This window comes from Salvelinus alpinus, chromosome 6 (assembly GCF_045679555.1).
Source record: "Salvelinus alpinus chromosome 6, SLU_Salpinus.1, whole genome shotgun sequence".
In the NCBI taxonomy this organism is placed as follows: domain Eukaryota; kingdom Metazoa; phylum Chordata; class Actinopteri; order Salmoniformes; family Salmonidae; genus Salvelinus; species Salvelinus alpinus.
In genome coordinates this window covers 52,631,761-52,775,939 of record NC_092091.1, presented here as the reverse complement: position 1 = coordinate 52,775,939, position 144,179 = coordinate 52,631,761, and the positions used below count along the sequence as shown (strand labels likewise).

Here is a 144,179-nt window from a genome sequence, read left to right as displayed (position 1 = left end):
TCTTTTGAGGGGGAATAGGTTGAGTCGTGCCCTTTTCACAACTGTCTTGGTGTGCTTGGAACTAGTTAGTTTGTTGGTGATGTGGACACCAATGAACTTGAAGCTCTCAACCTGCTCCACTACAGCCCCGTCGATGAGAATGGGGGCGTGCTCGGTCCTTCTTTTCCTGTAGTCCACAATCATCTCTTTGTCTTGATCACGTTGAGGGAGAGGTTGTTGTCATGGCACCACACGGACAGATCTCTGACCTTCTCCCTATAGGCTGTCTCGTTGTTGTCGGTGATCAGGCCTACCACTGTTGTGTCATCGGCAAACTTAATGATGGTGTTGGAGTCGTGCCTGGCTGTGCAGTCATGAGTAAACAGGGAGTACAGGAGGGAACTGAGCACGCACTCCTGAGGGGCCCCTGTGTTGAGGATCAGATTGGCAGATGTGTTGTTTCCTAACCTTACCACCTGGGGACGGCCCGTCAGGAAGTCTAGGATCCAGTTGCAGAGGGAGGGGTTTAGTTCCAGGGTCCTCATCTTAATTATGAACTTTGAAGGCAATATGGTGTTGAATGCTAAGCGGTAGTCAATGAATAGCATTCTCGCATAGGTGTTTCTTTTGTCCAGGTGTGAAAGGACAGTGTGGAGCGCAGTAGAGATTGCATCATCATAATGAATGGGTAGCGTAACCTCCTCAAGTGTTCCTCCTCATGAAAAAACATTAAACATGCATTGAACAATGAACATCAAACATGTGTCTCTCTTGCTACTCTGTGTGGCTTTTTGAGTCAAATTAATGGTGCATGAGTGAATGTTGGTTCTTTCAGAAGTTCTTACCTGTGCCTGAGGTGCCTCATACTCAATTAACTGCACTGCCTACGACGGAAGTGGAATCACACTTTCAACATTACAATACAATTCAATTCACATAAACATCAGCCTGAGTCACAATTTGTACATAAGAACATATAAATAAGGTATTGTACTTACAGGCGCACATAGCACTGTTTCGACGACACATGCATAAAGGACAGCAATAGAAATCTTCATGGTGACTGAGTTGTTCCGTCGAAAGGGAAGTCAACAATAAACAGTCAAAATCTCTGGCTCTGAATGTACCTCAGGCACAGGTATGGTTCTGATAAATACCATCCCTTTAAGGGATAGGCGTTCCGCTAGCGACCCACCTCGACAACATCCGGTGAAATTGCAGAGCGCCAAATTCAAAATACAGAAATAGTCATTATAATCATTCATAAAAGATACAAGTGTTATACATCGGCTCAAAGATGAACTTTTTGTTAATCCAGTCAGATTTCAAAAAGGCTTTACGGCGAAAGCATACCATGTGATTATCTGAGGACAGCGCCCAGCTTACAAAAGCATACAAACATTTTCAAGCCAAGTAGAGGAGTCACGAAAGTCAGAAATAGCGATAAAATTAATCACTTACCTTTGATGATCTTCATCAGAATGCACTCCCAGGAATCCCTGTTACACAATAAATGTTTGATTTGTTCATTAATGTCCATCATTTATGTCCAAATAGCTACTCTTGTTAGCGCGTTTGGTAAACAAATCCAAAGTCACGAAGCGCGTTCACTAAATGCAGACGAAATGTCAAAAAGTTCCGTTACAGTCAGTAGAAACATGTCAAATGATGTATTGAATCAATCTTTAGGATGTTTTTAACATAAATCTTCAATAATGTTCCAACTGGAGAATTCCTTTGTCTTCAGAAATGCGATAGAACAGAGCTCGCTCTCACATGAACGCGCATGGTCAGCGCATGTTCAGCTCATGGTAGACCTTACTCAATCCCCTCTCATTCGGCCCCACTTCACAGTAGAAGCACCAGACAAGGTTCTACAGACTGTTGACATCTAGTGGAAGCCTTAGGAAGTGCAACATGACCAATATCCCACTGTATCTTCAATAGGGGCTGAGGTGAAAATCGACCAACCTCAGATTTCCCAATCCCTGGTTGGATTTTTTCTCAGGTTTTTGCCTGCCATATGAGTTCTGTTATACTCACAGACACCATTCAAACAGTTTTAGAAACTTCAGAGTGTTTTCTATCCAAATATACTAATAGTATGCATATATTAGCAACTGGGACTGAGGAGCAGGCAGTTTACTCTGGGCACCTCTGGGCACCTTATTCATCCAAGCTACTCAATACTGTCCCGCAGCACTAGAAGTTAAAACAAGTCAAAATATGTTTCGATTGACCCCTCAGATACCCTAAAATATAATCAAACTATAATATTTCATACGGAAAGAAGTATGTTCAATAGGAAACCGATATTAGCAGGTGCATCTTGTCTTAATCGCGCGCCCAAACACGAATTTCCAAGACTGTGTGCTTGTACTAAAACTATTCTTTCTCATTCGTTTTGGAAGAAACAAGCCTGAAACCTTGAACATAGAGTGTAGACACCCTGTGGAAGCCATAGGAATTGCATACTGGGAGCTAGATTTCATTATTTCCCTATACTTTCCATTGTAAGAGCATGGGCTCTCAAAAGAAAAAAAATCTGGTTGGTTTTTCTTTAGATTTTCTCCTACCATATCTATTGTGTTATAGTCTCCTACATTATTTTTTACTTTTCTACAAACTTCAAAGTGTTTTCGTTCCAATGGTACCAATTATATGCATATCCTGGCTTCAGGGCCTGAGCAACAGGCAGTATACTTTGGGCATGTCAGTCAGGCAGAAATTGAGAAACATGGACCATAGCCCTAAGTCAACCACCCATGCTCTTCTCTCCAAAATCAAGCTCAGTCTGCTCATTGATAACCACAGATATCAGCAAAGCATTTGACAGCAAAGCATTTAATCAAATGGCTACTTGCATTGTGTGCCCCCCCCAACCCCTCTTTGTTACACTGCTGCTACTCTCTGTTTATCATATATGCATAGTCACTTTAACTATACATTCATGTACATACTACCTCAATTGGGCCAACCAACAAGTGCTCCCGCACATTGGCTAACCGGGCTATCTGCATTGTGTCCAATCCCCTCTTTTACGCTACTGCTACTCTCTGTTCATCATATATGCATAGTCACTTTAAACATATCTACATGTACATACTACCTCAATCAGCCTACCTAACCAGTGTATGTATGTAGCCTCGCTACTTTTATAGCCTCGCTACTGTATATAGCCTGTCTTTTTACTGTTGTTTTATTTCTTTACCTACCTAATGTTCACCTTTTACCTTTTTTGCACTATTGGTTAGAGCCTGTAAGTAAGCATTTCACTGTAAGGTCTACACCTGTTGTATTCGGCGCACGTGACAAATACACTTTGATTTGATTTGATTTGACAGGGTTAACCACACTATTGTCATCAAAAAGATCATGTCAATGGGGGTGAGGCCTGAAATAGCCCCATGGATTTGTGACTTTATCTGATTTACATTTACATTTAAGTCATTTAGCAGACGCTCTTATCCAGAGCGACTTACAAATTGGTGCATTCACCTTATGATATCCAGTGGAACAACCACTTTACAATAGTGCATCTAACTCTTTTAAGGGGGGGGGGGTTAGAAGGATTACTTTATCCTATCCTAGGTATTCCTTAAAAAGGTGGGGTTTCAGGTGTCTCCGGAAGGTGGTGATTGACTCCGCTGACCTGGCGTCGTGAGGGAGTTTGTTCCACCATTGGGGTGCCAGAGCAGCGAACAGTTTTGACTGGGCTGAGCGGGAACTGTACTTCCTCAGAGGTAGGGAGGCGAGCAGGCCAGAGGTGGATGAACGCAGTGCCCTTGTTTGGGTGTAGGGCCTGATAGGAGACAACGGGTGCGCAATCGTGCTGCCCTATCTGAATGAGAGTCCCTCACATGTGGGGTAGCACGTGGGACCATCCTTGGCCCAATCCTTTTCCTTGCCCTCATCAATAATGCTCCGCATGTGTGGAAATATCTTGATGACATGAATCTTCTTGAAACCAGGAAACTGAAGCAACCAGCATCAATGCAAAAGCACTGGACGAGCACAGTACCTGGACCACTACCAATGACATGCTCCTCAAGGAGAAGAAATGTGATGCATGTCACCTCTAAAACCCCACTCTCTGCACCATCCTTCTTCATCAACGGTGTCCCCCTGTTAAGGCTAGGGCTGATTGCAAGGTTTTTCTGCTAACCTACAAAGCATTACATGGGCTTGCTCCTACCTATCTCTCCGATTTGGTCCTGCCATACATACCTACACAATTACTGTCACAAGATGCAGGCCTCCTTATTGTCTCTAGAATTTCAAGCAAACAGCTGGAGGAAGGGCTTCCTCCTATAGAGCTCAATTTTTATAGAATGGTCTGCCTATAATTTTTATGGAATGGTCTGCCTATCCATGTGAGAGACGCAGACTCGGTCTTGACCTTTAAGTCTTTATTGAAGAATCATCTCTTCAGTAGGTCCTATGATTGAGTGTAGTCTGGCCCAGGGGTGTGAAGGTGAATGGAAAGGCACTGGAGCGACGAACCACCCTTGCTCTCTCTGCCTGGCCGGTTCCCCTCTCTTCACCGGGATTCTCTGCCTCTAACCCTATTACGGGGGCTAAGTCACTGGCTTACTGGTGCTCCGTCATCCCGTCCCGTCCCTAGGAGGGGTGCGTCACTTGAGTGGGTTGAATCACGTGATCTTCCTGTCCGGGTTTGGCACCCTCTCGGGTTCATGCCGTGGGGGAGATCTTCGTGGGCTATACTCGGCCTTGTCTCAGGGTAGTAAGTTGGTAGTTGAAGATATCCCTCTAGTGGTGTGGGGGCGGTGCTTTGGCAAAGTGGGTGGGGTTAAATCCTGCCTGGTTGGCCATGCTGAGGCAGTTTATGTGTCAGGGGCTAGTCAGTCTGTTATATCTGGAGTATTTCACCTGTGTGAACTTAAGTATGCTCCCTCTAATTCTCCTTCCCTCTCCATCTCCCTCTCCCTCCCCTCCAGGAGAACCTGAGCCCTGGGACCATGCCTCAGGCCTACCTGGCCTGATGACTCCTTGCTGTCCCCAGTCCACCTGGTTGTGCTGCTGCTCCAGTTTCAACTGTTCTGCCTGCGGCTATGGAACCTCTCTGAACTCTGAATGCTCGACTATGAAAAGCCAACTGACATTTACTCATGAGGTGCTGACCTGTTGCACCCTCTACAACTACTGTGATTATTATTATTTGACCCTGCTGGTCATCTATAAACGTTTGAACATCTTGGCCATGTACTATTATAATCTCAACCCTGCACAGACAGAAGAGGACTGGCCACCCCTCAGAGCCTGGTTCCTCTCTAGGTTTCTTCCTAGGTTCCTGCCTGTCTAGGGAGTTATTCTTAACCACTGTGCTTCTACATCTGCATTGCTTGCTGTTTGGGGTTTTAGGCTGGGTTTCTGTGTAGCACTTTGTGACATCGGCTGATGTAAAAAAGGGCTTTATAAATACATTTGAATGATTGATTGATTGATATCAGAACTTTCCCGTTCCATACTTCATAAAACTGATCAATGCACACCCCATACTCTATAGCCCAGGGACCTTAGAAATGTCTACCTAAGAACTCCAAAGATGTATTTTCTAAAGCTGCCACCCCAAACCTTGTCTTTGTAGTATTTGTTATATATATTGCATATTTTAACACTGTATTATATTATAAGTGTTTTGCTATTTTAGGATTTAAATCTTTGATAATTATTTATGATTAATGATATGATTGTAAATTGGTGTACAATTCAGTCTATGACTGCGAGAAACCAATAAAACCTACTACAAATAGAGTATTGTGACCAGGTGTGAAAAAATAGTGAAGTGGAAGAGAACTGTTATGTTTAGTAAGGTACAAAGTCATAGACATGCTGTGGCAGTCCTCTTAATTTGACTACAAGGCACCCACTTTCACAACCTCCCTCTTCCTTCAGCACAATAGTATTTTTCAGCTCACTAGACAACGCAGAAAGCAACAAGTTGCCAAGATTCTTATCATATCTCCATAAAGTATCACAGCTCAGCATATTCTTAAGCGGCATGTGTGTATGTTATGGATTGTGGAATGTTTAGAATACTGCACCTTATTATCACACATTGATGTAACTCCTCTTATCTGATTTGGTCCACACCACCATCATGGCTAACCTAACCTTTACATCCAACATTCAAAATGCCCCGTGTGGATCTGTGATATGAATCAGACATGCCCTAACCAATGAAGAGGGAAAAACCTGTTTAAAAATATCACTGTGTTCACAACAACGACAAAAGAGAAGGATTGATGTTTAATATCTCTCTGCGCCATCAGTGTGTTCTAGTCAGTGTGTTGACAGACTGTTAATTAAAAATGTTAAAGGAATGTACGCTTTTGAGCTCCAATATCTATCGAGGCCTTTGTTCTGAGTTTGATTGACTTGGCACTACCCCTTATGACTTTATGGAGATAATTACCCTATTGCTAACAGACTGTGAGAACTTTTAAGTCCCAAAAGAGATATTTTATTAAAGTAACCATGAGAGATACACTCGATTGATGCCCTCTACTTTAGTTTGAGAATCTTTTCATGTTTGGGGTTTACTTGGGAGGGGGGGGGGGGGATGTGTGTTGTGGTAAGCATAATTGCACGGTGTGTAATTAAAGATAATAGGGGCATTAAGACTCCACGTCTTACTTGAGTTTTGAAGAGAAAGGAGATTTCATCAAACAACAGTGGCATGCACATTTGCCGGGGTGCAAAGATCTGATTGGTTGTCGCAGGTGGTTCCAGAGTATAAATTGACTTTGAGTGAGAAATGATGTAGTTCATTCTTTCCCACATCAAGACCACTGCTTCACTTGCTCCTGATACCAAGACAAAGGTGAGATTCTAGATTTTCATTTCACAGTATACAGAAACTTATACAGTTTACAGTTTGGGAGAAAGCTTTTGTTTTGCTGTGTTATTATATCACAGACTACTTACGTTACATTATTGAAAACTTTTAAGCATATATTTAAGAGACTGCTGCTGAAAATAAATGTTGTTCAGGAAGTAATATTTTTCTCAAAATAAAATGCACCCTTGTTTCAATACCTTTCAATGCCTCACCTTGTGAGGATAAGGGCACCTTTTTCTAAAAGGTTTTTGAGATTGGAGAACACATTGGTAGGGATCTTATACAATTTCTCCATGCAGAATCTTTCCAGATCATTGATTTCCCCTCGACTTTGTTGCACCGGCTTCAAGGGCATTATCACTTAATTATGGGGCTACTTTTTTTGCGAGAAAACAACATTACTTGTTAACTCTGAGCAATTGTATTAGTATGAAAGGATATCATTTCCCAATTTTTTGGAGCATACGATATTTGTATTTATTTTATACAGTCTTTTTTGCTCATTTTTATCAAGGGTGCCAATAATTTCGGACCTGACCATATATCCTCTGTTTAAGGATCAAGATGATATCTATAGTGCTATTGATGTGCCTGCTGGGCTTCTCCCTGGCTGCTCCAGTAAGTCTCCAAACCCAGACCATGTTGTTTACATTCTAATTGAATCGTTTTATGCTTGAGCTTCAATTGTACGCTGGTGTTCTCTTGATGTTGACATAACTGGACTGGATGATGATGATTATCAAAATGTTGTGTTGTGCCTTGCAGACTCCTGATAGTGGAAGCGATGAGGTAGGTGGATTTCAGTTTCGACATCTCTTAACAACATCATGCAATCATCATGTCACGTCATGGACATGGGAAAGGGGTTTCAATTACCTTAACTACTACCTTAATTACATGTTTGGTTCCACATCTGGTATTTCCCAGCAGGTTGCAGCACATGCCAACGAGGCCCTGAGATGGATGGAGCTCTACAGAATGTATGGTTCCCTCGGACAACTGGTTAGAGGGCAGCCATTTTGTTTCAGATTGAACTTGCACAACATGTTAGACATATAACAACTTTCAATGGAATAAAAAGAAGGTGACAGTAGCCTCGAGTTTAGAGAGACAAACCAGCAACCGGAGGGTTACCAGTTTGAATCCTATTGCTGACGAGGGGGGGGGGGGGATCTGGCAGCATTGAGACGGCAATGATGCTGGCATCATTATCTCACGTGCCATTTAGCAAGGAACTTAACCCCCTAAACTGCTAATTGGGCCCTGCACCGCAGCTGCCCTCTGCTATAACCTCTCCAACCTAATCTGTTTGAATATGTATGTACATTGGAGGGGTTGGATTAAAAAAAGGCAAAGGCAAATTACTGGACAAGTTTCATTTGAACTAATAAATTAGATGTGTAACTAGGCAAGTCAGTTAAGAACAAATTTCTATTTACAATGAAAGCCTAACAGTGGGTTAACTGCATTGCTCAGGGGAAGAAGGACACATTTTTACCTTATCAGCTGTGGGATTCGATTCAGCAACCTTTTGGTTACTGGCCCAACGCTCTAACCACTAGGCTACCTGCCACCCCTATATATAGAAACTTAATCTCTGCATACATCATGGATGCATTTAAATCGAAAGCATATTACATGTTCAATTTAAATCATTTTGATCTCAGCTATTTAGTTTTAGACTTATGTAGAACATGTTAGACATACGTCACATTGTGAAAGAAGGACATATAACATTATGCCACTGAGGGTAGGCTATACATATGACTGAAACAGTGTTTTTTTATCAAAAGGTTTGACTTTGGTTTTACCACTAGGCTTCCCAAATGCTAAAAAGCCATCGAGAAAGATATACTATCGATTGATAACATATACACTGAGGATACAAAACATGTTCTTTCCATGACATAGATTGACCATGTGAATCCAGGTGAAAGCTATGATCCCTTCCTGATATCACTTGTGAAATCCACTTCAATCAGTGTAGATGAAGGGGAGGAAACAGTTAAAGAAGTATTTTTAAGCCTTGAGATAATTAACACATGGATTGTGCATGTGTGCCGTTCAGAGGGTGAATGGCCAGGACAAAATATTTAAATGCCTTTGAATGGGGTATGATAGTGGGTGCCAGGCGCACCGGTTTGAGTGTGTCAAGAACTGCAACCCTACTGGGTTTTTCACGCTCAACAGTTTCCTGTGTATCAAGAATGGTCCACCACCCAAAGGACATCCAGCCAACTTGACATAACTGTGGGAAGCCTTTGAGTCAACATGGGCCAGCATCCCTGTGGAACACTTTTGACAACTTGTAGAGTCCATGCCCCGATTAATTCAGATTGTTTTGAGGACAAAAGTGGGTGCAACTCAATATTAGGAAGGTGTTACTAATGTTTGGCACACTCAGTGTACATATGCAATATCTACATTATCCATCTCTCCAATGCTGTAGTGTTTCGCTCTCCTTCATATTTAGGCCATTTCCATTTACCAACTCCTCAAACACCCCCACTCAGCAATCCCATAAATAAAGAATCATAATGGAATAATTAGCTCTGTATATCAACCATATCAGTGATCGTCTAATCAATTGAATTATTTTCTTTCCTCCGAAGGCTGCACCAGCTCAGCCCCCAATGGTAAGTGCTACTTTTAGAAACTCTTTAAAAAACTGTAGATGCATGCTGTAGAAAGATTCTTCTCATAAACATCCCTAGCTTTTCCAACACTTCTCTCACTCCTTGCGAGACTCAAGACTCAATACCCTGTTTTAGAGCTGATAGTGACACCCTAATGTTGTCTGAAAACTCTGATGGACTAAACCATTTGTGGTGTGAACAGTTGAATGCCCCTGCTGCAGCCCCTGCTGCCCCAGCTCAAGACCCCAAATTCTTCTACCCACCACCACCAATGAACTCAGATGAAGAGGCCCCAGTGGTGAGCTCATGGTCCTTTAAATCAGCTTGAGTTAATCTGCTAAATTGTTAAAAAGCATCAGTGGGTTTCCTCTCCATCGATCTAAGAGATGAGATAAGAATTACTGTAATTTAATGCTTACAAATGTGTTCATTGTGATGTGAGCGTGTGTTCAACCCCTTCTCATGCTCACTATCCCTCTTTCAGCCCCGCTATGGCGGCTATGGCAGATACTATCCCTATCCTGGCCAGGCTGCCCCTGCTGCCCCCGCCGTCCCTCTGAACTCTGACGAGGTTGGAGAGGATGAGGCTGCCGCTGAGGACGAGGCTGCCGCTGAAGCCGAGGCTGAGCCAGCAGTGGACCACGCAGCTGAGGAACCAGCAGTTGTGGATACCGCCGCCCCAGTAGACCCAGCAGCTGCAGCCCCTGTCGACCCAGCTGTGGATGTGCCTATCGATGTTGTTATACCCGCTGCCGTCGACATCCCTGCAACCATTGACACTGTTGCCACTGACATCATTGTTGTTGATCCCGCTCTCATAGCGCCAATCGACACCACCGTGGTGGCTGGGCCTTCAGACCCCACCGTCCCTGTTATGTAGGCGCCACAGCAACGGTTACCAGCCTACTCCTGTGTCGAGCCAGGGAGACATTCCCTGTCGTAGTCATAGTAACACAAAGGCGGAAACAACAGTGATGGGAAAAGAGCAGGGTAGGAGCAGGTCTATGTTATGGATACTTGAATAGGGACTGAAATGGAATTTGGCAAATACGTGGGATCTCTGTGAACCTCCATGTGTGTATGAGCCTGTACTGTCATTGTGCAGTCACAAAAAATATGATGATTCAGTCTTTTCTCTTTGTTCTTTTTTCATTCTTTAAATAAAAATGCCTGTTAAGATACTGCACTTGATGCTCTTTTTTTATCAGCAGAAGAATTAATGTTTTATGATGTGATACTTCACATTACGTTGGAACAAGAGACAAGATGTGTACCCCATTTCAATTGTCCCACTGTCAAACCACGTCCTCCTTAGATAATGTTGCTATCCAGGTCAAAAGTTTCCCGGGAAGCCCAATCTCTCATTCAACCAAAGGAAAAAACTAAGTAATAATTACACTAGCATCGCCGGGCTTTAGCACTTACCAGTAGCCGCCAATGTGCACCTTTGGAATGTCATATATTTTTTTGCAGTCTAATAAATCCAGTTTAATATAGACCATCACAGGGAAATCCATTATTTCATTCAGGCAGGTCTTTAAAAAACACTATCATACTAAAATAGTGTATTTCAAAAGAACATACAGTGCCGTACAAAAGTATTCATCCTCCTTGGCGTTTTTCTTATTTTGTTGCATTACAACCTGGAATTTAAATTGATTTTTATTTGGATTTCATGTAATGGACATACACAAATTAGTCCAAATTGGTGAAATTATTATTTAATTTTTTTAAAGAAATGAAACGTGGTGCGTGCATATGTATTCACCCCCTTTGCTATGAAGACCCTAAATAAAATCTGGTGCAACCAATTACCTTCAGAAGTCACATAATTAGTTAGATTGCACACAGGTGGACTTTATTTAAGTGTCACATGATCTGTCACATGATCTCAATATATATTGAGGACCAAGGTGCAGCGTGGTAAGCGTACATTGTCACGACTTCCGCCGAAGTTGGCTCCCCTGCCTGTTCGGGCGGTGCACGGCGGTCGTCGTCACCGTCCTACTAGTCGCCACCGATCCCTTTTTCGTTTGTCTGTTTGTTTTGTCTGATTAGTTGCACCTGTGGTTTTTTTGGTTTCGTAAATGAGCTTCCCTATATTTAGGAGTTTGACCCGCCCTTGTTTTGTGCGGGATTGTCTTTTGGTTACGTGCGTGTGTTTTGGGTTTTGCAAGTGTTTCTCTGTGCCCTGTATGTTCGGGCTTATCATTTTTGTGAAGTAGTAAAAGGAATATTTTTCCCAAGCGGCTCTCTCTCTGCGTCTGATTCTTTCACCCACCTAGTCCCCCGTGACATACATTTTCTTTATTAAATCAAAATGACGCCGAACAAAACAATAAACACTACAAAAACAAACCTTGAAGCTCAAAGGCTATGTGCCCTAAACAAAGTCAACTTCCCACAAAGACAGGTGGGAAAAAAGGCGACCTAAGTATGGTTCCCAATCAGAGACAACGATTGTCCCTGATTGAGAACCATACCCGGCCAAAACATAGAAATAGAAAATCATAGAAACACAAAACATAGAATGCCCACCCCAACTCACGTCCTGACCAAACCAAAATAGAGACATAAAAAGGATCTCTAAGGTCAGGGCGTGACACAAGATGACTCAATGCTGTAATCGCCACCAAACGTGCTTCTACATGGTATTGACTCGGGTGTGAATACGTACGTAAATTAGATATTTCTGTATTTCCTTGTCAATACATTTGCAAAAATGTCGAAACATTTTATTATGAGGCATTGAGTGTAGAGTAATGAGACAAAAATCTATTTAATCCATTCTGAATTCAGGCTGTAACACAACAAAATGTGGAATAAGTCAAGGGGTATGAATACTTTCTGAAGGTAGTCTTTATAAATGCGTTTAACTGTTATACCACACTATCTTGTCCGATAAACATATATTTCTGTTATGAAGTGTGCTTATAATACATGTTATGGAATAATGTTATAATACTTTTTGTAAATTCTGCATAATATAACATAAACATTTAAGGGTATATAAACACATTTAGGCCATTATCACTCTTTAAGTCATGCATAATATGGCTTTATGAAAAATGTTATGCTTTTATCACAAAATGCTAAATTGTTGTGCTAAACTGCCCCACTAAAATGCTATATCACCACTCTGTAAAGTGTTACCTTCAGGGTGTGAATTACGGCAGGAGCCAGGGGGGGCACAGGTCCCCTGAATGAGACATTAGCTCCCCTAAATGCAACAAAAGTCAAACTCTGGGTGCGACATGTGGGGTTCTAAAGAATGCTAATTTAACCATTCTCTTATTTGTTTAAAATGCAGTGGTTGTAACGCTCGTCGTCGGTGGAAGGAAGAGTGGACCAAAGCGCAGCGTGGAAAGTGTTCATGATATTTATTTACAAGAAACACTCAAACAAAAATAACAAATCAAAAAACGAAAGCGAACAGTTCCGTCAGGCACAGACACTAAACAGAAAATAACACCCCACAAAACCCAAACGGAAAATCACAACTTATATATGATCCCCAATCAGAGACAACGATAGACAGCTGCCTCTGATTGGGAACCACACTCGGCAAAACAACAAAGAAATAGATAACATAGATTTTCCCACCCGAGTCACACCCTGACCCAACCAAACATAGAGAATAAAAATGATCTCTAAGGTCAGGGTGTGACAGTGGTAAACGTGTTCTACAGTGGTAGGTATAAAAATAAAAGCCTCCTCTTTTTAATGGTTTAAACAATGTATTTCTATGTGGCTGCACAAACCATCTCCCTGTCCACAGCTCTGTCCACTCAGTAGTGTGTTGATTTCAACCTCAGCTAAGCTCCTTTAAACGCATAGACTTTCCTTTGTAGGCTACTTGCTCATTTTTTTCCATGCGCCCTTGATAAAAATGTGACTTTATTCCAATGCATAAGATTTATCCATTATTGTATCAATGTTTGCTGTTTGCTGTCAGCTGTTTGAAGTGCTCATTAATTTGTTTTTCAGGTGCTCGCGGGTATTGGTGTTTTCTGTGCCATCCATGGTCAGAAGAAGTAGACCATTTATTTAGCTTTATTATTTTCTATCAATATTTGTTTTCTTTCATGGAACTGCTGATGATGGTGGCCAATTTCACTAGTCTGCTATCCTACAACTAGACACCATGCACATCCAATCCATCCAACATTAATGACAGTACGTCTATAGTTGACTCTTTCGGTTAGAAACATTCGATTTTACAATGGCATAGGCCTGTATTACTTTTTCTGTGCACATGAGAACTGTCTTTTATGGCGAAACATAATGAAATGTTACATAGGCATAGCTACACTTAGGGTACTAGGGGGTATCTATCCCCTTGGGGTAACTGCGCCCCCCCCCCCCCTGTCATTCCCATTAAGACCATAAGATGTCACCTAATTATTTACCCAACACTTTACATGGCTGCCACTCCTCTTGCTTAACAAAAATGTCCTCTGTGTCATCACAACCTTTGGAGATATTTCAACAAAACAATGTTGTGCTAAGTTTATTAAAAAAAATAACATTTTGAAAAAGTTGTAGATATATTCCAATGATGTTAGGTCATTCTTTAACTCATAAAATATTTTATAAAAAGACTCTGTGGTGTTATCCTCAGTGAGGTGAGGAAAGGTGAGGTATTGAAAGGTATTGAAAAAAGAGGTGTCAATAATTTTGACGCCTACCTTTTTCCGATTTTATTTGTATTACTTGTTAAACAAAATCTCTTTCTCGGAGCAATTGTATTATGTAGTATAAAATAACATAATTTTTTGCGTAAAATATAGCTCAGTATTTAAATTATTTATTTTATACAGTCATTTTTGCACATCTTTATCAAGGATGTCAATAATGTTGTGAATAGAAAAGTGTGATGAGTTATGTGAGTGAGTAAAAAAAATGGTTGCAAATGCCAGAGGCTACGTGTGCCTGTGAGCAGGAGTTGTGACAGAGCAAGAGTTTTCCCTTTTGCGCAGATATGGGATATACATTTAAAAATAAAATTACAAATATATGGTTTTATCTTTTGTCCTATAATGATGGAACGATGCCAAACCTATATCCTAGAAAGCCACCTGAGCAATCCACCCACTAAGGAGAAGTCCTTGTCCATTTCCTAGGCTTACTGCAAGTAGCCTATACAGACAAGGCAGAAAGGTGAACGCGGTCAGAGACCCACTAATGCAGCACCGCCTCCTCAAGAGTCTGAGCCTGCCTGACAGGGTTGGTCCAAAATCCAAAGCCCTCGGATGGGTGAGCATAATATACAAGTATTTTCTCAAAGCTACTAATGAGAACCTTGATAACCTCGTACCTAGCTGATGGGAATTCCATTGGATTACCACCACCCAGGTAGTAGCAGTGCTGTCAACACTGGCTGCAGTAACACATGGGGTGGGAGTCACACTAGCCATTCAGAGACTGGGCATATTATTGTGGCCCTGGCGACACAGAACAATCAACAGGTTTGACTGCACAGAGGTGCTTCGGAAGATGGGTTACAACGGGAGACAAGCGTGTGTGTGTTGGGGGAAAGGGATGTATCCGAGCTCCATCAACTAGGACTAGATATTGGTTAATCAAATCTTCCCATTCCTGCTCAATTTGGCACGTCTTCTTAAACAGCCAAACTTTATTGACATTCACACATCAAGTCTTCTCTTGAATTGGGCTTGGGGATGGAACAACTGTTGAACATTTGAGTTTGTGGTTGTGTGAGAGTGCATGTGCGTGGGAGTACTGGGGTGAGTGAGTTTATGTTTCTACCCCTGTTGACAACAATGTAGATTTTCTACTGCCAGTCATTGTTATAGTTAACAATCCTTTGTAGAAGTGCTTGTATTATTATGCATATTATTCGTCAATTGTTGGAATAAATTAAGATATGCAAGATTTTTTTAATAAATAGGTGCAGTACAACCGAGGTGAATGTATTAGAAATGCTGTTGGCTGCAAAACTGGTTCTGTACTGTAGGTGGCGCCATGTGCTCTTTTTAAAGGATGTGGGCCCCTATCTCTCAAAGGTCCTAGGATCCATGTGTACAGGGGTGGTCAGCCAGTCACGGGGAACCCAACATGGAATGGGGGGAGGTTTTAGCGGGTGTAATATTGGAGGACAATTAAAGGTTTACTTAGTTGCAGCTACAGTGTTAACAGTGCAATTATCATGGTACTTCTTAATGGTAAATTTACAAACATATATTATGGTAACTATAATCAAAATGTGTATCTCATTATGGTAAGTGGTGAAATAAGTATAGCTAGTTATAATTGTAATGGCTTTGCAGATAATAACAAAAGACAATCCGTTTTTACCTGGCTAAAAGAGAAGGAATATAGCTCACTCTACACCTTTAGTCAAAATTGTAAGGAAAAAGGAATGGGGGGTGAAATATATTTCTCCCATGGGCAAAGAAACTAAAAAGGGGTGATGATATTAATTAACAATAATTTTGATCCGAATGTGAAAACTGTTCAAACAGATCGGCAAGGAAGGTGGATCCTTTTAAATATGATATTGGACCATAAACAGATTTGGCACATTCATCTATATTGTCCAAATAATGATGATTCATGTTTATTTGAAAATATATATAATAATTTATCCAGTTTACAGGCAATCCATGACTCAATTATTATGAGATTATAATACGGTTTTAAGTAACTAAATGGACCGTAAAGGAAATCACACTACAAACTATCACCCTCATGAACTTAAGAAAATCACGAATGTTATGGATATATTGGAACTAGTGGATATATGGAGGCTTAAATATCCTGACCTAGTGACATATACATAGCAGAGGCTCAGTCAAACTAGTCATCTTGAGTACTTTCTTATGTCATTTTCGCTGGCACCAAAAGTTAAAAGAGTATTGATTGGGGACAGAATATGGTCGGACCATCAAATAATTGATATACACATTACTCTTACAGATTTTCCACGAGGGCAAAGATATTGGATATTTAATAAAAGCCTAGAGGATGACAACTTGTTTTTAACCAAGACAGAAGAATTTATAACATACTTTTTCCTACATAACATAGGTACAGCAGATTCCCTTATTGTATGGGACACTTTATATGTGCCTTAAGAGGTCATGCAATTCAATACTCATCTTTAAAACAAAAACAATTTAGGTCAAAAGAGTTCATCTTAACAAAGGAAATAGAGGAGCTAACAGTACAGACAGATTGCAATAAAAACTGTAACGTAGAGGCACAGAATAAGTTAGAGGAAAAAGAAAAAGAAATGGGGGAACTTATTCAAGAATGGTCAAGTGTAATATATTACAAAAATGAAGCGAACTGCATAGAATATAGGGAAAAATGCACTCAATATTTTTTAAATCTTCAACATAGAAATTCTACCAAAAATAAATTACATAAACTTGTTACAAATGACGGAGTCATCCATGATTCACCAAAAAATATTTTGAAAGAGGAAGTAAAGTTCTTAAACATGTGTTTTCATTGCAGTCTCCAGTAACTGAAGTTAATTGTAAAGATTTGTTTATATTACGAGTGTAAAATTGTACAGAAAGACTCATGTGAAAGCTTAATTACAGAGGAGGAACTTCTAGATGCAATTAAAGTCCAGGAAAACTCCAGGTCTGGATGGCAGTTTTCAATGTACTCAAAGGTCCGTTATAAACATGTTTTAACCATTCCTATAAAAAATGTAAATTATCAGATACTCAGCAAGTAGGTCTGCTTTCACTATAATTGAAAAAGGACCCAGGTGGTAAATATAAAGATCCAGTCCACCTAAAAAACTGGAGACCACTTACACTTCAGTGTTTTGATGCCAAAATACAACTTTTACATTACCGTTTAGTTTACCAATACAATGGTCTGACGGTGAAGTGGACAAACTCTGTATTCATGTCCCAAAATAAGTTAATAATCTCACTGCAATACATTTTAATAGAAAGTTACCCAAATTAGATTTTTGTGTAAAAATCCCATTAATTCATTCTTTAGTCATATCCCAGTTTACCTATTTACTTATGGCCCTGCCTACACCTAATGACAAAAAAATATTCCACTTAATTTGGAACGGCAAGCCAGACAAAATTAAACGGGCCAATTTATATAATTAATATGAATTCGGAGGGTAGAAATGATTAAATATTAAAGCTTTGGACCTGTCTCTTAAGGCTTCAGTCATGCAAAAACTATACGTAAATCCGAGCTGGTTCTCGAGCAGACTAGTCATTCATTCAGATTAGAACCTATCGCTTTTGGTTTTTGTAAATGAAATAATCTCCAAAATATCCCTATTTTTAAAACAAGCCATAGAATGCTGGTTGCAATTTCAGTTCAATCAAATCAAATTTGATTTGATTTGTAACATGCGCCGAATACAACAGGTGTAGACCTTACAGTGAAATGCTTACTTACAAGCCCTTAACCAACAATGCAGAATTCTTAAACTACCTAGGGTGGAGGGGGGGGGGGGGGCAATGCAAATCGTCTGGGTAGCCATTTGATTAGCTGTTCAGGAGTCTTATGGCTAGGGGGTAGAAGCTATTTAGGAGCCTCTTGGACCTAGACTTGGCGCTCCGGTACCGCTTGCTGTGTGGTAGCAGAGAGAACAGTCTATGACTAGGGTGGCTGGAGTCTTTGACATTTTTTATGGCCTTCCTCTGACCGCCTGATACAGAGGTCCTGGATGGCAGGAAGCTTGGCCCCAGTGATGTACTGGGCCATACGCACTACCCTCTGTAGTGACTTGCTGTCGGAGGCCGAGCAGTTGCCATACCAGGCAGTGATGCAAACACTCAGGATACTCTCGATGGTGAAGCTGTAAAACCTTTTGAGGATCTGAGGACCCATGCCAAATCTTTTCAGTCTACTGATGGGGAATAGGTTTTGTCGTGCCCTCTTCACGACTGTCGTGGTGTGCTTGGACCATGTTAGTTTGTTGGTGATGTGGACGCCAAGGGACTTGAAGCTCTCAACCTGCTCCACTACAGCCCCATCGATGAGAATGGGGGCGTGCTCAGTCCTCCTTTTCCTGTACTCCACAATCATCTCCTTTGTCTTGATCACGTTGAGGGAGAGGTTGTTGTCCTTCCATCACATGGCCAGGTCTCTGACCTCCCTATAGACTGTCTCCTCCTTCTCGGTGATCAGGCTGTTGACACTGTTGTGTCATCAGCAAGCTTAATGATGGTGTTGGAGTCGTGTAGTCATGAGTGAACAGGGAGAACAGGAGGGGACTGAGCACACACCCCTGAGGGGCCCCCGTGTTGAGAATCAGCATGGTGGATGTGTTGTTACCTAACCTTACCACCTTGGGGCGGACCGTCAGGAAGTCCAGGATCCAGTTGCAGAGGGAGGTGTTTAGTCCCAGGGTCCTTAGCTTAGTGATGAGCTTTGAGGGCACTATGGTGTTGAACGCTGAGCTGTAGTCAATGAATATCATTCTCACATAGGTGTTCCTTTTGTCCAGGTCTGAAAGGGCAGTGTGGAGTGCATTAGAGATTGCATCATCTGTGGATCTGTTGGTGCAGTTTGCAAATTGGAGTGGGTCTATGATTTCTGGGATAATGGTGTTGATGTGAGCCTTAACCAGCCTTTCAAAGCATTTCATGGCTACAGACATGAGTGCTACGGGTCGGTAGTCATTTAGGCAGGTTAGCTTAGTGTTCTTGGGCACAGGAACTATGGTGGTCTGCTTGAAACATGTTGGTATTACAGACTTTACAGGGAAAGGATAAAAATGCCAGTGAAGAATCTTGCCAGTTGCTCAGCGCATGCTCAGAGTACACGTTCTGGTTATCCGTCTGGCCCTGCGGCCTTGTGAATATTGACCTGCACATTTAACATGCTGATAGAAATGAGCTAAATCTGATTTAAGTTTCCCTACATTAAAGTTCCGGGCCCCTTGGAGCACCGCCTCTGTATGAGCGTTTTCCTGTTTGCTTATGGCGGTATACAGCTCATTGAGTTTTAGTGCCAGGATCGGTCTGTGGTGGTATGTAGACAGCCATGAAAAATACAGATGAAAACTCTCTAGGTAGATAGTGTGGTCTACAGCTTATCGCGAGATACTCTACCTCAGGCGAGCAAAACCTCAAGACTTAGATTTCGTGCAGCTGTTATTTACATAAATGCACGGGCCCCCACTCCGTGTCTTACCAGAGGCTGCCGCCACTTCTCCAGGTGTTCAATATTTTCTGTGTGGGAGAGCTTCAGAAAAGCAAACTAAATCAAACTGAGTGCATATTCTATAGTCATAGTTGATGTGAAATGTCCTAAATAACAGTAGCTAATTTGAATCTGCCGTGAATAAGAGTAAATGCCCTTTCCGAGAGCAGCACACGTATACACACTATAGCAAGAGAACAGGGAGGGGGTGAAAAAGTAGTGTGTCATTTAGTATTGACATCACATTTATTGTAGCCTATCACACAATGACTGTGTAATGCAAATGAATGATTACAGAGTGAAAGTTTGCCAACTTTCGGCAGGCTACACACGGTATTGGTCCCACATACAAAATTAACAAAAATGTAAGCTTATCTGAAATTAAGCCATATACACAACAACTGTCATTTTGCACACAAATTGTTTTTGAAGAAAAGCCCCACAAGAACTGGTAGTCAAAGATCCGCTCATTAAAACAGCACACACTTAACCATTGATTCAGAACCATGGAAAGATAATGTTAGATGCACTGCCAATTTCAGCGTTGCCTCAGAGCACAACCAATAGGCTGCATTGGTCATTGTCCCTATACCCGAAAAATAACGCAAAGCTGTATATCTATCAATAGCAATTAGACCCGCAAAATCAAACAAGCAATGACCTTTAAAGAATCACAGATAAATCTAAAAGATGCATTGAAGCAAAATACAAATGCCTAAACTATACATTAAAAATTCTGCCGTATAACCAGTATGCTTACATGAGGGAAGACCAATTAATTAATAATTCTGGCATGGTGGCCAGGGCCATAAAGGTTGTTGCTTACCATTTAGAAGAGTTGCAGCCTCCCATGCTGTGTTGAACCTCATGAGAAGGTTCTGATTCCATTCTCCTTCCTGGTGAAATGTATTTATCAGGTCCCTCTCAATACATTATTCAGGGTTGAGAAGGAATTTATGCACATTGCTGTATACAGTGCATTTCGAAAGTATTCAGACCCCTTGACTTTTCCAAATTCTGTTACGTTACAGCCTTATTCTAAAAGGGAATACATCATTTTTATCCCCTCTTCAGTCTACACACAATACCCCATAATGACAAAGCGAAAACAGGTTTATAGTAATCTGTGCAAATGTATAAAAAAAAATAGAAAAATGCCTTATTTACATAAGTATTCCGACTCGAAATTGAGCTCAGGTGCATCCTGTTTCCATTGTTCATCCTTGAGATGTTTTTACAACTTCATTGGAGTCCAGCTGTGATAAATAAAATTGCTTGGACCTGACTTGGAAAGGCACACACCTATCTCTGAAAGGTCCCACAGTTGACAGTGCATGTCAGAGCAAAAACCAAGCCATAAGGTTGAAGGAATTGTCCATAGAGTTTCGAGACAGGATTGTGTCGATTGTCATTTTGACAGCGCTCCAGAGTTCCTCTGTGGAGATGGGAGAACCTTCCAGAAGGACAACCATCTCTGCAGCACTCCACCAATCAGGCCTTTATGGTAGAGTGGCCAGACGTAAGCCACTCCTCAGTAAAAGGCACATGATAGCTCACTTGGAGTTTGCCAAAAGGCACCTAAAGACTCTCAGAGAATGAGAAACACGATTTTCTGGACTGATGAAACCAAGATTGAACCCTTTGGCCTGAATGTCAAGTGTCACGTCTGGAGGAAACGTGACTCCATCCCTATAGGTGAAGCATGGTGTTGGCAGCATCATGCTGTGGGGATGTTTTTCAGCGGCAGGACTGGGAGACTAGTCAGGATCGAGGGAAAGATGAATGCAGCAAAGTACAGAGAGATCCTTGAGGAAAGATTGCTCCAGAGCGCTCAGACTGGGGTGAAGGTTCACCTTCCAACAGGACAACAGCCCTAAGCACACAGCCAAGACAAGGAGGGAGTGGCTTTGGGACAAGTCTGTGAATGTCCTTGAGTGGCCCAGCCAGAGCCCGGACTGATCGAACGTCTCCGGGGAGACCTGAAAATAGCTGTGCAGCGACTCTCCCTATCCAACCTAACAGAGCTTGAGAGGATCTACAGAGAAGAATGAGAGAAACTCCCCAAATACAGGTGTGCCAAGCTTGTAGCGTCATACCCAAGAAGTGTCGAGCCTGTAATCGCTGCTAAAGGTGCTTCAACAAAGTACTTAGTAAAGGGTCTGAATACTTATGTAATTGTGATATTTCCAGTTTTTTTATACATTTGCTAAAATGTTAATTTTTTTAAAAGGTTTTGCTTTGTCATTATGGGGAATTGTGTGTAGATTAATAAGGAAAAATAAAAATTTAATCCATTTTAGAATAAGGCTGTAAGGTAACAAAATGTGGAGAATGTCAAGAGGTCTGAATACTTTATGTATGTCTCAAATGTTAATCCATGTTTCCAACACCATTTTTTTTTTGCTCTTGGCAGTGCCCAGCCTTTTTCGGATATTCATGCTGATTAGCCAGCTATAATTATTCAGCTCACCGCTTCCAAAACTTAACAAAGCTAAGTGGGTGTAGCCTATAGTGTGACGCGGCACAACTTTCTATATTCTAAGAGGACTGGATTGAATTCTTGGACAGCCTCACAACTGACCATCACCCAATTCATACTGCAGATAAGAACCATGCGGGGTGCCGGTACACATCCCTGAGTAACTTCAACTGTTTGATCACTTGGCTTAAATCAGCACAACAGTGCACTGTTTGCTGTTTTAGGGTTTTTTTCCTGCAGGAATTCTTCATTGATATTTCCAGGTACCTAAGGTAGGTAATATTAAATAAATAATAATGGACACTTCTAGTTGAAAAGAGTTGTTGTAGTGTGAAAATTGTTTTGTGTTGGTATTATCAGAAATAACAGGGCTGGAGTGACAATACTTGGAGCAGTGTTACGTGGGGGGAGGTAACAGTGCTAGTAGTGATTTTTTTTTTTTTTATAGTAGCAGTGTGATATTCTATTTATCTATTTATTTATTTGGGTTTTCATTCAAGGTTGCTATGGAATTCAAAACTGTTCAGCTCAGGGCAGATATTATAAAGTAATTTTACCATTGTAAATGTAAATGTAAAGATTAGTTATATGCGTGGTCCGTGCAAGCAACGTGTGTGCAGAGCCTATAGAGTATTTGGTATATACCTCAAGTACAATACTTATAACATTGTCAGAGACTTAAACAAGGAAATATGTCTACAATTAACTTTACACTATAAACTGAATCATAAGAGTTTTCAGCATGTTACTTGTATCTATGTGTATGTTTTGCATTTCACATGCATTTGGACCCCACACTGGGTTTTAAATCAAATATTATATTATGTAATGAAGATGCTGAGACTGAATTTTTAAAGTTTTGCATAATATACTATCCCTTGCTGCTATAATAAATTATATTTTAATGTAATACAAACATAACAAATCCATTCTCACCCCTTAATTTTATTGTTTGGACATCTTAGCCATGTACTGTTATAATCTCAACCCGGCACAGCCAGAAGAGGACTAGCCACCCCTCTGAGCCTGGTTCCTCTCTAGGTTTCTTCCTAGGTTCCTGCCTTTCTAGGGAGCTTTTCCGAGCCACCGTGCTTCTACACCTGCATTGCTTGTGGTTTGGAGTTTTAGGCTGGGTTTATGTATAGCACTTTGTGACATCGGTTGATGTAAAAAGGGCTTTATAAATACATTTAATTGATTGATTGATCTTTAGAATCATACTGTAATTTTTAAATATCCACAAGTGTCTTAACAACTATGACATTTGAGATTTGTTGAGGACCTGACAAAAATATTGTATGGTTCTCATTAGTGGGTGACATGAAGTGGTCTAATTGGCTGATGAGACCATGGAAATAGCTAATCCCCTGACTCCAAGCACAACCCCCCTCTAGGGGTCATACACCAGATTATGGGGTCATCACGGGGTCTCCACTGGTCACGGATGCTTATTTCACTTTGCCCTGGCAGGACGAGTCATGATACTGTGGGCATTGCCTTACTAGGTCAAAATTTCAGTCTTCTTATTTATGTAAGGAAGGAGTGCACCAACCTTGACCGTGGATCTTGACAGTTTAGTGGTATCGCATGAATTACTGTAGAATGTGCTTGAAGGGACATTCCAGTCCAAAAACTATGCTTGACAGATCTTTTCAGACCTCAAAAGTGGTGTTCTCTAGAGATGTTGTGCTTGTATTTATTAAGGATCCCCATTAGTTGCTGCCAAAGCTAGCAGCTACTCTTCCTGGGGTCCAGCAACATTAATGCAGTTATATACAATAAAAAATATTACATGACAAAATATGACATGACATTGCATTTCATAACACTTTTCACAACACATTAAGTGTGTGCCCTCAGGCCACTACTCTAAAGATCTCACTCCAATATCATGGGAAGGCTTTCCACTAGACGTTGGAACATAGTTACGGGGACTTTCTTCAGATTTGCCAACTTCTGTCTGTAGCGTCCGAAGAGTTTGGGCTACACATTAATATCACCAGGTGAGACTCTCACGGACATGTACAGTACCAGTTAAAAGTTTGGACACACCTAATAATTCAAGGCTTTTTCTTTATTTTTACTATTTTCTACATTGAAGAATAATAGTGAAGACATCAAAACTATGAAATAACACATGGAATCATGTAGTAACCACAAAAGTGTTAAACAAATCAAAATATATTTTATATTTGAGATTCTTTAAATAGCCACCCATTTCTTTGATGACAGCTTTGCACACGCTTGGCATTCTCTCAACCAGCTTCACCTGGAATGCTTTTCCAACAGTCTTGAAGAAGTTCCCACATATGCTGAGCTCTTGCTGGCTGCTTTTCTTTCACTCTGTGGTCCGACTCATTCCAAACCATCTCAATTTGGTTGAGGTCGGGGGATTGTGGAGGCCAGGTCATCTGATGCAGCACTCCATCACTCTCCTTCTTGGTAAAATAGCCCCTGCACAGCCTGGAGGTGTGTTGTGTCGTTGTCCTGTTGAAAAACAAATGATAGTCCCACTAAGCCCAAACCAGATGGGATGGCGTATCGCTGCAGAATGCTGTGGTAGCCATGCTGATTAACTGTGCCTTGAATTCTAAATAAATCACAGACCATGTGACCAGCAAAGCACCCCCACACCATAACACCTCCTCCTCCATGCATTACGATGGGAAATATAAATGCGGAGATCATCCATTTACCAACACCGCGTCTCACAAAAGATGGTAGTTGGAACCAAAAATCTCCAATTTTAACTCCAGACCAAAGGACAAATTTTTACCGGTCTAATGTTAATTGATCGTGTTTCTTGGCCCAAGCAGGTCTCTCCTTCTTATTGGTGTCCTTTAGTAATGGTTTCTTTTCAGTAATTCAACCATGAAGATCTGATTCACACAGTCTCCTCTGAACAGTTGATGTTGAGATGTGTCTGTTCCTTGAACTCTGTGAAGCATTTATTTGGGCTGCAATTTCTGAGGCTGGTAACGCTAATGAACTTATCCTCTGCAGCAGAGGTAACTCTGGGTCTTCCATTCTTGTGGCGGTCCTCATGAGAGCTAGTTTCATCATAGCTCTTGATGGTTTATACGACTGCACTTGAAGAAACTTTAAAAGTTCTTGAAATTTGCCGTATTGACTGACCTTCATGTCTTAATATAATGATGGACTGTCATTTCTCTTTGCTTATTTGAGCTGTTCTTGCATTAATATGGACTTGGTATTTTACCAAATAGGACTATCTTCTGTATACCTCCCCCTACCTTGTCACAACACAACTGATTGGCTCAAACGCATAAAGAAGGAAAGAAATTACACAAATGAACTTTTAACATGGCACACCTGTTAATTGAAATGCATTACAGGTGACTACCTCATGAAGCTGGTTGAGAGAATGCCAAGAGTGTCATCAAGACAATGGGTGGCTATTTGAAAAATCTAAAATATATTTTGATTTGTTTAACGCTTGTTTGGTTACTACATGATTCCATATGTGTTATTTCATAGTTGTTATGTCTTCACTATTATTCTACAATGTAAAGAAAATCCCTTGAATGAGTAGGTGTTCTAAAACTTTTTACCGGTACTGTATATTCCCGAATGTATCTAAGCATTGATAGACCTCCATTTCTCTCCACAGCACTCTGACAAACAGTGCAACTCTGCTACAGGGTAATCATCAACCAAAGGTTCATAACAAATGGCACATAGCATATATGGAATAAATTGTACCTGTACTTTACAGTCATGTCATAATGCTATAAATTAAACTGCGAAACCAGTGAAATGAATTCACCTCTATGTTCACCTCTATGTTTTAAGTTAAAAAAGTATCAAATAAAACCATGACTATAAGTAGAGATATCTTTCATATGTGTCATTGAGTACAGCTCAGCATTTAACACCATAGTACCCTCCAAACTCGTCATTAAGCTCAAGACCCTGGGTCTCGACCCCGCCCTGTGCAACTGGGTCCTGGACTTCCTGACGGGCCGCCCCCAAGTGGTGAGGGTAGGAAACAACATCACCACCCCGCTGATCCTCAACAATGGGGCCCCACAAGGGTGCGTTCTCAGCCCTCTCCTGTACTCCCTGTTCACCCATGACTGCGTGGCCATGCACACCTCCAACTCAATCATCAAGTTTGCAGAGAACACTACAGTGGTAGGCTTGATTACCAACAACGACGAGACGGCCTACAGGAAGGAGGTGAGGGCCCTCAGAGTGTGGTGTCAGGAAAATAACCTCACACTCAAGGTCAACAAAACAAAGGAGATGATCGTGGACTTCAGGTAACAGCAGAGGGAGCACCCCCCTATCCACATCGACGAGACAGTAGTGGAGAAGGTGGAAAGTTTTAAGTTCCTCGGTGTACACATCAATGGTCAAATGGTCCACATCAAATGGTCCACCCACACAGATAGCATGGTGAAGAAGGCGCAACAGCGCCTCTTCAACCTCAGGAGGCTCTAGAAATTTGGTTTGTCACCAAAAACACTCACAAACGTTTACAGATGCACAATCGAGAGCATCCTGTCGGGCTGTATCACCGCCTGTTACGGCAACTGCTCCACCCACAATCGTAAGGCTCTCCAGAGGGTAGTGAGGTCTGCACAACGCATCACCGGGGGCAAACTACCTGCTCTCCACCTAGACCACCCGATGTCACAGGAAGGCCAAAAAGATCATCAAGGACAACAACCACCCGAGCCACTGCCTGTTCACCCCGCTATCATCCAGAAGGCGAGGTCAGTACAGGTGCATCAAAGCTGGGGCCGAGAGACTGAAAAACAGCTTCTATCTCAAGGTCATCAGACTGTTAAACAGCCATCACTAACATTGAGTGGCTGCTGCCAACATACTGACTCAATCTCTAGCCACTTTAATAATAAAAAATTGGATGTAATAAATGTATCACTAGTCACTTTAAACTATGCCACTTTATATAATGTTACATACCCTACACTACTCATCTCATATGTATATACTGTACTCTATACCATCTACTGCATCTTGCCTATGCCGTTCGGCCATCGCTCATCCATATATAGTTTTATGTACATATACTTATTCATTCCTTTACACTTGTGTGTATAAGGTAGTTGTTGTGAAATTGTTAGATTACTTGTTAGATATTACTGTATGGTCGGAACTAGAAGCACAAGCATTTCGCTGCACTCGCATTAACATCTGTTAACCATTAACATCTGCTAACCATGTGTATGTGACAAATAAAATTTTGTTTGATTTGACAAAGGGAAGCATGATTTATGTCACTTTTGATCTTGGCCGCTAGAGGGAGCAAATGTATAATGTTATAAAAAATGTAAAGCAGTCAGTAAATTCGTATCACACATAATAGATACAAATTGTCATAAAAACCTGGAGCTTTTCAAGGTATAACATGGTGTGTTACAGTATAATATCAGTTTATTTGTGTATTTGGATACCCATTTACTGTTACGATCCCCCCTCCCCCCCAAAACATAACTAATCAAAACAACAATGAGACAATAACAATACACAGACAACAAAACATACTTTTTTTATATACCCATGTGAGGACAAATTACTGATAAAAAAGGAAAACAATTATCATCAGGTCAACAGCTGAAATTAATGTCAAATCAAATCTGTTTTGACATTGTTGTAGTAATGACACTGTGTGTACTGTGTGTAGGCCTTATGGTTGAAAGTAAGTTAATGTGTTACTAGCCATGCCATAATTTTAAATTATTGGATAATTAGTATGTCTGCAAACGTTTTGAGTCATATTCATAGCACAAAAGCCGTATGTATGAAAAGTGCTTGTTATTCCATTGACCTGCCTTCTTTCTTTCACTGTTGTGGTCTTGGACTGTAGCCATGTGCCCCTAATTAGTTCCATGGTCCTGTTCAGTAGCCAAATGTTGTCGAATGTTGCAAATACAAATACAATGATTCTTATTCTACATGTCAGAGAGGCATGTTTGTGCAACATGGCATATTTCTATCTGAATGTTCCAAAAAGTTGTGTCTTGCTGAACGCGCCCCTGTTCATCCCTAGTTGAACATGGATCCCTTGCAAAACAACTCTCAACTCCATGGAAAAGAAAGATGGGTATCTTGACCTACTTCTGAGAAACATTGTCATAGATCATATTAGAAATATGTTACTAGCTCGTGTCACAGACATCTCAGTGGCCAAGAGGTGGCTGCACAGTCGCGGCTTGAGGACTTAAATATCAAAGTATGGCTGTGAAGAGTAAGCACTTCTTAGGAAATACGAAAATATGCTTTATCTCAAAGTACCAGCTCTGAGGGGTGACTAATCTCTCATGGACAGATTCACAATGTAGGAAGTGACAATTTGGCGCATATTTTACTTCTGGGTAACCGAGATAGGAGGTGACAGACTAGCTTTGGAGACCCTTAAAGGTAGTCTACTGTATGTTAGTCCTAGTTAATGCTAATAGTGCAGTATATCTTAAACTGTTGGCGCAATGGTTTCTCTGTAAATAAAGGTTCATGCCATCAACTTTAGGCTTAAAGGTCCCTTCCTTCCCATGGTAAAATGTGTAGCTATTGTTGCACCACTACGAAAGTTGCGGGCCATTCCACAAGGTGGGCTCAATGAGTTAAGTAAAAAAATATATATATCCAAGATAGAAGTTTTGCAGATGTTTTCAGACCTCCAGAGAAGTATTTTGTCAAGAAGAGTCCACGTCTCCGGCCATATGTCGTGTAGATCCATATTATGTCTTAACACAAAATTTATGGAAAAGATAAGCACATTTGGAAATGACATGGTACTTATATTTGCTATTTTGGCATGTAACTGGACATGGACTCATTTTGACATTAGACTACTTTTGAGTTCTGAAAACATTTGACTAAATTAGATTTTGGAGCATAATTTTCCTTTAAATTCTGAATAAGAACTGCATTTCATGCTCTAGAAAGAGAGCTCACACAATGTGTAGTTGCATCAGAATCTATAGCAACTTGGTGGAAAAAGTACCCAATCGTCATACTTGAGTAAAAGTGAAGATACTTTAATAGAAAATGACTCAAGTGAAAGTGAAACTTGCACAGTAAAATACTACTTGAGTATAGGTCTAAAAGTATGGATAGCCAGGGGCACACTCCAACACTCAGACATAATTGACAAACGAAGCATGTGTGTTTAGTGAGTCTGCCAGATCAGAGGCAGTAGGGATGACCAGGTATGTCCTCTTGATAAGCATGTGAATGGATCATTTCAAATCAAATTAAATGTTATTTGTCACATGCGCCGAATACAACAGGTACAACCTTACAGTGAAATGCTTACTTACAAGCCCTTAACCAACAATGCTTTAAGAAGTTAAGAAAAAAAAAAAAAGTGTTAAGTAAAATATATATAAATAAAATATAGAAAATAAAAGTAACAAATAATTAAACAGCAGCAGCAAAATAACAAGCGATGCTATATACAAGGGTTACCAGTACAGAGTCAATGTGCGGGGGCAGTGGTTAGTCGAGGATTGAGGTGATAAGTACATGCAGGTAGAGTTAAAGTGACAATGCATAGATTATAAACAGAGAGTAGCAGCAGTGTAAAAGAGGGGTCTGATTAGCTGTTCAGGAGTCTTATGGCTTGGGGGTAGAAGCAGTTGAGAAGCCTTTTGGACCTCAACTTGGTGCTCCGGTACCACTTGCCATGCGGCAGAAGAGAGAATAGTCTATGACTAGGGTGGCTGGAGTCTTTGACAATTTTTATGGCTTTCCTCTGACCGCCTGACACAGAGGTCCTGGATGGCAGGAAGCTTGGCCCCAGTGATAAACTGGGCCGTACGCACTACCCTCTGTAGTGCCTTGCTGTCAGAGGCCGAGCAGTTGCCATACCAGGCAGTGATGCAAACAGTCAGAATGCTCTCGATGGTGCAGCTGTGGAACCTTTTGAGAATCTGAGGACCCATGCCAAATCAGTCTCCTGAAGGGGAATAGGCTTTGTTGTGCCCTCTTCATGACTCTCTTAGTGGGTTTGCACCATGATAGCTTGTTGGTGATGTGGACACCAAGGAACTTGACGTTCTCAACCTGTTCCACTACAGCCCCGTCGATGAGAATGGGGGCGTGCTCGGTCCTCCTTTTCCTGTAGTCCACAATGATCTCATTTGTCTTGATCACAGAGGTTGTTGTCCTTGCACCACAGGGCCAGGTCTCTGACCTCCACCCTATAGGCGGTCTCATCCTTCTCGGTGATCAGGCCTATGACTATTGTGTCATAAGCAAACTTGATGATGGTGTTGGAGTCGTGCCTGGCCATGCAGGCATGAGTGAACAGAGAATACAGGAGGGGACTGAGTACGCACCCCTGAGGGGCCCCCGTGTTGAGGATCAGCGTGGCGGATGTGTTGCTACCTACCATCACCACCTGGTGGCGGACCGTCAGGAAGTCCAGGATCGAGTTGCAGAGGGAGGTGTTTAGTTCCAGGGTCCTTAACTTAGTGATGAGCTTTGAGGGCACTATGGTGTTGAACGCTGAGCTGTAGTCAATGAATATCATTCTCACATAGGTTTTCCTTTTGTCCAGGTGGGAAATGGCAGTGTGGAGTGCATTAGAGATTGCATCATCTGTGGATCTGTTGGGGCGGTATGCAAATTGGAGTGGGTCTAGCATTCCCGGGATACTGGTGAGCCATGACCAGCCTTTCAAAGCATGTCATGACTACAGACGTGAGTGCTACGGGTCGGTAGTCATTTAGGCAGGTTACCTTAGTGTTCTTGGTCACAGGGACTATGGTGGTCTGCTTGAAATATGTTGGTATTACAGACACAGTCAGTGATTGTTTGAAAGTGTCAGTGAAGACACTTGCCAGTTGGTCAGCGCATGCTCAGAGTACACGTCCTGGTTATCCTTCTGGCCCTGCAGCCTTGTTAATGTTGACCTGTTGACCTTACTCACATCGGCTACGGAGATCGTGATCACACAGTCGTCCGGAACAGCTGGTGCTCTCATGCATGTTTCAGTGTTACTTGTCTCGAAGCGAGCATAGAAGTTATTTAGCTTGTCTGGTAGGTTTGTGTCACTGAACAGCTTGTGGCTGTGCTTCCCTTTGCAGTCTGTAATAGTTTACAAGCCCTGCCACATCTGACGAGCGACGGAGCCAATGTATTACGATTCTAACTTAGTCCTGTATTGACCCTTTGTCTGTTTGATGTTTCGTCAGAGGGCATAGTGGGATTTCTTATAAACTAACAGGTTAGAGTCGGGCTCATTGAAAGCGGCACCTCTACCCTTTAGCTCAGTGCGGATGTTGTCTGTAATCCATGGCTTCTGGTTGGAGTATGTATGTACGGTCACTGTGGGGACGACGTCATTGATGCACCTATCGACAAAGCCAGTGACTGATGTGGTGTACTGCTCAATGCCATCGGAAGAATCCCAGAACATATTCCAGTCTGTGCTAGCAAAACATTCCTGTAGCTTAGCATCTGCTTCATCTGACCACTTTATTATTGACTGAGTCACTGGTGCTTCCTGCTTTAGTTTTTGCTTGTAAGCAGGAATCATGAGGATATAATTATGGTCAGATTTGCCAAATGGAGGGCGAGGGAGAGCTTTGTATGCGTCTTTGTGTGTGGAGTAAAGGTGGTCTAGAGATGTTTTCCTTCTGGTTGCACATTTAACATGCTGATAGAAATTTAGGAAAAAATGATTTGAGTTTCCCTGCATTAATGTAACCGGCCACAAGGAGCGCCACCTCTGGATGAGTTTTTTCCTTTTTGCTTATGGCTGTATACAGCTCATTGAGTGCAGTCTTAGTGCCAGCATTGGTCTGCGCTAGTATATAGACAGAAAAATATAGATGTAAACTCTCTTGGTAAATAGTGCGGTCTACAGCTTATCATGAGATACTCTACCCCAGCCGAGCAAAACTTTGAGACTTCCTTAGATTTCGTTCACCAGCTGGTGTTTACAAATATGCATAGGCGTCGCCTCTCATCTTACCGGAGGCCGCTGTTCTATCCTGCCGAAAAGCTTAATACCCGCCAGCTGTATGTTAATCATGTCATCGTTCAGCCATGACTCGGTGAAACATAAGATATTACAGTTTTTAATGTCCCGTTGGTAGGATATACGTGCTCGTAGTTCGTCTATGTACATTGGCTAATAGGACTGATAGTAAAGGTAGATTACCCTCTCGGCTATGGATCCTTACAAGGCACCCGGACCGTCGTCCACGATTCAGTTCAAGTCGGAAGTTTACATACACTTAGGTTGGTGTCATTAAAACTAGTTTTTCAACCACTCCACAAATTTCCTGACAACAAACTATAGTTTTGACAAGTCGGTTAGGACATCTACTTTATGGATGACACAAGTAATTTTTCCAACAATTGTTTACAAACAGATTATTTAACTTATAATTCACTGTATTACAATTCCAGTGGGTCAGAAGTTTACATACACTAAGTTGACTGTGCCTTTAAACAGCTTGGAAAATTCCAGAAAATGATGTCATGGCTTTAGAAGCTACTGATAGGCTAATTGACATAATTTGAGTCAATTGGCGGTGTACCTGTGGATGTATTTCAAGGCCTACCTTCAAACTCAGTGCCTTTCAAAAGAAATCAGCCAAGACCTCAGAAAATTGTAGACCTTCACAAGTCTGGTTCATCCTTGGGAGCAATTTCCAAATGCCTGAAGGTACCACGTTCATCTGTACAAACAATAGTACGCAAGTATAAACACCATGGCACCCCATAGCCATAATACCGCTCAAAATGGAGACGCCCTCTGTCTCCTAGAGATGAACGTACTTTGGTGTGAAAAGTGCAAATCAATCCCAGAACAACAGCAAAGAACCTTGTGAAGATGCTGGAGGAGTAAAACGAATCCTATATTGACATAACCTGAAAGGCCGCTCACAAGGAAGAAGCCACTGCTCCAAAACCGCCATAAAAAAGCCAGACTATGGTTTGCAACTGCACATGGGGACAAAGATCGTACTTTTGGAGAAATGTCCTCTGGTCTGATGAAACAAAAATAGAATTGTTTGGCCTTAATGACCATCGTTATGTTTGGAGGAAAAAGGGGGGTGGCTTCCAAGCCGAAGAACACTATCCCAACCATGAAGCACGGGGGTGGCAGCATCATGTTTGTGAGGGTGCTTTGCTGCAGGAGGGACTGGTGCACTTCACAAAATAGATGGCATCATGAGGCAGGAAAATTATGTGTATATATTGAAGCAACATCTCAAGACATCAGTCAGGAAGTTAAAGCTTGGTCGCAAATGGGTCTTCCAAATGGACAATGACCCCAAGCATACTTCCAAAGTTGTGGCAAAATGGCTTAAGGACAACAATTCAAGGTATTGGAGTGGCCATCACAAAGCCCTGACCTCATTCCTATAGAAAATTTGTGGGCAGAACTGAAAAAGCTTGTGCGAGCAAGGAGGCCTACAAACCTGACTCAAGTACACCAGCTCTGTCAGGAGGAATGGGCCAAAATTCACCCAACTTATTGTGGGAAGCTTGTGGAAGGCTACCCGAAACGTTTGACCCATGTTAAACAATTTTAAGCCAATGCTACCAAATACTAATTGAGTGTATGTAAACTTCTGACCCACTGGGAATGTGATGAAAGACATAAAAGCTGAAATAAATCATTCTCTCTACTATTATTCTGACATTTTACATTCTTAAAATAAAGTGGTGATCCTAACTGACCTAAAACAGGGAATTTTTCTAGGATTAAATGTCAGAAATTGTGAAAAACTGAGTTTAAATGTATTTGGCTAAGGTGTATGTAAACTTCTGACTTCAACTGTATCTCTGTCTTTTCCTTCTGAAAATGACGGGGATAAGGGCCTTGTTGGGTGTCTGGAGTAAATCCTTCCCGTCCAACTCGTTGAAGAAGAAGAATTCCTCCAGTACGGGGTGAGTATTCGCTGCCCTGATATCAAGAAGCTATTTTCGGTTATTTTACAGCTATTTTACAAATAACGTTAAAAAACATACACAATAACACAATTGGTTACGGGATCGTAAAATCGTCGGCCATCTCCTTCGGTAACATTATTTTCCTGTCCTTTAAGCATTCAAAATGTAACGAGTATTATTGGGTGTCTGAGATTTGTATAGAGTAGAAAGTACATTATTTTCAATAGGAATGTGGTGAAGTAAAAGTAAAAGTTGTCAAAAATATAAATAGTAAAGTACAGATACCCCCCAAAATTACTTAAGTAGTACTTTAAAGTATTTTTACTTGAGTACTTTACACCACTGATAGCAATGTGTGCTCTACCTAGCCTCCTCACAGGGTAACTCAATTCACATGTTCTCTCAACCAATCAAATCAAATTCCCTCCCTCCTGTAAGAATCACATCACTCAAGATTTACTGAAACACAGGTCCTACTATTTACCCCATATTACCACAGATAACTACAAACAACCCCATACAAGAAACTACCCAAAACAGCTTCCACAAAACTATGCAAAAAAAAAAACTCAGCTTGGAGTAGCTGTTTGGGGTAATCTGGTATTTTTGGGATGTTTGAGGTAGTCTGGGGTGTCTGTTTGCTTAAGATTCTAGTATTTTGGGGTAGTTTCTGGTATTGAAGATGTTTGCAGTAACTGTTTTGAGTAGTTTCTAATATGTAGGGGTTGTTTTGGGGTAGTTTGTAGTACAGCTGTTAGGGATTTTTTTTGTGTTTTCGGTTATGGGAAAATTAGAAGTGTTATTTGCGCATGCATTTCTTACATATTACACTTTTACTGTGCCACAATATGAAAGATAATAAAACAATAATAAAACATAAAAAAGAAAGAGCTTCATTAGCAACAGTACTATCATATAAAGTGCTACCCTTAACTGTAATTAAGTTGCAGTGGCTTTGTTGCTAGTTAACTTTGAGAGTTCTTTTTGGCAACATTTAATAAAACACATCTAGGATTTAGTTCTTAAATGGAAATGCCAGCACTCCAAATCCGCTCAGCCGAGGGATATGTTTGTATAGAGGAGTGGAAAAAAACTCTCTTTGTATAAATCATAGCTTGGAAAACAGCCTTGGATGTGAATGCTGTTTCCAGTGTGATATTGCATACCATTCCATTTAGAGTGGTGGCAGTGAAGAAGAAATTGCTGACGCAAGCCACCGCGCCTCCTATTAGGAATAAAGAATGCATTGATCACACAGGAGCTGGATTGCAAACTCAATTCCTTGTGAAATATGTGGCTAAACCAGCTGCACAAGTTAGAACTGTAGTTGCTGTTATTTGGTGTCATTAGCACATTTAATTGAAACATCAAATATTAACTTGCCTGCTTGAGATAGTTAAAGAAATACAGACAGTGTTCTCGCATCAGAATTGACAATGATGGTGGCGTGTGTGTGTTATGTGCGTGTTTGTATGTACGTGCATGCATGCTCATGTACGTAGATGCATGCGCATGTGTGCATGTGTCTGTGTGCGTGTTCAAATCGTATCACATTGCTTTGCTGCTTTGTGTTTACAGCTGCAAGGTGATATTGTTGACATTGATAATGAATACTTAATACTGTATACGTGATCAATTTCTCAGTGGAAGGTCCCTGTCTTCTTATTTATCATGCTCTCTTGTCTCCTGTCTTGTTCTAAATGTTGCATTTGTCACATCCAGGCCCCTGTCTGTGTCTGTAACATACTAGACATGGAGCCAGAAACAGAGGACCAGGAGAGCACTGTCATGGACGCTTGGTCAGTCTCTGAGTACGGCCACTCCTCTGACGACCTTTACATCTCAGAGTCCCGGGATGGATCCTACTATGAAGAAAGGAAGAGTGATACAGAGCTCCCCATAGATCCGCAGCACACCCACATTAGACAGGCTGAGTCCCCCCATTCTGTGGAGTCCCCTGAACCATACAACAAGAAAGCCATGGTGGAACATCAGAGACCACCATCGAACTACAGCCCGGAAGAACGTAGCCTGGTCAGGGGACTGAGCCCCAGCAGAAGCCAGGAGATAGACACCTTATCACAGGGGCCAGGTAGCGTCTACCCTGGGGAATCCGTGGGCTCCGATGCCGAATCCTACCCAAGCACCCCTTCACCGACTCCCCCAAAGTCCCCACAAGCCCCCACCCCGAACCCCAACTTGTGTCAAATATCAAGGCAACGGTCCACCTCCTCTTCCTCCGTTGGCCAGAGTGAGATGACCCTAACTCTGACCCATGGGCAACCCAGGGGGGACGGCAGGAGGCTGGGCTCTGGGACGGGGGCCAGGGGGAATGGGAATGTTGAGTCTCTGGAGGAAGGAGGGCACAGCGAAGCACCTCCTGCTTATCTATCCTTTGGAATTTCAGCGCAGGGTGCTGAGCAGGCAGAGCAGTGGGACTCTGCGTCTGAGAGAGATCTCCCCAGTCCCAGCAGACACAGGGTGAGGCGCGCACGTAAGTACCCACCCTCCTCCTCCCCCCACCCCCCCATTCATTTACTGTAGATTGTGTACCAATGTAAGTCTGTGCAACTCAAAACTATGTGGTAACTTTCTGTGTCGCATTCGGCTTATAATGAAATAAAACAATGTTAGAAATGTTATTTTAATGCAATAATTTGAAAAAAAAGGCATCTCAAAATGTAACTGTCTTGTTGTCACTTAAATCATGTTCTTTGTAATGTAAATGAACTGCTGTTATTGCTGCTACAAAGTACAGTGATGTTTATAAAGCAAAATAGATAATGATGCAATGTTTGAATTTGGACTAAAGGGCATGACTGCTGGGATGTGTGTTTTATTTGAACTGGGCATATAGGCTGACTCTCCTGTGCATTTAATAGTCTGAGTGGATAAGAATAAAATACGACCATGCCTCTGATGAGGCTGGCAGATGTTAATTTGACGGACACCAACATGTGTCATCCTGGCTTGACACCCGATCCCCTTTCAAACCGTTAGCTTTGACTGTGTAATGGAAAGTTAGCTCCTCAATTTTCTTGCCTCATAGACCCCCCTAAGTTAGCTCTGAAATGACACTAGTGCTTTTATTGCATCTTGCAATGTGGACCTAAAAATAAAAGTACACAGTTGCTGAGTCGGCAGGTCCAGGTGATACTGAAAGCACATTAAAAGTAGCAGTCCAACGTTGCTGAATGTTTACCCTCTTTGGATTTGCTGTCTGCTTGCTCTATGCACATGGCAAAAAACTTTGTTGCAAACACCATGCAAACAATATATTTTTTAAGTGGTCTATTTAGTTTTTTTATTAAATGTGACGTTTTAAATGGGGCCACAGATGTTTTGATAAATATTATTTTAAATTAACACGAAGTGTCATTATGTGTTTATACATTGTTATTATTTTTTTTGTTTATATAAATTATATCAAATGCAATGAATAATTTGCGTTCATTCAGTCTACAACACTGGCAGATGGACAATAACAGAAAAACATGGATAAATCAGATTGACAATAACTTATTTGAAGTGTTTAAGGAGAAGTATTTTAAAATGTAATTTTAGATGGTTTTCTTTAAACTTCAGCTAAATTTAGCCACCGCTAGCTAAAAACAATGGGAGTGATAGTGGCATGTGGTGCCTTTAAAAAAAGCTGGATCACCTTTAAGTAACTTTAAACCAAATATCTGAGTTGATCTAAGATTTAAGTTGATTTTGGCCATGAACATTTAAAAAGGCACTGCATTACTTCCATAGATTTGTTGCTTCTTCTATAGTATAATACTGAACATCCCTTTTAAGATTTAAAGTGTTTATTTGGCAACAATGTAGGCGTATAGTAGTTAACGTATTATTTTAATGTAAAGATGAAAGTTGTAATATTGACCTGTTGTGTCTGTTGTCTAATGTATGCAAATTGGATGTATTTGTCAGCAAAAATACATATATTATCATCCTCTAGTGAGCACTATAAAAACTTTATAGCTCTAGGATAAAATTAAATAAATTCTAAATGTCAACTGACTAAAATCTAACTTAAAAAGTATCATATTTCTATTATTTGTATTTGTTTGCTACTTATAATATAACTATTTAAAAGTATTATTCGACAGCACAGAGTCTTTATACAAGCTACAGGTAATTGGCTAGGCAACTATAATGGGTTTTGCTAGAACTGTGCAGTCAGTTTATATGACATCCATCATGTCAATAGATGACAGTGTTCCGTAGACCTTAGGGTGGAAGCTTCAAGTAAGGTGAAGTGTTTGCTATAATACAATATGGTAGGAAAGACATTTGTCAGGAGTCATCGGGACAAGATAATAAATAGAAGGTTTGGAATTCAATTTCAAATCTCTAGCTCTCTATTTTGTCCTTTATTTTGGAGATGTCTAAATATTATGAAGAGAAAGGTTATTCTAAAATATTGGCCGTTAATGTTCGAATGATTTGTAATACATAATGAAATAATAGAGCTTGTTGTTTCCAAAATTGTCTGTCTCCAAGACTTCTATTCATAATGTAGTAAACTAAGGTACTGTACGTGATAAATTCCTTTCCTCAGGAATCATGTCATGATATTAGCACTGTACATTCATAAACACTAACGGTTTTGCAGGTAAGGGCAAAGGATTAGATGTGAACCATACTAATTCAATTATATTCAAGACTAAGAAAGGCTAGATTTACCATAGGTGCTGAGATCAATAAGTCACAAACAACTAAGTTGAACAATGTCAAAAGATTAACCATTTGACATTGTATAGTATTAATCAGATATTTATATTCAATATCTGTTATATTCTACAGCTATCCCCATGTACAATGCATTCGGAAAGTATTCAGACCCCTTCACTTTGTTAACTTACAGCCTTATTCTAAAAGTTATTAAATTCATGTTTTTCCTCATCAATCTTCACGCAATACCCCATAAGTTTTGCAAATGTATTAAGAAAACCCAGAAATAATTTATTTACATAAGTATTTAGACTGTTTGCTGTTTCCATTGATCATCCTTGAGATGTTTCTAGAACTTGATTGGAGTCCACCTGTGGTAAATCAGATTGATTGGACATAATTAGGAAAGGCACACACCTGTCTATGTAAGGTCCCACAGTTGACAGTGCATGTCAGAGCAAAAACCAAGCCATGAGTTCGAAGGAACTGTCTGTAGAGCTCCGGGACAGGATTGTGTTGGAGGAATGGATCGGGGGAAGGGTATCAAAAAATGTCTGCAGCATTGAAGGTCCCCAAGAAAACAGTGACCTCCATCATTCTTAAGTGGAAGAAGTTTGTAACCACCAAGACTCTTCCTAGAGCTGGCCGCCTAGCCAAACTGAGAAGGGCCTTGGTCAGGCAGGTGACTAAGAACCCGATGGTCACTCTGACAGAGCTCCTGTGTGGAGATGGGAGAACCTTCCTGAAGGTCCACAATCTCTGCAGCACATCACCAATCAGGCCTTTCAAAAGCCACTCCTAAACAAAAGGCACATGATAGCCTGCTTGAAGTTTGCCAAAAGGCACCTAAAGGACTCTCAGACCACGAGAAACAAGATTCAAGATTGAACTCTTGACCAAGCGTCACATCTGGAGAAAACCAGGCACCGCTCATCACCTGGCCAATACCATCCCTACGGTGAAGCATGGTGGTGGCAGCATCATACTGTGGGGATGGTTTTCAGCGGCAGGGACTAGGAGACTAGTGAGGATCGAGGGAAAGATGAACAGAGCCAAGTACAGAGAGATCATTGATGAAAACTCCAGGGCGCTCAAGGCCTCAGACTGGGGCGAAGGTTCACCTTCCAACAGGACAATGACCCTAAGCACACAACCAAAACAACGCAGGAGTAGCTTCGGGGCAAGTCTCTGAATGTTCTTGTGTGGCCCAGCCAGAGCACGGACTTGAACCCAACATCTCTGGAGAGACCTGATAAAAGATGTGCCACGACGCTCTGCCTCCCGCCTGAAAGAGCTTGAGAGGATCTGCAGAGAAGAAATGGAGAAACTCTCCAAATACAGGTATGCCAAGCTTGTAGCGTCATACCCAAGAAGACTCGAGGCTGCCAAAGATGCTTCAACGAAGTGTTGCGTAAAGGGTCTGAATACTTATGTAAATGTGATATTTCAGTTTATTTTTTTATACATTTGCAAAAAATTCTAAAAACCTGTTTTTGCTTTGTCATTATGGGGTACTGTGTGTAAATTGATGAGGGGATAGAAACGATGTATTCCCTTTTAGAATAAGGCTGTTACGTAACAAAATGTAGAAAAAGTGAAGGGCTCTGAATACTTTCCGAATGCACTTTAACTTAAATGGCAATTGAGAAAGCTACACCCTAATCGAATCGGTTGATGACATTCTCAAGACACAGATCATTTGAAATGGGAAGACAGTTCTCTTGTAATGTACTGTATGTGGGCTACTTTTATGTGATACCTCCTCACATTACATATGCATCATTCTGAGGTAGCAAACAATTATAATTTATGTAATTACACTCTCTTTTTAACTCTGTCCTCTCTCCTCATCTCTCCCTCACAGGGCCCAGACAGAGCGAGAGCCAGTCAGACAGGCAGGTGAAGGAAGCCAAGTCTAAATGTAAACGCATTGCTTTGCTGTTGACCGATGCACCAAATCCCAGAAACAGAGGGGTGTTGATGTTCAAGAAGCGTCGGCAAAGGGTTAAGAAGTATACACTTGTCAGCTACGGGACAGGTCAGCACCAGTTTGACGACAAAAGCGGCAAAGACGTAGAAAGTGAATACAGCAAAACGGTCAGGTTTACTTTGGCCACTAATGATTATTCAGAACTTGATGAAGACTACTCAGTGAATGTACGAGACCGAGACGTCAATTTAAACTGGGAGAACCTTGGAATAGCCAACATATTTCACCACCTGGAAGAGATGGAGCAACTGCCAGAGACAAAAGGCAAGGGCGTGGCAATGTTTGTGCAGCGCCGCCAGAGGATGGATGAGATTGCCTTAGAGCACGAGGAAATGAGGCGCAAATGCTTACCCGTCGAAGGTATTGTAGAGCTTGAAGACACAGAAATGTACAAGTCTTACAAGACAGATGAAACTTATGTGCAATCCAATCAAATTCAATACAGTGAAAGGCATGCTGATCAGATCTACATGGATGCTCATGGCAATCAACATCTGCAGTACAAAGAAAACCAACAGGAGATGCAACAATATGCTCACATGATGAACAGTATGCCCAACCTCCTAACTAGTGCCATACCAAAGCCTCTTGTGCCCAACAGAACAGCTAAGCCCTTCTTGGGATCCCAAAACAGAGTGCCTGTCCCATTTTCTCCTCTGAGTGGTGTCACTAGCCCAGTGAAGCATCATGAACTCAAATTCAAGGTATCAGTCCCTATACACACAGTTCCACAGGTCTGGTCCCCAACTGGGGACTTCATAGCTTCGCGTGACGAACGCATATCTATACCAGCAATCAAGACTGGCAACCTACCAGACTCAAAAAGAAGAGGTGCTAATAGAGCGGCCTCTGATCAACCCTCCAACGCATATATTCAAAACAGAGGGGAAAGAAAATCATATATTGAGTCAGGCGAAGAGGAAGACTACTTTAGTCTTGGTGCTGAGGCATGCAACTTTATGCAACCCCGAACAGTCAAGCACAAGAATCCCCCACCTGTTGCCCCAAAGCCTAGCATCAACCCAGTCTGTCCACCATGGTTGAAGGAGAGTCCCTCGAATGTGCTACTTCACCTGGCAAGGAGTCCAATCCCGGCATCTTTCCCAAGTCCAGTGGGGTCTCCTCCTCAGCAATACTTCAAACAACAAGACTGGCTTTCGCGTCAGCAAACGGCGAACCCCCGGGAACCACCCCAAACTCAGTCACGACCACAGCCACCTATGAACACCAGGGCACCAGCCAACTCAACATCACCCTCTCAACTTCATCCAACCATGAATAGCTGGAGTCCACAGCCACCGCGGTCCCCAGTGAGTATTCAGGCCCCGAACCCAACTCACACGGCACCTCGCCAACCCACAGTCTCAAAGAATAAGTCCCCAAATCCTTCGGTGGCATCTTGCCCACCCCAACGAGGGAGCTCTTACAGCCACGCAGCCAAGGCACCACCTACTTCTTCAATGGGTCACATCTCTGAGGGCCATGTTAGTCCAGCCATAAATGGTCCAACTCTGAGGGGAAGAGGTGCCGAACTCTTTGCCAAGAGGCAGACCCGTATGGAGAAGTTTGTGGTGGATGCCGAAACAGTTCAGGCCAACAAAGCAAAGTGTCCTTCCCCCACCGCCTCCCTTCCAGGTGCTTGGAGATACTCATCCAACATCCGAGCCCCACCTCCTTTATCATACAATCCCCTTCATGCTCCTTTCTACCCCCCTGCAGCAGCTAAACAGCCCTCTTCAACAAGTCCAAAAATCAAGCCAAAGACCAGTGTGAAAACAAAACCACAACCCTCCAAGCACCTGGATGCCCTAGATGTCATGAAACATCAGCCCTATCAGCTGGACTCATCACTCTTTAGATATAACGTAGGCACTGAGGCTGAAGGCCTTAGCCCTAGCCTCAAAACGGCCCCCATCCCAACCCCTGAGTCAAACCCACCCTTGAGCACTAAACCTGCCCCTGTTGTCAGCCCTAGACCTGCCTTTGCCATTTCTCCTTACTCTTACCCTGCCCATGACCTTCCCCCAGCAAACCAACAAAGCAAGCCCATAGCTCCTGCTAAGTCTACTAGATCGGTGAGTGTCCTATACCCTACACAGTCAAGTGAACCACTCCCAGTTAGCAAGCAACTGGATTGGAAGCATAAAGCTTCACCTGCTGTGCATGATAGCGCCAACAAAGCTCCCCAAGCTCCAAGCACCCACTGCCCTATACCCACAAGCACTCCCTGTCAGCTATCTCTCAGTGTCAACTCAGCATCTTTGTCTTCTATACCCTTTGATGCTGATGTCCTCTCTAGAGGTACCATTCAAATGGCTCCTCGGCCTACATTTTCTGCCAGAAAACAAGCGGTAGCAACCAAACAATGGAGGCATGTCGTTCTGCAACACTAATCCCAACCTACTGCCCCATTTTGATGTTGCAGAAAATGCAGAGATTATACACTATTTCTTACCATTTCTAAAGCACCATTTATTTATTTTAAACTTTAAATTAGACGTGTCCTGCCAAATATTTCAAATAATTGACTTGTTTTTGGTAATATCTTTGCATTGTTGCGGTGTCAAAATGTCACCCTATATCTTCTTACTTTCTGCTGTACATAGTAGGCAAACCTAGCACAAAACATTTTAAATTACAACTTAGAACAGCAAAACTAAACAATGAATTCAATCTTTAAAGAATGTGCAATATGCATGACAGGTCAACAAGGGAAAACATTGAATGCATTTTCATTCTGGTCCTCTAGCTTTACCAAAATGTTGAAAGAAATAGCAGAACATTTAGATTTATAGGAAATTAATATAAGAAAACAAATGCCTCTGTCTCACTGAAGTCATTTTCCAGACCAACTATCTGGCTTATACCAGTGATTTTATACAGACAGAATATTTCAATAGATATCACTGCATATGGTTGTTATCATTAATTGGCCACCCCTCCTCGATCTACCTCCTTTGCTTGAGTTAACGCCCCACTTCAACTTGATAATGCTGTCTGTTTGCTTTATAGCTTGTAAAACAATGAAATTAGAGGCTACTGTAGCTGTATGTGAGTGTTTCTGGACTGAATGAAAAACTATTGAGAATGAGAGACTATTGTAGGTGTTGTTAATGAAGATGTGAATGAAGCTAATGTTAGCTTCTGCTAATACCAATGAAAGTAGTGTTTGCCAATGAAGCTAGTTAGCTAATTTTGCTAGCTATTGATACACAGTTTAGCAAGTCAATCCGTTAGGTAGCTGTTATATTGTTTTCTGCAGCGCTAGATCATTCGCGAGGATACAGATACTAGCAGGGGAAAGTGATATACACATTAGGCATAAGAGGCAGAATTCAACAAAAAAGCTTTGGTCCCACTAGGGATACATCGTGTTGAGTAATTTCAGGAAAATGAGATCAGTGGTGTGTGCAGCTGAAAAGAGGAAACATTTCTAGTTTGTCTATGGTGCTTTGCCTCGCCTTTTTTTGTTGTAAATTAATTTATGTTTAGGGTAGCCTGTATTCACCAGTGGTCTCATGACCACATGCAACATTACCATTATTGGAACAGTAATGTTCATACCCATAGGAAATGTAAAACAGTGTGGGTAGGTTGGATGCTAGTTAAAATAATGTTTGCAATGTATGCAATATGATAGCAATGAGAGTGCATAACATAAAAACCGGGGGGTTTGTTCATACATTTATGATGACTATGATTAGAAGAGATATACAGTAATAAGAATAATAAGAATAATAGGCACTATATTTGGATGCAGACCTCTTACAATTCCTTCAGTCTCATTCCAAACTATATTTAATAGTGTGATACAGCTCAAAGATTTTGCTAATTGTGTTTTTAAAGCCCCCACTACATCTTTGTGTTGTTGACAATGTGGAATTTTGTATTTTATTGTAAATTATGGCCAGTCGCTTAGTTGTTTTTATCAACATATTCATTTTAACACTTAATCAAACATGATTTATTTTCAGGTTAAACGCAATTGATATATATGTTACAAATAATCCTTCTTTAATTTCCAATCAGATTGCTGACTTTACCTTTTCTGTCCTTGGTTACATTTATTTTTCCTCTTTTATGTGTTCCATTGTATATTGCACTTCTTGTACTCGGCACAATCTTGCTATTAAATATCTCCCTTTAACTTTCCCTGTGTATGTTTTCATATTTCATTACTACTGCATGGACTCTTGCAACGTTTTCTTTTATGAATGCATCACGCTTTAATTATTGTACCACACTCTTTATTTATTTGTAATACCTCTTCTATTTTAATGTTGCTTATGTATTCATTAATGTTGCCAATTCTTAGTACCTTAAGCAATATCTGGTTAAAAACAGTAATGATACAACAATGATTGCCTCACTGTGCATCATGCAGGTTAGATCACATCTTCTACTTTACAGCAAATTAAACTATATTTGAGTCCTTTCCACCTGTATAAGACGCTTTGGTAGGTTTAAGTTTTCAATGAACCACAAGGCAATGTGTTACGTCCTCTAAACAGGTCTTTGTTGAAACCCAAAGTTTGCATGGAGACCTGCTATGAGCAAAGGGCTCATCCGTTTCCAAATATAGCTCAGACTCACCATCTTTAAAACCTGCTATCCCTTTCGAAAAGTTAGGTCTGCTAAGCAGAGACCCGATAGGATCAACCCCTGCCAAAGGTAAGTGCTGAAAACTAACTCTCTTCCCAGCCATTGGTCTTAATTGGCCATGAGGACTCATGTATTTTAGGGAGAAACTACCCCATTACGTCACCCAGATATGTTTGGAACATGACCACTGAACAAAATGTGCAGTAATGTTGCATCATTAGGTTTGAGGGCCGTTCACTACTGTGATTATTTATAGGTGTTAATCTCCAGGCAACAATGACACTGTATGAGAGAGTGATATGACTTCTATGTTGTGAAAAAATAGCAATAATCATGGGGAAATGTAATGGACGGTGATAAACACACAGTTGAGTAGAATTGGCCTGTGTCCATTTTGAAGAGTTTGAAAGGGGATAGCCTGCCCTTTCACGGGAGGCAATGCTCTCTGACACTGTGTCTGGATATCATAAGGTGAATGCACCAATTTGTAAGTCGCTCTGGATAAGAGCGTCTGCTAAATGACTTAGATGTAAATGTAAATGTGTGTGTGTCTGTGTGTGTTTTATTGGACCGCAAAATGAATCACCTTACTCCAGTGCACAGGATGAGAATCTTCTCCCCTTCTCGGCTCAAGTAATCCAGGCCAAACCAGGTTGTGGAGAACTACTGTTTTTCTGTGTATTCTACCCCAAATTATTTGTTGGGAACAGAGGGTTACAATGTCACATGTATTTAATGCCTCAATACATGTGCATTACAGTACATTTGGTATTTTATATTTCGACCCTGAGCCCCAGTGTGTACAGTATGCTTAATATTACCAGAATCACATCAATCCAGTACAATGTCCTTTTCTTCCAGGGACTTGGCAGAAGCTACTCTCTGTCCCTACCCAGACGGATGTGCTCCATGTCCTACATGCCCTCGCAGTCATCTATGTCCCCTGTGACCACCCCTGTGTTCCATCCATCTCTCGGGAGGCAGACCTCCTGGCAGGAAAAAGCTGCCCTCAAGCCCCCCAGCCCTTGGGAGGCTGCCTCCCGGAGCACTCTGGGCCTGGTGGACGACGCCTTCCGATTCCAGAACGTCCCTCAGTCCATCGCCACTAACGTCAACTCCGCCGCCAACCGACGATCTCTTCCGGAACCTCCGGACGAATGGAAGCGCAAGGTGTCATTGGACGCCCCCAGTGTCAGTGGTGGTTACTATCATGCTCCACCCCCAGCCATGCATACTAGGTCTATGAGCATGACCTCTGCCCCTGTCTATGGGCCTCCCTTCAGACAGGCCCAGCCTCTGTGGTCAGCGGTGAGTGCTATGGGTCGAGGCCCGGGCCACCCGAGTCAGTCCCTCTACGCTACCTTGCCACGCACAGCTATGAGAAGGTAATCTCGCACAGTCTTCTGTACATCCTCAGCTAGAATTCAAAAATATAAACAGTGCACTTGTAAGAACAAACGTAGAAAATATAATTGGATGTACAGATGTAAACAATAGGGCCAGCATATTATAATTAACAATTTGATCAAGGTGTTTCTTTTTTAAGACAAATGTTTGGAATCAATGAGGAAATACTGATGTACCAAGATAGCTGATAATGGTCTACAGCAGCATGCTAAGGTGAATTACAAGTTTGAAGATGGAATCTGCAGGGAAACGGCGCCACTGTTTGCCCCACCGCCATTGTTATTGTTTTTGTTTTGAGGTGAGGAGCGTTTCACAGTGTGAAAAAAAAACATTTGCAGTATATATTCTGCTGTTCTATCATGCGTGCAATGATGTCAGAGGGGGAAAAAACAGTGTTAGTTGTTTTTAGTAACTTTGTTTCACCATTATGGAGTCTAGCTTTAAAGGTTTTCATTTCTGAAAAAAAAGTACTGATGTTAATGGTCTTTGGTTTAAATTGGAGTTTGTTTTTCTATGTGTGTGCATGTACAGTATTTTGGTTTGAGCATGGATTGTTTGTGCATTTTGTCCTGTGGCCACAGGGGGCAAAGAAGTGGTTTCTCGTTCTCTACTATAATTCTGATCAGTGAAGTGCATTCACACACATCTATAGTATGTACTGCATGTTCCATTGAATGTTCTGTACCTGAAAAGTTAAATGGATACATGATAGGCCTATTATTTATTTGCATGTGCATAAAAGTAAGAGGTTTGCAAGGTGATGAGTGAGAAAATGGCAGATGGAAGGGAAAAGAAAGTTAGATGTGTTGAACCTATAACTTGTTTTATTTTCCACATAATATGAAAACTAAATAGAAAAATGGATTGAGTATTGTTATGTGATGTAAGCGGTAACATCTAAAATAGAAATACAGTAAAGCGGATTTCAAATGTACTGCTAGGGTTCCTTGATGGTTTGTGTAATATGTGCGATAGCATGTGGAGCAGGATAGATAGTAAGTACCAAGTGCACATACTGATGAAAACAATCAACATTCATGTTCACTTTCAGACAATCCCTCTGTTACTATGAAAATTAAGGAAATGTACAAATGTCCTACATTTCTTAAAATAATAAATCAAATGTCAGATTTTTTTGCTGAAATATAGAACATTAACAATGTTTTTGTTCATGTCATTCAGTCAGTTTGCAAAACATAGGCACACACTATATTCTAGACCACGTCATTGAATACAGGTTGAAGTTTCTGTGATTGGTTTGGCACTTCCGTGAAAGGCATATGAAATGTGCCACACTTTCATATGGACTGTGAATGTGTTGAAGATATTGTAACTTTTATCACTTGATCGTGTTGTTCATTTGTTGCAGCACTGAAGATAAATATTGTACTCTTCCAATAAAATGTTGAGTACACCGTGCCTCTGATGTTTTATTTCATTAACATGTATGTAAGATATGTAGGATTTGTCAAATGTTTTTTACACTTTGGAAATTGTTTGTTTACCCAATCAAAATGTGTGGTATGCTGAATTCGTTGAGAAACAAACAATTGCTGAATACCAATAAAACATATAGTAATATATTAGATACATGTATATAAATGGAGTGGAATGTGGAGTTAGTAAAGTAGAGAGAGTACTTTTCTAAAGTTACACTCCACTGCAGCCAGTGTTTGTTTTGCTAACATGTCAGGTTATTGCTCCGACATCCGTCACAAAGCATCTCCACAGGTCCATCCAGGGACTAGTAACAAAAGAGACGGTTACATAATCACAGACTGAGCTATTGGGAGACGACTGGTGGGAGACTTTACACAGTGTAAATGAAGTTGAAAAGAGAAAGTTAAAATGTTAAGTATGAGAAAAAAACAAAAAACAATCTCTTTGCCAAACATTTTTTGTTGTGAAGAGAGCCACATGACACCCCAACCATTTAAATTTATCGTGAACAAAAATATAAACACAACATGCAACAATTTCAAAGATTTTTCAGAGTCACAGTTCATAAAAGGAAATGTGTCAATTTAAATAAATGCATTATGCCCTAATCTATGGATTTCACATGACTGGGCAGGGGCGCAGCCATGGGTGGGCCTGGGAGGGCATATGCCCACCAACTTGGGGGCCAGGTCGACCCACTGGGGAGCCAGGCCCAGCCAATCAGAACGAGTTTTGCCCCACAAAAGGCCTTTATTACAACCAGAAATACTCCTCAGCACCCCCCGTCCCCCACTGACAATCCTGCAGGTGAAGAAGCAAGATGTGGACGTCCTCGGTTGGCGTGGTTACATGGTCTGCGGTTGTAAGACTGGTTGGACGTGCTGCCAAATTCCCTAAAACGACATTGTAGGCTGCTTATGGTAGAGAAATGAACATTCAATTCTCTGGCAAAAGCTCTGGTGGACATTCCTGCAGTCAGCATGCCAATTGCACAATCCCTCAACTTGAGACATCTGTGGCATTGTGACATCTATGACATGTGCACAAGGTGCACGTGTAATGATCATGCTGTTTAATCAGCTTTTTGATATGCCACACCTGTGAAGTGGTTGGATTATCTTGACAAAGGATAAAATGCTCACTAACGGGGATGTAAACAAATTAGTGCACAACATTTTAGATTTTTGTAGATTTCTGATTTCTGGGATCTTTTATTTCAGCTCATGAAACATGGGACCAGCACTTTACATGTTGCGTTTATATTTTTGTTCAGTGTACTTGTGTAGTTTCATTTTTACTCTGAATGTTTTAATATTAAAATATATTGACACAAATCATCCCGAAGAACCAGTCACTTCAGAAGTAGTTAGACAATTCAAGGCAGTAAGCTTGTTTCTTGGCAGCACTGTGAAGATAAATGATTTAGTATCTTGACAGCACTTATCTTAGAAGCCCCATGAACTTACAGCTATTTCTATAACATTACTCCTGCAAAGTTGTTTGCTTGATTGCTACAACACAGTGTAATAAATAAGTTCATCTATGCAGTGGCAATTTTAGCATGTAAATCTTGGTGGGGAAAACTACCCACTTTTTTTAGATGCATGCCAGCAAAGCCACTACACAACACAACACTAAACAATACATTAATTGCACTATAACAATGTCAAACTGTGCCCACAAACTGTTAGTGCCTACATAAAGATGTCCCAACAGCAGAGCTTTCTTTTCAGCACCTTAGAGTGAATCGTTACCACTGCTACACCTGGCTATCACCGGAGCCTTGTCTGGCAGCGAAACAGTTCAGCCTCATTTACTGACTTTTTAAAAAACATAGCTGATATGGCTGACTTGCTTAAACAAATGTGGTTTCTACTTACAATTGAGATGTTAAAACTATGGCATAAGGAGATGATGAGTGAATAAGAGGCAATCCGACATTTCGATTAAGACAATGAGCGAGCTAGGATGGACTTAGTCAATAAACTATTTGTTCAGCACTTTTGAAATATACAGCGACAGAATTCAGAATTCTTACAGCATTCTCCCTGTACAACAAGTAAGAACCGTAGGATACGTAAAGGGGGCATACAAGCAGACAATGAACACTCTTACAATATTCAATGATTACATTTCTCTAAAACAGTATAGGCTACATGTGCACCATCAAGTCAGAACAGTAAGCTAAGTTATGAGGGGGAAAGGGACTAAATAGTTATGATGAGGCACATGGGCTACTAACAGCTTACTACACAACATACACCTAGTATTACTTTCTTAGCTACAGTATACATATCTCCCTGGCATATTACACCATTTATGCAGCAGCATACAATACATTTTTGGACTCACCTTGTTGTGCTGTGATCTCTTAAACAGGGAGGTGGCGAGGCGGTCCTTGTGGGCAAAGTTTGGCATTCTCTGGATTTATGTTGCTTTCAAGACAACCGGAAACTCTGAAAAAAACAAGGTTGAATCATGATGTCAGTGATCTTCAGGTCAGAGCTTTAGAAAGAGGCCCAAATTCCCAACTTGGAATTCCGAGTTGGATGACTGTTCAAAACGTATTTTCCCAGTCTGAGCTCTTTTTTTTCTTCCAGTTTCCAGTTGTCTTGAACTCACTGAAGTCTAAGATTTCCCAGTTCTGACTTTCCAGTTGTTTTGAATGCGGCAGAAGTTATGCTGGATTGACAGCATGGCCAATGTATTCAACCTTTTCTGGCCCATGGTGTTGAATATTTATCCTTTTAAGATTGGAAAAGAGACCCTTAAACACAGACTTGGACCACACACACATTTCAATGAATAGCAGAATAGTGATTGCTTTGCCACGCTTGCAGTTAGCCACTGATTCCTTCCAAACCAATCATTGTTGAATTTGCGGTTTCCAAATTGTTGTGTAATGTTTATGTCCAATGGCTGATGAGCACCGATACATTTGATCTATAATTTGTCTTCATATGACAAGGATTGAAATGGACTTGCCAGTAGATTGTCGATGTGATACCATGATGATCATGATTGATTCATGATGATCATGATGATGACTGCTTCTCTAGCTTGATAGCTAAGATTTTTAAAGTATGATGTTGACATGATCAGCCCAATCAAAGCTACGGTAGATATAATGTGGCCAACGCCATTTTATATGTGGCCAATGACCTTGAGCCTTCTTGGATGGGCATTTCTAATGTAATTATATGGCAGCACCCAAGGGTCTTGTTTCCGAGCTCTCTCCATAGATTTTGCAGCGACATAGTGTCCCCAAGTGACAAAACACTAAGCAAATCATGGCACAACTAGAGAACATTACCAACCACTACGCTCCGTATTTCCCGCTGGTTGCCCCACCACCACAGAAAGCACTTAGCTAAGCTGAAACTGTCACGCCCTGACCTTAGAGAGACGTTTTATTTCTCTATTTAGTTAGGTTAGGGTGTGATGTGGGGTGGGCATTCTATGTGTTGTATTTCTTTGTGTTTGGCCAATTGTGGTTCCCAATCAGAGGCAGCTGTCTATCGTTGTCTCTGATTGGGAATCATACTTAGGTAGCCTTTTTTCCCACCTATGTTGTGGGATCTTGTTCTTGTATTGTTGCTGATGAGCCCTACAAGGCTGGATGTTTCGTTGGTTTTCTCTTTCTTGGTTTTGCTGGTTATCATTAAATTGGAGCTGCCTTATATGTGACATATATTAATTCCAAAACAACATGCAACACAGGCAAAAAATAATAATAATATAAGAGTACCAGTCAAACGTTAGGACACACCTACTCATTCAAGGGTTTTTATTTATGTTTTACTATTTTCTACATTGTAGAATAATAGTGAAGACATCAAAACTATGAAATAAATCATATGGAATCATGTAGTAACCAAAAAAGTGTTAAACTAATCAAAATATATTTTATATTCTTCAAAGTAGCCACCCTTTGCCTTGATGACAGCTTTGCACACTCTCTTGGCATTCTCTCAAGCAGCTTCATGAGGTAGTCTGTAACGCCCGGGGTGTAGTGGGTGAGAAGTCAGGCGCAGGAAGCAGAGAGTTCAGGGTAGTGCTAACTTTTAATGCACCACAACGGTGAACATACGCCAACCAAAACAAATGCCCCAAACACGGGGGACTTAAACAGTCCAGCAACAAAAAAAAACACATGGGAAAACCGTGACACACAGACGTGTACACATGTACATCGAACAATCCCGCACAACCAGCAGGCGGGCCTGCTGGTAAATAAAGCCCAACCAATCAGCCTAAAACAAACACAGGTGAAACCAATAAACAGAAAAGAGGAAAAAAGGATCAGTGGCAGCTAGTAGGCCGGTGACGACGACCGCCGCGCACCACCCGAACAGGAAGGGGAGCCACCTTCGGTAGAAGTCGTGACAGTACCCCCCCCCCCCCCCCCTGACGCGCGGCTCCCGCAGCGTGCCGACACCGGCCTTGATGGCGACCCGGAGGGCGAGGCGCCGGGCGATCCGGATGGAGGCGATGGAAATCCCTCAACAGTGATGGGTCCAAGATGTCCCCCACCGGTACCCAGCACCTCTCCTCCGGACCGTACCCCTCCCATTCCACGAGGTACTGCAGGCCCCTCACCCGGCGTCTCGAGTCCAGAATGGCCCGTATCGTGTACGCCGGGGACCCCTCGATGTCCAGAGGGGGCGGAGGGACCTCCAGAACCTCACCGTCCTGAAGGGGACCAGCTACCACCGGCCTGAGGAGAGACACATGAAACGAGGGGTTAATACGATAATAGGAAGGGAGTTGTAACCTATAACACACCTCGTTTATCCTCCTCAGGACTTTGAAGGGCCCCACACACTGCGGCCCCAGATTCCGGCAGGGCAAGCGGAGGGGTAGGTTTCGGGTCGAGAGCCAGACCCTGTACCCCGGTACAAACACGGGGGCCTCACTGCGGTGGCGGTCAGCACTCCTCTTCTGCCGTCCACTGGCTTGTTTGAGGGATTCCTGGACGGCCCTCCAGGTTTCCTTGGAGCGCTGCACCAACTCCTCCACCGCAGGAGCCTCGGTCTGACTCGGATGCCAAGGTGCCAGGACCGGCTGGTAGCCCAACACACACTGAAACGGTGATAGGTTCGTCGAGGAGTGACGGAGTGAGTTCTGGGCCAACTCCGCCCATGGGACGTACTTAGACCACTCCCTTGGCTGGTCCTGGCAATACGACCGCAGAAACCTACCCACCTCCTGGTTCACTCTCTCCACCTGCCCATTACTCTCGGGGTGATATCCGGAGGTAAGGCTGACCGAGACCCCCAGACGCTCCATGAACGCCCTCCATACCCGGGACGTGAACTGGGGACCCCGATCAGAGACGATGTCCTCCGGCACCTCGTAGTGTCGGAAGACGTGGGTAAATAGCGCCTCCGCAGTCTGTAGGGCTGTAGGGAGACCGGGCAATGGGAGGAGATGGCAGGACTTAGAAAACCGATCCACAACCACCAAAACCGTAGTGTTCCCCTGAGACGGGGGAAGATCGGTCAGGAAATCCACTGATAAGTGAGACCATGGCCGTTGTGGAACGGGGAGGGGTTGTAACTTCCCTCTAGGAAGGTGCCTAGGAGCCTTACTCTGGGCGCACACCGAACAGGAAGAGACATAAAACCTAACGTCCCTAGCCAAGGTGGGCCACCAATACTTCCCCCGGAGGCCCCGCACTGTCCTCGCCACCCCAGGATGACCCGAGGAGGGTAGGGTGTGAGCCCACCAAATCAGTTGGTCCCGAACACCAAGCGGCACGTACTTCCGCCCAACCGGACACTGAGAAGGTGCAGGTTCCGCCCGTAACGCCCGCTCGATCTCCGAGTCCACCTCCCATACCACTGGTGCCACCAGCCTCGAGGCTGGAAGGATGGGAGTAGGCTCGGTGGACCGATCCTCCGTGTCATAGAGACGGGACAGCGCGTCGGCCTTTGTGTTCAGGGACCCTGGTCTATAAGACAGAGTGAACCTGAATCGGGTGAAGAACATGGCCCACCTTGCCTGACGCGGATTCAGTCTCCTAGCTGCCCGGATATACTCCAGATTCTGGTGGTCGGTCCAGATGAGAAAATGGTGCTTAGCCCCCTCAAGCCAGTGTCTCCACACCCTCAGGGCTTTTACCACCGCTAACAACTCCCGGTCCTCGACATCATAGTTACGCTACGCCGGACTGAGCTTCCTCGAAAAGAAAGCGCAGGGGCGGAGTTTTGGTGGCGTACCCGAGCGCTGTGATAGCACGGCACCCACCCCAGCCTCGGACGCGTCCACCTCCACTATGAATGCTAGAGAGGGGTCCGGGTGCGCCAACACGGGTGCTTCAACCTATTGAAGGCTCTTTCGGCCTCTGCCGACCACCGCAAACGCACCGGCCCCCCCTTCAGCAGTGAGGTAATGGGGGCCGCTACCTGGCCAAAACCCCGGATAAACCTCCGGTAGTAATTGGCAAACCCCAAGAACCGCTGCACCTCCTTCACCGTGGTAGGAGTCGGTCAATTACGCACGGCCTTAATGCGGTCACACTCAACACCACCCCCGAGGATTAAATGCGATAACCCAGGAAGGAGACGGCTCGTTTGGAGAACACACACTTCTCAGCCTTGACGTATAGGTCATGCAGAGACACATGCGCGGCGCGGGTGGCGGAATAGATCAGAATATCATCAATATAGACAACCACGCCCTGCCCGTGCAGGTCCCTGAGAATTTAGTCTACAAATGATTGAAAGACGGCTGGAGCATTTTTTAACCCATACGGCATGACGAGGTACTCATAGTGGCCCGATGTGGTACTAAACACGGTTTTCCACTCATCCCCATCCCGAATACGCACCAGACTATACGCGCTCCTGAGGTCCAGTTTTGTGAAAAACTGTGCTCCGTGAAATGATTCCACCGCCGTAGCGATGAGCGGTAGTGGGTAACTAAACCCCACTGTGACGGCATTTAGACCTCTATAATCAATGCACGGACGCAGACCTCCCTCCTTTTTCTTTACAAAAAAGAAACTCGAGGAGACGGGTGAGATGGAGGGCCGAATGTACCCCTGCCCCAGAGATTCCGTGACATATGTCTCCATAACCAACGTCTCCTCCTGTGACAATGGGTACACGTGACTCTGGGGAAGTGCAGCGTTTACCTGGAGATGTATCGCACAATCCCCCTGTCGATGAGGTGGTAATTTAGTCGCTCTTCTTACTGAAAGTGATTGCCAAATCCACATATTCAGGGGGGATGCGTACAGTGGAACCCTGTTCTGGACTCTCCACCGACGTGGCACCGATGGAAACTCCCATACACCTTCCTGAACACTCCTCTGACCACCCCTGGAGAACCCCCTGTCTCCACGAAATCTTAGGATTGTGACTAGCCAGCCAGGGAATCCTCAGCACCACTGGAAACGCAGGCGAATCAATAATGAAGAGACTAATCCGCTCCTTATGATTCCCCTGCGTCACCATGTCAAGTGGAACCGTGGCCTCCCTGACCAACCCTGACCCTAATGGCCGGCTATCTAGGGAGTGCACAGGGAAGGGAGAATCTATTGGCACTAGCGGAACACCCAGTTTGATGGCAAGTCCGCGATCCATAAAGTTCCCAGCTGCGCCTGAATCGACTAGCGCCTTATGCTGGGAAGAGGGAAAAAAATCAAGAAACAAAATCAAGACAAACATGTGACCAACAGGGGGTTCTCGTTGAGTTTGGTGCTGACTCACCTGGGGTGACCGAGAAGTGTTCCGCCTGCCCTCTCGACTCCCAGACGGGCTCCCCCAGCACCGATCGGCCGTGTGTCCTCTCCGACCACAGCTGGTGCAGGGGGAGCCTCCTCCTCCGGTACCCCTTGGCACGGTGGGCCTGCTGGTAAATAAAGCCCAACCAATCAGCCTAAAACAAACACAGGTGATACCAATAAACAGAAAAGGGGAAAAAAGGATCAGTGGCAGCTAGTAGGTCGGTGACGACGACCGCCGAGCACCACCCGAACAGGAAGGGGAGCCACCTTCCGTAGAAGTCGTGACATAGTCACCTGGAATGCATTTCAATTCATAGGTGTGCCTCGTTAAAAGTTCATTTCTTTCCTTCTTAATGCGTTTGAGCCAATAAGTTGTGTTGTGACAAGGTAGGGGTGGGTATACAGAAGATAGCCCTATTTGGTAAAAGTCCATTTTATGGCAAGAACAGCTCAAATAAGCATAGAGAAATGACAGAAATGACATTCCAGTCAGGTCAGTCAATCCAGAAAATGCCAAGAACTTTTAAAGTGCAGTCGCGAAAACCATCATGCGCTATTATGAAACTGGCTCTCATGAGGACCGCCACAGGGAAGGAAGAACAAGAGTTACCTCTGCTGTAGATGATAAGTTAATTTGAGTTAACTGCACCTCAGATTGCTGCCCAAATAAATGCATCACAGAGTTCAAGTAAGAGATACATCTCAACATCAACTGTTCAGAGGAGACTGTGTGAATCAGGTCTTCGTGGTCGAATTGCTGCAAGAAACCACTACTAAAAGACACCAATAAGAAGAAGAGACTTGCTTGGGCCAAGAAACACGAGCAATGGACTTTAGACCGGTGGAAATGTGTCCTTTGTTCTGGTGTCCAAGTTTCAGATTTTTTGGTTCTAACCACTGTGTCTTTGTGAGACGCAGAGTAGGTGAACGGATGATCTCCGCATGTATGGTTCGCACCGTGAAGCATGGAGGTGGAGGTGTGATGGTGCTTTGCTGGCGACACTGTCTGTGATTTATTTAGAATTCCAGGCACACTTAACCAGCATGGCTACCATAGCATTCTGCATCGATACTCCATCCCATCTGGTTTGCGCTTAGTGGGACTATCATTTGATTTGCAACAGGACAATGACCCAACAAACCTCTAGGCTGACCAAGAAGGAGAGTGATGGAGTGCTGCATCAGATGACTAGTACTCCACAATCACCCAAACTCAACCCATTTGAGATGGTTTGGGATGAGTTGGACCGCAGAGTGAAGGAAAATCAACCAACAAGTGCTTCGTATATGTGGGAACTCATTCAAGATTGTTGGAACAGCATTCCTCATGAAGCTGGTTGAGAGTGCAAAGCTTTGCAAGGCAAAGGATGGCAACTTCGAATAACACTTTTATGGTTACTACATGATTCCATATGTGTTATTTCATAGTTTTGATGTCTTCACTATTATTCTACAATGTAGAAAATAGAAAAAATTAAGAAAAATCCAAACTTTTGACTGGTATTTTATATATTTTTTTAGACCAGAGGAAAGAGTGCCTCCTACCGCCCCTCCAACACTACTTCCAGAGTCATGTCTTCCCTATACATTCCTAGGGTCCAGGAAACACAAGTGCTCTTAAGGGGAGAGCCCTCCTTCGGTGTGGGCCCGGTGGCATAGGTCGGGTGCCCCATCCTCTCCCTCTCTCTGATAGCCTCCCCACATCCCCATTGCTTTTGTGAGTGGTTTTGAGTGTTTGGCCTGCTAAATTTAGCCTATTGATGTAAGCTGCATTCCGGTGACAACAGACACAGAGACACCCCCCAGCAGTTTGGCTTCAGTGGCCGGGAGTGTGAAGATCAGGGTGGATCGAAACTACCTAGGTCGACCCCTAAGCCTCCTTGCCTTCCAGTCAAGGATACAGGTCGTTTAAAAGACAGACAGGACACACACACACAGGTATGGACTAGTCCCATCAAGGTGTGCAGTTGTGATTCCGAGGTATGGCAAAATACTAGTGTCAATGTCTTGTGCTTTGACCATTCACAACAACTAACTCTGATTATGCTATTTTCTGACGTATTCAGTCATATAACCTTTGTATTAATCCATATCTCACATCCCTTACTAACAAACTTCTTTATTATTTTGTGAAGACAAAGCAAGAAGCTACAAACAAAATACAATTGTTAGGTTCTACTGTAATCACTCTGAAATAATGTTTCTATGTTTTTGTATGAGGAGCTGATTATGAACATTGTGTTCAATAACATCTCTATGTTCTAATTATATTTCTCATGTTCGATACGTAATTTATTATTGTAAATATTTAAAGCACTATAAATGATCTACATTTTAGTCATAACATTGAGAGTAAACATTGTGTACAACATGTCTGAAACATAATGCAAATAGGAGAGGATATGAACATGATGGGGTAACATTGAGGGTTTAGTGAAAGTTGTGATGTGAATACAAAGGGCATTGTTGTTTCGTTTCATTTGTTTGCAAAGCAAAAACATCTACATTTTAGCACCGTAACTTCAGTTTTTTAGGACTACTGCAATTAGATTTAGGGTAACTAGGCTAATATATTTGTCACGGAAATATATATATTTTTCGAAGTGTGCCGAAGTAAAAATATTTATTTTGTCAAGATCACGTTAAGGGTTTCCAGTGTCACATACTACCCTGGGACACAATTTTCAGCCCTCACCCAACACTGATGATTCACAATGCTGAATGCCATGTGACACCTTAATGCGCATCAACTAGCATTCTTTCCAAGGTTATTTTAAAGTAAGTGTTGACTTTGCTCTTCAAGCGCAAACAATGAACGACACCTGCCATTCTGATTTATATGAGTTGGATGTAATGTTTTGGTTTGGGGTTGACAGAAACCCTGTCCTTGAAGTAAATGTCATAATGATTACCTAATGCTATCATAAACCAGACATGAGGCCCATCATAATATTTTATGACCGTTAACTCACAGGACATTAATGGCATATCATAATGTGGTCTAAACAACATGCAGTAGTTATCCGATAGGTCAACCAGTATTGCACGTTCCATGTGAGCAATGACACTTTACAACAAACCCTCACTAACAGTAATCTTATTTTATTTATAGCAGTACAGTATGTTGGCTCTCTAATGTTCAGTTCATATCAACACTATAATTGGAAAACATTTTCCGCTGGGGTAGAACAGAAAGTACATCCTGTGTCCTTTATGTGTTTCCAGTACCCAGGGGCAAATCGTGTGCCACCCTTCCCAAAGCCACAATGTCGCAATTCTGTACAATGCCAGCTGGAGAGAGGAAGATGCATGCAGCGGCTATTTCTCGAGAGGTCCACGGTGCCAATGGTACGATCTGGGCCCGGGCTCAAAGACAGCCTCGACAGCAAAGAGAATCAAACTTATTCTGGTGGAGGGCAGATATTCAGATCCGGGTTTAACATGTCAGGGCCATTTCTCTAGCAGTTGCCATAAATAAGCTAATGAAGATGTTTTACTACCTATGGCGACAAATCCTTCTGTCGTTGTCCTTTTGAAAGTGCTATTTTGGGGCGGGTGAGGTGGGGAGTTGTGGAGGGCAGGGTAGGACAACTGTGTGTAGCCATTTAGGGGACTGTGAGGGTTTGTGACAGCTGAAGTGCATTCTGTCTGGGTATAGCTCATTGAAGCAGCATCATGTTCAGCATTCAATAAGTAAAAAGAACAATAACATAATAAAAATTTAATTCAATAAGAAATAATACATACAAAATTGCAAGACTGCATTTGTCTCAATCAGATTTGAAGAGTACAATCATAACTCACCTAGACTTTCTAGAACTTGCAAATAGCAAGTAGCATTAGCACTGTTGAGTGCAAATCAATGGAAATTCACTAGGTTGTGGTTGCGTTGTCCAAAGAGCATGCCTAAATCAACTCAACGCACAATTTTGTTTAATAACCATACAATGTAGAATTATTGAGAAACCAAATGATTACTAAACTATTGCAGTATACTGTATATTGAGGCAACCAAATATTATTATATACGCGCAACCTTTTATCATATTGTGATGCTTACTATACAGCTTGGTTTGAAGCTACAGTCATTTGATTTAGGCATGCTAATTGTCAGCAGAAAAGCATTTTGAAGGAACAATATGTAATTGATATTATCCCTTCAGATGATATCAGAATAATATTGTTAATTAACCTCTCCTTTGATAAAGGTCTCGCTGTAATCATAAATGGTTAAAAATGCATGCTATGTACAGTATGTCTTAGTGAGAGTGTCAGAAAAAAATATATACTGTATATATTTACATTTACATTTAAGTCATTTAGCAGACGCTCTTATCCAGAGCGACTTACAAATTGGTGCATTCACCTTATGATATCCAGTGGAACAACCACTTTACAATAGTGCATCTAACTCTTTTAAGGGGGGGGGGTTAGAAGGATTACTTTATCCTATCCTAGGTATTCCTTGAAGAGGTGGGGTTTCAGGTGTCTCCGGAAGGTGGTGATTGACTCCGCTGACCTGGCGTCGTGAGGGAGTTTGTTCCACCATTGGGGTGCCAGAGCAGCGAACAGTTTTGACTGGGCTGAGCGGGAACTGTACTTCCTCAGAGGTAGGGAGGCGAGCAGGCCAGAGGTGGATGAACGCAGTGCCCTTGTTTGGGTGTAGGGCCTGATCAGAGCCTGAAGGTACGGAGGTGCCGTTCCCCTCACAGCTCCGTAGGCAAGCACCATGGTCTTGTAGCGGATGCGAGCTTCAACTGGAAGCCAGTGGAGAGAGCGGAGGAGCGGGGTGACGTGAGAGAACTTGGGAAAGTTGAACACCAGACGGGCTGCGGCGTTCTGGATGAGTTGTAGGGGTTTAATGGCACAGGCAGGGAGCCCAGCCAACAGCGAGTTGCAGTAATCCAGACGGGAGATGACAAGTGCCTGGATTAGGACCTGCGCCGCTTCCTGCGTGAGGCAGGGTCGTACTCTGCGAATGTTGTAGAGCATGAACCTACAGGAACGGGTCACCGCCTTGATGTTAGTTGAGAACGACAGGGTGTTGTCCAGGATCACGCCAAGGTTCTTAGCACTCTGGGAGGAGGACACAATGGAGTTGTCAACCGTGATGGCGAGATCATGGAACGGGCAGTCCTTCCCCGGGAGGAAGAGCAGCTCCGTCTTGCCGAGGTTCAGCTTGAGGTGGTGATCCGTCATCCACACTGATATGTCTGCCAGACATGCAGAGATGCGATTCACCACCTGGTTATCAGAGGGGGGAAAGGAGAAGATTAATTGTGTGTCGTCTGCATAGCAATGATAGGAGAGACCATGTGAGGATATGACAGAGCCAAGTGACTTGGTGTATAGCGAGAATAGGAGAGGGCCTAGAACAGAACCCTGGGGGACACCAGTGGTGAGAGCACGTGGTGCGGAGACAGATTCTCGCCACGCCACCTCAACATTATATCTTTAGGGAAACTATATATTTTGTGCAACTAAGACATACTAATACAGTCTTGAGGGATTCTTGAAGGTTACACTTTCGTTACAGTTGCTTTACATTTAGAGCAGTAGACGCATGACATCACCATATATGAAATCATTATACAGCTGGAAGACCTCCTGTTTACAATGCTCAAAAATGCCAATGCTGCACTATTAGCTCATCCTAATATGGGCATATCTCAAAGGAGGGTACAAATTGCGAAGAACCAAAAGTGGCGGATTTTAACAGATTTAATTTATGTCTGTAAACAGGAAGTTGTCCAACCGTGTTAGATGATATCACATTGCTGAGTCTACCTTTAATGGAAAGTCAGTCAAAGGCATCTACTGAAACTTGTTTTGGTTCTTTTCCCAGGGGACACCATGGACCTGGGGATAAAGGTTAGCACTCCCAAAGACATCATGCTGGAGGAGCTGTCACTGCAATCCAACAGAGGTTCTCGTCTTTTCAAAATGCGCCAGCGAAGATCGGAGAAATACACGTTTGAAAGTATCCAAAATGAGGCAAACGTGCAGCTGAGTGTAAGGACTTTTACATTTGTGTAATTTAGTAATCTAGACGCTCCTATCCCAAAGACCAACAATAAGTGGATGCAAATATGGAGACTTATACAACCACAAAATACAACACACCTCACATTCACTACCAATATCATACATCTGGGTGACGCCACAGCAGCCATCTTTGATAGATGGGTCAGATGGATAGTGCTGCAGGACGCATGAGGCCGGGGCAGAAAGAGCTGTGACAAGCAGGGTCTTGATTGTAGAGTTTCAGAAGACAGCTTCATTTTGGACTTACACTCAACTCCAGCACCGGAACTAGGACGAAATCCATGGAGGTGCACCTGAAATGAATGAAGGTCACAACTCGTATTACATTATAGCCCTTATAACACAAGGTCCCACTACGACATACAAGTGTATTCGAAATGTAGCCATAGGCTACACCTAAACCATAGCCTATCAAAAATAATTTCACATATATAATAGTAGATGTAAAGACAATATGAAATTGTACTATGAGGCACGGAATGGAGCGCAATGGCGCATGTTTTTTATAACAAAAAGGTAACTTTTTAAAATTCTCACATGCAGCCCATATTTTTTGTTGTTGTGTCTATATAGAATCGAAAAAAAGACATCTTATTAAAGGGCGACTGCACTTCCTGATTTTGCCTCGTTTTAGATTTGGTTTATTAAGAATTGCTAACGACCATGACAGAATTAAAACGTGAGTTGTTTTCGGGGTGTGGTTTGATATAGGTGTCTCGTGTGTGTTCGCAGGTGGGAAGAGTAAGCCAAGTTATTTTGCCAATTAGCTTCAGCCGGCTGGTGTGCAACCGTGGCAAAATTAGTTTGACTTTGGATAGCCTATTATTAAGGGGGGTAGTTAGGGGCCGGCAATACATGTAAATGAGAAAAAATACCTTTTTTCTCATTAAATGCTTTCAATATTTGTATATTCATTCATACAATTTATTATTGGTCTGAGATTTTTAAGTCATTTAAATTTGGAGAAAATTGAATTTTAAGATGTTGTCCCATGTAAATTGTGTCATTTACCAATAGTCCCTAATATCCAAAGGGATATCCAGAGTCAACCCACATTTACCACAGCCATTACAATCGGGTCACGTGCAGCTGCACTCGCAATTGATGATTAATTGTGCCGTCAGCTGTGGGCATGTGCGCAGGATTGAAACAAACCCAAACTTAATTTACGTTGTAATGCAGTCACGACCAGTCTCATAAAACTCAGACTGACTTAATAACCAAAATCCTATTTACATATGCCTGGTTCTGCCACCCCCTAATGCCGGGCCTAATTATATCAGACACACAGTTATTATTGTATCTTGGACATTATGGGTTGAGGGTCCAAAGGTTGAATCCTGGGATCACATTATTGGATCTCTGGACTTAGGGATTTAAAAAGTATTTGTGATTCTTTTCATTTAAGGTACAGTAACATTGTTTCATTGTTTACTTGGATCCAAAAGTGCTTTATTGCAAACAGATTACTGGATTTTAAATAAGTTTCTGAGTGTCTAATGGTTGCATTAATGATGTGTGCACCCCGATAAAATTGTTAGAACACATGGGAGATATGGAGAAACATGTGCCTGGTGCCCTTTCCCTGCACCTACTCTGGCCAGAGGCTCCTGGAGCACTTTGCTCAAGAGTATCTATGTTGCTTATCAGTTGCTTGCAGATTGTGTGTGTGTGTGTGTGTGTGTGTGTGTGTGTGTGTGTGTGTGTGTGTGTGTGTGTGTGTGTGTGTGTGTGTGTGTGTGTGTGTGTGTGTGTGTGTGTGTGTGTGTGTGCGTGCGTGCGTGCGTGCGTGCGTGCGTGCGTGCGTGCGTGCGTGCGTGCGTGTGTGTGTTACTTCAGAAAGTATTCACACCCTTTTACTTTTTCCACATTTGTTGTGTTATAGCCTGCATTTGAAATTGATTAAATGTAGATTTTGTCACTGGCCTACACACAATATCACATAATGTAAAAGTGGAATTTTGTTTTTCGAAATTTTTACAAATTTCACAATACTTAAAGTTAATTTCTCAGTCAATTATTTTGCAGTTTAACCTATGTCCTGAATATAAAGCATTATTGTATGTTTGGTGGCAAATCTAACACATCACTGAGTACCACTCTTCATATTTTCAAGCATGGTGGTGGCTGCATCATGTTATGTGTATGTTTGTCATAGGCATGGACTACGGATTCTTTTAGGATAAAAAAACGGAATAGAGCTAAGCACAGGAAAGATCTTAGAGGAAGACCTGATTCAGTCTGATTTCCAACAGACACTGGGAGACAATAACAGAAAACACAAGGCCAAATATACACTGGAGTTGCTTACCAAGACGACACTGAATATTCCTGATTGGCCTAGTTACCGTTTTGACTTTAATTAGCTTGAACATCTATGGCAAGAATTGAAAATGGCTGTCTAGCAATGATCAAAAACCAACTTGACAGAGCTTGAAGAATTTTTTAAAGAATAATGTGCAAGACTCACAGTTGTAATTGCTGCCAAAGGTGATTCCATCATGTATTGACAGAGGTGTTTACAATAAATATGCAAAAATGTCTACAAACATATTTTCACTTTGCCGTTATAGGGTATTGTGTGTAGATGTATGAGAAAAATATATATTTAATCAATTTTGAATTCAGGCTGTGAAAAATGTGAAATACGTCAAGGGGTATGAATACTTTCTGAAGGCATTATATGTTCATGTGTGCATTGGTTAGATGCCAGTCCACAGGGGGTATCTGGGGGGGGGGGGGGGGGTCTGGTTGCAAATTACTGTTTTTACTTTTGGCAACTGTTCAAATGGAGCAACATTGCACATAAATTCTCAACATTGCAAACAAACATGAACTATTGCTATTTCAAGTCTTTTGATGGGCATTTTGGCGGTAACTGATCTTGCTTTGACGTTATGCCCAAGCTTTAGCTCAGTGTGCTAAGCTAACCTGCTCGTAAAACCTGTGAGCGACCTACCCATTAACCTAGTGGGCCTCATTTACGCAAAGTTAACAATTTGGTGCAGCTAATCCCCAAATTAATAAATTAGATAGGTTCAGAACTGCGCAAAAGGGGAAAGCTAATAACAAAGTACTTTCAAATTTTTTTCAGAGCGATTTTCTAGCTGAAAATGCAGACAGTGCCGAAAACAAAGAGGGATCGAAAACACTTCCTTACACACCCACCCCAGGAAACCCAGAAAGCATTGCACCAGGTATGTAGCTATCACATCAATACATACCTTCTGTTATTTTCAAAATGTATGAATGCTTATAAGGCGGAATAATATAGTTTAAGGGGATAATTGAAATAATACCTTATTGAAATATCTTTGTCATTATTACGTAGTGTTATACATAAGTAATGCTTCACTTGAAGGGATACTACATAAGGACTTCATAACACAGTCATAACTCATACATACTGCATTCATAAGTAAATGTTATATTTCAACAACTACAAATTGATATGTACGCTATGTCTTGCAATTGTTGACTTTAGCATTTATGAACTGCTTATGTACTGCTTATGAATGGGTTAATGTATTTTTAAGGCCCTATGTAGATGCTCATGTTACCTCTAAGGACAAGTCTAATTCCCCATAGCGACTCAGCAGACCTCTGGCCTTTAAGCAGGATACATGAGAAGCATTTCCTTTCCCTGCGGTGCCTTGCTATCTGTTAAATTGTCAGCAGGGGATCCCAACAGAACACTCTTGTAGAATCTGATATGACCAAGCATGGTGTCAACCCATGTCAACTGGACCAACCCGCTTTTCACACCAAGGATGAAAGCACACTTACAGTGTGCACTATTTTAAGACTTGAGATGATAATGATGGACAAAATTATGTTGAGTCTACATGACTTGTTGAGTCTACATCACTTTTTCCACTGCTCTAGTTAATACTGTTATTTAATGATGGTGGCTATTGATAAAACAGCACTGCCACAGTCATGTTGACACCTATTTTGTTTTCCAAAGAATAAAAACAGATAATACGAAACTAAAATGTACAAATAATGTTTGTTATGTCTTGATTCAGCCGTGAACCAGTTTTTCTGGAGCGGATGGTCGGGGGGCGGAACATAATTACAAATAATTTGTAGACTGCAAATTGACTGCATGAAGCTCAAACGGATATAATGTTGGACTAAAACATAATCATTCAAACCTTGCTTACGTTGGCATACAATCCCGTGTTTCTCTATAATGCTTGGGAATACTTGGGAACAGATTTCTTAAATTAAAATCAGTTGGAGCTGGTTACCTTTACCTGTTGTTTTTACAGTCTTTTATGTCCAACAATGAAAATTCAACACAAAAAAAATATTAATTCAAACTCACCTCTCACAACAAAAGACATTCTCAATGCCCTAGTACTTCTTTATATTTCTTGTGAAAGGAGCAAGAAATTGCCAGTAATCATGTATCCCACTTAAGTCCAACCCCACAGATCTGCTAATGTGTTGATAGGATAAGTGAGTGTCTGTACGCTGCACTGTTGGTCTTATGATCCTGTCTTCTTGGTATGTGTCTCAGGATATGGAGGCCCCTTGAAGGATGTCCCTGCAGAGACGTTCAACTCTACAGCTATACCCAAGTCCTACCATTCCCCTTGGGAGCAGGCTATCATTAACGACCCCAACCTGGCCGCGACCCTCAATATCAGGATGCCTGTCCCTGAGCCCAGACCAGAGGCTCCTGACTACAAGAGCTTTAACAGGTGAGGCTAATGTGAAAACAGGTGTTCTGAGGAGAGTTTTCAGACAACTGCTATTCAACAACTCAAAATATAAGCCAAAGATGTGCGTGCTACTTGAACATACTGCATCAGTCATGCACTTCTCTCAATGGCAGATTTTGAGTTAAGTATGCAATCTCAAGTCTGGGATAGTACTCTCAGTAGATAGGATCATCAGTACATATAATGACATTGATATTGCAAACATTTCCATGGAATGAAATGGTTTTCTTATAACACAGTTCAGATTCACTGTTACATGGATGCACTACTATAACACCCCATAAAAAGCCAGCTTTCCATATTCTACGCAACCGTCACATCTTTAGAGATCTTCATTTTGATTTTGCATTCACCCTTGTATCTCTACATCTGATTTACAGGGTGGCCACACCATTTGGTGGTTTCGACAAAGCCCCCCGGAGCAGCGGGATCACGTTCAAGCTGCCCGAGATCGACCTAAACCTCCACAACTACTCTGAGCTCCAAGACCCAGGGGTGAAACGGCCCACCTTCAACAGGGTCGCCCAGGGATGGATATCCGACGGCATCCCACTGATCCTGCCCACCGTGCCTCTGGAACCTATGCCCATCCCTGAGTCTGATGACCTCTAGATGACCTTTAGATGACCCATAATACCCTGGAAAGACAAGAGAGCACTAGTCTGACAAAATCCACTGCTGGCACCTCTAACCATACTGCCTGATCTGCGATATAGGGGTTGGAGCTGAAGCCTAAATCATGATTTCTGATTATGTGCAACCGACGACAAACTGATGGTTTAAAATGGGGCTTCCGTGCTGCCCTGTTTCAATTCTGTGCCATTTGCCTGAGTAATGATACTGATGGTTAGTTTTGCATTGTGTATTCAGAGAATAACATGTAAATAAATAGCACACATGGCTGAAATGTTATTGAAATGTCTAAGACAAAATAAATATGAGCAATACATTGAAACTTCAATGCATCTTTTGGCTTATATTGGATATCAGATCCAAAAGTATCTTTGTCTTTTAATTATGTAGACATGTTGCCTATTAATCTTTTAGAATGGGCTTATCGATGTGCAAATAAAAAAGATCTATCTCTTTGTCATGACATTGTATAATGAATTGGCTTATGTAAATCAATGTGTGGTTTGGATATGTGGAACAAATGAACCTGTTACTGTATGTACAGACTTGAAACACACAATTCTGCAAATGAAAAGAAAAGTAAGTTGGCTACTACCCAGGTACTGTATGACCAACCTCAGACCAACAACCATACACCAACAACAGTTAATGATGGCTGATCCATTTACACACACACACACACACACACACACACACACACACACACACACACACACACACACACACACACACACACACACACACACACACACACACACACACACACACACACACACACACACACACACACACACACACACACACACACACACACACTGTAAATTATCTGCTAGGGTCCATTGACAGACCACATTTAAAGAAGGCAAAAATAGCTTTGCAGCAGATGTACACCACCTCAAAAGAACTTCCAGAAATCATTACACTTTTCACTTTTACCAAAATCACAAATTCAAAGGAGAGGAAAATACTTAGAACCAATGTCATTATTGTAAGTCATTATGTTAAACAATTGGGTTAAATTTGCCTATAGCTTTATCCATAGCAATGTTGTTAGCGTTAACTGCAGAAGGTCATTATGTGACCTGCTCATTAGCCACAATGGCTGGCAAACGAATTATAGCAGAAAATATGGATCGAACCATCAGGCTGCTAAAGGACCAGCCCGGCAGGTAGGAGTGTGAAACAATTCTCTGTAGTCTGAGCAGTCTGAATATAGCACTGTAGGCCTATGTGTAAAAAAATAAGAAAGTACATTAATTTTAAACAAGTATGCTGTTTTAACATTATAACAATAATAGTGTCCTGACAGTAGCAAGGTTTCTATCCAATTGGGAATATTCTAGTATACGCAGAATATAGGTTCATTTTCCCACCAGTGGTACAGTATGTTTCCATCAAACGGACTTGTTGCAGATAAAAATCAGTGTGTGATGAGGTAGTGCACACAGAATTCGCTTTTTTGCTTAAGTTTTCATGTACTGAATAAAAATCGAAAGTTCAATGTGTTTCCATTGCATTTTCAACTCTACCAATAGTTTTATCACAAAAACTGTTGCGTTAAAAAGCAAATGTGCCTACTCTGGTCTTGGCGCCTGCGCTCCACCCAATAGCTCGCATATACAGTGCGGGTAGGCTGTGCGGGTTGGCTAGTCTACATGATCAGTTTATTATGGATAAGAGCGAGAATATTTTGATTTGTCAAATGGCAGTCAAGCATCGATCATCATGTCACCGGAATAAGACCCTCAAGATTTATTCGAAAGCAGCATCAAGCTCATCACTGTTCACTTTCACCACCCTGTGAAGTTCATCATAATTTATTTAATCTTTAGCCTAATAAACTGTGTTGTTTCCCTATTCGTAGTGTGAGGACCACACACCATGCGATTGTGTGACTCAAAATGTATTTCTATATGATTGTTATTATATAAATATTTGCGCATAAAGGTGTTTCCACCACCATTTTCCACATAATAAAATTTACCGACACAAAAAGAGCCCACCATGTCGAACAAACAGATTATCTTTCAGCATTTATAAAATTACACCAAGACTTCCTGTTTCCATCACAGCTGTTTTTATGCAATATGACTTTACTTGCATACAAACTGTGGATGGAAACATGGTTATTGTAGCAATTCCTTCACGTTAAATGTAATTGTGTCCGAGTCAGAAAATGCTTCTGCCTTTACATTTGCAAGTTTCAAGATCTCATGGGATTGAAGACACACCGATCGGTGGTCCCCTACCACCCTGCATGCATTTTTGTGGGAAAATAGCATAGGCCTACTAGTCACAACAAATTCAACGGTGCTTTCTGAGTTGTGGATAGCGGACTGAAATAGAGGCCATGGGGCTGCATATGTCATTTTATTTAAATTTAAAAAAAAAAATATTCTAATTGTATTGTTTAGGAGTGCTGGAGGTTGGTCTACTCTATTGACTGGTCAACACAGCCACCTCCGGATTAGACATGCCCCTCAATGACGGGGATTGAATCTCGAATATGCCCGTTTCTAACCTGTAGTTCCTCTCTTTCTGTCTCCCAATTTCTAAACTAAAGCAACAACAAAAAAATAAGAGTATATTTATTTCTTTATAAATGGGAAATCCATTTTATTTTCATTAACCACGTTTCCATCTACAGTTTTTATGTGAGTAAATTCATACTATATAAAAATTCAAGACAGCTGTGATGGAAACAGGAAGTTTTGGTAAAATATATAGAGTCACAGAGTAGGCACCTAAAGCAACAGTTTTTGTGACAATCGGTAGTTGAAAATGAAAGCTAAATAGTACATGGTGTGTGCATTATGTCATCACCCACTGATTTTTATCCTCAACAAGTCAGTTTGGTGGAAACACACCACTGCTGGGAAAATGTGCATATTTTCTTTAAGCGGATTTTAGAATATTAGCATGAAAATCTTTGCCATTTGGATGAAAACCTAGCTACTAACCACGTTTTCATCCACAGTCATCCAAGTAAAGTAATATTTAAAAAAAATTAAATCATGACAGCTTTGACAGAAACAGGAAGTGTCGTTGTAATTTTATAAATGGCAACATTAGACATGGGATCTTTTTGTGTAGGTAAAATTAATTATGCGGGAAATGGTGGTGGAAACGCCTTTATGGATAAATATTGATATAATTACCATCATATATGAAAGTAAATATGGAGGCATGATGATATGGTGTGTGGTCCTCCCACTACCACTTGGGAAACCATGCAGTTTATTAGGCTAAAGAAATAAGTTATGATGAACTTCACAGGGTGGTGAAAGTGTACAGTGATGGGCTTGATGCTGCTTTTCAATAAATACAGAGGGTCTTATTCTGGTGACATTGTGATCGATGCTTGACTGCCATTTGACAAATCAAAATATTCTGGCTCTTATCCATAATAATCTGATCATGTAGACTAGCCAACCCGCACAGCCTACCTGCACTGTATTTGTAAACTGTTGGTTAGAGCGCAGGTGCCAAGCCCAGAGGAGGCACATTTGCTATTTAATCCAACAGTTTTTGTGACAAAACTAGTGGTAGAGTTGAAAATGTGATGGAAACTCATTGAACTTTTTATTTTTATTCGGTACATGAAAACTATAGAGAAAAAGTAAATTGTGTGTTTATTATGTCATCACGCACTGATTTTTCAAGTCCATTTGGTGGAAAATATGCATATTTTCTTTATGTGGATTTTAGAATATTTGCATGAAAATCTGTCTCCAATTGGATGGATACCTAGCTATTGACATGGACTTTTCTTTCCTTGCAGAATGACCCATCTATATTTCCTCCCTGAATATGTTTTATCTCAAGGAACATGGTCTTTAGATAATTGCATTTTATAATTGCAAACGTCAAAGCATAGCTTAATATAGTAAACCCAGACTATTGCCACGTTACATGCTGCAGTCAGCCTTATTGTGAAACAGTTTTTTGAGTCATGTGATTTCTAGTCTCACCTCAAATGGGACAAACCAAACGCCGAATGCTTGTCTGCTCTGCGAGACAAGCGATTTGCCATCAAGTGCGCCCATGCGGCCGAAATGTCTCTTTGGGAATTGCATTAGGCTACTGTACACTAGGGGCGGATTTTGACCTCGCAACTCTCAAAACATCACTAATCTGCGGATGACATTCAGGCATAGACCGCTGCTGGATTTATTTCCCGAAATGAATTCCGCTGTTGAACCGAAAACGTCAAAACACCAAGAAAATTGTCAGGTTAGAATAAGACAAGAGCTAAAAAGTATTCGGGTATGACGGTTAAAATGCGGGTTGGCATTGTATCACTGCACTAGCGTAGCAATTTATTGTAGCTATGCGGGCCTTAATACTGCATTTGCCCACAGATTCCATCCACCAGTACTACCTGACATTATCCAGGAGCGTGTCTGTGTAGTCTATTGCAGTCATTTTTGCTTATAGGATTTTTACAGGACAAAACTTGTGGGAATCTAATGTTGACAACTAAACTGCTTTGGGAGATCTATTATATCGGCATAATATTATCGACGCGATACGGTGAGTATTGCATGTGTGTTATGACATTTTGTATCGAACGGGTATGTTTTTCTGTGATGCAGTGATGCGAGTTGCGGTAAATAAAGCGGTTCCCCCATAACACGCATGCGTCCTAACAGGTGTAAATTGCACGATATGCAATGGCATCTGAAGTAGCCCTATGCATGTTAGAAAAGTCCCTGAGGTTCGTGTAAACCCCTCGCTATTTCGATTAATACAGTGCATGCAAGGATGGAGAATTATAGCCCAAATTAAATCATATGAAGGTTATAATTATAGGGCTTTGATAAGCATCCTTTTTCTATTTGAAGAATACACCACTTGTGCAGATAAACAAATTGAATCATATTTGTTCATGTCTATTCTATTTGCTTGTGATTATTCAGGTTCATATGTATACTGTACCACTTTTTGGTCACAACATGGGCTGGATAACTAGCCTGGACACCAGGGTTTGGGCTCAATTCGAATTGAAGGCAGTGTATCTAGTGTATCCAGTTAAACATCTTGCACATTTTGTAAACATTTGATTCTTACAAGCAAAAACATATTATTTGCAAATAGCAAAAATAAGGACATGGGTCAACTACAGATGCAGTTAGATATTATGCTTAAGTCAGTGATGGCAAACAGAATGTGAAAGCATAGTTCACATCTAATTTCATGCATACCTAAAGTAATGTATTGATAGGTGGGATGTTCTGTCATGTTGCTTATTCTTATCCAAACCTTTCAGATCTGCATTAGTGCCTAACAGGTTGTTTCTGGACAGGGCTATAGCTTTTTAAAACCAAGCTGCAGCCCTGTCCAGAATCAAACATCCTCTAGCCACTACATCTAGGTAGTTATGAAACAATATCAGATGGAATGCTGGCGCTATAATTGCCTCTAGCTCTTGTATGATCCCTGAAGTAGGTTTGTAGAGCACTTTGGGTTGGGATTTACTTGTCTTAATACAGGGCTTCTTGTTTAATACATGGTTATTAGTAGGAGCTATTGGATGCATCCCAAATGGCACCCTATTCCCCATATAGTTCCGTATGGGTCCTGGTCAAAAGTAGAGAACTTCAAAGAGAATAGGGTGCCATTTGGAACACAGATACAGTATTAATGGGAGGTATAATTCTTCCTGCTCACTGTTTCCATGGCACATCTGAGATCTGACTACATTGTCAGACAGGAGGAGGATAACCATTTTTCAAGAAAAATGTGGCTGGTTGGACCCAGAAAATATTATAGAATATAAAATATTATGTGTTATTTAGCAGTATCTTTATGGATTAGAAACACTAAAGTGATAGTCCATAGCCAACTCTTAGAGAAGAGGATGAGAATAGCTTTACCGGTAACACTTCCATTATTTTTGCTCTTATACCTGTGTATTAACACTGTAATTACTACAATAACAACATTGTAATAACATATTATTTTAGTAATGCTTTACAATCACGTAGTGATAGAGATGGAGTTCAATGTAGAATGAAGTGCAATTACAGTGTTATTACACTATAAGAGCAACCTAAGGTTTTGTAATGTGCTTCTGGGTTACCTACCTGTAGGCTATTAGGCCTATTACTTGGCTCGAGGCCTAATCCTACTTCATATGGAATTAATTCTGTGGATTCCTGGAAAACATCATGACTCGGCAGCATCACAGCTCAGCAACAAGATCAACAACCTGTCCTGTCTGTAATGTTTGGGTGAATTTGAATTGAAGGCAGTCAATTCAGGAAGTGATTTAAATAAAAACAGTGATTAAAAAAAATATATATATACACTATTAATACAAAAGTATCTGGACCCCCCTTCAAATTAGTGGATTCGGCTATTTCATCCACACCCGTTGCTGACAGATGTATAAAATCGAGCAGACATGGATGCAATCTCCATAGACAAACATTGGCAGTAGAATATCTTGTTGTGATGTCTGTTTTGTCCTATTTTTATTTAATTAATTCTATTTTTAACCCCATCCCCGCAGGAGGCCTTTTGCCTTTTGGTAGGCTGTCAGTGTAAATAAGAATTTGTTCTTAACTGGCTTGCCTAGTTAAATTAAGGTTAAATTAAAAAATAAATAAAAAATTGCCTTACTGAAGAGCTCAGTGACTTTCAACGTGGCACCGTCATAGGATGCCACCTTTCCAACAAGTCAGTTCGTCAAATTTCCTTCCTGCTAGAGCTGCCCCGTGCTGTTATTGTGAAGTGGAAACATCTAGGAGCAACAACGTCTCAGCAGCGTAGTGGTAGCCACACAAGCTCAAAGAATGGGACCTCCGAGTGCTGAAGCGTGTAGAAATCGTCTATCCTCCGTTGCAATTCTCACTACCGAGTTCCAAACTGCCTCTGGAAGCAACGTCAGCACAAGAACTGTTCGTCAGGAGCTTCATGAAATGGGTTTCCATGGCCGAGCAGCTGCACACAAGCCTAAGATCACTATTGCACATGAGTGGTGTAAAACCATTGTGCTGTGGAGAAGTGGAAACGCGTTCTCTGGAGTGATGAATAACACGTCACCATCTGGCAGTCTGACGGATGAATCTGGGCCTAATCGCCCAACATCAGTGCCCAACCTCACTAATGCTCTTGTGGCTGAATGGAATCAAGTCCCCACAGCAATGTTCCAACGTCTAGTTGAAAGCCTTTCCAGAAGAGTGGAGGCTGTTATAGCAGGAAAGAGGGGACCAACTCCATATTGATGACCATGATTTTGGAATGAGTAGTTCGATGAGCAGGTGTCCACATACTTTTGGTCATGTCTTCTACTTTTCAGTTTATTGAGAAGTCATTGTAAATAGATGCCCTTTTTTCAATTATTCGATTGGAATGTCAGTTTACTTCCAGAATCGACTGACTTCCATTCATATTGACCCCAACTCTGCAGGGAGCCTCATTGGCCTAGTTAGCAAACTATATGTGCTGTTTTGGTATGGGGAGTATCCAGACCTTCACACAGTCCTAAAGTGATTAAATAATTTGATGAAATGCCAGGTTGTACTGTATTTTTCAGTGCTGTGACAATCCGTGACTTGAAAAGCAGCTACTGCCTATGAACTGACTGTTGATTCAGTGCCCAAGTAACCTATACAGTTCTAACATTGTCCACCCAGCTCACGTCAATCACAACACAGAGAAGCCATTGCAACTGTAGGCCTAGTCTCTATGGTCTCTAGTCTCTAGTATCTAGTATCTATAGTCACTTATATAACTATCATCATCTAGATTCTATTTAGGTGTATGTAAAATAAAATCATAACACTTTGAGAAGGTCATAAACAATGTATTAAGGCATAGGATAAAACAATGGCAGTAACGCAACATAATAGCAGGGGCGATTCTAAGATGTATTTTCATGGGGGGCCAGAGTGGGGACCAAGCACCAGTAAGGGGTGGCCATGGGGAATCAGGAAATTGTATCACAAATAGCATTGACAATTGGCTTAAACTATGATGCAGTTTACTGAAAAACTGTTTCAACTGTTAATTTGTATCTGTCCCTAATCTGTTCAAAAAATCTATTTGAAAATGAACACAGGGAAAATATTCAAGTTAGATACATGTGAACTTAAGTGGTAACTCAGTGATATTAAATATTAGGGCAATGCAACGGTAACAGAGTGACATTGAGAACCAGATTTTTCACTTTAAAATGTATGTCAAACAAAAACCAATGATTACTACTTTTAACAACTCCTGCATTTTTTTTATTTTTACAAAAGCACATTTATTTGAAGAACAGAGCAGATGCAAAGTTTGGTAGCAGAATGACGCTTTGTGCTGCTTGTGCCGTCATTGCCCAACGTTTTTTTTTTAAAGCCAATGATTTGTCCCAACTCTCTTCCTCTCTTTAGACTTGGTCCCATTGTCATTCAATGTACAATAGTGCTATTCCAAAGCTTCCCTATGGATGAGCCTGGGAATGACTTCAATGGATCTCTTTGGAAGTGCGAGGCAGGGATGTAATGGATTGGTCCCATGGCCTGCCAGCTCCCTCTTCCCAGTATGTCCAGCTGTGGCAAACCTCCCCCACTCTCCGGAGAAGGTAAACAACAGCTCCCATCACACAAGTCACTAAATCCTACCTAACCCAATGTATGATCATAACCAGTGGCCAAGTGCTATTTCCTCTCTAAGATTTGCATGGATACATAAGGACTTACCCCTCAGGATGTATTGTATGATTAAAGTGTTCTCTATGGATATATCTCATAACAGCAGTCTTAAACTCCTGGTCCAGGAGCCACATTTGTATATCCAATTGCTATTAGAACATAAAAACAACTGGTGACTACTCTCCCTCCAGGGGCAGGCTCTAACTCTCTGGCATGGGTCAAACTCTTCAAAAAGCCTGGAGGTGTTGGTGGTGGTGGGGGTCTGGGGAAGTCCTATCAGCCTGGGAGCATGTTGTCTCTGGCTCTCACCAAAGGCCTGCTGAACGAACCAGGCCAGAATAGCTGCTTCCTCAACAGTGCCGTACAGGTGGGTGCTAAACCTTGTCAATATGCAGGTTTATGCAATAGTTTAAACATAGCTTATTTCCCATGGAAGGCTAAGGGGCAAGATTACTACTAAATTAAGATGTATACATGTTTTTATGTAGGACCTAGGTCTACTTTTCATGTAGAACTTCATGTAGAACTAAAACAGTAATAACATTTTATGTTACAGATATTGTTGGATTAAAAAACATGTAAATGTGATTTGAATATGACCTGTCTGTCATTTCACCTGAACAGGTGCTATGGCAGTTGGACATTTTCAGGAGGAGTTTGAGACAGCTTCCTGGTCATTTTTGTCTAGGGGATGCCTGCATTTTCTGCGCTTTAAAGGTTTGTATATAATATCATCATCACAATACATCTTCCACCTAGTTTAATGACTTATTCAAGAGATCACAAGATGTCCAAGTTCTCCATACCACTCATTAAAATGTAGAATAGTTATTTAGTTTCTATTTAAACAAAAATAGCCATTGATATTTGTAGATATTTTAAACCCACCCACTGGGAACACACTGGTTGAATCAATATTGTTTCCACGTCATTTCAATAAAATAACGTTGATCCAACATGAAGTAGATGTTAAATTGACGTCTGTGCCTAGTGGGCAGTGTTCCAGGCCTAGAATTAAGACTAATCCTGGACTGCATTGAACATTCTTTCTGGGTCCAGGAAACCGGCCCTTAGTGACTTGATAAATAAGGCAACTTACAGTACTAAGTAATTCTCTACGATGCATTTTCCCCCTGCAGAGTATTTTCAGCCAGTTCCAGGAGAGCCGAGAGCGAGCGTTGCCTTCAGATAGCCTGCGCCACGCCCTTGCTGAAACCTTTAAGGACGAGCAACGCTTCCAACTAGGCCACATGGACGACGCTGCAGAGTGCTTTGTAAGTCAGAACTGTAGCGCTTTCTTTTTTAGCAGTCGCAATATCATATCAGCCTTTTTTATTGAACTAAAGTAGTTTCCCAAAACTCTCCTTTGGTACCCGTTAAATTTGCTAAATTCCAGTAACTTTCCCAAAAGTAATTTCGCAACCCTAACCCAGACTACTCTATGTATTCCAGTACAAATACACCTGATTCAACTAGTCACTTAACCAGTTAAGTCAGCTGTGATAGTTCTGGAATAAATCAAATAAGTGCAAACGGCTGGGGGTACTTTAAGGAGAGGTTTGGGAAACACTGAGCTAAAGGAACAGAAGCTAGGAGGTCAGAGGGTATTTTCTGCTTAGCACAGACAAGGTTATACCTCCAACTGAGATATTTGGGGATTCTCCCAGAGCCGTCCAATGGTACCATCTTAGCTGAAGACCATAACAACCCTATTCAACCAAAAGGGAAGTCAGGAAGACGCCAGGGTAAGACAAAATGTTTCCTATGCTGCAAAAAAATACGTTTAGAATTTTGAGCAGTTGAGTTTCTTTTTGGTAAACTCAGTTAACATTGTTTCATTGATTACATAGTTGAAATGTGAATTCTTGCACAAGGGAGGAGACAGGTTAAAGAAGCCTTGAGACAATTGGGACATGGATTGTGTATGTATTTGTATTTGTATTTATTAGGGATCCCCATTAGCTGCTGCAAAGGGGTCTTCCTGGGGTCCAAGCACATTACAGAACTTGTAATACACATAGATAAAACAGTACATCATATAACATTATACCACCACTACATATCTACAATACAAAATGTATAATACCAACATACAACAATATTACAATGTTCGTGTGTGTGGAGTGCGTGTGCTAGTACCTGTGTGCGTATGCATGTGTCTGTACCTGTGTGTGTGTGTGTTTCTTCACAGTACCCTCTGTTCCATAAGATGTTTTTTAATTTAAAAAAAAATCTGATTCTACTGCTTGCATCAGTTACCTGATGTGGAATATAGTTCCATGTAGTCATGGCTCTATGTAGTACTGTGCACCTCTCATAGTCTGTTCTGGACTTGGGGATTGTGAAGACATCTCTTGTGAGGTATGCATGGGTGTCCGAGCTTTGTTCTACTGTAGTAGTTTAAACAGCTCGGTGCATTCAGCTTGTCAACACCTCTTACAAAAACAAGTAGTGATGAAATCAATCTCTCCTCCACTTTGAGCCATGAGAGATTGACATGCATATCATTAATGTTAGCTCCCCGTGTACATTTAAGGGCCAGCCGTGCTGCCCTGTTCTGAGCCAATTGTAATTTTCCTAATTCCCTCTTTGTGGCACCTGACCACACGACTGAACAGTAGCCCAGGTGTGACAAAACTATGGCCTGTAGGACCTGCCTTGTGGATAGTATTGTTAAGAAGGCAGAGAAGCGCTTCATTATGGACAGATGTGTCCCATTCAGAGGGTAAATGGCCAAGACAAAAGATTGAAGTGCCTTTGAACGGTGTGTGGTAGTAGGTGCCAGGCGCACGGGTTTGAGTGTGTCAATAACTGCAACACTGCTAGGTTTTTCATGCTCAACAGTTTGCCGTGTGTATCGAGAATGGTCCACCACCCAAAGGACATCCAGCCAACTTGACACAACTGTGGGAAGAATTGGAGTCAACATGGACCATCATCCCTGGAATGCTTTCGACACCTCATGCTCTGACGAATTGAGGCATGGACTACAAGTGCAACTCAATATTAGGAAGGTGTTCTTAACGTTTTGTACACTCAGTGTACACTGTTATGTTTTTACTCACAGATTTGTGTATCAGGATAGTTTGGACTACATATGCTAAGGATGTAATGGAAAACTCTTAACAGTAACTGACTTCAGATGTCTGACCTCATTTTGTTTCATTCTTGGTGCACAAGGAGAACATTCTGGAGAGAATTCACCTGCACATAGTTTCTGACACAGCGACTGAGGCCTGCACATCCAAGTCCTGCATTACCCACCAGAAGTTTGCCATGACACTTTATGAACAGGTAATGTGATGTATTTATTCCACTGTCGATTGGGAAGAGGGAAAAGGAGAGACATATAGACTATTGGATAACACTCTACTTAAGGGATATAGGTATAATGCATTATGATACGTTCATAATGCATTATAAGCCTTGCCATCAGTATTTATGAAGTGTTTATAATGTGTATAATCTTATAATGAAACCGCTATTTTCAGCCATTTTCAGTCGATACATTTCCACATAAAAAGACGTAGCATTTTATAAGTTCCTTTATAAAACATTTATAACTATAACTGTATGCCTTAAGTAAAGTGTTACCCAATAGTGACACACTCAGTAACAACAAAAATATTATAAAACCAAGTCAATTCAATAGATCTTTATTGTCCCCGAAGGGCAATTCTTACACCGCTTAAGAAAGACATATACATGCATAAATAAAAGCATACACACAGCAAACATACACAGCTAAGGGAAGATGAAAAAAAAGCATAAATGACATTTTGTCAAATATACTGTATATAGATGACCCGAAGGCCAATCTGATAAGGCCTATACACATATCATCGGATTTCCAATTTCAACTTTCTCTATAGTTATTCTGTTATTTTAATTTGACATGAAACTTGTTTTTCTCCCCTTGCAGTTTGTATGTCGTAGTTGTGGCGCCTCCTCGGACCCCCTTCCTTTCACAGAGCTAGTGCATTATGTCTCCACCACAGCCCTATGGTAAGTACTTCCTCTAAGAAACTTGTCAAACTGAACTGAATCTTTGCTCTAAGCCAAAATTGGATTCTCTGGTGAGATGGCGCTGCAGTGGATAGCTGCCGTCTTACGGGCTCCTAATATTTTGTGTTTCTTTACGCTGATCTTAACTTATTTCCACCGTCATTTCCTGTGACCGAAAACAGCTTCTGGACATCAGAACAGCGATTACTAACCTCGATTTGGATGAAGATTTCTCCTACAATGAGTCGGCAACTCTGGAATTTATGCTTACCACGGACCAGGCCCTGGTCGCCGGGACTCGAAAGAGGAAGAGGCGGCGATAGAGAGGCAAGCGAGGCAGAGTCATGATTAGGCTATGTCAGCGAGCATCTAGAACGTCATTGCCCTCTGTTTTGTAGGCGAACGTACAATCACTAGAGAACAAACTGGACGAGCTCCGTTCGAGACTATCCTATCAATGGAACCTGAAGAACCGTAATATCCTATGTTTCTCGAAGTCGTGACTGAACAAGAACTTGGATAATATACACCTCGCTGGCTTTTCCATGCACCATCAAGATCGGACGGCAGCTTCGGGTAAGATGAGAGGGGGAGTGTTGTGTCTCTTTATTAACAACAGCTGGTGCTCAATCTCTAATGTTAAGAAAGTGTCCGATTTTTGCTCACCTGAGTTAGAATACCTCATGACAAGCTGCACACCATACTATTTACCAAGAGTGTTATCATCTAGATTTTTCATAGCTGTCTATTTACCACCACAAACTGATGCTGGCACTATGACCACACTCAACGAGGTGTATAGGGCCATAAGCAAACAAGAAAATGCTCATCCAGTGGGGGCATTTTTCCAGAGGGGGCACTTTTTGTTTTAACTCATTTTACCATCATGTCACCTGTGCAACTAGAGGCAACACAACTCTAGATCACCTTTACTCTACACACAGAAATCTTTCAAGGCGTTTCCCTCACCCTCCCTTTGGCAAATCTGACCATAACTCTATCCTCCTGATTCCTGCTGACAAGAAAAAACTCAAACAGGAAGTACCAGTGATGCACTCAATACGGAAGTGGTCTGATGAAGTGAATGCTAAGCTACAGAACTGTTTTGCTAGCACAGACTGGAATATGTTCCGGGATTCATCTGATAACATTGAGGAGTTTACCACATCAGTCACTGGCTTCGTTACTTATTGCCTCGAAGACATCGTCCCCACAGTGACCGTACGTACAGTACATATCCCAACCAGAAGCCATGGATTAAGGGCAACATCCTCACTGAGCTAAAGGCAAGAGCTGCTGCTTTCAGGGAGCAAGATACTGATCCGGACGCTTATAAGAAATCCCACTAAGACCTTCTAGGAGCCATCAAACAGGCAAAACATCAATACAGGACTAATATCGAATCCTACTACGCCGGCTCTGACACTCGTCGGATGTAGCAAGGCTTGCAAATTATCACAGATTACAAAGGGAAACCCAGCCTCGAGCTGCCCAGTGACACAAGCCTAGCAGACAAGCTAAATGCCTTCTATGCACGCTTCGAGGCAAGCAACACTGAACCATGCATGAGAGCAGAAGTAGTTCTGGACAACTGTGTGATCTCGCTCTCTGCAGCCGATGTGAGTAAAACCTTTAAACAGGTTAACATTTACAAGGCCGCGGGGCCAGATGGATTACCAGGATGCTTAGAGCATGTTCTGACCAGCTGGCTGGTGTTTTCACTGACATCAACCTCTCCCTGACCCAGTCTGTAATAAATGCATGTTTCAAGCAGACCCCCATATTCCCTGTGCCCAAGAACGCCAAGGTAACCTGTCTAAATGGCTATCCCGCCGTAGCACTCACATCTGTAGCCATGAAATGCTTTGAAAGGCTGGTCATGGCTCACATCAACACCATCATCCCAGGCACCCTGGACCCAGCCCAATTCATATACCACCCCAACAAATCCACTATCTCTATTGCATTCCACACTGCCCTCTCCCACCTGGAAAAATCTATTTGAGAATGCTATTTATTGACTGCAGCTCAGTGTTCAACACTTTAGTGCCCTCCAAGCTCATCACTAACCCTGGGACTGAACACCTTCCTCTGCAAATGGATCATAGACTTCCTGACAGGCCTCTCCCAGGTGGTGAGGGTAGGCAACAACTCATCCGCCACGCCAACCCCTTAACAAAGGGCCCCTCAAGGGTGAGTGCTTAGTCCCCTGCTGCACTCCCTGTTCACCCACGATTGCGTTCAGTCCCCTGCTGTACTCGCTGTTCACCCACAACACCATCATCAAGTTTGCTGATGACACGACGGTGGTAGGTCTGATCACATATGACGATGAGACCACCTATAGAGAGGAGGTCTGTGACCTGGCAGTGTGGTGCCTGGAAAACAACCTCTCCCTCAACATCAGCAAGACAAACGAGCTGATCGTGGACTACATGATCAGCTTGTTTGAGAGCTTCAAGAGCTTCAAGTTCCTCGGTGTCCAAATCACTAAGGAATTAACATGGTCCTTACACACCAACACAGTCCTCCCCCTCAGGAGGCTGAAAAGATTTGGCATGGGCCCTCAGATCCTCAAAAAGTTATACAGCTGCACCATTGAGAGCATCTTGACTGGCTGCATCACCTCTTTGTATGGCAACTGCTTGGCATCCGACCGCAAGGTGCTACGCATGGTATTGCAATCCAGGATGTCTATACCAGGTGATGTCAGAAGAAGGCCCTACAAATTAACAAAAATTCCAACCACCCAAGTCATAGACTTTTCTCTCTGCTACTGCACGGCAAGCGGTACCGATGCACCCGGTCTGTAACCAACAGGACCGTAAACAACTACCCACAAGCCATAAGACTACTAAATAGTTAAACAAATAGCTACCCGGACTATCTGCATTGACCCTCTTTGCACTAACTCTAACTATTTTGACTCATCACATACGCTGCTGCTACTGTTTATAATATATCCTGATGCCTAGTCACTTTACCCCTACCTATATGTACATACACTACATGACCAAAAGTATGTGGACACCTGCTCGTCGAACATCTCATTCCATAATCATGGGCATTAATATGGAGTTGGTCCCTTTGCTGCTATAACAGCCTCCACTCTTCTGGGAAGACTTTCCACTAGATGTTGGAACATTGCTGTGGGGACTTGCTTCCATTCAGCCACAAGAGCATTCGTGAGGTCGGGCACTGACGTTGGGCGATTAGGCCTTACTCGCAGTCTGCATTCCAATTCATCCCAAAGATGTTCGATGGAGTTGAGGTCAGGGTCAGTGCAGGCCAGTCAAGTTCTTCCTCACCGATCTCGACAAACGATTTCTGTATGGACCTCACGTATTGTCATGCTGAAACAGGAAAGGGCCTTCCCCAAACTCTTGCCACAAAGTTGGAAGCACAGAATCGTCTAGATTAATGTCATTGTATGCTGTAGCATTAAGATTTCCCTTCACGGGAACTAAGTAGCCTAGCCCAAATCATGAAAAACAGCCCCATTATTCCTCCTCCACCAAACTTTACAATTGGCACCATGCATTGGGGCAGGTCGCATTCTCCTGGCGTCCGCCAAATCCAAATTTGTCCTTCGGACTTCCAGATGGTGAAGCATGTTTCATCACTCCAAAGAACACATTTCCAATGCTCCAGAGTCCAATGACGGCGAGCTTACACCATTCCAGCTGACGCTTGACATTGTGCATGGTGATCTTAGGCTTGTGTGCGGCTGCTCAGCCATGGAAACCCATTTCATGAAGCTCCCGACGAACAGTTATTGTATGTAGTGAGTGTTGCAACCGAGGACAGACGGTTTTTACGCGCTGGGCACTTCAGCACTCGGCATTCCCGTTCTGTGAGCTTGTGTGACCTAACACTTTGCTGCTCAGCTGTTGTTGCTCCTAGACGTTTTTACTTCAAAATAACAGCACCTACAGTTGACCGGTGCATCTCTAGCAGGGCAGAAATTTGACGATTTGACTTGTTGGAAAGGTGATGACGATGACGATGACGATGCCATGTTGAAAGTCACTGAGCTCTTCAGTAACGCCATTCTACTGCCAATGTTTGTCTATGGAGATTGCATGGCTGTGTGCGCGACTATACACCTGTCAGCAACAGGTGTGGCTGAAATTGCAGAATACAGTAATTTGAAGGGGTGTTCACATACTTTTGTATTAATAATGTATCTACTTCAATTACCTCGTACCCCTGCACATCGACAGCCTCAATTCGTCAGGGCATGAACTACAAGGTGCCGAATGCGTTCCAAAGGGATGCTGGCCTAGATATCCTTTGGGTGGTGAATCATTCTTGATACAGAAGGGAAACTATTGAGTGTGAAAAACCCAGCAACGTTGCAGTTCTTGACCCACTCAAACGGATGCGCTAGCAACTACTACCATACCACTTTCAAAGGCACTTAAATATTTTGTCTTGCCCGTTCACCCTTTGAATGGCACACATATACAATCCATGTCTCAATTGTCTTATGGCTTAAAATCATTCTTTAACCTGTCTCCCCCCTTCATCTACACTGATTGAAGTGGATTTAACTGGTGATAGCAATAAGGGATCATAGCTTTCACCTGGGTTCACCTGGTCAGTCTATGTCATGAAAAGAGCAGGTGTTCCTAATGTTGTGTACACTCAGTGTCTAGCAAGTTATCGTTACTCATTGTGTATGTATTCCTTGTGTTATTATTTGTTCTATATTTTTCTCTCTGCATTGTTGGGAAAAACCTGTACGTAAGCATTTCACCTGTTGTTTTATGAAGCATGCGACAAATAACATTTGATTTGACAACATTTGATATTACAGTGCATAGGCATCATTCTATGATAACTATAAGACAATAACCTATGTGAATGCCTTGTACCAGGTGTGTAAGCACAGCTAGTTATAGAATAGACCTACTGCTCTGGTAGGTCGTCCAACTAAACGTTTAGTTCCAAAGTACTCCAACTGCATAATGTGCTAGTGGTAGGTAAGACTTTACACTACAATGCTATTATAACTGTTTAACTTGTGTGTAAGTACAGTGTGTCAGTACAGTGTAGTAACTATACAGTAACTGTACTGTACTTACAGAAATAATTACACAGTAATAAGGGCAGTAAGGCGCTAATGTGAAATGTGACCGTACTAGCCTGCTAAGGGTCACTACATACATTGTTCCTCTTCCACTTGCTGTTAGTTTTGGATAAGGCTTATGTGATTTACAGTGCAGAAAGACACCCCTATTATCCCGCCTCCTCTGTGTCCCAGCCAACAGGTGGGCCACGTCCTGGGGAAGAACGACAGGCTTCGGTCGGACATGTTCGGGGAATTGCTGCAGGCGGCAAACACCATCGGTGACCTACGGAACTGTCCGGTATGTTGCTTGCTCATTTTCATTGTGAACCATAGTTTGAAGTCTAATATCCAATGTGACATATTTGTTTTTGATAGACATTTGGCCATGTTGTTATCTATGCAGCCATAAAGTTGGTGCTGAACAATGTGACTGCAATGTGTCATTTAGAGGAACTCATCCCAGCTTCTAGCGGTACATGACTCCAATGGATTTTTTATGTAATCTATGCCCAAAATAGTCCAAACCCATGAAATCCAGAACTCCTTGTCCAATCAAATCACTTTGTTAGTCAATGACTGTTAGTCAGGTCATGTTGTGGAGGGTCATTGTGCTTTCTGAACTGTGTGAAAGTCCCTTACTGAAGCAATGTTCAGTATGCTTGTTTGTTTATAAATCACTGTCATCTTCTCAATACGTAAAGGATCTAGCGATGAATGGATTCTACCAGCTATTCTATCAGTATCAAAAACATTCTGTGATATAAAATACAATGGGAAACATCTTCACAGTAAATGCTACTCTGTAAATACTACAATACTGTTTTATTGAACTGAACCCTTAAAGTATGACCATCAGAACGATATATTATATCTACTGTACCTGCAGTATCCCAAAGCAAGTGAATGCAGATCCAGACGTTATTTCATTCAAACCCGCATCGAGCTGATTTCTACTGTCTGTATTCTGCTGTGTGACATGATGATGGAACAGGCCTGAAGGAGAGGCTGCCAGACTAGTGTTAGGGATATAAATAGCAGTTAAGGCTTATCCACTGTTGCTCTCTCATCTCGATTGGCTAGCACTGGTCTACCACTTCAATGTGCGTCAGCCCTGGTGCAAGTGCTTTGTTCCATTAACCCTTTCTACTGTGCCTGAATAAAAAAAAATCATATCACACAGGATTCTTAAAGTTAGATATTAAAGCTATTTTTGTATTTTCTGTAATGAAAGTTGTTTTACATTTTCATATTAACAACATTAAGAATAATTAACAACCTGTAAATAATAATTATAAAGGATTAGTAAATAGTTTATTCATCATTTATTCATCATTACTCCATTTAAAATATGTTTAATGTAGGTCCTTAAAAAACATTTTCTATTCATTAGTTAAGTCTTTTTGCATGGCCTCATCTAGTGTGGGCTATTTATACTTTAAAAATACTTATATTTTGAGATACCAGTGTAATTTCTCACAAAAAGATGGCCATTGGTAGACATTCCAGCAGTACCTGATGCTCCTGAAGGTCTCAAAATGGCCCCTAGAACATATCAATGGTTAAACAATAAGCACAAAATACAGAGGATCTTTAAGAAAATATATAGAGAATTTTATTCACAAAAACTGTCAAACATCTGATGTCAGGACTTGAGGAAGCGTTGTAATGGGAATGTTTTGCTTATGTTGTCAACCTCGCCAACGCAAAATAATCATAAAACAGGGAGATGTAGCCTACACACAACAGCAATTTTTCACTAGTTGATTTTTATTTATTCAATACTACTGATATATGATTGAGGTATAAACGTTACATGTATGATTTGCAGTTAGAAATGTTCCATGTATAAACTTTAAATGCCTGCAGTGCCTCCGTCTTTTAACCGCAGACTATTTTCACACGTGGCTTTGTTTGGCAGCACCTTTACATGTCTTTTAAAGGCAGTAAGGTTTTAAACGTAATGGGATAGTTCAGCGAAATAATGTATTCAGATATGTGCTTCCTTACCTCGTAAGCAGTATATGGACTGCTCTGGGCGGTAGATAGCCGGGCGGGTTGGAGCGTTCGGCCAGTTACCGAAGGTTGCTGGATCGAATCCCTGAGCTGACAAGGTAAAAATCTGTCGTTCTGCCCCTGAGCAACACCGTTAACCCATTGTTCCCTGGGCGCCGAGGATGTTGATGAATTAAGGCAACCCTCCTCATCGCTCTGATTCAGAGGGGTTTGATTAAATGCGGCAGACACATTTCACTTGGTAGCCCTTTTCATGAGGATAAATTCTGTGCGTAAACCAAAGAATCTGTTCGCAAAAGTATGCACTGCGTAGGACAAGGAGCAGGAGTAGTTTCAGTGTTTGGGTTTTCGTCACTGATTATTTGGATGTACCAGGATTGGGTGTATGCAGTGCTTAAAACTTCTCACGAGTCACAAACCCGGATCCGGGATCCCCCCATCAAAAAAGCTGACTAGCATAGCCTAGCCTAACGCGACAGGGATATCATATAATATAATTTTCATGAAATCACAAGTCCAAGACACCAAATGAAAGATAAACATCTTGTGAATCCAGCCATCATTTCCGATTTTTAAAATGTTTTACAGCGAAAACACAATATGTATTTCTATTAGCTAACCACGATAGCAAAAGACTCAACCGCATATTTTCACTTTTTTTTTACCGCATAGGAGCTATCACAAATTCGACCAAATAAAGATATAAATAGTCACTAACCAAGAAACAACTTCATCCGATGACAGTCTTATAACAGATTTATTGTATAGCATATGTTTTGTTCGAAAAATGTGCATATTTCAGGTATAAATCATAGTTTTACATTGCAGCCACCATCACAAATCTCACCAAAGCAGCTAGAATAACTACAGAGACCAACGTGAAATACCTAAATACTCATCATAAAACATTTATGAAAAATACATGGTGTACAGCAAATGAAAGACAAACATCTTGTGAATCCAGCCAATGTTTCAGATTTTTTAAGTGTTTTACAGCGAAAACACAATATAGCATTATATTAGCTTACTACAATAGCCAACCACACAACCGCATTCATTCAACGCAACGGTAGCGAGAGCGAAAAAACCAGCAAAAGATATAAATTTATTCACTAACCTTCACAGTCTTCATCAGATGACAGTCCTATAACATCATATTACACAATACATATATGGTTTGTTCAAAAATGTGCATATTTAGCGGTACAAATCATGGTTTTACAATGTGAATACGTAGTCAAAATGAAAGGAGAAATCTTGGAGAGGCACCTAATCTAATCAAATAACTAATCATAAACTTTACTAAAAAATACATGTTGGACAGCAAATGAAAGATACACTAGTTCTTAATGCAACCGCTGTGTTAGATGTTTTTTTAAATAACTTTAGTATGACATACAGCTTACGTTATAGCGAGACAGCGCCCAAAATCAGGGCGAAAAATACGACTACACATTTTCGACAGAAATACGAAATAACATCATAAATGGTTCCTACTTTTGATGAGCTTCCATCAGAATCTTGTACAAGGGGTCCTTTGTCCAGAATAATCGTTGTTTGGTTGTAGAATGTCCTCTTCACCTGTCGAATTAGCAACCAAAGCTAGCCATGTGGCGCAGGAGTGTCCAACTTCACCATAACGCAAAGAAAAGAAAATGCCGAAAATCGCAATAAACTGATATAACTCGGTTTAAAATAACTACTTTATGATGTTTTTAACACATATATCAAATAAAATCAGAGCCGGAGATATCTAACGTCTATACAGAAAGCTTTTCAGAACGCAACCTTGGGTCCCTTCTCGCGCCTTCCTGAACAATGAAAAGTCTGGTCACATCATTCCAAAAGCTCTTGTTCGGCCTCAGATCAAGCTAGACACCCCATTCCACCTCTCACTGCCTATTGACATCTAGTGGAAGGCGTATGCAGTGCATGTAGATCCATAGATTTCAGGCAAATTAATAGGATGGCCCTGGAACAGAGCCCCGATTTCAGATTTTTCACTTCCTAACAGGAAGTTTGCTGCAAAATGAGTTCTGTTTTACTCACAGATATAATTCAAACAGTTTTAGAAACTAGAGAGTGTTTTCTATCCAATAGTAATAATAATATGCATATTGTACGAGCAAGCATTGAGTACGAGGCAGTTTAATTTGGGCACGATTTTTTACAAAGTGAAAACATATTGACAAAAGGTTAAACGTTGACTGCTTCGTGCGTGTAGTGAAATTAGCGGAAGGAGGGCAGAGGCTTTGGCGGAGAGTTTCCTTTTGCGAGGATAGACTTCGCAAACACGTACACGCAAGGTTTTAGTTCTGGGTTAACTGAGTTTCTACTGTCTAAAGGAGTGACTGCAATCCACACTTTGGTTTTGGTAGAAAAGTCACTGCCAAAAAAACACGTACAGTGCCTTCGGAAAGTATTCAGACCTCTTGACATTTTTCACATTTTCTTACGTTACAGCTTTATTATAAAATTGATTCAATTGTATTTTTCTTATCATCAATCTACACACAGTACCGCATAATGACAAAGCAAAACAGTTTTTTTGACATTTTTGCTAATTTATTAAAAAGTAAAACAGAAATATTACATTTACATAAGTATTCAGACCCTTTACTCAGTACTTTGTTGAAGCACCTTTGGCACCGACTACAGCATCAAGTCTTCTTGTGTATGACGTTACAAACTTGGCACACCTGTATTTGGGGAGTTTCTCCCATTCTCCTCTGCAGATTGGAAGGGGAGTGTTGCTGCACAGCTATTTTCAAGGTCTCTCCAGAGATGTTCAATCGGGTTCAAGCCGGGCTCTGGCTGGGCCACTCAAGGACATTCAGAGACTTGTCTCGAGGCCACTCCTGCATTGTCTTGGCTGTGTACTTAGGGTTGTTGTCCTGTTGGAAGGTGAACCTTCGCCCCAGTCTGAAGTCCTGAGCCATCTGGAGCAGGTTTTCATCAAGGATCTCTCTGTACTATGCCCCCAGTCCCTGCTGCTGAAAGACATCCCCACAGCATGATGCTGCCACCACAATGCTTCACTGTAGGGATGGTGCCAGGTTTCCTCCAGACGTGACACTTGGCATTCAGCCCAAAGAGTTCAGTCTTGGTTTCATCAGACCAGAGAATCTTGTTTCTCATGGTCTGAGAGTCCTTTAGGTGCCTTTTGGCAAACTCCAAGGGGGCTGTCATGTGCCTTTTACTAAGGAGGTGTTTTCGTCTGCCCAGTCTTCCATAAAGGCCTGATTGGTAGAGTGCTGCAGAGATGATTGTCCTTCTGGAAGGTTCTTCAATCTCCACAGAGGAACTCTATAGAGTTTTTTCAGAGTGACCATCGGGTTCTTGGTCACCTCCCTGACCAAGGCCCTTCTCCCCAGATTGCTCAGTTTGGCCTGGAAGAGGAAGAGTCTTGGTGGTTCCAAACTTATTCCATTGAAGAATGATGGAGGCCACAGTGTTCTTGGGGACCTTCAATCCTGCAGACATTTTTTGGTACCCTTCCCCAGACCTGTGCCTTGACACAATCCTGTCTTGGACCTTTCCTTCGACTTCATGGCTTGGTTTTTGCTCAGACATGCATCGTCAACTGTGGGACCTTATATAGACAGATGTGTGCCTTTCAAAATTATTTCCAATCAATTGAATTTACCACAGGTGGACAATTAAGTTGTGGAAACATCTCAAGGATGATCAATGGAAACAGGATGCACCTGAGCTCAATTTCGAATATATCATGAATATATGCTTGTGTAAATAAGGTATTTAAGTTTTTTTTTAAATACATTTGCAAACATTTCTAAAAAACTGTTTTTGCTTTGTCATTGTGAGGTATTGTGTATAGATTGCTGAGGATTTTTTTGTTATTTAATCCATTTTAGAATAAGGCTGTAACATAACAAAATGTGGAAAAAGTCAAGGGGTCTGAATACTTTCCGAAAACACTGTGTGTGCATATTTTAGCATTTTTGTTATTTTTCTCAGCATCTGTATAAAGGTACACATCACACTATTACAGCAGTGTGACTGTTTTGGAATATCATTTTCAATATATTTTCTTAAAGATCCTCTGTGTTGTGTGCTTATTGTTTAACCATTGATAAATTCTGGGGGCCATTTTGAGACTGCTGGAATATCTACCAATAGCATATCTTGTGACACTGGTCGCTCAAAACATTTATAAAGTATATATAGCCCACACTTTAGATGAGTCACTTTAGATGACACAAAAAGACTTAAACTAACAATTAGGAAATGGTTTATTAAACATCTTATACATCATTATTAAATAATTTAGAAGTTGTTTATAAATGGTTACTAGGTTACTAACATTTACAAATGTGGGATTAGTGATTAATAAATTATTAAACTATTTACTAATCCGTTATGAATGCTTTATTACGTGGAGTTATTATAAAGTGCTACCATAGTCCTGTATATATTATAGTTTATGATTCCAATATGATGCAACATGTTTCATGGCAAAATTTACAAGGTTTCTGGAATAAAATACATAGATTTATATATAGATTTCTGCTTTTAATTATCTCTCATGGATGATAGTTTCTCATCTTCTTTGCAGAGCAACTGTGGCCAGAGCATCAAGATCCGTCGGGTTCTCCTGAACTGCCCAGAGATCGTCACCATTGGCTTTGTGTGGGACGCAGAGCAGTCTGACCTTACAGAGGATGTGGTTAGGTCACTGGGTCCACATCTCAACCTCTCGGGGGTAAGAGTTAAAAATACACAATGGAGGTTTAGTCGCTACTTGTTTACCTAAAATTTGGCTTGACGGCTGACTGTATGGTTCATATACAAGATTATTGAATATTAATAAATGTATTTTAATAATAACAATAATACTGTCACGGTTGTCGTAAGAACTGGACCAAGGCGCAGCATACGTAGAGTTCCACATCTTTATTATCAAGTGGAACTTAAGCAAAACAAAACATTAAACGAACACCGAAACGTGACTACGTGGTGCACATGCACAAACACAAAATAATATCCAACAAACACAGGTGGGAAAAATAGCTACTTAAATATGATCCCCAATTAGAGGCAACGATTACCAGCTGCCTCTAATTGGGAACCAAACCAAAACACCAACATAGAAATGTTAAACTAGAACACCCCCTCGTCACGCCCTGACCTACTACACCATAGAGAAAGAAGGGCTCTCTATGGTCAGGGCGTGACAAATACAGAATAAGATAACAATAATAATTCATAATAAAAACAATATACACTAACGTTCAAAAGTTTGGGGTCACTTAGAAATGTCCTTGTTTTTGAAAGAAAAGCATAGTTTTTGTCCTTTAAAATAACATCAAATTGATAAGAAATACAGTGTAGATATTGTTAATGTTGTAAATGACTATTGCAGCTGGAAACGGCAGATTTTGTTTTCATTAAATAGTACCCGCAAAACACCAGTCTCAATGTCAACAGTGAAGAGGCGACTCCGGGATGCTGGGCTTCTAGGCAGAGTTGCAAAGAAAAACCCTATCTCAGACTGGCCAATAAAAATAAAAGATGGTTAAAATAACACAGACACTGGACAGAGGAACTCTGCCTAGAAGGCCAGCATCATGGAGTCGCCTCTTCACTGTTGACGTTGAGACTGGTGTTTTGCGGGTACTATTTAATGAAGCTGCCAGTTGAGGACTTGTGAGGCGTCTGTTTCTCAAACTAGACACTTATCCTCTTGCTCAGTTGTGCACTGGGGCCTCCCACTGCTCTTTCTATTCTGGTTAGAGCCAGTTTGCGCTGTTCTGTGAAGGGAGTACTACACAGCGTTGTACAAAATCTTCAGTTTCTTGATAATTTCTCGCATGGAATAGCCTTAATTTCTCAGAACAAGAATAGACTGATGAGTTTCAGAAGAAATGTCTTTGTTTCTGGCCATTTTGAGCCTGTAATCGAACCCACAAATGCTTCAGATACTCAACTAGTCTAAAGTAGGACAGTTTTATTGCTTCTTTAATCAGGACAACAGTTTTCATCTGTGCTAACATAATTGCAAAAGGGTTTTCTAATGATCAATTAGCCTTTTAAAATGATAAACTTGGATTAGCTAACACAACGTGCCATTGGAACACAGGAGTGATGGTTGCTGGTAATGGGCCTCTGTACTCCTATGTAGATATTCCATAAAAAATCTGCCGTTTCTAGCTACAATAGTCATGTACAACATTAACAATGTCTACACTGTATTTCTGATCAATTAGATGTTTTTTTAGTGGACAAAAAAATTTGCTTTTCTTTCAAAACCAAGGAAATAATGTCTAAGTATTTGGTATTTTGGTATGTTATTAGGTTCCAAGGAAATTTCTAAGTGACCCCAAACATTTGAACGCTAGTGTATACAGACTTTTATCCAAAGCAACTTAGTAATTTTTGTATGGGTGTCCCCAGTGCCATTCAAACCCACAATCCTGGGCATTGCAAGCACCCCAATCCCATTCAACAACACAGTCCTTAATTTTAGAATATTTTTAACTCTTACATGGGTGTCCAATTATATAATTTCTGCACAATATTTTATTCCATTTAGTGGGCCCTTTTGGTTTCAAAAGCACCCCCAGAGGCAAATCTTCAGTATACAGTATTATCCTTAAAAGTTCAATCTGTAAGATTTCCAGTGGTCTCATTTTATCTGCTAAAATAAAGTAACTACGCCTCCATTTTGAAGAATACAACTTAAAAATTAAGATCTTATCTTATCATGAAAGAAAACAAAAAACACCAAATCAAATATTTGCAAATATGTGAGATATTACTCAATTGCTTGTTTTCAAAATATAATAACAACAGATTAACAAATCAGGAAAAGCTGACAGCATTACAATGGTGTTACTGCAGTTATTACTGTGTAACTACATGTATAGGGGAACTTTAGGTGTAGTGTTATATCAGGTATAACAGATGTAAGTTATATGTTACAATGTGTGCCTACACTATAATTACACTGACTGCACCTGCCTACAGTATGTCGGTATTAGGGACACATTGTGAAACATGACCTTGATATTATTCGTAAATCCTTGAATTTATTCATGCCACAATCAGGTATAACAATTGTTAGTAGTATGTAGCTATATGTAATTGTAATTACACTGTACCTGCCTTTGTAACGACCATTTAAATGCAAAGTTATTAGGGGCACATATTGTAAAGTATGATCAAAGAACAAAAGTATGAACACCCTCCAAATGTGAAATAGCTCACACACAAAGAGACAACATGATTGTCCACTGTTTATGTTCACATATCAGTCTGACTAAATCCTATCCAGGTGTTGTGAGATCTGGCAGGCGTCTGTAAAGTAGCCAGACTGGATAGCTGTATTAAGGTTGCTTGAGTATTAACTAAGTGTCAAAGTTGGTTGACGATTCCTATCCTAATTGATAATATGTATGCATTGTTCGTGTATGCCATCTTTGCATGTATGTCATATTTCAGCTGTTCAACCGGGTCACTGATGAGAACGCCAAAAGGAGTGAGTTACGTCTCGTGGGAATGATTTGTTTCTCCAGCAAACATTACTCTGCGTTCGCTTATCACACCAAGTCCTCAAAATGGGTCTTCTTTGATGACGCCACCGTGAAAGAGGTGAGTGTTTAAATTAATGTGTTGGGGTCTGTTTCAAATTAATTGAGAAAAATGGTTATAATATCTCATAGATTATCTATTTGTGCAGATGTTGCAGAAGTCATGTCAAAACTTTGAACACAACCTCAAAAGTGCTCTTATGTTGAGATAAGTCCCAGGCCATCAATTCAGTAGATCCAGCCACATCAAATGAATCAGAACAGATCATTTCCAGATCTTATTAGGTGCTTATATTTTCCATTCATTTGGTGTTGGCATACAGATACATTGACACAATCCAATGTGGATTCATCTTGATGTTAGACTACATTGAGGTCTAAAAAGAGCTTGCAAATGTTGATTTTGGAGTGTAATGTCCCTTTAACATAGCCAACGGCAAACATAATCTGTCTTTAATGAATAAAAGAAAGTAGGTTATTGATATAATTTATTTATAAAATGTATTTATAAAATATAATTTATTGACAAGAGCCATAAAAGCAATGCTTTCCTTTTAACAGCTGGGCTATCCTTTGAGCTATTCTTGGGATCCTTAGTCGCGCGGCGGTCTAAGGCACCGCATTGCAGTGCTAGAGGCGTCACTACAGACCCGGGTTCCATCCCGGCTGTATCGCAGTCCCATAGGGTGGTGCACAATTGGCCCAGCGTCGTCTGGGTTAGGGAGGGTAGGCCGTCATTGTAAATAATAATTTGTTCTTAACTGACTTGCCTAGTTAAAAATAAATAAATAAATAAATAAAAAAGCTTAGCAATGAACTTAAGGTTCTCAGAAGAGCTCTGCCAAATTGTAATGATGAAACATGAAGGCAAAATGGACAGGTTCACAAAAGATGGAAGACATTTTAACATCTTACTTGAACTATCCATCGTTAAGCTGATAGTTATACAAGGTCTGTGCCTCACCAACAAAAACACAACACTAGACCATGTTTCATTTGGAATCACCACACACGTACAGTACCAGTCAAAGGTTTGGACACACCTACTCATTCAAGGGTTTTTATTTATTTTTACTGTTTTCTACATTGTAGAATAATAGTGAAGACATCAAAACTATGAAATAACACACATGGAATCATGTTGTAACCAAACAAGTGTTAATCAAATCAAAATATATTTTATATTTGAGATTCTTCAAAGTAGCCACCCTTTGCCTTGATGACAGCTTTGCACACTCTTGGCATTCTCTCAAGCAGCTTCATGAGGTAGTCACCTGGAATGCATTTCAATTAACAGGTGTGCCTTGTTAATTTGTGGAATTTCTTTCCTTCATAATGCGTTTGAGCCAATCAGTTGTGTTGTGACAAGGTAGGGGTGGTATACAGAAGATAGCCCTATTTGGTAAAAGACCAAGTCCATATTATTGCAAGAACAGCTCAAATAAGCAAAGAGAAATGACAGTCCATCATTACTTTAAGACATGAAGGTCAGTCAGTCTGGAACATTTCAAGAACTTTGAACGTTTCTTCAAGTGCAGTCACAAAACTATCTCTCATGAGGAACCCCACAGGAAAGGAAGACCCAGAGTTACTCTGCTGCAGAGGATAAGTTCATTAGAATTAACTGCACCTCAGATTGCAGCCCAAATAAATGCATCACAGAGTTCAAGTAACAGACGCATCTCAACATCAACTGTTCAGAGGTGACTGCGTGAATCAGGCCTTCATGGTCGAATTGCTGCAAAGAAGCCACTACTGAAGGACACCAATAAGATGAAGAGAATTGCTTGGGCCAAGAAACACGAGCAATGGACATTAGACCGGTGGAAATCTGTCCTTTGGTCTGATGAGTCCGAATTTGAGATTTTTGGTTCCAGCTGCCGTGTCTTTGTGAGACGCAGTGTAGGTGAACGGATGATCTCCGCATGTGTGGTTTCCATGGAGGAGGAGGTGTGATGGTGCTTTGCTGGTGACACAGTCAGCGATTTATTTAGAATTCAAGGCGCACTTAATCAGCATAGCTACCACAGCATTCTGCAGCGATACGCCATCCCATCTGGTTTGCGCTTAGTGGGACTATCATTTGTTTTTTAACAGGACAATGACCCAACACACCTCCAAGCTGTGTAAAAGCTATTTGACCAAGAAGGAGAGTGATGGAGTTCTGCATCAGATGACCTGGCCTCCACAATCATCTGACCACAACAAAATTCAGATGGTTTGGGATGAGTTGGACCGCAGAGTGAAGGAAAAGCAGCCAATAAGTGCTCAGCATATGTGGGAACTCCTTCAAGACTGTTGGAAAAGCATTCCTCATTAAGCTGGTTGAGGGAATGCCAAGAGGGTGCAAAGTTGTCATCAAGGCAAAGGGTGGCTGCTTTGAAGAATATAAAATATATTTTGATGTGTTTAACACTTTTTTGGTTACTACATGTTTCCATATGTGTTATTTCATAGTTTTGATGTGTTCACTATTATTCTACAATGTAGAAAATAGTAAAAATAAAGAAAAACCTTTGAGTAGGTGTGTCCAAACTTTTGACTGGTACTGTAGAAATACACAGAAAATTGTCTGTACTTCACATTATATGAAGAAAATAAAAACGTCATGTATGTCAACATAGTAGTTGCTATTCTTTAGCGTTTAGTCTCAAACATGTCAGTTACACATTAAAACATTATTTTCACTTTTACATTCTTTTTATGTTCTTCTTAGATCGGATCCAAGTGGAAAGACGTGGCCTCTAAATGCATCCGGGGACATTTCCAGCCACTGCTCCTGTTCTACACTAACCTGGAGGGGACCCCAGTTTCCAGCGAGGACGCGCCCAGACAAACAACCATGTGTCCCCGCTTTAAATCCAACGTCAACGGGGAAGTGCCAGGTAAGAAGAAACCTCAACGGTTGGTTTACATGTGTGTCACAATGAGTCGTCACAAAAACAGTTGGTTTTTACCTGCTACAATGGACTCGTTATTTTTGCCATCGTGAGCAGAGCGTGAGCCACTTTATGAAGAGTTTTTGGCCGTGTGCCGCACTTCAAATTCTTGAAAATAGAACCAGAACATAATTTTATGCAAAGTTTTGTAGGTTCTTGGTTATATTGAAATGAATGAGAGCGTCTCACGCTCAGCAAAAATTAAGTGTCCAGTGTAGCAGACCTTTAATGGGAGGTGTGGGGCAGGGTAGGTTAGGGTCGTTAAACATTCACTTAACTTTTTCGGTCACTACCACCTGGTGCAAAAATGTTGGTAACACTTTACTTAAGGCATTTAAGTAGAATGCATTTTACCTAAATGCCTTAAGTAGACTTTGTTTCACAGTCGTCCTCATTGTCTTTCCACAATTTTCTTGCCATACACAAGGTTCTATCTTAATCACATACAGGTATCCACCACCCACAACCCAGCATCAATACATTTTCCCTCAAATAATGTAGCTGTGGAAAGAGAATATGTACTATCCTGCTTCCACTACATGCGTAATACAGAGGCCTACAGTACACAACTAACACTGCCGTCGCTTTGAGAAAAAAACATCCTTTCAATGTGATGGCGTCTGGCATTGTTTTTAAAACCGCTCCGCAGACGGAGCGTTGGGGATTGGGATTGTCCGCCCTTGTCGTGTGCAGAGTTGAACTTGATATGAGGACGTCTGTGGCATGCAGATTACAGCCCACGCCTGCCTAATCCCTGCTCTCCCTGCAATCCCTGCACCCCGGGTCAAGTGCGCTTGGTAGCTTTCACTCCCTCCAGTGATCTCCCATGCCGCGTTTGTTCCCATTCTAATATGCACTTGCTTTCGGAAAGGGTGTCCTGCTCTTTGAAATGGACCATTTAGCCTGGGCGTCGTATCCGGTCACCTCTTTTGGAGTGGGATTTGATTTGCATTATTATGTGGATAAGAGTAAGTAATTAAAGTGTTGTGTTTCGTTATTGTTTGAGGTAGATTATTGGTTTATATAAGGACGTATATTTGTTATACTGCTTTTGGGCAGTATTGGCTGGATTATCGGTGCTGTTGATAGTTTTTTTTAGGCATTGTTAACCTGCCTTAGCAGTGTTCTTGTCTGAGAATAACCTTTTCCCGATTTGGAGATTGTGTAACTTGTGGGCTCGCCACAGACTACTCAGAGCATAAATACTTCTTTCATGTTGAAATCCAATCAAATATAAATACACGGTTACCATACCATATTTGGCTAATTATATAAAGTAAACAAAGAGTGCATTTTTTCTTTGATATCGCTACACCTGTAAAGCGAAAACAAATTGGGGGGGACAACCAAACGGTGGACTACTAATCACCGTGCCGATAGATAAGAGTACTTTATTTTGGCCTTTCCATGATCTAATTGAAGCCTGGTTAACTGGCAAATACTCCTCACTGGTTGTTCTATATACTGTATAGTCACACATGACTACTGATTTGGATGAAGAGTAGCTGGTATGCTGTAACACTAGTTAGGCGTCCAAATTCTCTACCTTTCTTCCAAAGTGTGCACTCCCAAATTGGACGCTCTTCCCTAATGCATTTAAAAGCATGACCTAAAAAGCATATTAAATCATTTACCTAATTGCGCATGTGGGTTGATTCCAAAAGCAAGAAAATCCTTTGAGGGCCTAATTCCAATCGGAATCAGATATCAGTCTGGACCCCACAAGAAAGCATTTTGCGGGCCTGATATACAGTAGCTCCCATGGGTTTGAGACCCCTGGGTTAAAGGGAGTTTCCACCGTATTCTTTGCACCCGTCTTTTCCTTTTAAATCCGTGAAGGCAAGTGAACATGTGTACACACAAGGCAGCAGGGTAGAGAATTGGGACGCAACATGGGCTGGCTAGATGCTACCAAAAATGGAGTGAACTAATGCCAGACTGGGCCAGTTGCTGTTTTAGTGAGGCGGAACACCTTGGCAAGGATAGACACACAGGTTTGTGACAGGCCAACTACTGAGCTGGGTCATGTCATGTGTCGTAAAAACACCAATGGAGCAGACAACATTTGTGGAAAATGTGCAACATTAGTATAATTTTTTTTTAAATGCATTGTCCAATGTTGTATTTTAGCCAACTCTCCTCCTGTGCAGTTGGCCACCACTGCAGGATTTTATTCTAGCCCTTCTTTAACATACTTTATTCTGCTAACCGTTGGGAAACTCAATCAGCTGGGTTAGTGTCAGGCTAGAAGAAAGGCCTTCATACACATAGGTTGCTTTCCAGACCAACTGCATTGCAGATGTTCCATTGGTTGTGTGCCACGTCATTGATTGCGCAGTTAAGCATCAGATTGCTATATCATATGATGTGGATAGCTGACATGTTAAACACCCATCCAAGCGTTCTGAGATCTGGCATGCGTCTGAAATGTAGTCAGCCTGGAACATGGCCAATAGCTCTAATCTCACTGAATGCCTGTCTGATGTTCTGCCTCTGTAGCAGGGATGAAGAAGCTGGATGCCGTCCGGGAGAAAGCAGGCCCACTCCGCTCCAAACAGGGGCCCTATAAGCAGATGCTACCTCCACCCTCCACCTCAGGCTACAAAAGAGGTAAGATCCGGGTCAAGGCCAGTAGGCACACATGCTTTGAAGCGTATTGAACCTAATTTTCGATTCCATTTCAAAACTTTTAAAATTGTTGTACTTCCGGGTGCCCTGAAGAACATGACCCAGGCCCCTTTGGCCTTAAATGAAATATGTCAGGGCCCCAAGGCCAATGCAAATTGGCGGAGGAAGACAACTAAGATTTTTTTTAAATAGCTTAAAACTAACACCAGTGTTGTTAAACCTTTTTTGTGTTATACTTAATGATTTTAAATGTTTTGTATCCACATTGTGTGGTTGAATTGTGTTTTTCAATTGTAAAATAAATCAAATCAAATCCAAAGAGCATGTGTTGTAACTCATGTGTTATCCCAATCCCAATATCCCTAGTGAAAGGCCCACCTGCTAGTCCCAACACATTCCGGGATCCTTCCAAGGAGACTTCCCAGAGGGTTGTAGAAGGGATAAAGAAAGAGGCTGAAAGAGGGCATCGAAAACTAGACCCACACAAAGGTAACGTGCAGTACAGTGATTGTTACACTCACAAGGTAACGTTTTACTGTACTTTGAGGGGTACCTTGAAAAACAATTGACGAGCGCTGATGACATGCATAAGAACCAGTATATTGTGTCCATAGTCTCTTTGTCGAAACAATTTTAGCTTACAGTGGCAGATAGAAATGACTATTCACTGAATCAGAGGCAGTTACTTGTCACTGACTACCACAAACGTAATGTTGTGTGTGATGAGTGAACTATACAACCAAACAGTGCTACAACCAAAGTCAATGTATACTTGACTGTGTTAACCTGAATGTAGATTATTAAGATGCAAGGGTTTTCTCCTCGTGTTTGGTCGTATGATTTTTCACACTGTTTATAGCCACAAATTGTATTTACTTTAATGTGATATGATGATGCGGTGCACTTCCAATAGATTGCCTGATGGGTCACTTGGATAATGTTTTGGTGCATTTTATTTTAGATGTGGCCCTGAAGAAAAGGGCAAACTAAGGGCAGCAATGGCCAATCTCCAAGAAAAGAGCATACCATCTTTCCTACACAGATAAAGTTGGCTCAGGGCAAACAGAACCATGCAAGATGGAAATAATTGGTTCCAGAGTGCTTCACCACTTGAATTTTTTTTTTTAGTTCTAATCCTAGGTTTTATTCTTACATTTTCAGGTCAGAGGTATGTTTTCTGATAAAGCTAACCATGTGCGTTGCATTTTGCCAGTGTTTCCCAGAAGACCATGTGACATGTGTCCCAAAAGTGCCCTCTCCAATCAGATTTCTCGACCCAAAATTCCATCTAAAACAGAATATTCAGAGAAAGATTATGTAATATTGTCTTTTGGCATATCTGGACGATGTTGGAAGGCGTTGTATCCTAATATCAAATATCTTCGGCTTTTACGATATAAACCTTGGACCAAGTGCAGGAGATTTTCTTCTCTCAATCGAGCCATTAATTTTTCATGCAAAATTTATCCAATCCTGAGAAATATATTTAAAAACCACCTATATCAAGCTTATATGTAGATTGTAGGCCTAAATACATTTTACAATGCTACACATGTACAATATGCACGGTTGGCACACTAAAACAAAAATGCTGTTTCTTACATGTAGGATCTTAATTTGATCACCCTGTTGCAGGAGATCTTTCCTGCAATCTAGGAAAATAAAAATGTGTAGTGTATTTGAGGTTTAGATACATTAAGGCAGACTTGATCTGCCTTAATGTATCAACCCCTACAAAAATGTCCATTAATTGCAATAATTCACATTTACTGTTGCTGCAGGATTATTGACCTGCTGTAGCAAACTGGCACAAATGAAGATCCTACATCTGTATGTCACTTCCTGTTTAGATATGGCCTATGCCAGATCCCCTTCTGAGGGCGGGCTGAGGCAGCACGCCGACCAGAGGTTGCGAGGCGGGAGTGGCGCCCGGGCTGACAAGTTGTCATCCTCCCACCAGAACAGAGCTTCCCAGGACCCACGCTCTCAATCCGGTGCCCCTGGCGGACACAGTTGGAGACAGGAAACCTCCCCTGGTTGCCAAGAACAGGACTGCAGCCAGGATGCGTGGGAGAAGGGTGGCGGGTCGGGAGCGGGCCGCAACAAAGCCAAGCCCTCCTGGAGGCCCATCCGGGAAGTTCTGAACGTGGACAGCGTCTTGAATGACCTTGAACGACGGCAACAACAGCAGCAGCACGGCGGCGGTGGTAGCCCCCGGCTCTCTAAACCCTTCTGTCAGGAGAGGCCTCAAGACAGCGAACGGGACAACCGGGACTGGGAAAAAGAGCGGGAAAGGGATAAAGAGCGGGAACGGGAGCGTCTCAGGATAAGGGAAGAGCGCAAGCAGCAGAAGTGCTTGATGACGATTTACGAGGACGAGCAGCGGCAGGAGACAGAGAGCCACAGCTCCCTCGAATCGGAGGGCAGGCCAAGTGGGCACGGAGATCGGGGCGGTGGAGTGGGTGGGAGCAGCGGCGGGGGGAGGGCCAAGGGCGGGCCCAAAGCCCTGTTGCGCAGCGACACCTGGACTATCCAGAGGACTGAGTCTGGATACGAGAGCAGCGACCGGCTGAGCAGCGGCTCCACCAACCCTGACTCGCCCGGGGTAGACAGCTTTGCCGGGAAGGAGCAGCGGTTGACACCAGAGGTGCAGTCTCAGAGGTATGTGTGACAGACTAGGTTTGAACCCAGATCTAGAGACCGGGCTTTAGCCTGATGAGCTAAAGCCTAGGAGAATTGCCTAGGGGCTTTGTTTACATTCAAGTCTTGTATTAAGTGACTGTAATGCACTATTCATTACGTTTAATCGAGTTCGTAGGTTGATACCTAATAAACTTGCCTTATATTTGTTTATATAGATTTTTTGTCTTTCCATGTGTTTCCAGATGCTAATACAATTAATTTTACACTTTAAATATCACACAATGATAGTTGCACCACAATGTCCATCATAAACTTAATCTCTTGGGGCATCACAACGATCTTACTCTCAGAGTTGAAATCTTCTTATTTTTTTCAGCAGGAGTCAACTTCACCCAAACAGATGTGATTCAAAACCTGATGCGGTACACTCCTCTTTGCATCAAGGTAAGTGGATGTTCTGAGCTTTTGAGAGTGTGTTTTTAATATAGAAGTTGTTGTACAGATGTATGATTTTATTTTTATCACTCTTTTGTTTCTGAGAATTTTTCTGCACTGCAGGAAAGGCAGATGGGCTTCATGATTTACATAAATTCACTGAAAACATGCAATAACACATGGTTATATTAACCGTATTGCACTTTTCATGTAGCCTAATTTTGGCTGGCTAATAACCTAACCACTAATATTGCTTAACCACCGATCAAGCAACATGCTGCAGGATTATTTTTGCTGCGACAATACTGGTCCAATTAAGATCCTACAGCTGTATGTAGTGAAGGTTCACCGTTTGTAGTTTAAACTGAAAGACAGTCATGTTCTCTAAGGGACAGTTTGAAAATGTACTGGGGTGGGAGGGCTGCTCCAAAACAGGGGAGTACGTTTTTTCCCTGATTTACAGTCACCATTTTGCAGGTTTTCATGATTTATTTCAGCTTTTATTTCTTTCATCACATTCCCAGTGGGTCAGAAGTTTACATACATTCAATTAGTATTTGGTAGCATTGCCTTTAAATTGTTTAACTTGGGTCAAACGTTTCAGGTAGCCTTCCACAAGCTTCCCACAATAAGTTGGGTGAATTTTGGCCCATTCCTCCTGACAGAGCTGGTGTAACTGAGTCAGGTGTGTAGGCCTCCTTGCACGCACACGCTTTTTCAGTTCTGCCACAAGTTTTCTATAGGATTGAGGTCAGGGCTTTGTGATGGCCACTCCAATACCTTGACTTTGTTGTCCTTCCTGACTGATGTCGTGATATGTTGCTTCAATATATCCACCTAATTTTCCTTCTCATGATGCTATCTATTTTGTGATGTGCACCAGTCCCTCCTGCAGCAAAGCACCTCCACAACATGATGCTGCCACCCCCGTGCTTCACGATTGGGATGGTGTTCTTCAGCTTGCAAGCGTCCCCCTTTATCCTACAAATATATCGATGGTCATTATGGCCAAACAGTTCTATTTTTGTTTCATCAGACCAGAGGACATTTCTCCAAAAAGTATGATCTTTGTCCCCATGTGCAGTTGCAAACCGTAGTCTGGCTTTTATATGGCGGTTTTGGAGCAGTGACTTGTTCCTTGCTGAGCGGCCTTTCAGGTTATGTCGATGTAGGACTCGTTTTACTGTGGATATAGATACTTTTGTACCCGTTTCCTCCAGCAACTTCACAAGGTCATTTGCTGTTGTTCTGGGATTGATTTGCACTTTTCGCACCAAAGTACATTCATCTCTAAGAGACAGAACGCGTCTCCTTCCTGAGCGGTATGATGGCTGCGGGGTCCCATGGTGTTTATTATTGCGTACTATTATTTGTACAGATGAATGTGGAACCTTCAGGCATTTGGAAATTGCTCACAAGGATGAACCAGACTTGTGGAGGTCTACAATTTTTTTTCTGAGGTCTTGGCTGATTTTTTTTTGATTTTCCCATGATGTCAAGCAAAGAGGCACTGAGTTTTAAGGTCGGCCTTGAAATACATCCACAGGTACACCTCCAATTGACTCAAATGTTGTCAATTAGCCTATCAGAAGCTTCTAAAGCCATGACATCATTTTCTGGAATTTTCCAAGCAATTTAAAGGCACATTCAACTTAGTGTATGTAAACTTCTGACCCAGTGGAATTGTCATATAAGTGAAATAATCTGTCTGTAAACAATTGTTCAATTGTTAGAACATTTTCTTGTGTCATGCACAAAGTAGATGTCCTAACCGACTTACCAAACTATAGTTTGTTGACAAGAAATTTGTGGAGTGGTTGAAAAACGAGTTTAAATGACTCCAACCTAAGTGTATGTAAACTTCCGACTTCAACTGTAAGTATTCAACCCCCTAAATCAATACATGTTAGAATCACCTTTGGCAATGATTACAACTGTGAGTCTTTCTGAGTAAGTCTCTAAGAGCTTTGCACACCTGGATTGTACAATATTTGCACATTATTATTTTAAAATATCTTCAAGCTCTGTCAAGTTGTTTGTTGATCATTGCTAGACAGCCATTTTCAGGTCTTGTCATACATTTTCAAGACAATTTAAGTCAAAACTGTAACTAGGCCACTCAGGAACATTCAATGTCGTCTTGGTAAGCAACTCCAGTGTATATTTGGCCTTTTGTTTTAAGTTATTGTCCTACAGAAAGGTGAATTTGTCTCCCACTTTTGCCTATGCTTAGCTCTATTCTGTTACTTTTTATCCTACAAACCTCCCTCGTCCTTTCCCATGACAAGCATACCCATAACATGATGCAGCCACCACCATGCTTGAAAATATGTAGAGTCAGTGATGTGTTCTGTTGGAGTTTCCCCAAACATAATGCTTTGAATTCAGGACAGGAAGTTCATTTCTTTGCCACATTTTTTGCAGTTTCACTTTAATGCATTGTTTTAAACAGGATGCCTGTTTTTGAATATCAGCAACTGAGTTAGGAACCTCTACGGGATCGGTGTCCCTGTACCGGGATGGTTGATGCTAACATGCGCTAACGTGCGCTAATGTGACTAGAATGACGTTGTAAGTAACAGCAAACTTTCCAGGAGATACAGTAGACATGTCTTATATGGGCCGAAAGCTTAAATGCTTGTTAATGTAACTGCACTGTCCAATTTACAATAGCTATTACAGTGAAAAAATACCATGCTGAGGATAGTCTGAGGATAGTGCACAACAACAAAACACTTTTATCACTGCAACTGGTTTGATACATTCACCTCTGAAGGTAAATAGTGTACTTACATTCAGTAATCTTGCTCTGATTTGTCATCCTCAGGGTCCCAGAGATAAAATGTAGCATAGTTTTGTTTGATAAAATAATTTTTTATATTCAAATGTAGGAACTGGATTCTACAGTTTCAACCCCTGCTGTCTCTGGCTCCACACCCACCCTGCCCGGCCATCTAGATTTGTGAAAGTTGGCGTATAAGCTAATGATCCATCATGTATGACATTCCTGGGAGTGTGTAAACTTAAATGTTGTATTACCATAACATTTTTGTATGTTCTCTATAGTTATGTACTTGAAAATGTATCAATTGACTAATTCGGCACACTTGGGCAGACTTGATACAATATACTGTGCAGTATTGCAATGCTTCACTGGATGAATCTTAAACTTTGCACACACACGCTGCTGCCATCTAGTGGCCAAAATCTAAATAGCATCTAAACTGCAATATTATATTATGGCCTTTCTCTTGCATTTCATAAATGATAAAAAAAAAAATGAAAACACATGTTTTTGGGTTTGTATTATCTTTTACCAGATCTAATGTGTTATATTATCCTACATTAATTTCACATTTCCACAAACTTCAAAGTGTTTCCTTTCAAATGGTATCAATAATATGCATATCTTTGCTTCAGGTCCTGAGCTACAGGCAGTTAGATTTGGGTATGTCATTTTAGGTGTAAATTGTAGTGACTGGGTATATTTATACACCGTCCAAAGTGTAATTAATAACTTCACCATCTTCAAAGGGATATTCGATATCTGATTCTACCTATCTACCAATAGGTGCCCTTCTTTGCAAGGCATTGGAAAACCTCCCTGGTCTTTGTGGTTGAATCAGAGTTTGAAATTCACTGCTCAACTGAAGGACCTATACAGATATTTGTATGTGTGGGGTACAGAAATTAGGTAGTCATTCAAAAATCATGTTAAACTCTATGACTTGTTAAGAAAATGTTTACTCCTGAACATATTTCAGCTTGCCATAATAAAGGGGTTGAATACTTATTGAGTCAAGACATTTCAGCTTTTAATTTTTTATTAATTTGTAAACATTTCTACAAACATAATTCCACTTTGACATTTTGGGGTATTGTGTGTAGGCCAGTGACACAAGTCTCAATTTAATCATTTTTAAATTCAGGCTGTAATACTACAACATTTTGAAAAAGTCAAGGGGTGTGAATACTTTCTCTAGGAACTGTATCTATTTTTAAATGACATTCTTAGAATGTTCTTTGAACGTCAGTAATGTTTTTTTTGTGTTTTTTTATGGAAAGTTTTCTTAATGTTCTGAAAACATTACTTAATATATATCATCATCAACTACCTCTTTACCTACTGTATTTATTTATTTATTTTGCTCCTTTGCACCCCATTATTTCTGTCTCTACTTTGCGCTTTCTTCCACTGCAAGCCAACCATTCCAGTGTTTTTAGTTTTTATTTTACTTGCTGTGTTGTATTTACTTCGCCACCATGGCCTTTTTATATTTTTATTTATTTATACATATATTTGTTTGCCTTCACCTCCCTTATCTCACCTCACTTGCTCACATTGTATATAGACTTATTTTTTTTTTTTCACTGTATCATTGACTATATGTTTGTTTTACTCCATGTGTAACTATGTGTTGTTGTATGTGTCGAACTGCTTTGCTTTATCTTGGCCAGGTCGCAATTGTAAATGAGAACGTGTTCTCAATTTGCCTACCTGGTTAAATAAAGGTTAAATAAAATAAAAATAAATAAAATCAGGAAACCTGCAGAAAATAATATCCTGGAGTACTGAAATTCCCACAGAATAATGTTTTTTCTTAATGTTCTCCGCGACATTCTGAGAACATCACTTTAAATAGGACCATGAGGAAACCTGTAGAAAACGTTCTGCTGAAGTACTGAAATTCTAACAGAATGACATTGTTTCTTAACGGTCTCGGAACAATTTGAGAACATTACTTTAAATAGAACCATGGGGAAACCTGTAGGAAACGTTATGCTGAAGTACTGTAATTCCCACCTAAGAAACATATGGTTCTCAGAATGTTACACCACATGACCAAATGTATGTGGACACTTGCTCATCGAACATCTCATTCCAAAATCATGGGCATTAATATGGAATTGGTTCCCCTTTGCTGCTATAACAGCCTCCACTCTTCTGGTAAGGCTTTCCACTAGATGTTGAAAAATTGCTACGGGACTTGCTTCCATTCAGCCATAACAGAATTAGTGAGGTCGAGCACTGATGTTGGGTGATTAGGCCTGGCTTGCAGTCGGCGTCCCAATTCATCCCAAAGGTGTTTGATGGGGTTGAGGTCAGGGCTCTGTGCAGGCCAGTGAAGTTCTTCAACATGATCTCAACCAACCATTTCTGTATGGACCTCGCTTTGTGCACGGGGGCATTGACATGGTAAAATGGGAAAGGGCCTTCCTCAAAGTGTTGGCACGTCTAGAATGTCATCGTATGCTGTATGCTGTAGTGTTAAGATTTCCCTTCACTGGAACCAAGGGGCCTAGCCTGAACCAGACCATTATTCCTCCTCCACCAAACTTTACAATTGGCACTATACATTGGGGCAGATTCCAATAGTCCAATAGCGGCAAGCTTTACACCACTCCAGCCTACGCTTGGCATTGCGCATGGTGATCTTAGGCTTGTGTGCGGCTGCTCGGCCAAGGAAACCCGTTTCATGAAGCTCTTGGCAGCTTTTGTAGAGTTTAGAACTCGGTAGTGAGTGTTACAACCGAGGACATCTACATGCTTCAGCGCTCAGTGGTCCCGTTCTGTGAGCTTGTGTGGCCTACCACTTCGCTGAGCCTTTGTTGCTCCTAGACGTTTCCATTTCACAATAATAGCACTTACAGTTGACTGGGGAAGCTCTTGCCGGACATAAATGTCATGAAATGACTTGGTGGAAAGGTGGTATCCTATGACAGTGCCACATTGAAAGTCACTGAGTTCTTCAGTAAGGCCATTCTACTTCCAATGTTTGTCAATGGAGATTGCATGGCTGTGTGCTCAAATTTCTACACCTGTCAGTAACGGGTGTTGCTGAAATAGCTAAATCCACTAATTTTAAGGGGTGTCCAAATACTTCTCTATATATAGTGTATGTGCTACAGTAGCTGGGTATCCTGCACCATTCCCAGAATGTTTTGGGAAGGTTGTATGCAAAATAACCATAGGACAACCACGCACTCACCAAGCTCTAAGAAACATATGGTTCTCAGAACGTTATGTGCTAGCTGGGTAGTCTACCAGTCAACTGTCTATACTGCCTTCTATCCATAGTGACAATCGTGGTAGGTGAATCTTTTGTCAAGATCTGCAATAGGTTAACTATCAATCACACCACACAAAAACATCTTCACAAATCTTCACAAATGTTCAATATGAATCCACAAGAGAGTACAATTGAGTAAAATTCTACTCTGGGCTGTAAATTGTAATGGTGCAAAAGCCCTGTTATTTGAATGTTTCATTCCATTCATTCCATTATGATCAGTTGTGGGTCTACTCAGGGCAGATTATAGAAAGGCACAGTAAGCAGGACAGTCTGGCGGTATTTTTACTTCTGATACTAATGCGCTGTCTGTTGCCGATCATCATTCTTCGAAGGCGTCCTATTTAGTGTCCACATAGGCCTATGCTCCCAGCAGGCCCATTATTCAGGAAAGTTGTCACGCCTGCTCCCGCTCCCCCTTTCTGGCGCTCGGCCCACCATTACGCACACCTGTCACCATCGTTACGCGCATCAGCGCTTCATGGGACTCACCTGGACTCTATTGCTTTATTGATTGCCTCCCCTATATCTGTCACTTCCTCAGTTTCTTCCCATTGTCTGCATTAATGTTGGTTTTTTCCCCCTGTCCAGACGCTGTTCTTGTTTTGTTATATGTCCGTGTATCTATTAAATCACTCCTTGTACTTGCTTTTCGTCTCCCAGTGTCTGTCCTCACAAAAGTATAACAAGTGTTCTGCCTCCTTTCCGATCCGTGCGGCTATTCTTTGACCTAGAACCTAACGCTTCAATATAGCCTAAATATTTGTAATTTCACTTTTTAAATGTCTTACCTTTTATGTGTGGCATAAACACAACTAGTCACAGTGTTTTAATCTGATTAGGCTACTTCAAAAGTCTCCCGTCGGCTATCTTCTCACGTTCATCCACTCCACTTGAATATCATTCCATAATCCAAACTGCTTAACGGCTATTCGATTAATGTAAAGAGACAACTGTTACAAAACACAAAATGTTCATGACATTTGGAGATTGTCAAACCAAGCCTTTGATATTGAGTAAGGAGGGATGTATTTTCTGTTTTTTCGAGACTGACATACTCTACTTGGTTGTGGTGTTGAAGACACAAACCATGATGATAAGTGCTTGAAGTTGGTAATCGGTATGCAGTTATGTCTTGCTTATTGGTTGTGTGTGGTGCATTGGCATAGAAACCTGTTGGTGGAAAATTCATTGCATATATTTTATATGATTATAAATATAGCATCAACATTTTGAAAATATGATTTCCCCCTACAGTAGCTGATCATTGTCTGCAGCTGGCTCTTGTCGTAGTGTAAAGATACAGGCAGGGAGAGTGAGCTTGTCTGTGGTGGTCGGCGAACCCTCAACCTTCTATAGACGATATCCACGTTTATAAACACAAGGTTGCTACAGTTATTGTTACTTATGGTGGTAATAATTATTTTTTCTTTCATTTTATGAGGGGGAGGGTGTGCAGAACATTTTACAGTGCAAGGGGAGGGTCATTTGCATATTTCAAACTGTCCCTAAAGAGTTGCATTCATAACAAATCTCTCAGAACACTTGAAAAAATGTTTATTCTTACATAGATCTAGCATTATAACTGCAAAATCATAGTAATAGTTCTAAGTCAATACAATACATAATGTATCTTCTATCTATTGTGATGGAAATGTTATACTTCATTTTCATCACACTATCATAGTTCAACCCTTGCTAAAATGTTCAAACTGTATTATAAGATGACTTTGTATTTACATCCGAGCAAAGACAAAATCCTCAGTGTTTTGAAAAGAGATATATCAGTATTATCTTCCCCTCCCCCGTACCAATGTTTCAGGGAAACATAGGCTTTAAAAAAGAAGGAAAAGCAGATTAAGGGACTTTTCATTTTGATCCCCTGATTTAATGGTGCTAGATTATGGCCAACTGAATATGGGGGCAATAGGCCCTAAACGCAAAGGATTTTTGTCATGATTGCACAGCCCTGGTGAGTCATGCAAAACCAAGCCCTTCAAATCTCTTACGTTCTAATCTGCACTAGCTATTTAAAAAACATGATGATTTCCGAGAAGAAAACGCTAAATAAACCTAGCGTGGAAATAGATTTTGAGCCGAGCTAACAAATGGCCAACTGTTGCTACTGTAAATAGCGGTACTGTAAGTGTCACTCACATCAAAATCTATCAGACATGTGTAGTGTACAGTAGGATATGTGTTGTGTAGTACTGTAGGTTTCTGACTATTTTCCACACGGAGAATGAGGCTAGGCAAAATATAAAAATGCAGTAACATCCTAACTATAATTTGTTGTTGTCATGTTGAGAGCTTGATCTTATTATTGAGGGGCCAGAGTATGGCATTTTAGTTAAGTTTTATCCTATATGTGGTTCAGAGGCTAAAGAGGCCATTTTAGTCACAGAAAAAAAAAATGAAAACACAGTATGGGGTGAATAAATGTAAAACAGAATGTCATTTTGGATTGTGCGCTGGTTGTCTGTATGTCTCTAGAATGTCCACCTGTTGATTTAACCTGTTCACCCACTAAGCCCCTCCACATTCATTAATCTGACAGTAATCCCCAAATGCTTGTTCAGATGCCGCAGCTGGACTTGACTGTTTCCACCTTAGTCATTGTTGTTAATATGTTAGCTTGTGTGTAGAGCACTGTGTGCTCTAGTAAGTTATGCTCCCCGTAAATATATATAAAAGCTAAGCTATTGAAAAGCTTTTATTGTAACTGAATCAAGTGAGTGCTGGCCCCTTTTTCAAATTTTCATGTGATCGAGTGTTGACTGCAAGCACTCTTTCATTGTTTTATGCAAGAGCATAGAGTTGAACATGTTTTATCCCTTTACCTGAATACGTTAGCTTATAGCAATGCTTCCTTCTACAGTCAAGCCTGTGTGAATCTAGAGCCAAATCGACTCCCACAGCTTTTATCCTTGCATGGACCTCTAGGTCAGTGGGGGGGGAAAAGACGCTTCTATTTTTAAAGTGGATGAATTTAGCATGCATACTGCCTCCTGCTGTACTGGCCCGTCTGCCGATTGGTCGATCCGGCGGCAGGGACAATGGCGGTGGAGATCATCACTGTGCTGCCACCGTGTGTCAGAAAAACAGAAATGCTTTTACTCTCCCAACTCACTGGCACTGTGAGAGAAATAGGCTATCTCCCTGAAAATAGGCCATTCCCTATTTCTCTCTCTCTCTCTCTCTCTCTCTCTCTCTCTCTCTCTCTCTCTCTCTCTCTCTCTCTCTCTCTCTCTTTCTCTCTGTCTCTGTTTCTGTCTGTCTACCTGCCTGTCTATCCCTCTCTTTCTTTCTTTCTTTCTTTCTTTCTTTCTCTCTCTTTCTCCCTCGCTATAATGTCTCTCCTGCGTGTTTTTCTGTTTGTTATTTCTCTTCTCTGCGATTAGGTGTCAGTTTATATCTGTCTCTAGAAAATGGAGGTTTAAATTAAAATGTAAAATACTTATTCCTAATTTAGAAATCATGAATAAATAGACCTGATTAACTGTTGATTTAATTTATTCAATGGAATCACCCCCAAGTTGTATTACTTTTCCCTTTTGGACAAAATATCAAGATTTATTGTGGGGGAAAAACTACCCATACTTTATAAATAATGTAAATAAATAACTCCATGAAATGTTGGTGATTGCATGATTTTGGGGTTTCATTTTATTTTTGTCCTAAGCAGTGAGTCAGCTTTGTCTATTTGTTTTCTAGGCAAACATCAACTGACAACTCAGGGAAAGAACTGCGACCATCAAGTTTCACATCTCCTGAAAAGTAGTCCAAGTTCAAGGTAATGTACCAACTTGGATATTGTTATTGTTATTGATATGTTTCATGTTGTTAATTGTCAATGTGTACATCCATATTTTGTGCACTTAAAAAGTATATTGTGTTCTATTCTATTGTATTCTATTCTACAGACGAAAATGTAGATACAGCTCCGGCAGTTCTAAGAAAGGAGCTGGTCCAGAGAGGGACGCTAGCTCCTCAGACAACAGGAGCAGTCACATGATGGGATCGCCAGAGATGAGTAACAACAACAGAGGTGGTCACCATGGCGATAGCCCCGCCATGCGGCGCCTGGGTAAAACCAGCAGCTCGGAGTGGAACAGCTCTGACGACCTGGCTGGAAATCTCTCGGAACCAGAGGACAGTGCCTACCGCTCCAGCAACATCAAGCCCCTTCTGTCCGAGTCTCCCTGCCCCTGTCCCCCCCACCACCTGGCCTTCCACCAACCCCCCCATATCGAACTAGAAGAGCCCTCATCTCAACATCAGCCCTCCATGCCGCCACTGCCTCACCCTAAAGCCGCCCAGCGAGCCTCCCCTCACCAGGGGGATGTTGGCCGCCATTGCTTCCGTCCCAGGCTACTCCAAGAGCCCTCCCAGACCAGCCCCCGGCCCAGCGTCCGGCCCGCCCCGGCCTCACATACCCCCAGCCCCAACCAGAGGTCGGAATCCAATGGCCCTCTGCAGAGGCCCTCGTCGGGTGCCAGCTCCAAGTCGGGCTCGGACCCAGAAAGGAGCAACCCGTCGTCGGGCGAAAGCGAGGAGAGGCTCCCCATCTGCAGGCCACCTGGACCCGAGTCAGCGGTAGCCCAAGGGGTTTCCCTCACCACGTACTTCAGCGTGGACAATTGCATGACAGACACGTACAGACTTAAGTACCATCACCAGCGACCCCTCTTACTCTCAGCTATCGTGCCCAAAGCACCAACTGAGCCCCGAGAACACCCCAGCCACCACCTGCACCCCGCAAACACACACTCCATGCTAGACCCACCCAAAACCCGGCCTGATGCAGGTAAGCTTGGACAGTCACAGCGGCTTGTAAAAACACATACGGGCAGTCATGTACAGTACACTGTTCCAAAACAAGTGGTCTCAACAGTAAACTTACAACTCTAAGTAGAAATATAAAGCATCCAAATATTTTAAATGCTGGCATCTGCCCAAAATTAGCTTTGACGTCATCTGTTAAAAAATATAAATATATATTTTTCATGTGTGTTTTTGCATTGAGTTCATCTATATCTATATTGTTTTATTTTTTCCACAAAAACAGGCCATAACTGCAATAAGCCCACTGCAAAATGGAACCCAGTGACAGCCAAAGGACTAGATGAGCGTGGCTATTTGTGACGATATTACCTGGTAAGTGATACGCTGTGACCTTTCAGGAATTGCCATGTATCACAGTTCCTCTTATCAGTACCTTTTTGATGGCTCCGCTACCAGATCCTTTTATGCATACAGATGCAGTTTATTTTGTGCATTACAGCATGACATGCTGCACTCGCCTGTGTCAAAATCAGTGAGAGAAGGGCATGCACAAAGTAATTTTATTTCACTGGTGATGATGAGGACACATTAGTTTAATGCAGTAAAAAATCAATATATATATTTACATATATATATGTATATATATGTATATATGTAAATGTATATGTGGTTATGGATGTGTCACTGCAACCTTAAAGGTCCTCAATGATGTCACCATTGCCCTTGATTCTAAGCAATATTGTGCTGCTATTTTTATTGACTTGGCCCAAGCTTTTGATACGGTAGACCATTCCATTCTTGTGGGCCGGCTAAGGAGTATTGGTGTCTCTGAGGGGTCTTTGGCCTGGTTTGCTAACTACCTCTCTCAAAGAGTGCAGTGTATAAAGTCAGAAGATCTGCTGTCTCAGCCACTGCCTGTCACCAAGGGAGTACTCCAAGGCTCAATCCTAGGCCCCACGCTTTTCTCAATTTACATCAATAACATAGCTCAGGCAGAAGGAAGCTCTCTCATCCATTTATATGCAGATGATACAGTCTTATACTCAGCTGGCCCCTCCCCGGATTTTGTGCTAAATGCTCTACAACAAAGCTTTCTTAGTGTCCAACAAGCTTTCTCTACCCTCAACCTTGTTCTAAACACCTCCAAAACAAAGGTCATGTGCTTTGGTAAGAAGAATTCCCCTCTTCCCACAGGTGTTATTACTACCTCTGAGGGTTTAGAGCTTGAGGTAGTCACCTCATACTAGTACTTGGGAGTATGGCTAGACGGTGCACTGTGCTTCTCAGCACATATCAAAGGCTAAAGTTAAATCTAGACTTGGTTTCCTCTATCGTAATCGCTCCTCTTTCACCCTAGCTGCCAAACTAACCCTGATTCAGATGACCATCCTTCCCATTCTAGATTACGGAGATAATTTATAGATCGGCAAGTAAGGGTGCTCTCGAGCGGCAAGACGTTCTTTACCATTCGGCCATCAGATTTGCCACCAAAGCTCCTTATAGGACACATCACTGCACTCTATACTCCTCTGTAAACTGGTCATCTCTGTATACCCATCGCAAGACCCACTGGTTGATGCTTATTTATAAAAACAACCTTAGGTCTCACTCCGTCCTATCTGAGATATCTTCTGCAGCCCTCATCCTCCACATACAACACTCGTTCTGCCAGTCACTTTCTGTTAAAGGTCCCCAAAGCACACACATCCCTGAGTTCGCTGCAGCTAGCGACTGGAACGAACTGCAACAAACACTCAAACTGGACAGTTTTATCTCAATCGCTTCATTCAAAGACTCAATCATGGACACTCTTACTGACAGTTGTGGCTGCTTTGTGTGATGTATTGTTTTCTCTACCTTCTTGACCGTTGTGCTGTTGACTGTGCCCAATAATGTTTGTACCATCTTTTGTGCTGCTACCATGTTGTGTTGCTACCATGTTGTTGTTATGTTGTGTTGCTACCATGCTGTGTTGTCATGTGTTGCTGCCTTGCTATGTTGTTGTCTTAGGTCTCTTTATGTGGTGTTGTGTTGTCTCTATTGTTGTGATGTGTGTTTTGTCCTATATTTATATTGTATTTATTTTATTCCCAGGCCCCCGTTCCCACAGGAGGCCTTTTGCCTTTTGGTAGGCCATCATTGTAAATAAGAATTTGTTCTTAACTGACTTGCCTAGTTAAATAAAGGTTAAATAAAATAAATACATATATTCATCTGTATACTAGAATTTAAGCTGTTCAATACCACTACTCAGGACAAGCACTGACTTTGCTACTTATTGAGGAAATGTTTGCTTACTGTAACCATGTTTCCATCCACAGCTGTGATGGGAGCAGTTTCGATACAATTGTATAAAGGCCGACAGATAATGTGTTTGTTCGATGTGTGAATTTTGTGTCTGTAAAATGTATCATGCAAGAAATGTCGATGGAAAAGCCTTTATACACATATATTGATATAATAACCATCGTATCGAAGTAAACTTGGAGTCACGCGATGATATGGTGTGTGGTCCTCCCACTACGACTCGGTAAACCGAAAAAGTTTAGGCTATATATAATAAATTATGATGAACTTCTTGATGCTCCTTTACAATAAATATTGAAGGTCTTATTCTGGTGACATGATGATTGATGTTTGACAAATAAAATATTCTAGCAAAATTTTTGTTTGAGAAAAGTCAATTTTGCTAAAAAGCAATTTTTGCCCATTTTAATGGAAATCTATTACTGTAAGGTACTTAATTGTTACCCAGAGACGAGTTGATATTGATATATAAACGGCTGCATTGGGCCTTTAAGATAAATGCACTAACTAAGCTGCTCTGAATACAAGTGTCTGCTAAATTACTCAAATGTAAACTTAAACAAGCAAAAACAAGAGCTGAGAAATGCACAACCAATAAACCAGACTTAGATCAAATACATAGGTTGAATACTTTAAAATATCTGTTAATCAAAAATATATAGTTTGTGTGGTGCACTTCTAGTATTATTGCATTGGTTTCATTGTACTCAACCAAATGAAATGAAACAAATGAAATGAAATGTATTTTAAAATATTTGACATTGACAGATATTTTACCCAGGTCTGCAATACAAGAAGTGTGTAAGGACAAGAAAGGTTTTTAGCAACAAGCTCTATAACACACATTGGTAATGCGGTCCTCTGTTGCTCAGTTAAGAGCATGGCGCTTGCAACACCAGGACAGTGGTTTCAATTCCCAGGTCCACCCATACATAAACAATGTATGTATTCTTTGGATAAAAGCGTCTGCTAAATGGCATATCTTTCTTAATGTAAACAGTGAAAATGTATTCATGGCGTACACATATAATCTACTGTCATAATAATCTACTGTCCTCTTCTTACTCATAGGTCTGATGTCCATCTAAAATAAACTATTGAACTGGATGCCAAAGAGTCTGCTGGCTGGAAAAGTGTTGCTCCCAGAACTTCAACTGTAATCAGTGTCAAATGTCAAATCACTGATGCACTGTGGTTTACTGAAGTACTTATATGTATTTTAAAGTAAGATACAGTTTGATAGTCCACTGTCAGAGACAAAATGTATCTATGTTGATAGATGAGTTGGAAGTTGGAAAGGGCAGTCCAAGGCATAATACAGTCAAATATAATGATTACCTGTTGAGTATACACTCTATACCTTTTGGTTTAAGGTAATGTGCATCTCTGATTGTGTAGCCAACACAAATTCTGTTTCCGAATATAAGCGGCAAATTCAGCAATCTCATAATACAAACACCAACATTGTGTTTGTATACATGTTATCCTGCTAAATAGACAACTGTAACAATGTTAGCCAACCTGCATTAGCCAACCTGCATGAGGACTTATAAAGAGGTAACAATTAGTGATGTGTACAGTATGAGCATGCGCATGGCATACTTTACATTTGTATCCAACCGACATCCAAATTCCAATTGGTTTATGTTATTGGGTCTACTTAAATGATATTTTCACTTTTTTGACCTGCCTCAATTTTTCCACATACAGTACCATGCAAGTACTTTATAGGCCAGGAGAGACATCAGATTTATTTCAAAAACTGCTAACTTGACCAACTTTAGCCACTGCTAACCAAAAGGTAAAAGGAATGATAGGGGAAAGCTCACTATGTTCAGAATTTGTGGCAAAATCACCTCTAAGTAACTTCAATCAATCAAATATCTTTATAAAGACCTTTTTACATTAGCAGATGTCACAAAGTGTGTATACAGAAACCCAGCCTAAAACCCCAAAGCAAGCAATGCAGGTGTAGAAGCAAGGTGGCTAGGAAAAACTCCCTAGAAAAGCAGGAACCTAGGAAGAAACATAGAGAGGAACCAGTCCTCTTCTGACTGTGCCGGGTAGAGATTATAAGATTACATGGCCATTAAGGCCAGATTGTTCTTCAAGATGTTCAAATGTTCCAAAGATGACCAGCAAGGTCAAATATTAATCACAGTGGTTATAGAGGATGCTATAGGTCAGCACCTCAGGAGTAAATGTCAGTTGGCTTTTCATAGCCGAGCATTCAGTGGTCAAGACAGGTCGAGAGAGAGAGCGGGAAAGAGAGGGTCGAAAGAGCAGTTTCGGGATAAGGTAACCGGTCCGGTGAAAAGGTCAGGGTTCCAGGCAGAACAGCAGAAACTGGATCAGCAGCACAACCAGGTGGACTGGGGACAGGGACAGCCAGGAGTTGTCAGGCCAGGTAGTTCTGAGGCACGGTCCTAGGGCTCAGGCCCTCCGGGAGGGGAGAGAGCGAGAGAGAGATGGGAGAATTAGAGGGAGCATACCTTAGATCACACAGGACACCAGATAGGACAGGAGAATTACACCAGATAGGACAGACTGACCATAGCTCCCCGGCACATAGACTATTGCAGCATAGATACTGGAGACTGAGACGGGGGGTCGGGGGACACTGTGGCCCTGTCCGACGATACCCCCAGGCGGGGCCAACCAGGCACGATATAACCTCACCCACTTTGCCAAAGCACAGCCCCCACACCACTCGAAGGATATCAACAGACCACCGACTTACTACCCTGAGACAAGGCGACGTATAGCCCACAAAGATCTCCCCCACCACACGAGCCCAAGGGGGCGCAAAACCGGACAGGAAGGTAACGTTGAGTATAGTGAAAAAAGCCTAGCACGACGTGATGCACCTCTCCTAGGGACGGAATGGGAGAGCACTAGCAAGCCAGTGTAGAGAGGGGAGCCGGCCAGACAGAGACAGCAAGGGTGGTTTGTCACTCCAGTGCCTTGCCGTTCACCTTCGCACCAGTGATTTGAAGGTGTTTGAGTTGATTTGGTCGCGCAATTTTGAACATGGTGAGCTTGCCCCTATCACTCCAATTGTTAATAGTGGCTATTTAAACAAATCAAACCTGTGGATGACAGTTTCTTTGGCCCCATAGACTACTTTCAGAGTAAGTGGAAAAAATAGAGGTAAGTTTGAAAACAGCAAAAATATCCTTTAAGTTGTTATTATTTATTGTATTTATTTAGTGAGAAGATAACGGCAGGGATTCAATATGATCGCGAGTTATAGCTATTGCAGCTTTTAAAGCCAATGTTCCCACATTCACGGAGATCCTACTCACGGTAAATGCTGCTAATGTTGTCTCAATTGGAAAATAGCGTAAGTCTGAAAAAAGCATAGTGTTCCAAGGTGTGGATGCTAGCATGATTGTGTCAATATGTTTTCATCAATGTCTATAACCTACGATCGGATTGAATCCGGGCCAAAGTGTTGGACACTATATAAGCATGATTGTGTCAATACGTTTTTGTCAATGACACCCATAGTATCGCAATTTAAGGTGCAATTGATTTCAATGTTGGTAAATCTGATAGCAAGTTGCCCTCTAGATGTTTCTGAATGAAGCCAAACAAATATAATTCACATTAGAATTCATTTTATACTGTTTTCATTGGATAGGTCAGGGGACATTTCCCTGTCAAAAACCAGGAACCATAACTTCTACCATAACTTTTTAACATACATTTTCACATTTCACATTGTTAAAGGAAGAAAAGTACTAGGTAAATAACCCAATGGGAGATGGCTTCAGTTTTGGTGATCCATAAAACCATTCAGATCATTCAGATCATGCTAATGTATAAAACTTTAAAGGCCCAGTGCAGTCAAAATCTTGATTTTTCTGTGTTCTATATATATTTCCACACTATGAGGTTGGAATAATACTGTGACATTGTGATAATGATGAATACCATTTTAGTGTAAGCTGTTTGAAAAGAGCGTCTGAAATTTCTGCCTGTTTTGGTGGGAGGGAGTATTGGCCTTCCATGGTGACATCAACATGCAGTAAATTAGTTAATAGACCAATAAGAGAGTTCCAAACCTCTCCGCCAAAAAACTTATTTTTTTCTTTTTTTCCCCTCCCTGCTCAAATCACTCCCAGACAGTCCTAGCAAGATCCTTGCTTAAGAATTTGCTATTTCCTAATAAGATATATTTGTTTCTTTTTTTAAATTTTAATTGAAAACAATCACAGTAAGGTACTTCGTTGTTACCTAGAAATGATTTGATATTGAGATAAAAACAGCTGCATTTAACCTTTAACACTTCACAGTATAACACTTTGTTGGTGACAGTTTGCTTGAGGAAACTATCCGTAATATTTTATATAGGTGGGATGGTACTTTATCCATGGGGATTTCTGAACACTGCAGCTCATGATTTATATTGCAATTTTGCAGCATTTGGAAATTGCCTTGGATCATGTGTCATTACATATTTAAAATGTTATGGTTAGTTTGCTCATGCAAAGTGCTTCTTTGTGAGAGGAAAATGTCGCTTGAAAACTTTCCAGATATCTCAACTCCATTGCCTGTTACAAAAAATTGCAACAGAGCTACATTGTAGTTTTATGGTATTTAAGTCATCAATAGGCAAAACTACATTGCGGCTAACTGGGGATACGTATGTAGATTCATTAACATAATGATTTATTTTAATTGCAATGTTCCTCTATCCATTTGCAATGTGTGCAAAGAACAGGTAAAGCAATTACATGGTTGGGCAGAACCAAAAACAAAACTTCTGAATCTTGCCCCATGTCCCAGAAGACCCTGCTACTTTCAGAAAAAAATTATTTAAAGGGATAGTTCACCCAAATTACAAAATTACATGTTGGTCTATGCAGTCTATGGACAAGGTGAGACAGCAATCCATGCTTTGGTTTTCTTTACCTGGCCACTGTCTCCAAATGCAAACGTTTTACCATCTATGGCACACATTCAATGCAAGTCAATATCCCCGATATTAGAATTTTTCACATTCATCAGCATAAAATGTAGTGCTGCATCTATGTGCACAAATCTTTAAGAGAAAAAAGCTATTGAAAACTTAGGATCTTGGCTGTCCTTTTTCAGTTATCAAAACAAAATGTAATCCAATTGTGATCTGTCATTAGATTTTTGTAATTTATTTAAATGCATGCTGCTTCAAAATTCACAGTTTTGCCATTATGTCTGGTAAATTTCATTTTTGTTATGGTAAAATAAGTATTGACATTTTGGCATTCAAATAATTTGGGGTAAGACTCAACAAACCGGGACACTAACAACAATGGATGTCATAGTATTTGCTCACTAATGTTCCTAGGCTGTTGATATATGAATCCCCTTTAATCTTTTTGAGCTCAACATGAAACTGTTCCCAGTTCTCACTGGTAGTGTTTTTATTTGCTTGTTGTGAAGTTGGTTATTTCAATGCTTTACATAAAATTATTCACGTAATATACAGTTTATTATTCCTTTATGTAAGTCTTGCTTCAGCGGAAAGGTTTTAATTGTTTTTCTCACTGGGTATTTTTGGGAGTATATGGACTTTGTATATATTGCTCTGCTGTTATATCTGGAGTGCCTTTGCATTTTTTCCATGAGAAAGTTTAACATGTTCCATTTGAAAAGAAACATGTACAGTATAGCTGACTGTGTACACTTTATATTTTTGGAGATGCCTATGCATTTATTTTTATTCATTGTTTAATAAACTTAAAATTATGCAATCACTAAATATTTTTTGTATGCCTCTGGTTTTTGCAGTCACTTGATTTCCATTGATGATTGACAACAGTGAGTCACAGTCATTGGCAATAGCGTATTGCGCTAGTGGGCTCGTACTCATCTAATCTTGAATATTCAGAAATATCTGTATACATTTTGTGGACATTGAGAAATTGAGAAAATCAGTCCATAAATAATTCAAAAACGTGTTTACTTCTTAAAATATCAAACCTGCTTTACACATTTCTATTACAAACAGTGCATCTTGTACAGCTAAAAATGATGTTGGCGTTACAAAGACCTAAAGTGGTCCAGTGGCTTAGGAAAGGTTGTAAAATGGTATCATTCTGGATTTGAACGTAGCTCTTCCTGGTCTTAGTGGTTGGATTGTTTGATCGGTTTCCTCTAACCCCTCTTGAAAATTCTCTTGGCTTCGACTCCATCATAGCTGTAGCTCTGTTGGAGGAAGAGTATATACATTTTATTGTGACAACAAAAATATCCTACAAGCAGACCTAGTTCAAATCCATATCCATGACAAATACTTCTGTCAAATGCTCCACTTGATTTGGTTTGCCCTGTATAATTAAACCAATGGAATAGTCCCAACATTACAAACTCCAAGGTAAATCAAGCTAGGTACTTTCAAGCGTTTGATTTGTACTCTGGCCAAGGTCTGCTGCCTGTTTTCTTCTTCAGAAGTGTAAATATGTTTTCATTTAGGGTGTGTAAAACAGGGTGCATATACACTTTTTTCACATGCAAATATAATTTTCCAGAGAGGGTAACTAACCTGTACAAGTTCCTCTCCAACAATGGCTCTGGTAGTTGTCAGCACCTTTCCATTGTCCTTTCTGGTGAATGTACCTTTCATCATGTCTCCTTCCATGCCCCATGAACCCTGATGGGTGAAAGGTCAAATATTTCATCATGATACTGGTCCAAGAATCAAGTGGCAACATTCCAGGTAATCTTTTTGCAGTCATGCTGCACATCGAAAAATATTTCTATATCATATTCATCTATTTGCTGAAAGGTTTTATACTTCATTAGGCCTGTGTTCCTATATGCACAGTAGCAAACTGTACATAATGAAGAAATGTATTGTGAATGTGTTCTAACTGGTATCCTAGTGTGGACATGTTGGAACAGTGCCAATGGGACTGTGCCCTGTACTTTGCAACTCATTATCAAGTATTGAATAGCTTCGAGCGCAGAAAAATAATGCAATAAACTTTTGTTATTGGAAATAACAGATAGGAATAGAAATCGCTGGATTTGTGGTATGCATCCATTCAATTATGTTGTTACTAATTTCTTCTCCTGGGAATACACTATGCATCAACATAAAAACTATGCCTAGGCTCTTCCACAGCCATTGTATGTATGGCTGCAAGAATATAATACTATATAATACTGTATAAATGCATTGCTTACTGATAGCATTGTCCCATCTGCAAGAGCATATTCAAAGGTGACTCCCAGGGTAAATTCCAAATCCAGCGTGCGGAAAGAACTGGCCTCCTTCACGACAAATTTGTCTCCAGTTTGTTCAAGGGTAATCTTGAGGTTATCGTGAGCAGCCAGCTTCCTCTTGACCATGTTGACACCTGTGAACAGAGACACAATCCATGTGTCCAACTCCAAATCAAATTGAACCATGCGTAAACCATGTGTAAACGACTATACAAGATATTTAATTTGGATGTACTACAGTGCAGCACCTGGATAGATATTATGCATTCATTTTACAGTGCCTTAGGTGCGAGGTACATATAACATGTCAGAAAACATACATAGTCCTCTAATCTAAAGGCATTTAATGCATAAAAAATCGCTTTTATACAAACACACCACTGAATTGCCTGTGGTACAAAAAGTAAATTGACTTTATTTGCATTAAATGCACTTTGTATGCCTGTTTAGGTAAACATTTTGTAGGCCTACTTGTCTTTGCTTTCAACATCCACCAAAAGTCAGTTTGTGCCGAAGTGTCTTTCCCCCAAAACTAATTTTCCAAAAACTATTGATCTCTTACCCATCTGCTCCATGAATTTCTCATAGTTCTCGCTGCGGTCTACTTTCCAAGTGCCGTTGTAGGTCATGGTTGCTGGAAGGGTTGGACTGGCTCTACTCTAAGGAGTGACCTGCCTTAGCCTACCACCTGGCCTTTTAAACCACTGCTTGTGTTAGCTCACTCTCTTATCGCTCTCCCCTATCTCATATGCTGATGTGGCTGTGTAAAGCTCATATTTCCTCAAGGCTACACAAGTCATGATCTTCCACTGTGTAGTGCCAATAGCTGTGTTTTGGTACAATGGGAATTGTCCCTTTAATGATCATACAATATGCAAGGTTATTGTTTCGACATCCTTTGCCCTTTACTATCACATAGTTATTTGTGGCCGCAGATAATCTGTGCTGTGCTTCGGATGTGCAGGATCGTTCCTTTGTTATAAACAATGAGTCACTATTTTCCATCTATTTAGTAGAGCAGTACTGCTGCTGCTCCTACTCCCACTACAAGTAGTAGTAGACAAGTAGTAGTAGTAGTAGTAGTAAATAGTAGTTGTAGTAGAAGTTGCTGTAGTAGTAGTAGTAGTAGTAGTAAACAAGTAGTAGTAGAAGTAGTAGTAGTAGTAGTAGTAGTAGTAGTAGTAGCAGTAGTATTAGTAGTTGTAGTAGTAGTAATAGCAGTAGTAGTAGTATTAGTAATAGTCGTAGTAGTAGTAGTAGTAGTAGTAGTAGTAGTACATTAGTAGTAGTAGTAGTAGTAGTAGTAATTAGTAGTAGTAGTAGTAGTAGTAGTAGTAGTAGTAGTAGTAGTAGTAGTAGTAGTAGTAGTAGTAGTAGTAGTAGTAGTAGTAGTACATTTGTAGTAGTAGTAGTAGTAGTAGTAGTAGTAGTAGTAGTAGTAGTAGTAGTAGTTAGTAGTAGTAGTTAGTAGTAGTAGTAGTAGTAGTACAGTAGTAGTAGAGTAGTAGTATTTTACTTTTTATTTCACCTTTATTTAACCAGGTAGGCTCGTTGAGAACAAGTTCTCATTTACAACTGCGACCTGGCCAAGATAAAGCAAAGCAGTTCGACACATACAACAACACAGAGTTACACATGGAATAAACCAACATACAGTCAATAATACAGTCGAAAAAGTCTATATACAGTGTGTGCAAATGAGGTAGGATGAGGGAGTTAAGGCAATAAATAGGCCATGGTGGCAAAGTAATTACAATATAGCAATTAAACACTGGAGTGGTAGATGTGCAGAAGATGAATGTGCAAGTAGAGATACTGGGGTGCAAAGGAGCAAGATAAATAAATAAATACAGCATGGGGATGAGGTAGTTGGATGGGCTATTTACAGATGGGCTATGTACAGGTGCAGTGATCTGTGAGCTGCTCTGACAGCTGGTGCTTAAAGCTAGTGAGGGAAATATGAGTCTCCAGCTTCAGTGATTTTTGCAGTTCGTTCCAGTCATTGGCAGCAGAGAACTGGAAGGAAAGGCAGCCAAAGGATTAATTGGCTTTGGGGGTGACCAGTGAGATATACCTGCTGGAGCGCGTGCTATGGGTGGGTGCTACTATGTTGACCAGTGAGCTGAGATAAGGCGGGGCTTTACCTAGCAGAGACTTGTAGATGAGCTGGAGCCAGTGGGTTTGGCGGCGAGTATGAAGCGAGGGCCAGCCAACGAGAGCGTACAGGTCGCAGTGGTGGGTAGTATATGGGGCTTTGGTGACAAAACGGATGGCACTGTGATAGACTACATCCAATTTGTTGAGTAGAGTGTTGGAGGCTATTTTGTAAATGACATTGCCAAAGTCGAGGATCGGTAGGATGGTCCGTTTTATGAGGGTATGTTTGGCAGCATGAGTGAAGGATGCTTTGTTGCGAAATAGGAAGCCGATTCTAGAGTTTACAGTCTAACCAGACACCTAGGTACAGTATTTGTAGTTGTCCACATATTCTAAGTCAGAACCGTCCAGAGTAGTGATGCTGGACGGGCGGGCAGGTGCGGGCAGCGATCGGTTGAATAGCATGCATTTAGTTTTACTAGCATATAAAAGCAGTTGGAGGCCACGGAAGGAGAGTTGTATGGCATTGAATGGCTCGTCTGAAGGTTAGTTAACACAGTGTCCAAAGAAGGGCCAGAGGTATACAGAATGGTGTCGTCTGCGTAGAGGTGGAACAGAGAATCACCAGCAGCAAGAGCGACATCATTGATGTATTAGTAGCAGTCTGGTAGTCCCCATAGAGACTGCCAGATGTCCGGACAATACTGAACTCTATCAGAGAAGTAGTTGGTGAACCAGGAGGAGAGGCAATCATTTGACAAATGATTTTTGTTAAGTCTGCCGATAAGAATGTGGTGATTGACAGAGTCGAAAGCCTTGGCCAGGTCAATGAAGACGGCTGCACAGTAATGTCTCTTATCGATTATGATATCGTTTAGGACCTTGAGCGTGGCTGAAGTGCACCCATGACCAGCTCTGAAACCAGATTGCATAGCGGAGAAGGTACGGTGGGATTCGAAATGGTTGGTAATCTGTTTGTTAACTTGGCAGGGTAGGATAGATATAGGTCTATAGCAGTTTGGGTCTAAAGTGTCTCCTCCTTTGAAGAGGGGGATGACCGCGGCAGCTTTCCAATCTTTGGGAATCTCAGACGATACGAAAGAGAGGTTGAAAAGGCTAGTAATAGGGGTTGCAACAATTTCGGCAGATCATTTTAAAAAGGGAGGGTCTAGATTGTCTAGCTCGGCTGATTTGTAGGGGTCCAGATTTTGCAGGCTCTTTCAGAACATCAGCTATCTGGATTTGGGTGAAGGAGAAATGGGGGAGGCTTGGGCGAGTTGCTGTGGGGGGTGCAGGGCTGTTTATCAGGGTAGGGGTAGCCAAGTGGAAAGCATGGCCAGCCGTAGAAAAATGCTTATTGAAATTCTCAATTATAGTGGATTTATCGGTGGTGACAGTGTTTCCTAGCCTCAGTGCAGTGGGCAGGTGAGAGGAGGTGCTCTTATTCTCCATGGACCTTACAGTGTCCCAGAACTTTTTGGAGTGTGTACTACAGGATGCACATTTCTGCTTGATAAAGCTAGCCTTAGCTTTCCTAACTACCTGTGTATATTGGTTCCTAACTTCCCTGAAAAGTTGCATATCACGGGGGCTATTCGATGCTAATGCAGAATGCCACAGGATGTTTTTGTGCTGGTCAAGGGCAGTCAGGTCTGGAGAGAACCAAGGACTATATCTGTTCCCGGTTCAAACATTTTGAAAGGACCTTGCTTATTTAAGATGGTGAGCAAGGCACTTTTAAAGAATAACCAGGCATCCTCTACTGACGGGATGAGGTCAATATCCTTCCAGGATACCCGGGCCAGGTCGATTAGAAAGTCCTGCTCGCTGAAGTGTTTTAGGGAGCGTTTGACAGAGATGAGGGGTGGTCGTTTGACCGCAGACCCATTACGGATGCATGCAATGAGGCAGTGATCGCTGAGATCTTGGTTGAAAACAGCAAAGGTGTATTTGGAGGGCAAGTTGGTTTGGATGATATCTATGAGGGTGCCCGTGTTTATGGATTTGGGGTTGTACCTGGTGGGTTCATTGATAATTTTTGTGAGATTGAGGGCATCAAGCTTAGATTGTAGGATGGCCGGGGTGTTAAGCATGTCCCAGTTTAGGTCACCTAGCAGCACGAGCTCTGAAGATAGATGTGGGGCAATCAATTCACATATGGTGTCCATGGCCCAGCTGGGGGCAGAGGGTGGTCTATAGCAAGCGGCAACGGTGAGAGACTTGTTTCTGGAAAGGTGGATTTTTAAAAGTAGAAGCTCGAATTATTTGGGTACAGACCTGGATAGTAGGACAGAACTATGCAGGCTATCTCTGCAGTAGATTGAATCACCACCCCCAGCAGAATATGTGGACAACTGTAAATACCTAGGTGTCTGGCTAGACTGTAAACTCTCCTTCCAGACTCACATTAGGCATCTCCAACCCAAAGTTAAATCTAGAGTCGGATTCCTATTTCGCAACAAAGCTTCCTTCACTCATGCTGGCAAACATACCCTCGTAAAACTGACTATCCTGCCGATCCTTGACTTCGGCGATGTGATTTACAAAATAGCCTCCAACACTCAACTCAGCAAACTGGACGCAGTCTATCACAGTGCCATCTGTTTTGTCACCAAAGCCCCATATACTACCCACCATTGCGACCTGTATGCTCTCGTTGGCTGGTCCTCGCTACATATTCGTGGCCAAACCCACTGGCTCCAGGTCATCTATAAGTCTTTGCTAGGTAAAGCTCCGCCTTATCTCAGCTCACTGGTCACCATAGCAACACCCACCCGTAGCACGCGCTCCAGCAGGTATATATTTCACTGGTCATTCCCAAAGCCAACACCTCCTTTGGCCGCCTTTCCTTCCAGTTCTCTGCTGCCAATAACTGGAACGAATTGCAAAAATCACTGAAGTTGGAGACATATCTCCCTCACTAACTTCAAGCATCGGCTGTCAGAACAGCTTACCAATCGCTGCACCTGTACACAGCCCATCTGTAAATAGCCCATCCAACCAACTACCTACCTCATCCCCATATTTGTTTTTTGTTTTTTTCTGCTCTTTTGCACACCAATATTTATACCAGTATTTATACTTGCACATCCTCATCTGCACATATATACCTCCAGTGTTATTTGCTAAATTGTAATTACTTCACCACTATGGCCTATTTATTGCCTTATCGCCTTACTTCATTTGCACACACTGTATACAGATTTTCTAATTGTGTTATTGACTGTACGTTTGTTTATCCCAAGTGTAACTCTGTATTGTTGTTTTTGTCGCACTGCTTTGCTTTATCTTGGCCAGGTCGCAGTTGTAAATGAGAACTTGTTCTCAACTGGTCTACCTGGTTAAATAAAGGGGGGGAAATTATAATAAATAAACTGCACATTTTATAGTGGCCTTTTATTGTCCCCAGCACAAGATGCACCTGTGTAATGATCATGCTGTTTAATCAGCTTCTTGATATGCCACACCTATCAGAAATGCTAACTAACAGGGATGTAAACAAATATGTGCACAAAATATGAGAGAAATAAGCCTTTTTTGCTTATGGTACATTTTGGGGATTTTTTATTTCAGCTCATGAAACATGGGACTTTTATGATGAAGTGAAACACTTTACACATTTATAGATTTTTTTCAGTGTATGTTTGGTTGTCTCTCAATATTTACCAGCAGCCATCATGGTAGTGATAGGGCAACTGCCTTTGAGAGCTTTTAAGTTAAAGTTGTGATTTCTTATGTAATAGTAAGATGGTTCCTTACCCTGCAAGCAGCCTATGAGCCAGGATAAACTAATCCATGGTTGGGATTGGATTATGGGAGCAAATGGAGGGAGGATACACCACAAATGTAAGATTGCAGTGAAAGTGAAACTAAAATCACCTCAAATCACCGAGAGACTTGGTTTTCTCCTGACAAACATACATCACATTACCGCAGAGTAGGAGTTATAACCTAGGATCCCCCCCACAGAAACACTCATCCCCAGCATTTTACCTTGCTGCAACCTCTTTCAAATTTCTCTCTTTCAAATCTCATCTAGTGGGTATTACCACGGCAGCCATTTTTGCAGCAGAAAGTTCACCACTCATCTAACACTCACAGAAATGGAATACTAAAGCAGTTCTTATTTTGGGAGTGGTAAATAAACATGTGTATTGCATTTTTGTGTTTTGCTGTTGTGTGGTGAAATTTCTGCCGCAAAAATTGCTGCAGTGTCATCACCCACCAGATGATATTTGAAAGATAGAAATCTGAAAGACAGACTAATGCACTCAGATGGCTTCTGTTGTTAATTTGTTTATTTGGAAGAAAACCTTGTATCTCGAAAATGGCAACTTTTCAGGAAATGGACAGCACAAGAATGTAGGGGAAAGGACGTAGGTGAAAGATTTATGAGTTAATTCCTTCCCACTACTCACATGAACTCTATCTGGAGTTGGATAAGACTCATGGCCATGTACAAACTGAAGCCCTGTTTTTTCCTGGTGCTCACATGTGGTTGTCGTCATCCGATCAAGGGGATCCAATCACCATAATCTGATCAAAATTTGTCACGCCTACAATTGGCATTAAAATGTGTCTTTTATCAGTCACTGTGTCCGCATTGTGACCAGATTTTGTGGGTACAGGGTCATCTTTTGGTTACACTTAAAAAATGGATGTATAAGCATTTAATCCATAAACTAATAAATAACAGTTCATAAACTACATTTAAAGCACTTCATAAATGTGTTTTTTCAATCAAGTATTCTTTCAAATAAACCGTTACCAATCGCCTCAAATTATTTAATTTTATATTTTTACTATTTCCTCCTAATCATGTATATTTATTCAATAGCACAATGTGCTGTATATATATTATTTATTTATTTAACAATAACCTCATCCCCATACTGTTTTTATTTTATTTACTTTTCTGCTCTTTTGCACACCAGTATCTCTACTTGCACATCATCATCTGCTCATTTATCACTCCAGTGTTAATCTGCTAAATTGTAATTATTCGCTCCTATGGCCTATTTATTGCCTACTTCCTCATGCCTTTTGCACACACTGTATATAGACTTTATTTTTTTTCTACTGTGTCATTGGCTTGTTTATTGTTTACTCCATGTGTAACTCTGTGTTGTTGTCTATGTCACACTGCTTTGCTTTTATCTTGGCCAGGTCGCAGTTGTAAATGAGAACTTGTTCTCAACTAGCCTACCTGGTTAAATAAAGGTGAAATAAAAAAATATATTAAAAAATGTGCTCTGTCATCCTGCCTGTAGATCAAATGTCCCTATTAGTCCATGAACTAAATATGATTAAATATAGGATGACTCTATATAACTAAAATACTTGGGTCTCAATGGGTTTCCTTGTTGTGTGTAAAAGTTGGTGTTAGTTATCATCAAGGCCACAATAAAGAACTTCCCTATACTTCCCATTCTGGCTCGAAATACCCTAAAAATCGGACCCATAGATAATTCAGCACCATTCCAATTGTTTCACACCATATTTTGTGTTGTATTATGACATCCATTGTATTATCCATTGTTGTATTGTAAGACAACAATTGAGACGATTGGAATGGTAATGAACATTTCATGTCATACCCTCAATCCGGTTGAAACAGATAACCTCATTGGGGTCATAACATTAATGCACCGATAACCAGAATTTAGCTACCTCCGATAAGTGGTTATCATACTGAAATATAACCCACAGACATTGACCTCAATGAAAATCATTTTTAGACTTTGTCCCCCCCAGAGTGGACCAATGTGAAATGTGGCCCCCTGGCACATGTCTTACATGGGACAATAAAGATTTGAAAAAACGTTCACCATGAACTTCTTGCCTTTTGATCGTGCATAGATAGCGCTGCCTATTTTTTATTTGGTCTATGGACGTCAAATTATTTTCCACACCAGTTCTTTGTGGCAGACTGAGTGCACCATAAGAAGCGCATCTGCTATTCTCCTATAGGACTTTAAAGATGTCAGGATAAGGACAGTTATGTGTTAGGGACTGGTTCACATCGGTGGCCTTGGAATCTTAACCATTGCCTCTCTCTTGCCTATCTTTATTTTATTTTTTATTTTTTATTGAACCTGTATTTAACTAGGCAAGTCAGTTAAGAACAAATTCTTATTTACAATGACTGCCTACCCCGGCCAAACCCGGATGACCCTGGGCCAATTGTGCGCCGCACTATGGGACACCCAATCACGGCCGGATGTAATCATCTGAATCTCTGATAAAGTTTGGCTCGATAGAAGAGTTTAATCATAATCTTCCCACTACTTGACCTAAAAATGACGACCTTTGTTAGTTGTCAGTTAATATTGCACAGGGATAGTGTAAGCCCTAACAGATAACGTATTGTGACATCTTTACTGTCCTATAGGAGAATAGCAGATTATATTTTCTGTTAAGATTCCCTCAGTTTAGGTGGTCTGCCACAGAAAGAGCCAATGGGGAAATAATCTGACGTGTAGGAGAACATTGGCTGTAATGAATGGATTGGCGTTTGTGTGGCACTGGGTTTCTTTGTTTCTACTGTTTATTTCTACAAATCTGTGTAGCTTTCTTTACAATGAAAATATAGGTCAATAGATAGAAAAATGATTCCCTATCTAGCACCATTTCAACTTTTTATGCTATCTACAGTATGTCAGGTTCTTTTTCACTAAAGAGTTGTACCATATTCACTATGGTACACACGGATTTATTCCAGAAGTCTCGAAATGAATGAATGAATGAATGAGTACTGTGCAGTGTGCAGACATGACACAACTGTCATCCTAAGAGATCCTTCTGGACACCATTTTCCATTAGCAAACTTCATATGACCTATACATACACCTCAAAGAAGCTGTCTTTGGAAGATGCCTTTCCATTTTAGCTGTAAATCAAATCAAATCAAATGTATTTATATAGCCCTTCTTACATTAGCTGATATCTCAAAGTGCTGTACAGAAACCCAGCCTAAAACCCCAAACAGCAAGCAATGCAGGTGTAGAAGCACGGTGGCTCAGAAAAACTCCCTAGAAAGGCCAAAACCTAAGAAGAAACCTAGAGAGGAACCAGGCTATGAGGGGTGGCCAGTCCTCTTCTGGCTGTGCCGGGTGGAGATTATAACAGAACATGGCCAAGATGTTCAAATGTTCATAAATGACCAGCATGGTCAAATAATAATAGTCACAGTAGTTGTCGAGGTTTCAGCAAGTCAGCACCTCAGGAGTAAATGTCAGTTGGCTTTTCATAGCCGATCATTAAGAGTATCTCTACCTCTCCTGCTGTCTCTCGAGAGTTGAAAACAGCAGGTCTGGGACAGGTAGCACGTCCGGTGAACAGGTCAGGGTTCCATAGCCGCAGGCAGAACAGTTGAAACTGGAGCAGCAGCACGGCCAGGTGGACTGGGGACAGCAAGGAGTCATCATGCCAGGTAGTCATGAGGCATGGTCCTAGGGCTCAGGTGCTCCGAGATAGAGAAAGAAAGAGAGAAAGAGAGAATTAGAGAGAGCATACTTAAATTCACACAGGACACCGGATAAGACAGGAGAAGTACTCCAGATATAACAAACAGACCCTAGCCCCCCGACACATAAACTACTGCAGCATAAATACTGGAGGCTGAGACAGGAGGGGTCAGGAGACACTGTGGCCCCATCCGATGATACCCCCGGACAGGGCCAAACAGGAAGGATATAACCCCACCCACTTTGCCAAAGCACAGCCCCCACGCCACTAGAGGGATATCTTCAACCACCAACTTACCATCCTGAGACAAGGCCGAGTATAGCCCACAAAGATCTCCGCCACGGCACAACCCAACCCGCCAACCCAGACAGGAAGATCACGTCAGTGACTCAACCCACTCAAGTGACACACCCCTCCTAGGGACGGCATTAAAGAGCACCAGTAAGCCAGTGACTCAGCCCCTGTAATAGGGTTAGAGGCAGAGAATCCCAGTGGAGAGAGGGGATCCGGCCAGGCAGAGACAGCAAGGGCGGTTCGTTGCTCCAGAGCCTTTCCGTTCACCTTCACACTCCTGGGCCAGACTACACTCAATCATATGACCCACTGAAGAGATGAGTCTTCAGTAAAGACTTAAAGGTTGAGACCGAGTCTGCGTCTCTCACATGGGTAAGCAGACCATTCCATAAAAATTGAGCTCTATAGGAGAAAGCCCTGCCTCCAGCTGTTTGCTTAGAAATTCTAGGGACAATTAGGAAGCCTGCGTCTTGTGACCGTAGCGTACGTGTAGGTATGTACGGCAGGACCAAATAAGAAAGATAGGTAGGAGCAAGCCCATGTAATGCTTTGAAGGTTAGCAGTAAAACCTTGAAATCAGCCCTTACCTTAACAGGAAGCCAGTGTAGGGAGGCTAGCACTGGAGTAATATGATCACATTTTTTGGTTCTAGTCAGGATTCTAGCAGCCGTATTTAGCACTAACTGAAGTTTATTTAGTGCTTTATCCGGGTAGCCGGAAAGTAGAGCATTGCAGTAGTCTAACCTAGAAGTAACAAAGCATGGATACATTTTTCTGCATCATTTTTGGACAGAAAGTTTCCGATTTTTGCAATGTTAAGTAGATGGAAAAAAGCTGTCCTTGAAACAGTCTTGATATGTTCGTCAAAAGAGAGATCAGGGTCCAGAGTAACGCCGAGGTCCTTCACAGTTTTATTTGAGACGACATTACAACCATCAAGATTAATTGTCAGATTCAACAGAAGATCTCTTTGTTTCTTGGGACCTAGAACAAGCATCTCTGTTTTGTCCGAGTTTAAAAGTAGAACGTTTGCAGCCATCCACTTCCTTATGTCTGAAACACAGGCTTCCAGCGAGGGCAATTTTGGGGCTTCGCCATGTTTCATTGAAATGTACAGCTGTGTGTCATCCGCATAGCAGTGAAAGTTAACATTATGTTTACGAATGACATCCCCAAGAGGTAAAATATATAGTGAAAACAATAGTGGTCCTAAAACGGAACCTTGAGGAACACCGACATTTACAGTTGATTTGTCAGAGGACAAAACATTCACAGAGACAAACTGATATCTTTCCGACAGATAAGATCTAAACCAGGCCAGAACTTGTCCGTGTAGACCAATTTGGGTTTCCAATCTCTCCAAAAGAATGTGGTGATCGATGGTATCAAAGGCAGCACTAAGGTCTAGGAGCACAAGGACAGATGCAGAGCCTCGGTCTGACGCCATTAAAAGGTAATTTACCACCTTCACAAGTGCAGTCTAAGTGCTATGATGGGGTCTAAAACCAGACTGAAGCATTTCGTATACATTGTTTGTCTTCAGGAAGGCAGTGAGTTGCTGCTCAACCGCTTTTTCTAACATTTTTGAGAGGAATGGAAGATTCGATATAGGCCGATAGTTTTTTATATTTTCTGGGTCAAGGTTTGGCTTTCTCAAGAGAGGCTTTATTACTGCCACTTTTAGTGAGTTTGGTACACATTCGGTGGATAGAGAGCCATTTATTATGTTCAACATAGGAGGGCCAAGCACAGGAAGCAGCTCTTTCAGTAGTTTAGTTGGAATAGGGTCCAGTATGCAGCTTGAAGGTTTAGAGTCCATGATTATTTTCATCATTGTGTCAAGAGATATAGTACTAAAACACTTGAGTGTCTCTCTTGATCCTAGGTCCTGGCAGAGTTGTGCAGACTCAGGACAACTGAGCTTTGGAGGAATACGCAGATTTAAAGAGGAGTCCGTAATTTGCTTTCTAATGATCATGATCTTTTCCTCAAAGAAGTTCATGAATTTATTACTGCTGAAGTGAAAGCCATCCTCACTTGGGGAATGCTGCTTTTTAGTTAGCTTTGTGACAGTATCAAAAATAAATTTCGGATTGTTCTTATTTTCTTCAATTAAGTTGGAAAAATAGGATGATCGAGCAGCAGTGAGGACTCTTCGATACTGCACGGTACTGTCTTTCCAAGCTAGTCGGAAGACTTCCAGTTTGGTGTGGCGCCATTTCCGTTCCAGTTTGCTGGAAGCTTGCTTCAGAGCTCAGGTATTTTCTGTATACCAGGGAGCTAGTTTCTTATGACAAATGTTTTTAGGTTTTAGGGGTGCAACTGCATCTAGGGTATTGCGCAAGGTTAAATTGAGTTCCTCAGTTAGGTGGTTAACTGATTTTTGTCCTCTGACGTCCTTGGGTAGGCAGAGGGAGTCTGGAAGGGCATCAAGGAATCTTTGTGTTGTCTGAGAATTTATAGCACAACTTTTGATGCTCCTTGGTTGGGGTCTGAGCAGATTATTTGTTGCGATTGCAAATGTAATAAAATGGTGGTCCGATAGTCCAGGATTATGAGGAAAAACATTAAGATCCACAACATTTATTCCATGGGACAAAACTAGGTCCAGAGTATGACTGTGACAGTGAGTAGGTCCAGAGACATGTTGGACAAAACCCACTGAGTCGATGATGGCTCCGAAAGCCTTTTGGAGTGGGTCTGTGGACTTTTCCATGTGAATATTAAAATCACCAAAAATGTGAATATTATCTGTTATGACTACAAGGTCCGATAGGAATTCAGGGAACTCAGTGAGGAACGCTGTATATGGCCCAGGAGGCCTGTAAACAGTATCTATAAAAAGTGATTGAGTAGGCTGCATAGGTTTCATGACTAGAAGCTCAAAAGACGAAAAAGTCATTTTTTTTTTGTAAATTGAAATTTGCTATCATAAATGTAAGCAACACCTCCGCCTTTGCGGGATGCATGGGGGATATGGTCACTAGTGTAACCAGGAGGTGAGGCCTCATTTAACACAGTAAATTCATCAGGCTTAAACCATGTTTCAGTCAGGCCAATCACATCAAGATTATGATCAGTGATTAGTTCATTGACTATAACTGCCTTTGAAGTGAGGGATCTAACATTCAGTAGCCCTATTTTGAGATGTGAGGTATGACGATCTCTTTCAATAATGGCAGGAATGGAGGAGGTCTTTATCCTAGTGAGATTGCTAAGGCGAACAACGCCATGTTTAGTTTTGCCCAACCTAGGTCGAGGCACAGACACGGTCTCAATGGGGATAGCTGAGCTGACTACACTGACTGTGCTAGTGGCAGACTCCACTAAGCTGGCAGGCTGGCTAACAGCCTGCTGCCTGGCCTGCACCCTATTTCATTGTGGAGCTAGAGGAGTTAGAGCCCTGTCTATGTTGGTAGATAAGATGAGAGCACCCCTCCAGCTAGGATGGAGTCCGTCACTCCTCAGCAGGCCAGGCTTGGTCCTGTTTGTGGGTGAGACCCAGAAAGAGGGCCAATTATCTACAAATTCTATATTTTGGGAGGGGCAGAAAACAGTTTTCAACCAGCGATTGAGTTGTGAGACTCTGCTGTAGAGCTCATCACTCCCCCTAACTGGGAGGGGGCCAGAGACAATTGCTCGATGCCGACACATCTTTCTAGCTGATTTACATGCTGAAGCTATGTTGCGCTTGGTGACCTCTGACTGTTTCATCCTAACATCGTTGGTGCCGACGTGGATAACAATATCTCTATACTCTCTACACTCGCCAGTTTTAGCTTTAGCCAGCACAATCTTCAGATTAGCCTTAACGTCGGTAGCCCTGCCTCCTGTTAAACAGTGTATGATCACTGGATGATTCGTTTTATGTCTAATACTGCTGGTAATGGAGTCGCCAATGACTAGGGTTTTCAATTTGTCAGAGCTAATACTGCTGGTAATGGAGTCGCCAATGACTAGGGTTTTCAATTTGTCAGAGCTAATGGTGGGAAGCTTCGGCGTCTCAGACCACGTAACGGGAGGAGTAGAGACAAGAGAAGGCTCGGCCTCAGACTCCGTCTCGCTACTTAATGGGGAAAACTTTCTGTTTCTGTCGGCTGAATGAGCGACACCAGTTGAGCATTCCTACAGCATTTCCCTCCAGAAGCCATGAGAAAGTTGTCCGGCTGCGGGGACCGTGCGAGGGGATTTATACTAACGTTACTATCTGTATTTACTGGTGGCACAGACGCTGTTTCATCCTTTCCTACACTGAAATTACCCTTGCCTAACGATTGCGTCTGAAGCTGGGCTTGCAGCACAGCCATCCTGTAGTGATGTAATCAATCAAGGGAACATTACTCAACAATGTAGATGTGGGAGGTTAATCATTAACAGCATTATACTCAGTAGTAGTGATAGGCATCAATATGGAAAGGCTATATTGATATCTGTAAAAAAGAAATGATAATGATATCGATATCAAGCATCCAATTGCATTTGAGCCCGGCACATCAAAAAGCTCAGAAGATTGGCCAAGAGTTCGCCACGTAGGCTAACCTTTAATGAAATAAGCCATACTAGCAAGAACAGTGTGCTGGTTTTTATTTTCTTTGAAGTTATCGCATTATTCCCATGTAAACCTGCAATGAGGTTTTTTTAACAACATTCATAAAATAATTATACTGAATGTTTGTAAAGATGATAAAACTGCACATTACATTTACATTTACATTTAAGTCATTTAGCAGACGCTCTTATCCAGAGCGACTTACAAATTGGTGCATTCACCTTATGATATCCAGTGGAACAACCACTTTACAATAGTGCATCTAACTCTTTTAAGGGGGGGGGGTTAGAAGGATTACTTTATCCTATCCTAGGTATTCCTTAAAGAGGTGGGGTTTCAGGTGTCTCCGGAAGGTGGTGATTGACTCCGCTGACCTGGCGTCGTGAGGGAGTTTGTTCCACCATTGGGGTGCCAGAGCAGCGAACAGTTTTGACTGGGCTGAGCGGGAACTGTACTTCCTCAGAGGTAGGGAGGCGAGCAGGCCAGAGGTGGATGAACGCAGTGCCCTTGTTTGGGTGTAGGGCCTGATCAGAGCCTGAAGGTACGGAGGTGCCGTTCCCCTCACAGCTCCGTAGGCAAGCACCATGGTCTTGTAGCGGATGCGAGCTTCAACTGGAAGCCAGTGGAGAGAGCGGAGGAGCGGGGTGACGTGAGAGAACTTGGGAAAGTTGAACACCAGACGGGCTGCGGCGTTCTGGATGAGTTGTAGGGGTTTAATGGCACAGGCAGGGAGCCCAGCCAACAGCGAGTTGCAGTAATCCAGACGGGAGATGACAAGTGCCTGGATTAGGACCTGCGCCGCTTCCTGCGTGAGGCAGGGTCGTACTCTGCGAATGTTGTAGAGCATGAACCTACAGGAACGGGTCACCGCCTTGATGTTAGTTGAGAACGACAGGGTGTTGTCCAGGATCACGCCAAGGTTCTTAGCACTCTGGGAGGAGGACACAATGGAGTTGTCAACCGTGATGGCGAGATCATGGAACGGGCAGTCCTTCCCCGGGAGGAAGAGCAGCTCCGTCTTGCCGAGGTTCAGCTTGAGGTGGTGATCCGTCATCCACACTGATATGTCTGCCAGACATGCAGAGATGCGATTCACCACCTGGTTATCAGAGGGGGGAAAGGAGAAGATTAATTGTGTGTCGTCTGCATAGCAATGATAGGAGAGACCATGTGAGGATATGACAGAGCCAAGTGACTTGGTGTATAGCGAGAATAGGAGAGGGCCTAGAACAGAGCCCTGGGGGACACCAGTGGTGAGAGCACGTGGTGCGGAGACAGATTCTCGCCACGCCACCTGGTAGGAGCGACCTGTCAGGTAGGACGCAATCCAAGCGTGGGCCGCGCCGGAGATGCCCAGCTCGGAGAGGGTGGAGAGGAGGATCTGATGGTTCACAGTATCAAAGGCAGCCGATAGGTCTAGAAGGATGAGAGCAGAGGAGAGAGAGTTAGCTTTAGCAGTGCGGAGCGCCTCCGTGACACAGAGAAGAGCAGTCTCAGTTGAATGACTAGTCTTGAAACCTGACTGATTTGGATCAAGAAGGTCATTCTGAGAGAGATAGCAGGAGAGCTGGCCAAGGACGGCACGTTCAAGAGTTTTGGAGAGAAAAGAAAGAAGGGATACTGGTCTGTAGTTGTTGACATCGGAGGGATCGAGTGTAGGTTTTTTCAGAAGGGGTGCAACTCTCGCTCTCTTGAAGACGGAAGGGACGTAGCCAGCGGTCAAGGATGAGTTGATGAGCGAGGTGAGGTAAGGGAGAAGGTCTCCGGAAATGGTCTGGAGAAGAGAGGAGGGGATAGGGTCAAGCGGGCAGGTTGTTGGGCGGCCGGCCGTCACAAGACGCAAGATTTCATCTGGAGAGAGAGGGGAGAAAGAGGTCAAAGCACAGGGTAGGGCAGTGTGAGCAGAACCAGCGGTGTCATTTGACTTAGCAAACGAGGATCGGATGTCGTCGACCTTCTTTTCAAAATGGTTGACGAAGTCATCAGCAGAGAGGGAGGAGGGGGGAGGAGGGGGAGGAGGATTCAGGAGGGAGGAGAAGGTGGCAAAGAGCTTCCTAGGGTTAGAGGCAGATGCTTGGAATTTAGAGTGGTAGAAATTGGCTTTAGCAGCAGAGACAGAAGAGGAGAATGTAGAGAGGAGGGAGTGAAAGGATGCCAGGTCCGCAGGGAGGCGAGTTTTCCTCCATTTCCGCTCGGCTGCCCGGAGCCCTGTTCTGTGAGCTCGCAATGAGTCGTCGAGCCACGGAGCAGGAGGGGAGGACCGAGCCGGCCTGGAGGATAGGGGACATAGAGAGTCAAAGGATGCAGAAAGGGAGGAGAGGAGGGTTGAGGAGGCAGAATCAGGAGATAGGTTGGAGAAGGTTTGAGCAGAGGGAAGAGATGATAGGATGGAAGAGGAGAGAGTAGCGGGGGAGAGAGAGCGAAGGTTGGGACGGCGCGATACCATCCGAGTAGGGGCAGTGTGGGAAGTGTTGGATGAGAGCGAGAGGGAAAAGGATACAAGGTAGTGGTCGGAGACTTGGAGGGGAGTTGCAATGAGATTAGTGGAAGAACAGCATCTAGTAAAGATGAGGTCAAGCGTATTGCCTGCCTTGTGAGTAGGGGGGGAAGGTGAGAGGGTGAGGTCAAAAGAGGAGAGGAGTGGAAAGAAGGAGGCAGAGAGGAATGAGTCAAAGGTAGACGTGGGGAGGTTAAAGTCACCCAGAACTGTGAGAGGTGAGCCATCCTCAGGAAAGGAACTTATCAGGGCGTCAAGCTCATTGATGAACTCTCCAAGGGAACCTGGAGGGCGATAAATTATAAGGATGTTAAGCTTGAAAGGGCTGGTAACTGTGACAGCATGGAATTCAAAGGAGGCGATAGACAGATGGGTCAGGGGAGAAAGAGAGAATGTCCACTTGGGAGAGATGAGGATCCCAGTGCCACCACCCCGCTGACCAGAAGCTCTCGGGGTGTGCGAGAACACGTGGGCAGACGAGGAGAGAGCAGTAGGAGTAGCAGTGTTATCAGTGGTAATCCATGTTTCCGTCAGTGCCAAGAAGTCGAGGGACTGGAGGGAAGCATAGGCTGAGATGAACTCTGCCTTGTTGGCCGCAGATCGGCAGTTCCAGAGGCTGCCTGAGACCTGGAACTCCACGTGGGTCGTGCGCGCTGGGACCACCAGGTTAGAGTAGCAGCGGCCACGCGGTGTGAAGCGTTTGTATGGTCTGTGCAGAGAGGAGAGAACAGGGATAGACAGACACATAGTTGACAGGCTACAGAAGAGGCTACGCTAATGCAAAGGAGATTGGAATGACAAGTGGACTACACGTCTCGAATGTTCAGAAAGTTAAGCTTACGTTGCAAAAAATCTTATTGACTAAAATGATATAGTACTGCTGGCTGGTGAAATAGGCTAGCTAGCAGTGGCTGCGTTGTTGACTTTGTTTGAAAGTGTAGCTGGCTAGGTAACCTCTAACTGGCTAGGTAACCTCGACAATTACTCTAGACTACACAATTATCTTGGATACAAAGACGGCTATGTAGCCAGCTAAGATCAAACAAATCAAACTGTTGTACTGTAATGAAATGAAATGTAATACTACCTGTAATACTACCTGTGGAGCAAAGCGGAATGCAACTACTCGCTCCAAACCAAACCGGAAGTGCGTATCGTAGAGGGAGAGGCAATAGAAGTGTTGTTTCTTGTATTATTGTCTTTTGTGTCTTTAGAGGACTGCTTCACCTTAATGTCCCCTTTCCCTTTTCTTCTGTCCTTATTTTGTCCCACTTTGTCCCTTCTTTGTCCCTTCTTCTCTTCTGCCAACTAGACACTCCTTGTTAGCTAGCTAGCTTCTTTCAGGAATGTCCCTAGCAACTGCCTAGCAACAGGTAAACAACTTAGCTAGCTAAGAAAACGGTATAATTTTATGAAAAATTGTTACTTTTTCAAAAGCCTTTCTTCTTTGTTTGCTGCTTGTTTGGTCTCCTATTCAGTTTGCAGTTTTCTTTTGATTTTTTTTCGATGTACTTTACTCTAAAAAAAACATTTAAATTTCAATATTTGTACATCTGGTGTAAAACATTTTACTCTTTTTTTAAATTTAATTTAGTTGCTTATTGAGGTATTACAGCTACAGGAGATGGTAAATGAAGAAAATATTAAAGCCGCTATTCAATCCAATGGTGTTTTTCCGACAATGCGCAATTTAAAGGTAATTTCCGATTTAGCCAACATATGCAGAATTGACCGTGATAGTGGTCTCTGCAAACACGGGAACATTGCCTTTAAAGGGTTAATTGTCAACAAGGCACGGACGGATTGAATCATGGCCTGAGTTACACTATAAAAGTATAATGTCTGTCATCCTATTTGGAATTCGGGCCTGCCATCTTACATGTGCATTCTCTAAAGAAGAGAAGGTAAACGTGCTAGGCTAAAGGCAAAGCAATATGACTGAGACTGAGAGAGCACTCAGGCTCTCTTTGCTTGCTGATGGATAACATCAGATACTCAACTTCAGGGTCACAACCTGAGTCACACAGCAGCAGGGAAAAAATATGTGACCCTTTCAGAAAGGCCCTCTATGTCTACATGTACAGTGCCTTCGGAAAGTATTCTGACCACTTTACTTTTTCCACATTTTGTTACGTTACAGCCTAATTCTAAAATGTATTACATTAAATGTTTTCCTCATCAATCTACACACAATACCCTATAATAACAAAGTGAAATAAGTTGTTTTTTTGCAAAAAAAATAAAATAAAATACCTTATTTACATAAGTATTCAGACCCCTTTGTCATTAGAGTCGAAATTGAGCTCTGGCGCATCCTGTTTCCACTGATTATCCTTAAGATGTTTCTACAACTTGATTGGAGTCCACCTGTGGTAAATTCAATTGATTGGACAGGATTTGGAAAGGGACATACCTGCCTATATAAGGTCCCACAGTTGACAGTGCATGTCAGAGCAAAAACCAAGCCATGAGGTCGAAAGAATTGTCTGTAGAGCTCCGAGACAGGATTGTGTCTAGGCACAGATCTGTAGAAGGGTACCAAAAAATGTCTGCAGCATTGAAGGTCCCCAAGAACACAGTGGCCACCATCATTCTTAAATGGAAGAAGTTTGAAACCATTAAGACTCTTCCTAGAGCTGGCCGCCCGGCCAAACTGAGCAATCGGGGGAGAAGGGCCTTCGTCAGGGAGGTGACACTCTGACAGAGATTCAGAGTTCCTCTGTGGAGATGGAAGATCCTTCCAGAAGGACAAACATCTCTGCAGCACTCAACCAATTAGGCCTTTATGGTAGAGTGGCCAGACGGAAGCCACTCCTCAGTAAAAGGCACATGATAGCCCGCTTGGAGTTTGACAAAAGGCACCTAAAGGACTCTCAGACCATGAGAAACAAGATTCTCTGGTCTAATGAAACCAAGACTGAACTATTTGGCCTGAATGCCAAGCGTCACGTCTGGAGAAAACCTGGCACCATCCATACGGTGAAGCATATTGGTGGCAGCATCTGTGGGGATGTTTTTCAGTGGCAGGGACTGGGAGACTAGTCAGGATTGTGGGAAAGATGAACGGAACAAAGTGAAGAGAGATCCTTGATGAAAACCTGCTCCAAAGCACTCAGGACCTCAGACTGTGGTGAAGGGTCACCTTCCAACAGGACATCGATCCTAAGCACACAGCCAAGACAATGCAGGAGTGGCTCTGGGACAAGTCTCTAAATGTCCTTGAGTGGCCCAGCCATAGCCCGGACTTGAACCCGATCAAACATACCTGGAGAGACCTGAAAATAGCTGTGCAGCGACACTCCCCATCCAACCTGACAGAGCTTGAGAGGATCTGCAGAGAAGAATGGGAAAAACTCCCCAAATACAGGTGTGCCAAGCTTGTAGCGTCATACCCAAGAAGACTTGAGGCTGTAATCGCTGCCAAAGGTGCTTCAACAAAGTACTGAATAAAGGGTCTGAATACTTATGTAAATGTACTATTTCTGTTTTTAATTTGCAAACATTTCTAAAAACCCATATCCGCGATAACATCTGCAGAATATGTGTACGCGAACAACAACATTTTATTAGATTTATTTTATAGGACATGGCAAGCTTTAATTTATTTTGTTGTCTGGTTGATTATGTACCTGAGTTTTCATTGTTATTGAAGTGTGTAGATATCTATATGATGTGTACCTCAATACTAGGATAGAAAGAA

The 144,179-nt window shown here is 41.7% G+C and overlaps 4 protein-coding genes across 8 annotated transcripts; 3 read left to right on the top strand and 1 right to left on the bottom strand.

The window, feature by feature from the left end:
- Positions 1 to 36,271: 36,271 nt before the first annotated feature.
- On the top strand, positions 36,272 to 46,721 carry LOC139578858 (synaptopodin-2-like). Its single transcript, XM_071406960.1, has 3 exons — positions 36,272 to 36,509; positions 40,557 to 42,757; positions 46,146 to 46,721. The coding sequence occupies exons 1-3, from the start codon at positions 36,272 to 36,274 to the stop codon at positions 46,671 to 46,673; spliced, it is 2,967 nt and encodes a 988-aa protein (XP_071263061.1). The 3' UTR covers positions 46,674 to 46,721.
- A 10,808-nt stretch (positions 46,722 to 57,529) lies between these two features.
- On the top strand, positions 57,530 to 67,734 carry LOC139578856 (myozenin-2-like). Of its 4 annotated transcripts, none has more exons than XM_071406956.1 (6): positions 57,530 to 57,801; positions 59,089 to 59,211; positions 61,709 to 61,875; positions 65,003 to 65,105; positions 66,434 to 66,617; positions 67,019 to 67,734. In XM_071406956.1, exons 2-6 carry the CDS (start codon positions 59,130 to 59,132, stop codon positions 67,248 to 67,250), a joined length of 768 nt encoding a protein of 255 aa, XP_071263057.1. In that variant the 5' UTR covers positions 57,530 to 57,801; positions 59,089 to 59,129; the 3' UTR covers positions 67,251 to 67,734. The 4 variants fall into 4 exon arrangements, with proteins under 4 accessions (XP_071263057.1, XP_071263059.1, XP_071263060.1 ...); XM_071406957.1 differs by having other exon boundaries at positions 57,717 to 57,843; XM_071406958.1 differs by lacking the exon at positions 59,089 to 59,211 and having other exon boundaries at positions 57,655 to 57,801.
- Positions 67,735 to 71,289: 3,555 nt separating this feature from the next.
- Positions 71,290 to 118,045, top strand: LOC139578854 (inactive ubiquitin carboxyl-terminal hydrolase 53-like). 2 transcript variants are annotated; one of them, XM_071406954.1, is made up of 19 exons: positions 71,290 to 71,804; positions 75,653 to 75,843; positions 76,105 to 76,280; positions 76,538 to 76,630; positions 77,053 to 77,187; positions 79,094 to 79,207; positions 79,836 to 79,918; positions 85,185 to 85,290; positions 91,582 to 91,728; positions 94,467 to 94,616; positions 97,272 to 97,440; positions 99,994 to 100,104; positions 100,489 to 100,611; positions 101,973 to 102,783; positions 103,145 to 103,209; positions 112,986 to 113,064; positions 113,195 to 114,078; positions 114,340 to 114,428; positions 117,435 to 118,045. In XM_071406954.1, the coding sequence occupies exons 2-18, from the start codon at positions 75,777 to 75,779 to the stop codon at positions 114,414 to 114,416; spliced, it is 3,390 nt and encodes a 1,129-aa protein (XP_071263055.1). In that variant the 5' UTR covers positions 71,290 to 71,804; positions 75,653 to 75,776; the 3' UTR covers positions 114,417 to 114,428; positions 117,435 to 118,045. The 2 variants fall into 2 exon arrangements, with proteins under 2 accessions (XP_071263055.1, XP_071263054.1); XM_071406953.1 differs by having other exon boundaries at positions 103,142 to 103,209.
- Positions 118,046 to 122,291: 4,246 nt separating this feature from the next.
- Positions 122,292 to 124,327, bottom strand: LOC139578855 (fatty acid-binding protein, intestinal-like). The gene is made up of 4 exons (XM_071406955.1): positions 124,138 to 124,327; positions 123,537 to 123,709; positions 122,893 to 123,000; positions 122,292 to 122,555 (listed from the first exon to the last, which is right to left on the bottom strand). The coding sequence occupies exons 1-4, from the start codon at positions 124,202 to 124,204 to the stop codon at positions 122,505 to 122,507; spliced, it is 399 nt and encodes a 132-aa protein (XP_071263056.1). The 5' UTR covers positions 124,205 to 124,327; the 3' UTR covers positions 122,292 to 122,504.
- Positions 124,328 to 144,179: the final 19,852 nt, after the last annotated feature.

What these genes read in the sequence shown, in the direction of transcription:
- LOC139578856 (XM_071406956.1), top strand. Translation starts at nt 59,130, where the DNA reads ATGTCGCAATTCTGTACAATGCCAGCTGGAGAGAGGAAGATGCATGCA. An exon ending in AGGCAAACGTGCAGCTGAGT is followed by an intron (nt 61,876 to 65,002) that starts GTAAGGACTTTT and finishes AATTTTTTTCAG; the next exon opens with AGCGATTTTCTAGCTGAAAA. An exon ending in CCCAGAAAGCATTGCACCAG is followed by an intron (nt 65,106 to 66,433) that starts GTATGTAGCTAT and finishes TATGTGTCTCAG; the next exon opens with GATATGGAGGCCCCTTGAAG.
- LOC139578855 (XM_071406955.1), bottom strand. Translation starts at nt 124,204, where the DNA reads ATGACCTACAACGGCACTTGGAAAGTAGACCGCAGCGAGAACTATGAG. An exon ending in GAAATTCATGGAGCAGATGG is followed by an intron (nt 123,710 to 124,137) that starts GTAAGAGATCAA and finishes CTCTGTTCACAG; the next exon opens with GTGTCAACATGGTCAAGAGG. An exon ending in TTGGAGAGGAACTTGTACAG is followed by an intron (nt 122,556 to 122,892) that starts GTTAGTTACCCT and finishes TTCCTCCAACAG; the next exon opens with AGCTACAGCTATGATGGAGT.
- LOC139578858 (XM_071406960.1), top strand. Translation starts at nt 36,272, where the DNA reads ATGACCCTAACTCTGACCCATGGGCAACCCAGGGGGGACGGCAGGAGG. An exon ending in ACACAGGGTGAGGCGCGCAC is followed by an intron (nt 36,510 to 40,556) that starts GTAAGTACCCAC and finishes TCTCCCTCACAG; the next exon opens with GGCCCAGACAGAGCGAGAGC. An exon ending in CTGCTAAGTCTACTAGATCG is followed by an intron (nt 42,758 to 46,145) that starts GTGAGTGTCCTA and finishes CTTTTCTTCCAG; the next exon opens with GGACTTGGCAGAAGCTACTC.
- LOC139578854 (XM_071406953.1), top strand. Translation starts at nt 75,777, where the DNA reads ATGGCCTGCCAGCTCCCTCTTCCCAGTATGTCCAGCTGTGGCAAACCT. An exon ending in AAAAGTAGTCCAAGTTCAAG is followed by an intron (nt 113,065 to 113,194) that starts GTAATGTACCAA and finishes TCTATTCTACAG; the next exon opens with ACGAAAATGTAGATACAGCT. An exon ending in CAAAACCCGGCCTGATGCAG is followed by an intron (nt 114,079 to 114,339) that starts GTAAGCTTGGAC and finishes CCACAAAAACAG; the next exon opens with GCCATAACTGCAATAAGCCC.